Source organism: Nuphar pumila, chromosome 2 (genome assembly GCF_984573655.1).
Source record: "Nuphar pumila chromosome 2, dmNupPumi1.hap1.1, whole genome shotgun sequence".
NCBI lineage: Eukaryota > Viridiplantae > Streptophyta > Magnoliopsida > Nymphaeales > Nymphaeaceae > Nuphar > Nuphar pumila.
This window is the reverse complement of record NC_143250.1, coordinates 7,022,872-7,167,050: the sequence shown is the minus strand read 5'-3', so window position 1 is coordinate 7,167,050 and position 144,179 is coordinate 7,022,872. Positions and strand designations below refer to the sequence as shown.

Below are 144,179 nucleotides of genomic sequence, written 5' to 3'. Positions count from 1 at the left end.
TCGCACATAGTGCCTCTAGGATGATCCCTAAGAGTGGGGATACTGCCAACAACCCAGTCAGAATTGTCGAACAATCTTCACCTGTTAACATTCCTGACTGGTCAAAGATCTACAAGAAGGGTGTAAAGGAACATTGGGATTCTGATGATGATGGTGGTCATGGTCATGGTTTTGAAGATGATGATGACACTGCTGTTGTTTTTTATGGTGATGATGATGATGACAGAATACCCCCACATGAGTTGATTGCCAAGAAGCTTGCAAGGAGCCATATCACACCCTCTTCTGTTTATGAAGGTGCTGGAAGAACCCTAAAAGGGAGAGATCTCAGAAAGGTCAGGAATGCAGTTCTGACTAGCACTGGTTTTCTTGAGAAAGAATATACCAACCTTTTAAATTATCAAACCCCATATTAGAGCGGTGTTGTTTCTTCTTTTCCTTTTTTTTTGTTGGGGTGGGAGGGGAGGGGTAATATTTTGATGTTGGTTCCCCTCATAGTAACTCTTGTATTTTGTATTTTTTCTTTTTCTTTTTTTGTTGTTGCAGACGATACCAGAGTCAGGTGCCCCTTTTTGGGCCCATTGGCAACCTGAGTTTTTGTGTAGTGCGTCTCTGTTTAGGTTTTGGGAGACAAGGGGTATGTTATCTTTGAGGTCTAATGTAACTACTAGATTCATCATGTTGTAGTTTTAGAGAAATGAATGTCGAGTCATGAATAATTTTCTCCATTTGTCATTCTCTTTTCTTTCTCCTCAGATGCTACATGTTCATCAAAGCAGGTTCACCTTCTGAAAACTGTAGCATGGAAATATAAATCAGAAAGTGAAATGGCTTCTAAGACTCTCTCTCTCTCTCTCTTATGTTCTTTCCTTTTAGTTCTTTCTCTTTTTTTCATTTAATGTGGTATCAAGCAGTGTTTCCTCTGTGTTTCTCCCTCTTACATATGATCCTCATATTCGAATGTGTCTCCTCGTATGGGTGCAAGCAAAGAGCTTTGTTTTTGCTTGTCTTGGAAAGTTTGGAAATATGAAAGCAGAACTTTTGATTTATTTTCACTGCAGGCTGTAGGAAATTCATGGATATCTTGATTTCTTCTTGTCTTTTGTTTAGGCTTTTGCCTTTTGTGAGTGGTTGCTGCAAGCTTCTGTAGGCCTTAAATTAAACAGCTATACCAGATATATAATAGTGGATAGACTTCAAAGATGATGCCATTTTGTTGTTGGTATGTCTGGTTTCTTGGAAATAGTTGAATGAGACGAGTCTGTATAGTGTACTATTTCCTTGTCACCATACACCCCAAGAAACACTTCTGAAAGGAGTGATCAGTGAAAACTACTATTGAGTTAACAAGTGATGACTAAAGTCTCTTTGGATCTTATGTGTGCTTACATATGAATCCCTGGATTTCCGTTTCTTCAGTTGACCAATCTCTTGTATAGTATACGCTAGTGAAACTTCAAATGTGTTTTTAAAAAATGGTTGATGACCAAAGATGTCCCCTTGAACCGGCCGTGTGATACCTTCATGAAATTGCAACCTTGGCGTAATGATACGATTAAGTTGCATGAATTTTTGGCACCTGTTTTATTTTTTCATGACGAGGAATTTCTCAAGATCAATAATTAGGTGTTCCCGTATCCATAGTAGTAAATCACACGCGAGTAAACCAACCTCATAGCTTTGCTCAATACTTGTCTCGGTGCTAAGTGCATAACCAATACACCAAAAGGCTGTAAGGTGATTAAGGTGTATAAAGTCAAATTCTTAAACCACCAGGATCTTAACAATGCACCAAGCTTTGCAGCCGATATCTTCGGCAATTCATTACAAGATGGCTTTCACTTTGTCCTTAACTTCAGGTAGGCTTTCACTTTCCATCTTTCCTAACCCCTCGATAGCTTTCATACTGTTAAGTTATATACAAGACAGTGGTCGATGCTAATCTTCCTACATCATATGAATCATCCATAACATTGGAGCACAATTTTTTCTCAGCATCCTGCATAATTCTAAATCAATTTGATTAATTGGCAATCACATGAAATAAGAATAAAACAAGATAAAGAGAGAAAGGAGGACAGAATTATGTCATATATGATTAGGGGTGGGAATTGGGATGGCCTGGCCTAGCCCGACCCGAGCCCATTTAGAGGTTGGCCCGGCCTAGAGATGGCCTGGTTCTTAACAGGCTCATGTTTGAAGAGCAACCCATGACCCGGCCCATTGGCCCAATGTGAAGTGGGCTTGGCTCAGCCCAAACCCATTTGTAGGTTATTCTTTAATAAAATTAATAAATTAATTTTTAGAATACCAAAGAATGAATTAAATAAAAAACATAAAATTCAAAATTCTACATCTAATAATGTTCAAAGTGTCCAAATCAAAAGTTTATAACAATATTTCGTCCATGGCATAGCATTTGAACTAATAAATCAATATCAAATTTTCAAAATAACATAGCACAATCTTGAATTCTAGCCCCATAAAATTATCTTTCTCTTTCTCCTAATTCTTAAATAAACTCAGTCCCATAAAATTGTCTTTCTCTTTCTCCTAAAATATAGCAACTAATTAGGTAAATAGTAAATAATTAATAAGTTCCCATGTTCCTAACTAATTATCTTTCTAGTTTTCATAAAATTAATGCAACTAATTAGGTAAATAATAATAGTTATCAAGTTACTATGTAATTAATTTTTTATATATTATTAAAAAATTAATAAATATCTCAGGCCTGTTCGGTCGACCTGGACCCAGCCCACGTTTAAAATGGGCCCGAACCTAAAACTTTGACCCAAACCCGGCCCATGGCAAGCCGTGTCGACTTGGCCCGTTGCCCACCCCTATATATGATCCATTATTTAACAAACAGAGTTTAGAAGCTGGAAAGACAAACATGTTTAAAGATTTAGTTCCTTTTAGCAACTATTACATAAATCAGTTTATTTTCTTAGTAATTTTACCTGGCTTTATTGCTTTTCACACATATATATATATATATATATATATATATATATATATATATATATATATATATATATATACATATATATATATATATATATATATATATAGCGCTTCTATGGTGGTACACACTTGATTTACATAGATCTAAGCTCCAAATGCAAGAGTTAACCTTTGGATTATATTTAACTTGTTTTATTTACTCTTCATGTGTTAAAGTTGACTTAAAATATGATGTTTTATATCATTTTTAGACTCCTAATATTTTCATAATTAATTGTGTCATTAATTTTCACTTTCTCAAAAATAAGATCTTATGATGTATTAGACAATGATAAAACCATCTAACATTATAAATAAATCATGTACAACACATCCATATATCTAGATCTACCATTTGAAGGTTGGATCTATACAAACAATAATATGTACCACCATAAGTAGCATGGTGCAAAACCACCATATATATATACCATGATATGGTACGCACTCTTGTTAATTTGTATAGATCTAGCCACCCAATAGTAAATCTAATCAAACAATGTATTTAGCATGATTTATTTACTAAATTAGAAGGTTTCATCATTTTAAATATACAGTAAGATTTTATTTTTAAGATGGTGAAAATCAATGGCTGGTAATTCAAGAAAATAAGAGTGGTTTAAAAATGGTGTAAAACATCACATTTGACTCAATTTTAACCCATGAAAATAATAAATAGAACACGCTAAATATGATCCAATGGTTAGATTTTCCTTTTGGCGCTTAGATATAGGTAAGTAAAATGTGTACCACCTGCTTGAGAATTAATGGACATGAATGGTGCTGTGAAAGGAACAAAACCAGAGGGAAAAACCATTTTTTTTTACCCCAAGTTTTTCACCTCCAACCCCAATTTCTTCTGTACTATCCATTGGGAGGTATTGATTGGTTTGTTAATAAGTATTCCACCATTCCTGGCAATTATTAAATATTCCACCACCACACGTGATTTGTGGGGTTCAATGCCAATCACGAGTGGGCCTACACCGTTCATTTGGATACAGGAATAAACCTGCTTCCTCAAAAGCATAAAAGAGGCCACCCATAAAGACAAACTGCGTGGTACTGAGTAACAAGGGGACTTCCTGGAAGCCTCTGCCAGCTTACCAATGTTTACGAAATCAAGTAATTGGTTGGTGGGAGACACCACCCAACTTGGATTCCTTCTTTTTATCAAAGGCAGAATGAGTATGTGTGCTTTTGAGTGGGCATCTTTAATGTTTCTCAAGTCAAAAACCAGTTTAATATTTTTTTATTGCAAAAATGTTGTTTTCTTTTTGTGGAGTATTATCCATAATAAAACAAAAAATGACTATTATCCTTGTAAAATGCCGTATCGGCCTGCACCGCTTCATTCGTGATTGGGGTTCAATGTTGTCAGTATCGGCTGTACGTATAGCGGTATAGTATCGTTAGAAAATCGATACGACTTCACCCCTCAATCGACTATTTTTTTATAGATATAAAAAATATTTAAAATTATTTTCTAACATTATTTTAATAACTTCAACATGTGTCACATTATGACTAACAAGCAATATTTTTAATTATTTTTTGGCTGATTTAGAATGATTCACTTGATTATCCGTATCGGATAATTCACTTGAATCGTTCGCCAAATGATATAGGGCTGATACCAATACTGATAACATTATCCAAATCATCAATTCTTGATTTTTTTAAGACATTTTTGTTCTTCACACATGCTAACATGCTGAGGTTTGCAAGATATATAGGTATGATGCAGGAAGTTCACAATCATTCAACAAAAAGGAGATTCTACGAACATCTGTAAATACAATACAACCTTCGTGAATATAACCTGTGGACCTTACTTAAGTAAAAAATCCTCAAAGAGTTTCGCAAATGTATGTTAACACTCGCAAATACCTGTTGTGAATGTCCACGACTTTCACCTTATGATGAGACCTTTGCAAATATAGTACGACCTTCACAAAAAAAACATGTGAACCTCTTTTAACTTAATACTCCTCGAGGAGATTTGAAAATGTTTGTTGACATTCTCAAATGCTTGTTGTGAATGTCCTCATTCATTTGTGAACATCCTCGTGACGTTCTTAAGATGATTTGTGAACATCATCTGAATATGCATATCTTGTGCCTCATTTGCAGACTTTCTGAACATTTGCACATTGGACATGAGGTTAGCAATTTTTCTCAAAAATTAAATGTAAATCTCCTCTTATTTTTGTGAATGTTTGTATAAGCATTAAATGCAACACTTCACTTTGTAAAAAACAATGATTCGTATTTTAAGGTTTTTTTAAGGTCCCCAACCCCTTTTGCCCCACCCTGTTTCCTTCGACAAAATGTTTCGATGATCTTTTGCTGATTATTTTCTGACAAAGTTCCTCGGTGCTATTGCTTGCTCTTCGTCACCCGACAACACTTTATCCATGACTTTTTGAGTGTTTGAAACACCATCAACCATGAGATATTCTTGTCAGTACATCTTTAACAACTGAAATAATTAATTTTTAAAATTTTGACTTGAATCTATTATTTTAACTTAACATTGGCATGAATATGTTATTTTATAAAATAATTGCATGGTTCTCAAGTTATCTTTGCATGTTCAATAGCCTATTCTATTTTTTTAATTCATTTTTATGTGGGTATTTAACTCCGCTTGTGTATAACTGTTTAGTTAAACACTGTCGGTCCCAAGCCCGGATAAAGGAGGAGGGTTGCGGTAGGCCTGTGACAGCCAGCATAAAAACTTTGTCATATCCTATGAAAATGAACCAATATGAGAATTTCGTTGGGGCGTTCCCTACTGAGCGACGCGCTGTACTCTCTAGGCCCGGAGGCAGTGATAAATGGGCAAGGGTTGCTAGGTCGTCGCCCAGAAGCGACGCGTCACACCGGCGCCCGGGTGTGGTGTCAAATAGGCAAGGGTTCTCTCACTTTGTTGGACGGGTGGGGGTAAAGAAGTTAGTCCAAGACCATAATATTAGGTTAGCCACTTGGAACATAGGGTCTTTAACTGGTAAGTTGGTAGAGTTAGTAGATGTTGTGTGTAGGAGAAAGATTGATATTTTATGTCTTCAAGAGACTAAATGGGTAGGTGAGAAAGCTAAAGTGATAGAACCTTGGGGATATAAGATCTGGTATACAGGAATAAATAGGAATAGGAATCGAGTAGGGATTGTTATGAGTCGTCAGTTTATAGATAATGTAGTTGAGGTCCGTAGGAAGGGTGATAGAATTTTACTTATTAAATTAGTATTAGGTACAGATATTATTAATATTATTAGTGTTTATGCACCTCAAGTAGGTTTAGATGATTCCATTAAGCATCAATTTTGGGAAGATTTAGATGAAGTAGTACAAGGGATATCTTATGGAGAAAAGCTTTTCATCGGCGGTGACCTTAATGGACATGTAGGCATTAGTAGGCATGGATTTGAGAGTATTCATGGAGGCTATGGTATAGGAGAAAGAAACGATAGTGGAGAAAGGATTTTAGATTTTGGTTTGTCCTATGATATGATCTTAGCAAATACTTGGTTTAGGAAGAGGGAGTCTCACCTAGTAAGATTTAAAAGTGGGGTTAATACGAGTCAGATAGATTTTTTCCTACTTAGAAAGAGAGATAGGGGTAGTTGCATCGATTGTAAGGTTATACCGGGAGAAAGTGTAGCTACACAACATAGAGTCTTAATTTTAGATCTTAGAATTAGACAATGCCGCAAAAGAGATAGACATAGGATAGATCTTAGAATTAAGTGGTGGGCACTGAAAGGAGCTAAACAAGGAATGTTTGTAGAGCAGGTAGTTAAGGAAGTTGATTGGTGTCTCAAGGAGGATTCAGAATCAATGTGGAATAAGATAGCGGGTGGCATGAAAAAAGTGGCTAAGGAGGTATTGGGTGAGTCTAAAGGCGGTGCACCACTAGGTAAGGATACATCATGGTGGAACGAGAATGTCAAATTAGCTATTAAGGTTAAAAGAGAGTGTTATAGAAATCTAAGTAAGAGTCGTGATAATGAGAATTTGGAGAAGTATATGATAGCAAAGAAGGAAGCTAAAAAAGTTGTTCGAAATGCGAGGGCTAAGGTATATAAGGAGGTTTATGACAAGTTGGATACCAAAGAAGGCGAGAAGGATATTTATAGGCTTGCAAAGATGAGAGAAAGGAAATCGAAGGATTTGGGTATGGTTAGATGTATCAAAGATGAAACGCAAAGGGTTTTAGTTAAAGATGGGGAGATTAAGGAGAGATGGAAAGATTATTTTGATAAGCTATTTAATGATAGTCATGCTCAAGATCTTGGAGACTTCTCCATTCCTTTTCATGAGATAAATCGTGACTTCATACGCAAGATTCAAAAGAAAGAAATTGCAGAGGCTTTGAAGAAAATGAAATCAAGAAGGGCAGTTGGCCCAGATGGTATACCTATCGAGGCTTGGAAATGCTTGGGAGAGAAAGGTTTAGAATGGTTGACAAATCTTTTTAACTTGATTTGGTGAACAAATAAGATGCCTAATGAGTGGAGGAAGAGTACTTTGGTGCCTTTATATAAGAATAAGGGTGATATACAAGATTGCACAAACTATCGTGGTATAAAACTCATGAGTCATACTATGAAACTTTGGGAGAGGGTGATTGAGTCTAGGTTGAGGAAGGTTGTCATGATATCGGAGAATCAGTTTGGTTTTATGCCTGGAAGATCAACTATGGAAGTTATACATCTTCTTAGACAACTTATTGAAAGATATAGAGAGAGGAACAAAGATTTGCATATGGTTTTTATTGATTTAGAGAAGGCTTACGATAGAGTACCTAGGGACGTTCTCTGGTGGACACTGATGAAGAAAGGTGTTTCTCTCAAGTACATTAGTATAATTAAAGATATTTATGAAGGAGTAGTAACCAATGTCCGCACTTGTGGAGGGGTGACAACCAATTTTCCGATAACGGTTGGGTTACATCAAGGATCTGCTTTAAGCCATTTCCTATTTGCGATAGTGATGGATGAGCTTACGAGATCAATTCAAGAAAATGTACCGTGGTGTATGTTGTTTGCTGATGATATTGTTTTGATTGATGAGTCTAGAGCTGGGGTTAATGCTAAGTTAGAATTATGGAGACAGACATTGGAAGCTAGAGGTTTTAAGTTGAGTAAGAGTAAGACGGAATATATGGAATGTCGGTTTAGTAAGCAACGAAGTAGTGATGGGAGTGTAGTGAAGCTTGGTGAGCAAGAAATACCGGTGAATGATTATTTCAAATATTTGGGATCCATCATTCAAAAGTATGGAGAAATTGATGGAGATGTAAATCATAGGATAAAGGTTGAGTGGATGAAATGGAAAAGTGCAACTGGAGTGTTGTGCGGTCGTAGAATGCCATTGCGGTTGAAGGGAAAGTTTTATAGGACGACTATTAGACCCGCTTTACTATATGGTACAGAATGTTGGGCTGCCAAGAGACATCATATTCAAAAAATAAGTGTAGCTGAGATGCAGATGCTTAGATGGATGTGTGGAAATACAATAAAAGATAAGATTCAGAACGAGGAGATACGTAAGAAGGTAGGTGTTGCACCCATTGAAAATAAGATGCGAGAGAATCATTTACGGTGGTTTGGACATATTCGACGAAGGCCTAATGATGCTCCAGTTAGAAGGTTGGAGAAATGGGAAAATATATTAGTTAAAAGAGGTCGGGGTAGGCCTAGGAAGACTTGGATGGAGATGATAGGAAAGGATATGAATGCTTTGAATCTCACCGATGTCATGGCATTGGATAGAAATGATTGGAGGAAAAGGATTCATGTGGAAGACCCAAAATGAATTTCTTTTTTGGTTCATATCGCTGACCCCAATTGTTTTGGGATGAAGGCGTAGTTGTTGTTGTTGTTGTTGTATTTTTATGTGGGTATTTATTTCTTGCTTTTTTTTCTACAATTTTGTATGTCATCATTTTCATGTGGTTGTTTATCTGATGTGGTTATGAGATTTACACTATAGAAAATTTGTATTTAGTACATTTATCATTGATTTTTTTTAAGAAAGTAAATTTGTTGTTTCTGAGAAGTGTATTGATCAAATTTTTTATCATTAAAATTATTGAATATAGTTGTTTTTGAGAGGTAACTGAAGGATTCTAAACAACTAGTATGTATTTCTTCATAAACCCCTTATGAGAAAATCTACATGAGGAAGAATTTTTAAAAGTTAGCAAAAGGTTCTTGGTCATATCCTATTTTACATAATTGAAAACATAGCGAACCAATCAATACCATGATATTTTTTGTTTTTTACTATTTTTTAATATTTGTTTTTCTATTTAGAATAAATTATTTTTTATCTCTATTGTTTCATGATTATCATATGTTATACATTTTTCTATTAAAATTGATCTCTTGTTCAGATGATTGTATTATATCTAAAAAGAAAAAGAAAAAGAAAAAGAAAAGAAAGGTATAATACTGAACCTTTTGTTTTCATTTTAATGAATATTTATTGTCTTCTTCATCTTGCTTTTGAGCTTCCATTTTCTGGCATTTTTATCCTATGAATAAAAGCAAAAAAATAAACTAAAAATACATTTTCTTGCAATGCATTTGATTGGGCATTTTACAGTATTTGATGTGATTTTTAATGTAAAGAGTTTATGCCTACTTCTATTAGTTGCTATAAAAAAAAATTCAATGACCAATTTGTTTATTCTTTTTTTTTTGTAAGAAATTCTTTATTTATTGATTATAAAATGATGATTGAAGAGATTGTCATGAAGGCAACAATACCTACTGATGGAATACATTAACTCATAGCTTGTCCACTGGTTGATCAGAACTACTATCTCATACGGATGAGGCTTGACACGTCGATAGAGAGGGAACCTACTATATGGTCAAAAGTATGGGTGTCTAACATATAGCATAATAAATGCAGCATGTGAACGATTACCTTATGTTATTCTCCTTCGAACTTCAAAACTGACACAACGATGACAATGACATTAGTGTATATTCTATGGCACGTGTCAGCATGGAGAATGCAGATACTGACAACCAAAAGTTGTCAAGCAACTCAAACACAAAGACATGCATTGAGATGATAATATACATACATATATATAAACTCTTTTTACAAATTTATTATATCGTACACTTATATATATATATATACTTTATTTTCAAATGAAATGAGGAAGAAAAAATTAGAGCGAATTGATAGAAGCAACGAAGGAGTGCAAATAAAGAGAGGGCATTGAGATGATAATGCACTTATACATATATTAACTTTGTTTATAAATTTACTTTAATTACAAATTTATTATCTCGTACACTTATATATATACTTTGACCCATGAATGAAAGAAGAACAAATTGGGGTAAGTAGACAGAAGCTTAGAAGGACTGCAAGTGAAGAGAGTGCAATACAAGAGCTAAAATCCATAGGCTACAATATCTGCTTAAAGTAAATGAGGTCATTATACATAATGGACAAGACCTTTTATGTTTTTAGGCAGTGCTCTCATGCAAAAATAGTTTGCTTGAGGAGATAAGAGTACGAGGGCAAGATATGTAGCATCCACATGAGTAGCTATTCCTAGATTTCTCACAACTAGTTTTTTGTTGTATAGATACATTCACAAAAAATTATAAATTGTATATACTTTTGTTTTATTATTTGAATGTATATACTGTGAATGTGTATATATATATATGTGTAAATATATATATATATATATATATATATGTAAAAAAAAAAAAATATATATATATATATATATATATATTGTAACAAGTTTTTTTTATAATAAATGTATGAATGTATGTAAAACATCATGTGTTTAAACTAAATGGATGAATGAATATGCTCATTTTGAATAAATAAATGAAAGATTGTATGGATGAGCAAGTTCATTTTTTAATGAATGGATGAATTTATGGATAAGCATGTTCATTTTGAATAAATAAATGAATGATTATATAGATGAGTATCTTCATTTTTTGAATAAATAGAATGAATATATGAATGAACATGTTCATTTTGACTAAATGAATAAATGATTGTATGGATGAACATATTCATTTTTTAATAAAAGAAATGAATGTATGAATGTGTAGGTTCATTTTGAATAAATGATTGTATGGATGAACATGCTCATTTTTTAATGAATGGAATGAATGTATGGATGGACAAGTTCATTTTAAATAAAAGAATATTTGATTATATGGATGAGCAGATTCATTTTTAAATAAATAGAATGAACATATGTATGAGTAGATTCATTTTTTAATGAATGAATGTATGAATGTTTGGATGTAAATACACATCTGAGTGTACAAAATCATGGATATTTGCATATCAAAGTTGTGAACCTTAGAACATTCTCAAGTGAAGACAACCTTATCAATTGGATGATATTCGCAAAGGATTTTATTAAATTGGTAGGTATTTCAGGAAGTGCACCATTTTTCAAGGATCGTACAATCATTTTTTGTAACAAAAAATGGTTAATATGCAGTTCTATTGAACTGCACAAAATTATATGAAACTATTGAGCAAGAAATCATAGGTTCAAGCTTTATCGGCTCAATCTAACTGCATAAATGTGTTCAAGATGATTTGTTTGTTGTTGATCAAACCCTAGATTGTGTTATTTCAATCCAAAAATATGATTTTTTTAGCATAAAATTTTAGTGCATTGTAGATCTTTAATTTTTGAGGCCCTTAAAAAACATGCTTATGTGTCATAATCATATGATTCAAATCTCATTTCTCACTAAACAAAACTTGTAGATTGCATCCATAGGATATAATTTATAAAAGAAATCTAAAACCTATGATTTTCAGCTCAATACTTCAATATAATTCCACCCCTTCAGTAACCCCAAATATTAACCCTAAAAAGAACATGAGAACCTAAGCTTTCAACTAAACATGACCTTGAGCCCCAGGGGGTTTGGTGAAGTGGAGGAAGCCTTGGCCAATAGGTGGGTGGTTAGGGTTCCATTACTATGAGTGTCAACCCCTTGCATAAATGAGATCAAGGTATAAGCCCTTGATCTGCCGAAGCTTGGTGATTCCTTCCGGGGCAAGGGGTGCACCACAGGTTTACACCATCAGAACGACGGTAAGTACATCAGACTTAGCCATGCAGGACCAAGTCTCTCATCCCGAAGGTAGTTTCCCTGTCCTTTATGAAAAAAAAAATAAGCATGGCCTTGGTAAGGGGTGTCAACAGGTTGGGTTTGGTTTGGACCCCAGTAGAATTAGACTTGGACCCGATTTCTGGGTATGGTATCGGGTCCACTCAGGTCCAATCGGGTCAACGATAAGAAATTTCCCTGTCCTTTATGAAAAAAATATGCATGGCCTTGATAAGAGGTGTCAATAAGTTGGGGTTGGTTCAGACCCAGGTGGAACCAGACTTGGACCCAATTTTTGGGTATGGTATCGGGTCCACTATAAGAAAAACCATACCCAGTAAAACCATATCTTTATCATTTTTACATCAAAAATTTGTGGGTCTTAATCAGAACTCGGGTCGGATTTGGGTCTGGTATAAAATTTCACAAACTATACCCGGGTCCATGTATTAAACGGACTTCCGGGTCTGGACCCGAGTCTTAATCAGGTCTTATTATTTATCACCATACCTGGAACCTATAGTGTTTGGTTCGGGTCGGGTCTGGGTAAACCCAACCCGTTGACACCCCTAGGCCTTGGGGATGCTGCCGAAATATGAAAATATGTGCGACTTTCACCATTTGTACTGATAAAAGAAAACTTGAACAAAAAACTCCACATATTTCATCACATCTAGCTGCAGAACAATTTGGGCAACATGGCTGATCAGTTTATATTTGCCAAAACTGTTTTTTTTGTGCTGGTGAAACTAATCCTGGCCCAAAAACTTCCACCACTTGGTTTTGATGTCCCCTTACAAGCTGAGAGCTGCCACATTGTGGGCTCATAGGTTTGTCAAATTTTAGCATAACAAGATTTATTCAGCATAAAACCAACCAACCTATGCACCATGAAGATGTACTCGTCCAAGTAAGACTTTGTTCCAACTCGTGTGTTCAACCTGGATCCAACTATGGCTTTCTACAGGATCTGACGTGTTCTGCCCAGAAAACTGGATCTGCTTTACATAAGTTTCATCATCTTATGCTAAGGCACTATTTTGCAACCTTATATAATGCAATAGGAACACCATTTTTATGTAGGGGTATGATCCCGCGGGTTTGGTTCGGCCTGTTTAGGGATGTCCAAACCACAGCAGGGGTTTCTCTGCGATAAACAAAAAACAACAGTGGGTTGGAGAAACCACACTGTGCTCCCAAACACAGACCAAACAGAGCCTTAAATGCTTTTAGATTAAACCCACCAGGTACAACTGAGCCTGAGAAATAATATTTTGCTAACTCAGCTTTTTTTACGCCCCTACATTTTGGGCAATATGTGCTATCAAGGAGCCAACTAGGGGTGGCAATTTCTGACACGACCCGCCAACCCGACCCGCCAACCCGCCTCTTAGGCGGGTTCGGGTTGGGCTTAAGCCAACCCGTTTAATAAACGGGTCGACCCGCGTAACCCATTTATTAAACAGGTCGGGTTCGGGTTGGGGGTATGCCAACCCGCCAACCCGGCTGACCCGTTTAATAAACGGGTTAGGCGGGTGGGTCAACCCGCCAACCCGACCCGTCAACCCGACCCGCCAACCTGCCAACCCGACCCGTCAACCTGACCCGAGAACCTGAAAACCCGTTTACCCGACCCAACCCATTTATTAAATGGGTTGGCGGGTCGTGTCGGGTTACCCGTTTATTAAACGGGTCGGGTTCGTGTTTGCCACAGCCGACCCGTTTAATAAACGGGTGGGTCGGGTTCGGGTTGAGGTATGCTGACACGCCAACCCGCCAACCCGACCCGATTGCCACCCCTAGAGCCAACTAAGAGTCAACCCACTTGAACTATTTTTTTCATCTCTCCTTTTGTATTTTTGGAATAATAATTCAGGTCACACCTTATTTTGGTAACAGGGACATCCGTTTTGTACCGACTCCTTTCTTCAATGATGAAAAATGATTCCAAACCTCACTTTAAAGGTTGACTGCCAGTATCATCCAGTATGCAATCCTTTGGGCTCTCTTGCCTTAATTGTAGCAAGCAAGAGGTAAAGGGATTGGCTGTAGTACCTTGTTAGTGGCATTATGGCTTCATTTCCTCATCCTAATCATTGTATTATATCTGTTTAAGTGGAGCAAACTGTCTTCTTTATCCTTGCAACAGGAGGATGCAAAATGCTCTGTTGGTGCTATACTTTTGCAACCAAAACCACGGTTTTCAAGGTGGTGGAATTCATGGTTGTCACCCTTTATTGCCAGTTATGCATCTCATTAATGGCATCCCTTGGGTGTCAATTTCCTGTCTCCTTGGGCCCGTTTGTTCACAGGAAAGGAGGCATGGTTCTGTCTTTGGGACGGAACACTTTATAAGTGTTCAGCCCATTTAAGAGGGGGCGGTACACTGGGCCCCCTTTCTTTAATAAAAGGTAGAGCTGTCAATGGGAGTACCTGATCCATTAAGGTATACCCAAACCCGCCCATATAACAAATTGTCAGGTCGGGTTTTGTCGGATCACCATAATAGAATCCAAAACTCAAACCTGCATAATTTCAGAAATTTATTTTTACTGAAAATAAATATAAAAATACTTGGGTCGAGTCGGGTTGAGTAGAGTAATTTCAGAAATTTACTTTTACTGAAAATTACTGTATAGAGTAGAACTCTACTGTATGGAGTCTTCCAAAGGGGGGTGACACCTTCTAGAATATTCTTAAAATATTTTAATAAATAAAACAATTAATAATTAAAAATAAATAAAATAATTAAATTCTATATTATCTAAAAGATAATGTAGAGTTCTACATGAAGTAGAACTCTACTTAATAAAGTACTCTAGAAGGGATGTCACCCTCTAGATTAATCCAAGTTAAAAAAATTAAAATAAGGAGATAAACCAATATAAAAAAGGGTTAGTCTCCCCTTCTCTCTAGAAAATTGTGTTCTAAAGAGACAGGAAGAGAATTAGAAAGAGAGATGGAAAGTGTGTTAGAGAGAGAGAGAAAAACAAAAGAGAACCCCAAATTCGTGTGGGGGAGAGAGAAGGAAAAAGTGAAAATAAAGAAAGAGAAAAGAAAAGACAGGAAAGAAAAAAGAGAAGAAAAGAAAATTTTGTTTTCTTAATACATTTGTCAATTTTTCGATCTTTTTCTACACTACGATTAAGGTACGAGTTTCTCTCTAAGTTCGTGCAGAAAGAAATACATATAAACTAACTTTATGTGTAGGTTTAGATAGAGAAAGGAAAATCTGATTTCAAAACATTATATATAAATATATTTAATGTTAATTTTAGGCATGTGTGCTTGTATTTACATAGATGTCGATTTTCCCTATTCCACGTGTTTGAAAATATATATTCAGACCATTAATTTTATTGATTGTTGTACATGCATATTATTATGTTCATGATTCATGCATAAAAAATGTATTCATGCCACAGATTTAGTTGGTTTATTGTTGATGTGCTTAAGATATGCATGGAATTTTAGTCATTTGATTTTGGTATTCATATAGCCAAATATACATGCTTGCCAATTTTCCTTTGTGTCGGCCATTCATGCTTAATATATAGCCCTGTCAACCTTGTTATGTGATAAAAAAATTTAGCATCACCTGAAAATATATTGATTGAATAAGATTTGATTTGTGTGCAGTCTGATCAGACTTGTCGATGTGTTGCTGTTGTGTAATTTGATCAGACTCGCAAAGGTATTGTTTGTATGTAGTCTGATCAGGCTTGTCAATGCACACTGTATGTGCAATTTGATCAGACTTGCTGATTTCTTGTTGTCATACAAATCTGATTAGATCTGCCCCATTTGATGTTGTGTAAATCTGATCAGATCTGCCTAGATATTTTATGGTGCAAATTTGATAAGATATGCCCAGTTGTTTGTATGTTGAATTGTTGTTTAGCATGTTCTGATAATATCATGTGATCCAAATTTCTTTTGCACATGCCTATCGCATATATATATATATATATATATATATATATATATATATATATATATATATATATATATATATACACACACACACACTTTTGTTTAAATTTTATTTTATGCAAACCTGATCAGACTTGTTGGGTTTATGAAATCAGCAAATCTAATTAGATTTGCCAATTTCTATAAATAAGCAAATCTGATGAGACTTGTTGATTGCTCTTATATGTGCAATCTGATTGAATTTACCAATTTATGCATCTAAGCAAATCTGACCAGACTTGCTGATTTTTTTCTTGCATGCAAATTTGATCAGACTTGCTGATTTTTTTCTTGCATGTAAATTTAATTAGACATGTCGACCCTTATTCGGTGCAAATCTGATCATATTTTCAGTGTTTCATGTGTATGCAAATCTGATCAGACTTGTCGACCCTTATTGGGTGCAAATCTAATCAAACTTGCAGTGTGCTGACCCTTACATGGGTGCAAACCTGATCAGATTTACAATGTTTTGTCATGTGTAAATCTAGATAGACTTGCTAAGTCACTTGTATATGCATATTTGGTTCAAGTCTATTGAGAAAATGATCATTTGAATTGTAAATTCAAATATGCCTTGTTATTGGCTTAATAAGAAATTCTTGCATAGTTTAATTTGTGCATGAATATGATCATGTTTGAAATTAATGTATGCATTTTCTGAAATCATACATAAACATGATTTAGATTTGTTTGACTTGCAGTTGTGCATGTCATATATATGAATCTAAAATTTATTTGATGTTGCATAAAGATGATCATATGCATGTTTGGATATTTATACATGGAATTGATCATGTTAATGCATTATGCGAGTATCGATTGACATGCACATGCGTTTGGTTTCATGTGCATTCATTTGTGTCTTTGAATGTACATTGTGAACATGTTTCAAAACAAGATGTGTGTTGTATGTTCACTAAATTTTTTTAAAAGATGCTTAAATCACTTTTGAGATATGTTGGTGGTCAAATATAAACCACTAAGGGCTGTGTAGGACAGAAGCATGTATTGCTCAAATTGTGGTTAATTTTATTAATGCATTGTAAAATTTATTTTTGAAAATTATTGGTTTTTCAAAATTAATTACACAGTTAAATTGTGCGAGCCAGGGCCCCAAATTGGTTTCGCATGTGAATTTGCAAAACGGTTCTTGTGTAAAGAACTTGAAATTTGGTTAAAAGGTAAAAGATATCAAACAATGTAATTAATCTCTTCCTTGATGTCCCTTTCACAGTGTAAGAATCTTAGATAATAGTTTTGGGAGACCGTGAGAATACTAAAACTTTATGTGTGATTGTACCCCTGAACTTGATGTGGTGGTTCACCTCCCAGCCACAGTTTTATGGAGATTTCAGATACTTTGGCTGGGGTGTGTTGACTCAGCTATAGTTTTGGTATACCAAGAAAGTGTTGTAAATGGTTGAGGATTTCTATTGATGTTCCGATATTAGGTAAGGATTCTTAATGTTTTGATAGAAGAAAAGGATTCCTGATATCGGTCGAGAAACAAGTGTGAAACCCAATAATAAAATACAAATTGTGTGTTAAGCTACAATTGAAAAACTAACTTCGACCTTAGAAATTTGTTTCCGTTTTGAGTATTTGCGGGTTTAAGAAAAAATAAAAATTAAACTTATGTGCATTTAATAGGGACATGCATATAAAAGCAACTCTGATAAATAACTTAATAAGTTATTCATGCATATTTACTCTTCAACATTAGTTCATGCATTCATACTTATTTTGTTTTTGCATGATATTTGTTATTGCATGATATTTTGTTAAATGTTTAAGTGGTAAGTTGATTATGATAGAATGTTATTGTGATATTTCTCTTAAATTTATGCATGAATTTGGTTTATACTATGCCTTTACTGTTTGGATTTTTAGAGGAATTCGTACAAAGAACCTTGGTTCTTACCTGTTTTTATAAAATTGTTTTGCAGGATTGAATGCTAAGTAATGTCTTGAGTAGCTGGCTGAAAACTGCGAGCTTTGTGACAGGTCAGTGTTTGGTTTTCTGACAGAGTGGCTTATTCTTGATATAGATGATTTTACTGTATTAGTCTATTTGACATTATTTATTGAATTAATAAAATTTGATTTATTCTTCATTGATTCAATGCACAGTTTAGTTTGTGGTTTGGTATATTAGATCTATGAGGCCTCAAATTCTTGGGTTTGTTTTCATAATTAAAAGAAAATTCCACGTGACTCAGTTGGGGTCGCTACAATTTTAGCTGATTTCATCTAGCTCTGACTCCAAATCTAAACCCAATTAAGCCAAATCCAATCAGACTGGACTCGGTATTGGAGAGGTCTGACCCAAGTTCTTACCAGTTTACATCCCTAAGGGTTAGGCAGGGCCCCACATTTTCCTGCAGGAAAATGTCTCCCTAGTGAGGCCCTAGGGAAGGATTTTCACAGAAAAAACAATCCTAAAGGGAAAATATAGGAACTACTTGGCAGCGTTTGTCTCACGTGTCATGGGAAAACAACCTTTTTTCGTATGAAAACAAATCTCACTAACTGACAATTTGCCGAAACTGGAGGAAAATATTCAAGATCTCAAATTTTAGTAACTTCAATAATGCAAATTGTAAATCTACAGGACCTTTATTCTCAGTAGTTCAGGAAGCATCATGTCAAGCAAAATTGAACTAAGAAGGTTACTACATTTATTCCGAAGCGACCAAGTCAAACGATACAAGAAGTTGAAACATTATTGATAACATTCAATTTAATAGACGACATGATGCTACCAAACAGAACAATAAGATGACAAACATTGTTGAACATAATTGATGTTGTACAAAACTCCTAGCTCAACAAAATTAGGCTGCTTGAGGTTTGGATGCATAGGCTTCAAATAAAGCTCCATATAGTCCAATGCAGGTCAGTTCCATGACCAGTCTTGCTCCATCACTTGCTTGCATAGGGAATTAAACCAGCCATGTGTCGTACCATGCAGAGATCGCCCTGTAAATAAAAATATTCATGAAAGCCTTAGGATTTCAGAAGTTTGAAGCATTGAAGGCACAATAAGGGAACAAACAAAGCTTTGAAAATATTAATGTTGTTTAGAACTTATCAGGGAAGAGAGAGATTCACAAAAGCACAAACGCCAGTCATGCAACTAGAGCGATAATGGCAGTCCAACGCATACAGCAAAATGGGCGATGCCAGAAGGTCTATGTTTCACAATGAAAGATTGTTTGCAATATTGCTTGAACAAATGTTTAACATGCAAAAAAACAGAGTTTGCACCATTGTGTAAACACAACAGATTCAGTGTTTAGAAAATATTTTCATTGCAATTTTGTCACATAGGTAAGTTGTGGGTACAGATGTTGTTGCAGGTAGGTAGGATACAATATGGGAGTTCCTAAAAGTATGTGTACAAGGGTACAACTATATTTGTACATATTTAAGTTTGATAAAAGTATGTATGCATGTAAGTGTTTGTAAATTGTATCAAACACCATAGAAGAATGGATGGAAACAACCCTTTATGCACTCAGACATGATCCTATCCTACATAATAGGTACAGGCTGGGTTTGGATTGGGTCAGGTGCAAAACTGGCTTGACCAGTAACCATGAAGTACTGGCACAGGTACCCATGTCGACCCATCAGTACCCATGTTGACAGGGGTATGGCACCCTTCCAGAACTGCCTATGTTACGTAGCAATGCAATGGGATGCAATAAATGTTTATAGTAAACAGAAACATGTTTAGTCAATTTATTGTTTAATATGCAACATGAGTGTGCTAGTGTTTATAGCAACCAGTTTATCTTGTAACGAAATCGCCAGATTTGTTACATTGATGCTGCCACACGGTTGTGTCTTGTAGTGGCTATCCAACCCAAGCCCCTCAATGAACAGAAAAAAAAAATTACACATCATAAAGAATTCAGTGACTAGAAATGTGAGAAAACCAGCATTTTTTCAGTATTTCGAGTCTTGACCACCCTTGCTTCTAACCCTGTATTAGAACATAGGGACGGTTAATGTTCTTGTGCCTAAATGGTCAATTTGGAAATATGGAGAATCATTTATTATTTATGTTTCTTATAAGCGCCAGAGATTTTCTCAACCAACCAGCATTTGTGACACACACACATGCGCACATAAACTAAGCACTTAAAGTACAAACAATTGGAAACTATAGCCCCCCAAAAAAATTTGCATCTCTGTATATCCTCTTTGAGTTCGTTCACTTTCCAACAAGGACCCATTCCATGCATCTATTCTTCGTTCAATAACCTTATGAGGTTGACACATTGGACAATTTGTTGCAAAGAGAAGGCTACATAACAAGGACAGGGTATGGGCATCGGTACAACATGCTTTTCTTAGAATGTGTCCATATGCAACTGTGTACGTGATTTCACAATCCATGAAGAAACAATTTTTTCACCAAAAAAATGAGAGACAAGAGTTCAAATATAATTTTGTGTACATAGTGTGTGTGTGTGTGTGTGTGTGTATATATATATATATATTGTAACAGAGAATACCATCTAGGAGTATTTTGGTAATTCTGCTCATGTAATAAGGTCTACTCATTAGGAGCAGAATTGACCTTTTTATTTGTATTATGTCCTTTATAATTTTATAAAGGGTAGTTTTGTCTTTTTGACAGTATAGTTGTTGGGAATCCACACCAACTATATTTCTAGCCATTAGGGCCTTTCCCAGCAGCTATATGAGCCCTCTTGGCCCTCTACTTTGTGTATAAATAGGGTCCTCTTATCCCATTATTGGTTATGCATTTTACTAATGCATATTTAGTGAATAAATCTTATATTTTTTAAGTGTGTGCTCTTGTGTTGGCCATGTGAGTGCCTGTTTATAGGTTGTTCTTGTGCTCTTGCCCATAGTAGGCATTCTATATTTGAATCCATGATGATTCATTACATAGTATCAGAGGTTTGGATCTTGACTCTTGAGGACAAGTTGTTCGTGCATACGTGATCTCGTGAATTGTGTGATCATAGGCTCATAACATTCAAAAGAGCTTAGATGTTTTGTCTTTCATAACCTCTCTTTCTCTCTTTCATTGTGGTCACCATCATGGAGGAGAACCGTGAGACTCTCACCACCATTCCCATGAGATTTAATGATTTCAACTATATGATAAGGGCCTCAATCGTGAAACATTACATTTGAAACAAAGAGTTATGGTGATTGGTGAACAACACCGAAAAGGAACCAAAACTCGTGCTCACCAAGAATGACAACGGAAAAAAATCACACATCAAGGAGATGACATGACCAAAGTTGTTGTCAATTATGAGAGGAGATGGAAGAAATGAAAGATGGGCCACTCCAAGATTATGGCGTGACTCATTAATAGTGTGAACATCAAGAAATGTGCTATAACGAAATTTGATTTTGCTAGTGATGCTTGGAAATATCTCCAAGATATGTATTCTTTAAAAGCTATTGCGCATGCATGTAACCTACAAAATAAAGTGAGAATTATGATCCAAGGAGACATGAGCATACAAAAATATTATAATGCTCTATCTCTCATTTGGGATGAGTTAGCTCTTCTAAAGTTCAGGTGACATTGTTCTATGGATATTGAGCTTCATGAAAAGCAAATCAAAATAGAGCATTTTTGTCAATTTGTAAATGAACTTAGAAGATTATGTCATTTTTGCAATGAATTGAGCTATATTAAGTTTTAAAAAGAGAAAAGAAGATAGAAGAGAAGAAAAAAATAGCTTTTGTGGGACCATCATTTAAGAAAAGTGGTATAGATGAAAGCTCCAAAGGTATTGGATCTATATCACTTACTCAACCAATGGAGGCACTACAACTACTATTCAAAAACCAAACTTCTTCCCTCTTTGGTGTAGTTGTATCCACATGTGTTGATCCCAGCAAGACTTTTTGATTTCTTGATTCTGGTGCATCTTTCCATATGACTCTTAATAAGTTCATATTATATGAATGTTATATTAACCCCAAAGATTCTTAGGTTTCAATCGTTGATGGAACTCTCTTAAAAATTAAGAGTTTTGGAACCTTCAAAGATTTTTTCAAAAATTCTCAAAACCTTTATGTGCCAAAGATTATAATACCAAAATTGAATTTGAATCTCCTATCTGTTTCTCAAATAGCTAACCATGGATGTAGGATATCTTTTACATAAAATGGTTGCTTGGTGCAGGATCTTCAGTCCGTTAGGCATATTGGGCAAGGTCGTAGAAGTGAGGTTCTCTATGTTATAGACAATCTAGAGTTATCAAATCAAGTTTTTTGTAATTTTATTGAAAAGAAAGACATAAAATTGGCATAGGAGATTAGGGCATCCAAGTATGTCAAAATTATGTTTGTTTTCATTTCTTGAAATTTGTAATAAAAAGGATTTGGTTTGTAAAGATTGCATTTTGGAAAAATAAAATCCTTACTTTTTGTATCTAAAGAACCCATTTGAATTAATACATTTGGATGTATGGGGACCAATGTCGGTAATGTCTAAAGGAGGAGTATGTTATATTTGTGGATGATTATAGTAGACATACATGGATATATTTTCTTATTCCCTAATCCGAAGTGTTTGATTGTTTTCAAAATTTTCACAACTATGTTAAAAATCAATTTAAAGCAAACATTGAGATTTTTAGATCTAATTTCGAAGGGAAATTTTTATTAAATGTTTTAAAAAACTATCTTGATCATCATAGAATTATACATCAAAGATCATGTCTCAACACTCCTCAACAAAATGGTCCAACCAAAAGAAAACATCAACATATTATTCAAACCACTAGGACTCTACTTATTTCAAAAAATGTCTATAAATTTTTTAGACTGAAGCCACCTTACAGTGGTTTATTTGATTAATAGAATGCCTTCAACTACTCTTGAAATATTTCTCCTATAGAAAAATTGTTTAAGACACTTCTTGATTACAAAAGATTAAGAGTTTTTTTGTTGTAAATTATTTCTTATTAACAACAAAAATGATAAAATTTTCGCAAGTTATTTTTTGTGTACTTTTGGGATATACCAAAAATAAAAAGGATATAGATATGAGATTGAAACAGACAAACAAAATGTTTTAAAGAATGTTACTTTTCTTGAAAAGAAAAATGGGTTTGATACTACGACACGACAATTTAGTTGGCGTACCCGTGTCGACATGGGTACTAGTAGGGGTACGAGTATTGGTACAGGTACCAGGCGTAGTGTGGGTATGCCACATTGTGTCAGGTCAGGTCTAATGCAAACTCAAACCTCAAAAAAGAGAAAAAACAAGCAAAATTGCCCTCCCCCCTCCCCACTCAAAACCCTCAACTCTCTCTCTTCGTGGTCTCATTCTCCCCTCCGACTCTCGTCTTCCCCGCTCCAGTTTCCCTCTTCTCTTTGTCTCTCTCTCTTGGTGAATGCAAGGTCACTAGAGAGAAGTAAACCAGAGGGGTTGGGAGAGGGAAAAACGAGAGGGGTGGGAGGGGGTTAAAATCAGAGTTTGAAACAGAAGTTCAACGAAAAATCATGTTTAAAATAGCAAGTCCCTGGACCTTGGGCGTATTACAGTGCAAACTTCCCTTTATAAACCGATTTGCAACTCAAATATATTTATTGAACTAAAAAAAAGAAGAAACGAAGTTTTGAAAACACAGTTTGAAAACTAGAGAGGTTGGAAGAGGGGAAATGAGAGAGAGGAATGATCAGTACTGTGCTACCGTCTTTGCCTCCTCCATGCCTTCTTTGCAGAGTGAGAGAGATGAGAGAGAGAGTCGGTGCCCTTCCCACCCTCTTTTTCTTTTTAATGAAATTAAAAATTTCATTAAGGCCCTACCAACAGTTCACTATTAAATATACTATGGTAATGTCCACCATGTGCAAGTGAATAGTGACATCCTACCAAATGCCAAATAGGCTCATCATAGGTTAAACAAAGGAGGTTCATCATACCAAATGTGAATAAGTGTATTATGTAATTGGTTTGCTAGATTCACAAAATCATTTTGTATCCGAGGATCTGGCGCTGAACCAAGCAAAACAACCTGGAGACAAATCTATAACTGATAAAGAAGAGCAAGATATATAGCACATAAACTGCCGAATATAACCATGAATGCTGAAAAAAAAAGGAATATAGCGGCTAAAACATAGGCAGTATCTCTGATAGAAGCAGCGAGTAAAGGAACTAAGAGATATAATATCGTACCTGTTCATTAAGCTCAAGAGTTCGCCAGATTGCATGTTTGATGAGGTGAATTTCTTTTTGAACAGTTTAACGTTTGATAATACCCACTAAAGGATGATCAGATTTCCTTAAACCAAGTCTCTGCTGCAAGGCCTCCTTAGCAGCCTTTTTCCCTTCAACAACATTCTCAGATGTGTAGGACACCTGAAATTGCATATATGAATTATAGAAATATCATCTACATGATCCTAATAACCATTTAAATTAAGGAAAACGTATCCTATAATCACCAAAAAATTATTTAATACACAAGGGCGGATTTTACATTTTTCTTCTAATGAATAATCAAGTACAACTGGAAGTCCCTCTCATTTTGAAAACTCAAACCAAATAAAGGACCTCCTTAGGGGGGGGCAGGTTTATCTAAGAGCTAAATGAAACAGGACCAACTTGGGACATTCCAACTTGATGATGCGGTTGAAGGTTCCAATAAATATTAATAAATAGGTACTGTACATACTAAAGATTGATTAAGGCCGGGCATATAAAAGACCAACATGAAAGCATTCTCAAGCAATTTTTGTGCCCCTCATTGACGTTCATAGAGGTGAGATGGTAGAATGGTGGTTCATTAATTGTTTAAGTCCAAGTTCTATCACTGGGGATTTTTTTTGCCCTTGTCTGCCTATTTCTATAGGTCTCTGTGCCAGCACAATGCAAGAAATGGCAATGTAACCTTAGTAATGCATTTTTTTGGAACTATTAACATCAGCTAATACTATAAGAAGCTCTGTAGGTGCTTAGCTATTCCATCAAAAATAGTTGTTGTTAGGTCGGCAGCAGTCTCGACTATGAGGAGGCGGCAACTCAGATTACTTATGATATGTGATCGGATGGTGATGACTTAAGAACCATTAAACTATTTCATTTGAAGGTCATGAGAAATTACCCCATGCGATCATTACCCGCAATGGATTTCTATTGTCCTGAACCTAGAGCTGAGGAATTGCTCATTCACAGTTCCACCATTGTCATTCCGACTCCTCATAAAGCACAAAATAAGTAAACAACCTAGAATTTTACAGGTAAAAAAAAAAAAAAGCATTTAAAAGGTTTTCTGATTGTAGCCATCACCACTATTTTCCCAGTGACAGTATTCTCACGCACCCTTTTTTTCCTATGAAAAAATAGTAACGAAAATAACATCAGTAGCGATCAGCAATATACAGCAAGGAAAAAAATAAACAGCCCAAGAACAGGGCACAGCATTAAAAGGTGCGACTCTTTTCAGAATTAGGAGATGGTAATTACTACACTCTAGGGATTGATGAGATTATGGAGAAGAAGAGATTTCACCAACTACTCATTAGCGTTTGCGGAAGCCTTTTATGCAGAAAATGAGAAGACACACGCAGAAGATTCCCAATGGCATTAGAAATGCTACATTCCGTTTTCCATGTTTATTTTCCTTCTCGTGTATGCTTGATGGCTCCGGAAGCTGATGATTGATTCCACAGGGTGTCTCCTCCTCACCGATTATTGTAGTGTCAATTCCATGCTCAATGTTTCTGGATGGTGACCCCACATTGTTCACAACAATAGCTTCCAATGCCGATGGTGGAGCACTGTCCCTCTCATCAGATCCTGGGCTGATTGATTCAAGGACAAAATCACTAGGGAAAATCAGCCTTTGCCATCCCCTGCGACCTTCTGGCATGCGGTAATCCTTTTGATACAGTACTAGATGTATGTACCTTGATTGATTCCCAACCCTGACGAGCAATTCCCAGTAGGAATTGGGAATTTTGCGATAGATCTTCCTGTACTCCTGGGTCTTTTCAGAGTATCCACTTATCAGTACTTCTTTCTCTTCTTCTTCGTGGCATTCTTCAGGATGCTCCTCAAGTTTACTCTCTTCTTCTTCTTCTTCTTCTTCTTCTTCTTCTTCTTCTTCAGGACTTTCCTCAATTTTACTCTCTTCCCCTTCGTTACTTTCCTCTGCAGATTCTTCAGCTTCTTCGGGATATTCCTCACTGTTGCTCTCAATCTTATTTTGTAGGTCCACTTCCTCCTCTTCACCGTCAATATCCCCCACGAATAAAGTTTTTAAACTTTTCAACTCCCATAAAGGAAGTGGAGTTGTCAGCTTTGTACCATGGATGTCCAACTTCTCCAGCTTCTCAAGGGACACTATGGATCTGGGAAGCTCTTTAATGTCAGTGCGATCCAAACTGAGTTCTTTTAGGTTTACGAGATTCCCCAAAGAATGAGGCAATGCACTTATTTGCTTACAGCCCGAAAAACTTAATCTCTGCAGTTCAGTCAACCCCCAAATTGAATCCGGCAAGCTTGTTAGCCTATCACAATCAGACAGAGATAGTTCTTCTAAATTGTGAAGGGACCCAATAGAAAGGGGCAGCTCTCTAATTCTTGTTCCACTAAGATCCAACTCTCCTAACTTGTTCAAGTTCCCAATTGAATCGGGCAAGCTTCTTAGCTTATCACAACCACCCAGAAACAGTTCCTCTAAATTGTGAAGGGACCCAATAGAAAAGGGAAGCTCTGTAATTTTTGTCCACTCAAGATCCAACTCACTTAACTTGTTCAAGTTCCCAATTGAATCCGGCAAGCTTCTTAGCCTATCACAATAAGACAAAGATAGTTTCTCTAAATTGTGAAGGGACCCAATAGAAAAGGGAAGCTCTGTAATTTTTGTCCACTCAAGATCCAACTCACGTAACTCGTTCAAGTTCCCAATTGAATCCGGCAAGCTTCTTAGCCTATCACAATAAGACAAAGATAGTTTCTCTAAATTGTGAAGGGACCCAATAGAAAAAGGAAGCTCTGTAATTTTTGTCCACTCAAGATCCAACTCACGTAACTTGTTCAAGTTCCCAATTGAATCCGGCAAGCTTCTTAGCCTATCACAACCAATCAGAGATAGTTTCTCTAAATTGTGAAGGGACCCAATAGAAAGGGGCAGCTCTCTAATTCTTGTTCCACTAAGACTCAACTCAGGTAACTTGTTCAAGTTCCCAATTGAATCCGGCAAGCTTCTTAGCCTATCACAACCATCCAGAAATAGTTTCTCTAAATTGTGAAGGGACCCAATAGAAAGGGGCAGCTCTCTAATTCTTGTTTCAGAAAGATCCAACTCACGTAACTTCTTCATATTGCAAATTGAATCTGGCAGATGCGTGAGAGCCTCACAGTCAGATAAGTCAAAGATAATCAACTCCGTAAGACAACCAATGGATTCGTCAAGCGAGCCCAATTTCTCACATCCGGAGAGTAAGAGTTTTTGTAAATTTGGTAAACGATCAAAATTAGGAGATTTCTGAAGTTCACTGCATCCCTCAAGCTTAAGAACTCTTAAATCATGGAAGACCTGCCAACATGCAAAAACCGCTGTCTTGTTTAAGGAAGCAATCACAACTAGAAAGTGCAAAGAAAGAAGGAATATAAACATTAATTAAAATACTAACCTTATTTCCATCCCATAGTCCCACCATTTTACTACCTGATAAGTCGAGATACCCAATCCGCTTGAGGTCGAACTCCTCTGGTAGTGATCCTAACATGCAGTCTTGCCATTCTAAACATCTCAAACTTTTGGGCATTTTGCTGAAATCGCCTTCAAGATTGACACCATATTGATACGGAGCAATCTCAAACTGGACATTTTGGTGAAAGCTTCAGTGCTCAGACTTAAATCAAGAGGACCATCAATAAGGAGGCCTTCAATATTTTCTGACCCCTGGATATGCCCAACATGTACACTGTCAAGTTGTGAAATAGAGAACGACTATGACGCAAAGGTTTTGCATGATACCATATATGACGGCAAATGAGAAAAATATGACAAAACATAGCCAAATTATTTTGTTTCTTTTCAGTTTTGCCCTTAATTTGTCTTACCACCTGCCTTTTTTTAGGCCATAATAACTTGTCCTCTAATTTTTCAGGTGACAACGTACATTAATCAGATTTGTCATGTTTTTAATTTGTGTGCCAATCAGATTTGTCATAGCTCCATCTACGTCTTTGTCGAAACAAATAAATATTAGTAAATAAATTGTACCATTAATTAGTTATTACCTTACGATCATTCAATACATCCCATGCATCATCGTCATCCCATATCCTGCTATGGTTTGCTATGTTTCTCCCCATATCTCGCAATTGATCATGCATCACCAATGTATCATCATCTTCATCAATCTTCAAGAGAGATTTATGCAAGAGTACTTTAATTGTTAGGTTCGAGGCGAACCCACACGCTTTGAGTACATCGGTCACATATTCTCTTTCCTCACCAATAAACAAGCATGCGATGTCGAGAAATATTGTCTTCTGCTGTTGGTCAAGCCCATCGTAGCTTATTTTCAACCTTTCTTGAATACTAGTGTGAGGAACACGCCTCAACTTCTCCAACATTTCTTCCCATTCTCCCTCCTCTGTCTTGTCAAACAACTCTGAACCCAATACTTCCAATGCTAAAGGAAGTCCACCCGTGACTGATACTACTTCTCGGGATATCTCCATAAATGGATCGAGAGGCTGTCTTCTCCCGAAAGCATGCCAACTAAATAGCTCAAGTGATTCTTCTGCATCCATTTCTTCAGGCCTATAAATCTCATGATCCTTCACATGATGCACATTTAGTACGTGCTCATCTCTCGTTGTAATTATGACCCGACTTCCTTTCTCAAACCAGTCTCGTTCACCAGCCAATTTATTAAGTTGATCTATTTTATCAACATCATCAATAATAATGAGGACTTTTTTGAAACGGCATCTCTGCCTTATTATGCTCGCACCTTGATCCACATCATAAATCGTTGGGTTATCGCCATTTGCAATCTGAGAAATCAGTTGTTTTTGCAACGTGACCAGCCCATTGTGTTGTCCTGCTGCTTCCCTGATATTTGAAATTATGCTTGCAGCATCGAACCTATCAGAGATTGTATTATTGATGACTTTGGCTAGTGTTGATTTCCCGATACCCCCCATACCACAAATGCCTATCATTCTAACATCTTCAGCTTCGATGTCCAACAATTCCATCATCTTGTCTACCCGACGTTCCATTCCAACAGGGTGCTTGGTGAGATCCAATGTATTGCGTTTGTCCTCATGCAAAACCTTCCTGACGATTATTTGGATCAATTCTGACTCTTTTCTGCATGTTTTAATCGTTAGAGCAACACCAATAAGAGAAGAGATGCAATAAGAAAATGTCTTGTAAACATTTTTCAAATGTATGTTCATCGAAGAAAGCACTATTGTATTTGGTTTTTCTTTTTATTGATGAGGAGCCCCCACCGAGAACCAGGTCACTTTGTGAGGTAAACCTGCATATCAAGTGGGAGCGAACCTGAGATGAAGGGCTCATCATCTTCTCTCCAAGCTCACTCCCACTCGGGCGACCGGCGAATGTTGGTATTTGATAACGGATTTAGTTGAAAATAGGATTCACGAAGGAGTACGGATCCCATCATATTTCACATAGGATGGGATCCGTCCTACATTCAACCAACTGCTAGGATTTTTGGTCCACATTCTCACCAGGATGTGGATTAATTAATCCCACATCACTTTGATTGGCTGGATTTTATTAGATCTCTCTATATATTGTTGGAAAAAAGGATCAGGGTTTTCCGAAGGTTGTCATGTCCAATTAAAAGCTATAAATTTTGTAGCCAGATGCATTTCAAACCACGCTCATTGGAGCAAATTAGAATTAAAACTGGTAAAGGAACCCAAAAGAAGGATGCAAAAGGGTCACAGCATATGACCCCAACTCCCACCATCAGATATGTAACAAAACTGAAGGGTGCAAAGTTGTCACGGACTGAATTGGGCTTATTCTTGGACCTAGGTTATTAGATCAGATCTACTTCTTTAGCCGGGTGTTGGAGATGAGAGCGGAAAAGTAAATGGGCGGTGAGGCTGGAGTTGAAAATTGCCCATCTGCACCACCTTTCTCCACTCTCAACACCATTGTCATCTCCCAAAACAGGGCGCCCAAACACCTGTAAGGGTTGGTGTACCATCATCTCCAGCTCCCAAACAGAACCTTATGGATGCCAAACAGCTACTCCCACCAAGTAGGGATGCGAGGAATCCATTGATTGGACCCATTAGTTTGCAAGGTACTTGATCCAATCACTTGATCTGGTCTCCCTAACATATACCGGAATCAAAGATCATATTCAGAGCACAAATGGCTGCTAGTTAGCTACTAAACCCATTGAGGACGGACTGGGTAACCAAATATTTTCTGATTCAGTTTGGGGTTAGTGTACACATAATTTATCGTTTTCACATGAAAATCAATAGGTTCTGCCATCTTCAACTGATAAAGTACCGCAACGTCTCATATCATATAAAAATCTATAACTGTACTACGACACCAAGTTGACCCGATCAGGATGTGATTTCGAACCCATTCCCTCTTGAAAATGTCATCTAGTATGGGGTCAAGCAGAACCCGACCAATCCCATATCTGATCCATTTCATTCCTAGCCACAAGAAGCAACCTCTATCTTGGAGAGAGAGAGAGAGAAAGAGAGAGACGTGTACCCATTGTACTGGTCGTCAAGATCAAAGCCTTTGAGATTACCAACTTGCGTCAATGCCTCCTTCCATTCCCTCACTTTCTCCGCTTCAATATACTTCTTATCGTCAGGGTGTAGACAACAACGCCTTTCATAGTCACGGAATGCTTCTTCATAGGGGCCTTTTTGTCGACGAACATCTGAAGGATCAACGTGGTAAAAGACAGGGAAGATGATCGTGTTGCAGCTAACCATCTTAGCCAACTCCTTCAAGCACCATTGGGAGTCGGCGTAGTTCTCAGACAAGATAACTATGCATACGGCAGAGCGTTCGATTGCTCTCCAAAGGTTTTCGTCAATCCTTTTTCCACTCTCCAATTCCTCGTCATCCATGAAAGTAAGGACCCCTTTATGTTTTAGAGCTTCGAAGAGGTATCCAGTGAACCCTTTGCGGGTGTCCTTGCCTCTGAAGCTCAAGAAGACTTCGTACTCAAGTGAAGAAGAAGTATTGAAAGGAGATGACATGGTTCAAACTCTTTTAGGTCTTATGCTAGAGATGATCTGAGAGTCTGAACCTGAATTTCATCCTACGCAGGAGAAATATGGTGAAGAATAAAAATAAAAAAGTGAAAGAAAGCACATGGCACAAGCGAAGAATCTTTATAAAAAAAACAAATAAAGGAAAGCACATGGAACAAGTGAAGAATCCACGTATTCTCTCTCTCTAATGGACAATGGATTCGTCAGGATCATTACTTATTCATGGTTCAATGGTCCATGCTCACCTACTGTACATAATAAACATACACAAGAATGATGCTGGTTTTGTACAGTTTGGTTCAATGGTTAACTCGGTTTTGTACAGTTTGGTCTTGGTCTTGACTAACCTTTGACTATTCTTTTTGGTTCATGACTGTGGTTTCATATGGGGCTGCTTATAATGCTGGGTGCAGAAATACTTGTCATAGTAAACATACACAAGAATGAGGACAGAACTCAGTGAAATCCAGTATATGTCAATGAAGAGCATCTGATATTCATGGTCATGTTTTGTTGCAAGGTCCAAAGCATAAAATTGAAAGTTAGGGGAAAATGTCCTTAAAAGTTTTCTGAAGTTCATTTTCTAATTTACATGCATTTGGATCAACATCGACTAATTTGTTGGATCTGGAAAATCAATTTTCACCCTGTATACTTGGATTTGGATTATTATATCAATTTATGATCCATGTTTTGGTTGATATCTAAAAGTTTTTCTATCGACCCATATCACAATCCAAACACAAGATCCATATAAATTGTCCCCTAATATGGAGCCTATTTTCTAATATTCTTGAGCTATAACCTATAACAATTTTTGGGCTTGTTTAATAATTAATGTAGAATAAATTGGGTTAGTTCTGGATCAGTTACCTGACCTATATCAACAAATCCAAGAAGACCCAGTCCATAGGTACTTAGAACCCCTATTTTGGTCTTACATGAATTGACGACATTCATTTTTTGTAGTTATGTGTTTTCGTTTAGTTTTTCAGAATATTGGTTTGATCCGAGAATGTAAAACTTTAAGGCATGGTTCAGTGGCATTTTAGTAACTTTCATAATGACCATGTCTGGTGTTAGTAGATCCTATTACAGTTTCTTTGTCCCTAGGTTTCCTAAATTTGTAAAATTGTACAGCAGCTCTCATGTATGACATACTCTTGAATAGTCTCCTAAGAGGCAGAAACCTTTAACATAGTAGCCCTAGGATTCATTGGATAACCTAGAAAGTAGAAACCCCAAATATAGGCTTTACACACCAATAGAGTGAGACAGAAGGGCCAATAGAGTGAGACAGAAGGGTTTGTCAGAAATTTCTAGCCAGATGAAGAAGAGTGAGCTGTGAAAAACAGAATATAGTATTTCATAGCAGACTAGAATCGATTCATTGGTTTCAACAAGCAAGCTTCCAACCATAGTATAATGTACTCACTGTGTCATAGTATATCTTTTACATACTAAATTTCAAATTTTGACCCTTTTAAAATCATATTTTTTCCCTTTTACAATCATAAGTTGTTTGAACTTCACGTGAATGAATGTACTGTGGGACTATTTTTAATGAAATAATAAATATTACAAAGCGAAGTGTTTAAATGCACACTAGGGCTTTGCAAATTTCATAATTTTTAACATTAAAAATGTGAAGAAAATGTATAAGATTTTAAAAAGAAACAAGTAATTAAAATTTTTAAATAATGTGTCTCAACCTTTTTTACATAGAAAAAATATCTATCAAAGGGAAACATGTGGAACACGTGCAAAAATCCAATTGCCATATTGACACAAACTACAGGGGTGTGTGATGCCGAGGAACATGTTAAAATAGCATGTATATATATATATATATATATATATATATATATATATATATATATATAATCTCTTTTGAATCAGGGGTACTTTTGTCTTTTTTTTAATAGACACTGTTCATTAGAAACAACTTTTCATTTCTTATTTTTATGTTTTTGTCATTAATTAAGTAGGGCAAGGCTCTATGGTCTTTTGACCATAGTGTCCTTGGGGGCTCTTTAGCGGTCATAAATATAATCGTTGGGAGCTCTCAATGGTCTCTCTCTCTTGTGTTTGTGTATGAATAGGGGGGTTTGCCTCTCTTGATCTGTTGTTGTTTTTGCTTAAACATTTGATGAATAAACTATGTTTTTTTATATTTGTTGTAGCTATTGTTGGCTTTTGTATTGTCTCATAGTGGACTTGTGCATGTTCACTTTGAGTTTATGATCTTGTAAGCCCTTAGAGACTCTTGTTTTGTATTTTCACATATTTTATTACAGAACACCCTAACGATGGCCTGAACACTAAGGCTTACAAGACTACGGGGAGGGGATGACTTCTTTAAAAAAATAAATAGATATAACAATAAATATTAAAACACATGTTAGTGATATTAAATTATTGTTATATTGCACTATTTAAAATTTAGAAAGTTGGTCACCAAGGGACGATACAGAGGGGTTGATGCAACCAGGTTGCATCAGCCTAGTTATCTGTGATCATTGCAAAAATTTTTCTCTTGTGTTCCCTCTTTTCCTTCTCTTTTCCATTTCTAGCCTCTATTCTCTTTTTGAAGGGGAATGAAAGATAAAAAAGAAGAGAGAAAAGAAAAGAAAGAAGAGAAGAGGAATCATTTTGCAAAGGTCTCACTTGACCTTAATTTTGAAAAGATTTTGAATTTACTCGCCTCCATTTTTGAAAGTTTGCCGAAAAATGGAGAGACGGGATTCGCTCGTCGGTACGAGGTTCGACCGTTCCTGGCGCCTTTACCATGGGTAATCAAACCAATGATCGAATTTATCCTTTCGCTTTGCCTAAATATTGTCTAAGAATTTATTCTAAGTCTAACATGCACAAAGAAACATGATTGTGCAATGCAATTACAAAGATATATGCTTTTGCGAAAAAATAGTTTTAGGACTTCTGGGATTTATCCAAGTGTTTTTTTTTAAATAAATTTAAGAATATTATGAAGAAATGGTTTTTAAAAGTTGAAGATTGACTTGAAAAAAGTTAGATTTTTTAATCTAACTTAGAACTTGAAATAGATCTGGAAGAAGAGATTTGAAATTCTAAGTCATGGAATAGTCAAAGATTTGAAAATAGCTCTTGGATTTGAAGAAATAAAGAGAAAAAGAGGATTTTGAAACTTAAGGTAGAATTTTAAAGAAGATGGAGTCTCAAAATCAAAATAGACTTTGAATTTGAATGGATTGATTCTGAAAAAGGAATTCTTAATTTCAGAACCTGAAAGAGAAATTGAATTTGGAATTGAATCTAGACTTGGAAAATAGATTTGAAAATGGTTTTGGAAATAGGAATTGAAGTCGGAATCTTGAGATCTAGATGATTTATAAAAAATAGAATTGAGTTTGGAATTGGAAATCAATTTGGAAAATGGAATTGGATTCCGAATTTAAAGTTTAAAATCAGAATAGAATTTGGATTTTAAGAAATCCAAATGAATATTAAAAATTGAATTGGATTTAAGAAGTCTAGATGGGATCTGAAAATGGAATTTGGATTTGAAATCTAAAATCCTAGATGGACTTGAATTTTGAAATCTGGGATCCAAAATGAGATTGGATTTGGAAATCTGAATCCAAGGTGGAATTGGAAGTTGGATCTGGATTTTGGGAATCCAAATTGAATTTAATTTTAGAAGTGAATTTGAGAAATCCAAGTGGAATTCGAAAATGTAAAGTTGAATTTAGCACTAATCTTAATCTCAAAGTAATTTGAAGATTAAAGACTGAGAAGATTTCAAAAGAACTTGGGGATTTGGGATTTTGAAGTGGAGAATAGAAGAATAAACTTGATTTAAAACTTGAATTTTTTAAATTAGGAGATGAATCTGAAAATTCCAAAGTTTAATTTGAACTTCAAAATACGATCTGGGTTATTGAATTGAATTTAAAATCGAATCCTGAAAATGAAAATGAATTTGAATTTTCAAAGTTGAATTGAACTTTAAAATTGGATTTGAATTGGAAATTGGATTTTGAATATGGAAGTGAGCTCAAAATTTCAAAGTCAAATTGGGCTTTGAAATTGAAGTTTGAATTTTGAAATGAGATAGAGTGAATTTGAATAAAAATTGGAGATTGATTTTGAGAAATGAAGAGGATATTTGAAAACATATCTCAAAATCACTTGGATTTTGAAATAATATGAAAGAATTTTGAAAATATGATATAATTCTATCCTAAATGATGAATGAATTAAAAGAATTTGAAATTGAATTTTCGAAAAGCATATTTCATTCTTTAAGTGAATTAAAATAAGATTAAAAATATAATACATCTTTGACTATGGTCATAAAATGTATTATAAAATAATCTATATTTAAATTCAGATAAAGAATAAAATATATTTTTGTGCCTTTATAGAGTTTGAAATGAAATTAATTCTCAATATATCCTGACTATGGCCATTGATATATATCTTGAGTTAATTTCAAATTAAACTCTGATAAACGAAGAAAAATTCAGGAAATATGATGATTTTTTAAAAGAAATCCAGTGTGGATCCAATGTTATTCCATAAAAGATAAGAATCATAAGCATTGCCCACATTTTGACTATGGTCATCAATGTGAGTCATTTGCTTAGGATTAATTACCTCTCATTAGAATGGTGCATGTGCCATTCATGTTCCCATTCGTGAAATTTTGAAATAAAAAGAAAAATAACATTTAACAAGTAATATTTACATACTCATACATTTTAATCCAATACATAAAATGTAAAATACTCATTACAATCTAACTATTACAACTTGAATTGAATTCAAATTTACCAAAGCCTAATTTAGGAAAGGATTTTAACAATTTACATCTTTCCTGCAAAACAGAGTTTAGCAAAAGATCACTGATGCATATGGAAAGGAAACATCACATTGTATACGAGATGATGGAATATTCATATGTTAATTTAATGCTAAATGAAAGGTTTAATGGATCATATTAGATGAGAAGATATATGTGAAGGTTTAATGCTCCAAACTAATAAGGAAAATGAATGATGAAATGAAAGCATTGCTAAAAGCATAGTTCTATGTAGATGTTGTTTGAATCATCATTCACTCTGATGCTGACTAATCAAGAAACAAATGTTTCCAGAGAATGAAATACAACACAATAGTGAAATGCAAACACTGAGACTTAACGAATTTGTGTAGCAAAGGCATATACATGTTATACAAAAAAAATGCTCAAATACACAAGTAAAAAAAAACAGAAATTTTGCTGAAAACACACATTATAATGTGCAGGGGCAGACTGAGATGTGATGAGGGTGATATTGTTAGTGAAGTGGTGTTGAATGTGAAGAGTGTGACTACAGGCTGTGCACTAGTGAGATCCTAGCAAGAAGGTGGGGTAGAGTGTTTGAGAAGGGTATTGTGCATAGGATGGAAGCATGGGAACAATGAGATATTGTTTTCAAGCTGAAAATGATATGAAGGAAGAGATTGTGAAGGAGGCTGGAAGTAGCGGTAGGTGTGGCAGTGATAGGCGTGGTGTGTTGCTGTGTATATTGTGCACAATGAGATATATGCAATGGGGTTGAGACAACAAAGAAGGTGGCAATGGTGTAATGAAATGATTGGAATGATGAAGAGAGTGATGTAGGTATGGCACAAGAGGTGGCTGTGAAGAAAGTGTAAGGTACAGCAATACCAGTAGTAGCGAACTATGCATTTAGCAGGTGTTAAGAAGAAGAAATGCAACAGATGGGACACGATGATGTGGATGTTGTGAGGTGGTGGCTGTGTATTGTTGGGGGCTACAGCAGGGGGAATGAGAGTATAGATGTAAAGGCTAAAGCTATATAGTGTGGTGGATGGCAGCAACTAGGTAATGGAGTGGTTGTTAGGTGATGAGGGAATGGAATATGTTGTTAGTGACTGCAAGTGTGTATATGAAGGCAGTTGGAAGGATAAGTTTGAGAGAATATTTGAGGCTAAACATGGGGAGGCCCATTCGGTCCACAAAATCCCTGCCAATACATTGGTGTGATAAGACTGGCACCATATGCACTTGAAACTGGAGATAAAGAGCCCCAGGAACCAACATTTCCTCCTTGTCTTTGGTTTTTTTTTTTTGCTCTGCAGAAGGGTGCCTACCAGGAGTAGATGCAACCTTCTTCACATTTGCTGGAATATTTGCAAAAGACTAATGGAGAACTCAAGGTAGAAGATAAGAACTAAATATAACCAGTAGAATAGGAATGGTACGAACAGATGCTACCACAGGATGGTTTTGAGTAACGGATACTTAAACAGTTTATGGAAAAAGCAGCAGCATATACAAAAATACTTGGCTAAATGGTAGAATTCGACTAGAAAAACCATCTCTCATGGAAACTAGGTTGCAGGCATGAGTGTCTCACATTTTATAGTGAATGTAACTATACAATCTTGTAAAATAAGAACAGAATCCCATCAACACATGTGAAATGATTTTGGCACATTCCTCTTGCAGACCAATACACGTCTTTGTTAATTCCACAGGTATTTCAATGTTCTTTTTCATTTATCTCCTGAAGGGAAAAGAAAATACAGATTGAAGTTCACATCTAAAAAAAAAATTTGTTCATCTTGGTACCTTGTATCCATTTATTTTATTGAAAAGAATCTTAACAAAAAAAAAAGAAATTTTAGTACAACGACATGGTGACAGGACACTCATCCCTAGGTTTGACATCTGGTTGTATGTTTGCTACTCAAAAGAAACTCATTCTGAGTAAAATCATATCAACACTTTCATTTCCTATTCATTTTTTTTAACATATAACCATTCGTTCATGAGGCTTACACCTCACTTCAGCATTAAACTCACCTTGAAGGGGGCCACATAAGCACATACCTCACCCAAAAGAAAAAAGCACTCTGTGAATTGTTATACCCACTTTTCTCTCCACGGGTTCATATGTGTAGTGTTGTGTTACAAATATTTATTTTTTCCCGTCTTAGCTGATTAGTGATATGAACATCCATAACACTACAGGAATTTTTAATAGGATTGTTGAGTGTCTTGAGTACATATGGAGCAGATTCTCATAAATACAAGAAACATGTAAAAGAAATTAAAGCAAATGCAAATGACGTGAATTGGAGTATGCAAATGTAAACTGGAGAATACAGCAAAGGGTAGGTATATTTACCTGTTTTTCTGATGAACGAACCTTTTGTAGCTGCATTATAAACAATAGCATCAGACTTTCAAACTTCTGCTCGTTGCTTCAAAAATTTGCAGCGTTGAGAGGCTTCACCATCTTATGTAGATAATTCTCTGCATCCACGACCTTCTGGGCTTTTACACAGGCCAAGGATCATGGCGTTTATGGGTGTTTGAAGGTATTGATCGAGGTCTTCTCAACAAAATCCAATCAGATGCTAGCATGGAACCAGACGTTGGGTTTTGCCACGAATTCACCCCCTATTTTTTTTTGCAGCAGGTTGGGTCTGAGACTTACATCTTCAACCAATGAATGTGAATGAAAATGACTAAGCCGTTAAGGATCGAATCCGATATCAGATCAGATCTGACCATGGATTAAAATGTTGCTTGAATGTGTTGAACATAACAGAGGATGTCAAGTAATCAAAACAACATACACCCGAAATGGAAATATGCGATGTAAAAATAAATAGATGCATGAAAGAAACACATATAGAGAAAGGGAAATGAATAGATGGTGAAATGCAGAAATTCAATTGCTACTACCGCATAACGGAATGAAGATACAGAATAAGAATTCAACAAATTAAAAGCATATAAACTAACAGGGAAAGGAATGTAACCCAGAGAAAATGATGCACCAGATTTAATCGATTGAATTAGCAGAGCTTTATAAAACCAATAACAAATCAGGGATCGACGGTGATGCCAAATGGGGGATAAAAAAAGAAAATCGATAACACCAACAGGCAAATAAAAGAAAGAAAGATGATTAAAATGAGGAATACAAACAAAAATAAACAAAAATAAAAATCAAAGATACAAAAAGAAAAGGGAAATCCAAACGAAATTATACATATATTGGAATATACAGATCGATGATAGGATTGAATCAAAACAGAGAGATGATGAATTACAAACAAAGTGTCGAATAAATAAAAAAAAAAAGAAACAAAATCATAAAAGAATTGTGGGAACATGAATGCTTCATTGATGTTGCAATAGGCGGGTCAATCCTGCTATATGCAGGTCGATCCCACCATTTGTAACCTTAGATAAAGGAAAGAAAAGCGAGGAATGAAATTAAAAATAAAGAAACGATCGAATAAGAAAAGTTTCACAGGAAATAAAAAAAAAAGGGGGGGAGGAAGAAGATTACTTACCTGCAGGGGTAGCCGACCTCCTTTGGTTTGCTTGGGAAGAAACAGAAGATATCGGGAGAAGAAGAATTAAGAATAAGGGGTGTAGGCGATCGTGAAAGAGGAAAGTGGAGAGTGGAAGAAGCGATGAGAAGGACCCCAATGGTCGGTTTTTATAAGCCGAGACCGTTGGAAATTTTATCCAACGGGTCCCTCTTCTTTGACATTTTTCAAAGAGGTGGTTCTCCATTTACCAGATTTTTTAAAAAGAGGGCTTTAGGCCCTTTTCTAAAAAACCTTTTCTTTTTTTATATTTTTTTAAAAGAGAAAAATAAGAGAATATGGGGAAAACATGAAGAATTTAAAATAGGGGATCAAGAATGAGATTTTAAAAGATTTTTGTAAAGTTTATTATTTTAAAAATATTCAAGATTTTCTAAAATGGGATTTTTAGGAAAAACATCTGGCTAATTTTGGAAATAAGATTTCAGAATGGATCTGGGTCTGGGAGTTTTGATGAAACATTAGAATTCGGATTTTGAATTGAGATTGGACCCTAAATTGAGAAAAAACTCTGAGAAAATATGAAGAAATTGGTTTTTATTTTTTATTTTTTATTTTTTGGAACAATAAGAGATCCAGGATCAGAATTGGGTCCGGATATCCGATTTGGATCAGAAATTGGGTCAGAAAAAAATGGGGTCTGGATTTCAGCGAATCCGAGAAATAAATAGAATTTTGGTTTAAAAATTGACTTGATTTATTCAGAGAACGGGCCCAGGGGCAAAAAGGGAATTTTTGGAAAATTTGGGGTGTTCACATTATCCTTTTGGGATGCTTCTTCTTCTAAATCATAAAATCGCACATCCTACGCATCATATCATCGTCATACGGAACATTGTATTTTATAAATTGAACCTCGAAGTATGCATATACAAACATGAGTTTTATACATGCATACATGAACATGTATATTTCATAATACAAAGCAACTAAATCTTAACATACGTAGCTCCTATATAGTTCAAGTTATACACAGGATTCAAGTCATATATACATTTATCACCACATGAATCGATATATCATCTTAGATATAATTGTGTAAGAAAGGTAGGTCAAAATCTCATTGACATCATACACACATGTTTCTCAAGCAAACAAGGCATACAAGTTCAAAACAATTTATAGCATTCACATGCATTCTTTCATACAAGAATAAATGAGTCTATCATATGACAAGATAATATATATAACATTTACAATATGCATCGAATACGACTTACACATATTCATAGTAGTTACATGTGCATCATGTATCAAACTCATACAAACATGCAAAGCAATATAGTATGCGCAAACCAAAGTATGATGGCACATATTACATATATATATATATACATTTATAAGTGCACGAGCTTTCAAACCCACAGATAGGTGTACCTGCAACAAACACACTTTATATTCTGCTAACTACAATTATGACAAACATGATATTTGGACTACAATCACAAGAGTCCTACATATTCACAACTAAGTGAAGTATGTGAGCATGAAGCAGTTGCATATTATAAAATAAATTTATTGAGTGATGAATTTGCACCACGTACTTACCATGGATATTTACTTGATTTGCATTTCGCATTGCATTGCATTCAATGCACACTGGCTTATAGTCGTTTTGATACTTATCATAATATCACATTTTTGGTATGTTGTACACTCAAATCAGTTAAACATATATGGCAACTTATGCATACATAACAACCCTAGATATCCACAACTAAGTACGGTGTGTGTGCATAACTTGTATTTGCAATTCATTTAAATATTTAGTGCAACAACATCATGCTTACACAATTACTGCCTAAACATGCTCTCTATAAGTTCAGTTAAGATATCTAATCTTAATAATATAAAGAATAATAAATCAAAATCCAAAAAACTGAGGGGTTTCAAAGACCGCTACCCAAGCAATACAACGAACCCTTCATGTGGGGCCGCAAATGCCAAAAACTCCAAAAATGTCAATTGTATCAAGATTAGCCAAAAATAGCAAAATTCCCTATAAATCATTACCAAGAGCCAATAATATACAAATACACTCTAATAATTTAAAAACTCTATAAAAAACATATTTAAATATAATATATATAGTGATTTATATCCCAAAATAATTCTATAAATACAAATTATGCCTTGATTGGCCAGAAATGAACAAATGAACATGTAATATATCAATAAAAGAAATTCAAAAGCTAGAAACATATTTTGAATTTGGAGATAAAAAATGATTTTTTTATTTATTAATAATCTTTAAAAATTATGGGCTTTACATCCTAGCTCTAGGTGTAAAAGTTTCTTCATAATCAAATTCATATTCTTGTGAGTAACCATTGGCAATTAACCTAGCCTTATATCTTTTGAGAGTTTCATCACTTTTAGTCTTAACTTTAAACACCACATGCAACCTACGAGTTTCTTTCTTAAAGGCAAATTCACTATTTTTCAAGTATGGTCATTTTGAAGGGCTTCTAATTCTATATTCATAGCTTCAACTCAATGAGGACTATCTTTAGCATCATTATAATGAGAGGGTTAGTAATAAGAATAAATAGCTAGTAGGCATGTTCTATAGTTTGGTGAGAATGTTGCATAGGATACAAACCAATTTGGTGAATGGAGAGTTCTATGACATTTCCTAAGTGTGGTGTTCTCTAGAGACACATCTTGACTAGGTGTTTCATTTATTGAAAGGTCTTGAGAATATTTTTTAAAATTACATTTGGTCTCCATGCATCTGCCGGGCATAAACTTGAATATTTTGTGAAGGGTTTTCTATTAAATGATTATTAATAAAAGATAATTCTAAAGGACCACTATTGTGATTCTCAACAAGATCATATTTATTTAAAGTATCATCACAATTTACCTCACAATCATTTGATTCACAATAACCAATTTCTTGCCTTGACAAGAGATCAAACAAGAATGAATAGTCTATTTCTTTATTGTTATCTTTATCAAATCCATTTTTATTTTCCAAGAAGGCTACATCTTTGGACACAAAGTTTGTCATTTTTAGAGTCAAAACATTGATACCCTTTTTTTATTGTTACCATATCTCATGAATACGCATTTAATGGCCTTTGGTGATAACTTATCCCTTTTGTAGGAAAGCACAAAGCACTTGCAACAAAAAATATATAGCCTTTTGAAATCATGTGACATTTTAAACAATTTTTCAAATGAAGAAACATTTTGTAAGGAAGAAAAAAGTATTTTATTTATCAAGTAAGTTGATGTCGAAACGACTTCGGCTCAAAATTTTATATGAACTTTTTTAGAGATAAGTAGGGTTCTAACGACTTTCATTATATGTCTATGTTTTCTTTCCGCTAACCCATTTTGTTGAGGAGATTTAGGACAAGTTCTTTGGTGACCAAACTCATTTTTTCTCAAATAATATTAAAAATCATTGGACATATATTCACCTCCTAAGTCGGATCTAAGAATTGAAATATCATTTTGAAATTGATTTTTAATCATCATATAAAATTCTTTAAAAAGAGATAATACATTCGATTTTAAATTAAGGAAGTAGAACCATGGATATCTCGTAAAGTCATCAATAAAAACAACATAATATGAGTAACCACCCTTTGATATGACTAAAGAGGGTCCCCATACATCTGAGTGCATTAACTTAAAAGGTCTATTTAAAACAAAGGTTCTAAAAGAAAATGATATAGATTTCTTTTTTTAAATACAATCTTTACAAGTAATTTCTTTTTTATTCCAACAAGTTTTCAAAAAGGAAAATAGATACATCTTTGAAATGCTAGGATGTCCAAGTCTCTTATGCCAAATTTCAATATTCTTTTCTTGGACATAATTACAAAATGACTTGGAAGAAGGAATAGACAAAAAATCCATGTAGTAAAAATCTCCTCTCTTCACCAAAGATCCTCCATGGTGCAATCTTTTGGCGAGAAAAAGATTTTACATCCATGATCATTTATTTGAGAAACCAAAAAAAGATTTAAGTTTGAGAATTACTCTAACTTTTTAAATAAAGAAAATTTGAGGAGTTTTTTAGTCTAAAGTTGCAATAATTTTTATTTTTAAAGAGGTCCCATCGACGGTTAAAACATAGGATAATTTTGGATTGGTGCATATATCAAAAGGAGAGTTCTGATCATGTTAATATGCAAACATGCACATGATCATATTAATACAACAACATCATAACCTCAAAATTCACGTATTCATAATAAGCATATTTATGCCAATATTATATTAAATCTCATAAGCATAAGTAAACAACAAATATTTTTATCAATTCGGGCAAACTCGGGATACAACACATACCCACCAAGCCCGAAGCTATGTTGCACTGCATACGAGACAACACTAAGACTCTATCGACACTATGTTGGGCTTAGACAAAACAATCGCTGCCCCAGCCAATGACCATATGCAGTCTACACGTATGTAATGATTCTTTACAACACTAACACATTTTTCTGCACCAAGCGAGCATATATCTGATGACACGTTATGCAGCCTAGACAAACATACTTATACATATATTTTAGGTGATATGGGCAGTATGAATATGTGTGAAGTGTGGCTCCCCAAACCCTAACCTTGAAAAAATCCTTTGATTTTTGAGATTTTTTTTTTGAAATGGTTTTTATGACAAACAACGGAAATCTTCTAAAGAAAGGGGTAAACAAGGGCAAAAGGCCACAAGTCTGAGCGGGCCACAGGTAAGTGATACATATCCATCAATGTCCAAAATATACAACCCAAAGTGTTTAAATACAAAATGAGACAAAGGTTCATCAAATCTCACAGTCTCTCAAAAATAAGAGGGACATCCCCTCAAAACCCCAATACCAACAAGGAGCCAGGATCTGCAACTAAGTGTGGGTCCCCAAACCTCCAGTCCGTGTGCCATCACATCGTCGTTGTACCTATTCATCACTTGCATCCCCATAAAACGGGGTCAGCACTCTTGCAAGGTGGTGAAGAATCAACAACATCATATCTCTATTTCTCAAAGGAAGAGCATGTATATAGCATGGAATATATGTGCGTGCAAGTATCAGGTAAGTGTACATGCTAAAATTATAAATAACCACAAAAGTACAAGTACAACAGGCTGTAGCAGTAAAACAAGGAACTACACATCTACTGTACACAAGTAGCTAAAAGCAATAAAGAAAGCAGAACGAGAGCAGAAACAACGTAGCAAGTAAAGAACTACTAAAGTAAGTCAGTTGTAATTGGTTAGTATTTTAAGTTCTTTTGATTACTCCTTCGGGTACACAAAAAAACCTTGCATTTTGTGAGTCATGCACCTGGTGTCTGTTATTTAATTTCTAATGTGGTAACAAGGGATGCTACAAACCGAGTAAATCTCATGCGAGCAACATGCAACTGTGAGAAACCCTCGCATAGGTTAGGATTGCAATCCATACTACTGCAGTAGTGAGGTATTTTAAAAGATCGCCTCGACCTCCCTAACTCTGAGTGACTGGAGATCAAAGGACGCTACAGCTCCTGTCAAAACACGTGTTGTAGTAACGACTAGTTACTCAAGGTTATACCGTCCACCCTCTTTAAGGTGAACCGTTTTGTGAATGGGGCGCAGTGGTTTTTTTTTTTAGGTTCATTTATCAAGTCATACCTCCCTTTGAGGTATTTATGCCTCATGGTCCCTGCGGGGTACGCAAACGAGGACTTAGCTTTTCTAGTCACGTGCTCAGTCTCACACGGCCAACAAAGAGCGCATCGCCTGTGAAGGCGATTAAAACACCATTTTATCTTTTTCATTTCTAGGGTATAGATATATGTGAGCTCACTCATGATCATGGGGCCATCGCCCAAAGGCTCTAACTGAGTCTATAAACCACAACAGTATATTGTTCATACCCTATGGTGTTTAAGTCTTCATCATTCTTTACATCGCATGTATAATGTGTACTTCATGCACTCATCAATGCCTCAAGCACCAGACCAAATGTACCCTTTCAAGGTACATACTAAGTAGTACAAGTGTCAAGATGTGCTACGTGCACGTGCGACACTAAGAACCACATAACCTCAAGTTAATCGCACAATTATGAAACAAAGGCAAAGATACATATGCATATCTAAGAAAAACAACATACTTAAATTACATGATATTGTGCAAGCGAGTGTACCATTCCACATTTTTAAGAGATATGCAATTCAAAGAGCATAACGTAATCATAATTATATGTACATTAAGCTGAAATAAGTATTGCAAGCTTATGATTACAAATTCCAAGCAGTTAGAACTTCAAATGTCATAAAAGGACAATTCTCGCATAGCAAGGCCACTTTCATAGGAAAGATTCTTGATTTCAACATATTCACGCGTTGAGATTGAATTTTAGCTAATCCCATACTTATGAGAATTACATTATCATTACCACGGTGAATCGCCGCACTTGCAAGAAAAATGATGCAAATACGATACGAAGGACAATTATATATATATATATATATATATATATATATATATATATATATATATATATATATATACACCAATGGGTTATATAATGTTCACCAAACATCTCGCTCTAATACTGACAAAGCAAAACAAATTTCATAAGGAGATTCGTAAATTCGACACACTTACGTGTCGAGAATGAAGTCTAGAATATTCCCAACTTATGGGAATTACATTAGCATTACCACAGTTGGTTACCGCGCTCGCGAAACCCAAAGATGCTAAATTGATGATTTTGATGAAATTGTCAAAAACTTAAGACAGATGAAAATCTTCACATACGTGTGGGCAGCATAAAGCTCACCCGACAACCCATACTAATGTTGCCAAGACGAGACCGCGGAGAAACACGTGGTTTACTCTAGACCCAAACACCCATTCAACTATCTGAATGTTAACAATGAGGTATGAAGTACTGACGCATCCAAAACACTAATTGGGACCCGTAGGGCCACAAAACATGTATTTGAACAAGGCACAAAGTGTGCCAAGTGTCGAATTGAGTCTACTAGACAGCGAACCCACACATCTCAACCTCCACTGGTTCACGATTAACTTACATTCTCTCTATCGCATCCATGGTGTTCCATCCAAGAACAAGACCCGACCCCGGAGGCTGGCCCTTCGGACCAGTCCCGATAGGTCATAAGGGGCCCTGGACTGAACCAAAGAGTTCAGTCCAGGCTCTGCACCCGGGGTGTCGTCTGGACGAGGGCCTAATAGGGTAGGCTGGACCACCCAAGTACACTAGCACCCGACACCTAAGCCTGCACCCGCACAAGTGCTAAAGGGCAAACCGCGAAGAAAGAGGGTCGGGTCAGGTCCTCTGGACCAGGCCATAGTCCAGGACCACCCTTGGTCTGAACCCAGGGGTTCAGGCCGGGGCTGCCATGTAGCAGCAGGACCAAAGCAAAGAGCCCAAGCCCGCAGGCTACCCGGGTGCAACTAGCACCCGGCGGCCAGCCTAGTGCCAAGGCTGAAAGAAAGGCCACTGGTCTGGTCCTGTGGACCCGACCAAGGCCAAGACACAACCCCGGTCTGAACCCCAGGGTTCAGACCATGTGGCTACCAGTGGTAGCAGCTAACCATAAAGGTACCCGACCAGTAGGGTACCCGGGTGTAGTTAGCACCGGGCAACCCACTGTTGCACCAGGGTGAAACTGATAGGGTCTGGTCCTCTGGACCAGACCCTTAGGTTTGATAAAAATTTTGATCTGAACCCGCGGTTCAGACTAGACATGCAGGTTAGGGGACAATGGTCCACAGTCAAGGCTACCCGGGTGTGGCTAGCATATGGCGGCCACTATGGCGCCAAGGCCAAAACGAGGAAGGTTGGGCCTACGGTCTGGTTCTCTAGACCAGACCACTCAGTTTAACAGACTCAGTGGTCTGGACCCATGGGCTCATACCAGATTTTGTCAAAGGACGGGGGGCCGGTCCAGGCCCCCAGGCTAGCTAGGCTACTCGGGTGCCTCCGGTACCCAGTGGCCTGTCGCGCGCGCCAAGAGAAACAGAGCTAAGCTAAGGAGCTTGGGTGCACCTGGCCGAGCCCTGCATCAGATCAGGGTACACCTGGCCGAGCCCTGCATCGGACCAAGGTGCACCTAGCTGGGTCTGTCTTAGCAGGAGACAGACAAACCGAACCCTACAACAAAATGAAAAGAAAAAAAACATAAGGTAAATGTAAAGAAAAAAGGGGGTTCGGGCGATTTCAAGCAAGCACAAGGGCGCAAAAATAAAACATGGAAGCATTGAAAAATCTGGATTTTTTTTCAGAGAACGCAAGTGCATCGCCTGAGTGCAAATAGATAGAGAAAAGAACCTTTTTTTTCTTGAACAACAAGCAAAATGAGAGAAAAAATGTGCGAAAATGATAATCTGTTTGTTTGGAGCATCCTCTTTCTTTTCATGGATTGAAAATAGAGGAGATGCTCAAACACACAACAAAAAAAAGAAAAGAATGGAATGTACTACTAAATCCACCGAGAAACAATGCATGCACGAATGCAAATGGCTTCAAGGTTTCATGGTTCAAGCTATGTACCATTTTCTAAGAGAAAAATGAAAAAAAAAATCATGTTAATGAATCTTCACCTTGATTATCTGGACGGTAAGGGAGGTGAGGAAGCTTTTGGTTGCCAAGCTAAGGCTTCCACAAAAGTGGTGGATAACCTACACCACTCGGCTATGGAGAAGAGAAAGAGAGAGAGAGAGAGAGAGAGAGAGAGAGAGAGAGAGAGAGATGAGAGGAGAACTCCAAACTCGCCAACTATAAGCCCCCCCTCTCTTATTCATTAAAAACTTTTATATCATAGTGTTAAATAATTCTAGGGCTAGGATTAAATATGTAGGAGATGAGTGACTGGGGGTGATTCACGCCCCCCCCCCTCTAGCCGCCCACTCCACCATACACTTCTTTGAATTCGAATAGCCTTAGAGAAATTACAAGGGTGCCATGGGGTTGCCGCCCCATGCACCCAATTAAGGATTCTTCCCTCATTCAATGCTCTCTTGAAAGGAGCCAAAAAAGGATTTCAAAAATCCCAGGGGGCGCAACCCCATGCTGATGCTTGAAGGGGCGCCCCACCCTCATGATGATGCCCCAGGCATCATCATGAGGTCACTCTCATGGGTAGGGCCAATCGTGGCCCTCCCTTTTTTTATCTAGCTCTAACCTTACGAATCTGCCATTGTCTCAACTGGACCAGCTGGTCTTCATGACTAGCATCGTCCAACTCCAGTAGAAGTGGTCGACCAAGGGCTTGGTCACCCCCCCCCCTAGTCGGACCTAGCTCAATGTCGAAAAAAAAAGGATAATAAATCCTTATTAATTCTTTAAATAATAATAAAAAAAGATAAAATATCACCACATATTTTCATTCTTAATTTCCCACTTACAATTAAACCCTCGAAGCTTATCTCCAGAAAATTTCACCTCTCACAAAATTTGCTCTCGTTATGACTCACGTTTTATCGATATGTGTTTTCAGTAATTTACATGAAATAACGAGGTTTTTTTCTTGTTTGGGTCCCAAATTTGGGGATAAACTAAATATATATATTATGAATTTACCTTAGAGTTCTTAGAAGTTAATTCATCACAGAGTGCCTTCAATTGCTATGTTCAACTCACTTACGTGATTTAAGACCTCGTATATCATATATATGTAATTTTTGAAAAATTCTTGTAATCATACCAGAAATTTCATTAACTGAAACACATTATATTCCATTATCTCATAAATATCGTGGGCTTTATATAAACAATCACATGAACATGTAATTTGGTAACAATTTAAACACAGGAACAGTCTTGTATAACCATGCATTTCAGTAATCACTTCATAAGCATAAACAAACCTATCTAACATGCTTTTCGGTAACACCTTATAGGCATGAATGACCACATATGGCATACATTTTTTGTATCACCATATAATGATGAACAATTGTATATAATATGCATTTGGTAACAGTTTATAAAGCACAACAATCACAAACAAACCTGAAATTGGGTGACACTTTATAAGGCATATCAGTCACCTAAACAGTCCTATAACAATCATATAAGCAGTCCAAAAAAATAGTCATATAAGTGTTCAAAATTAAGGCTTATAAAGGTCCAAAAAATTAGACTTATGATGGTTCATAAAATAGTCATACGACTGTCTAACAAACAGTTATACAACAGTTTGTAAAACTATCGTATATCGTCTCAGTTAATAGGCATATGACATCCCAAAAAATTTGTTACATATGAGTCCAAATATTAGTCATACAACAGTCCCCACAAATTGTCATATAATAGTCCAAAAAATGGTTATATATTAGTCTGAAAATCTACCATAAAACCTGCAGATTAGACTTCATAAATACATGTGTCCTTTCCTCCTTATATATATATATATATATTGAAGTTGCCTAGCTGACAGTTGGCTGGGCTCTTTTCTATTGAGAATCGGCCCAACGGACTACGATCGGCTGGGTTGGATTCTTTCTGTTATCAATCAGCCCCCATATTTATGTGTACCATTACTTGAGAAGAAAGAGAAAAAAAATTCTATAAACAACCTTAGGAAATTTTAGAGATCAAAACGGAATTTATTTAGCGCATATATATATATATATATATATATATATGCTTTAATGACAATTTTTAAAACACACACTCATACAGTTTTGATAACCATATCATGATACATTAATATAGACCCTATGATAGTGCTGGAAAAAGTCTATCCGCTGCATAACTTGTGAACATTTTCATATCTACTAAAATGTTATTAGCAGCCAATGGTTTCAGTTTATGTGATCATGTCTTAATGATAGACCAAAACATAAACTCTCCAACAATTAAAATCAGACTGCTAAGACTGTGACAGGTCTGGTTTTGGACTAGACCTGATCCACACCAGTTCATCATGGGTTTAGGATTACCTTGGACGAATCCCCACAAATATATATGTATGGGATACTACGACAGACTCGGTTTGAGTCAAATCTGGCCCAAACCATGGCTATGATTTACATAGGCTGAATCTTATATATATATATATATATATATATATATATAGTGTGTGTGTGTGTGTATGTAACCATGTATAAAGCATGTTCTTGTCATAAGATCAAAAGTTTGAATCTGAAATACATAACACAAGCCGTACATACATAAAAAACTATGGCTCCTACTCTCGTGCATCAATACATTGATTGAATATGCAAAAAAAATAAGATTAATGGTTTTCATCTAAAAACCCCACATAAATCTGATTTAGATTATTTTTCTCTATTCGAATCAAGAGAGAAACCCCTACATTTGTTGAAGTTTTAAAAAGACCAAAAAAATATTGAATGATCAGAGAGGAAGCGGGTCTTCTCCTTCTTTTTCTTCTTCTCTTTCTCCTCTCCCATGATTTTCTTTTCTCTCTTTCTTTCCCACTCTCTTTTTCTCTTTTTATAAATTAAACATGTATATTGAATCAACAAAAAATGTCAATGCTGCCATTGCGATGCCATGCCTTTGTTTGAATGAGAATGTAGGTTTTGGGTGAACATCTAGTCAATAGGTGTATTGTGTTTGGAGGCCGAAGAATTGACTGTGCACCTATTCTGGTTTTGCAAATGTTTCCAACAACTTTATATAATGGCGTGGCCAGATTTGTAGATTAGTGTGAGGGAAGATTCTTGCATAAGGGACTTATTGTTGGGGCCCACATCTTACATGAGGGGTAAGAAGTGGATGCTGATTTGAAAACAGTGGATTGTCTGACTGGTGGTACATCTGGATTGAGAGAAACTACAAATTCAAAGGAAAATCCTCCTGATTCAAAGGTGTATTGTGTTTGAAGCCGAGTTTCATTTCAGTTCTGTAATCAAGCAGCCAAAACTTGATCTGGCTTGGATTGGCCCTCCCCTAATCTGTAGCTTGCATTGACTGTTGCTTGTTTTTGGTCACCTTATCAATCTTCTTGCTGATTCTAGTGATATTTCCTATTTCTTAAAAAATAATAATGTTAGATGGCATTCTTTTTAATCACATGTTATATTGGATCGGGATCTGAATCTAAGATCCAAATCTATATCCACATCTATATGGATCTTGAATTAGATGAGATCCTAATTAATATGGGTCTTAAATAGAGTCTAGATCCATATTAACTTGGATCATACAGGTCGGATATGATCTAATCCGATCCAATCCAGACCCGATCTCTTCGAGGCCGGCCTTTTTTGAAAAAATACGATTTTGGGGTCAACCATAGCTCGAATTCAAAAAAATAAAATATCTTTGAATTTAAAATTTTGGGGTCAACCATAGCTTGAATTTTGCTTTCGAAATTAAACCAAATTTCATTTGATTTTAAATGCCAAAAATATTTTTTTTATCACATTTCAAATTCAGTTGATGCCACCTAATGTTGAGTATTTTACCAATGTTTCTATAACACTTATCCAAAATTTCAAAGAGTCAAAATTTAACTTAGTATAAAAACACACGATATTACAAGAGACTAGCATGGTTGGTGCTACACACAAGGTGATGGAAAGAAGAGGGCCCACATATGGAACTCCCTAATCTCTTATTGATAGAAGAGGGACCACATATGGAACTCCCTAATCTCTTATTGATACTTTGTACAGTTTTGATCGATTCAAAATTAACTCTAGATACTATAGAAGTGAATTTTTGGGACAGGAACTTAGCAAGAATTATTAATAGGTAACATGATGTGGAAAGATAAACCCCCGGATTGGCACCCAATGATAAATGGGTGAATTTTGTATGTGCTTCAGGGTTTTCAATGAAACTGGTAGGGATCGGCATAATACCGGCTTGATTATCCAAAAAAAATTTATATCAACATAAACTAAAGATTGGTTCACACCCCTATTTGAACAAATTAAAATGAAACAATATATGTCATTAAAATGAAATAATATATTTGATTATAAGTATCCCACACATTTATTGACATAATAGAAATCAACCAATAAATTGCTTGCTTATCAGGATTAAAAGTTTGTTACATGTTTGAGTTAAGGATGAAGGTCAATAATTCTAACCCGGATGACTAATTTCATGGATTTTTTTACTATAAAAAAAAAAAAGATCCCTGCTATGAAATGCCATTTTTGCATGCATATGGTTATACTTTTAGATCCAACTAGTGAAGCAAATAACTCAAGAGTTTCAACACAAGTTCGAGCCAAATCCAATCATACTGTTGGATCCAACTAGCACATACATTTATCCAATTAAGAAGCAGTTATGATTGGTCTAGCGACTCTAATCATATAACTACGGGTGCAAACGGGTCAGAATCGGGCTGGATCCTGCCAGATACAAAACTGAATCAGATCTGAAGAGGTTAGATTGAATCCTGCTCCGAAATACATGTGGTAATAATGGATCTGGAAAAAGTAGAAGAAAACAAACTATTTACATATAAAAAATGCAGTCCGGTCGGATTTTGATTCAGATCAACTCTAGTCCCAACTTAAAATGCTGATCCGATTTCGAAATTGATCTGATTGAACAGATCCAAATCTACATTCAGATTTTAATTAAAGGGTCCATATCCTAAAAAAGATGTCAGATTCGAATATGGGACCATATTTGATCAGTTTGCAGCCCTACACATAACAAAGCGGCAAATAGCTATGTCAAGCCAAGCTGCTAAAATAGACGAAGGAAGTGTCGGCCCCATTTCAAAGTGCCTTACCCTCAGGGCTGTCAATAGATCGAGTATCCGACCCATCAGTGTGTACCTCAACCCAACCAAATAACAAGTCATTAGTTCCAGGTTCGGGTTAGGGTTTTGTCGGGTCAATAAAATGAAATACCAAACTGGGATCTATATAATTTCAGACACTTTTTTTACTACAAATACATATAACACTCACATCGGTCACATATCCGATAAAAATCACAACCCAAACCCGGCATACATATTATTCGAGTTAGGTTTGGGTCAACCTAAATGATATTTGAGTTGACATTTTTTATCATTAAATTTGGTACTGAGTCCATGAGTCCAATAGGGTGCTCGATACAAAGTGACACCCTAAGTATGACCAAGGATAGAGAGGAAAGGTGGAATAAAGGGCTTATTAAAGATTTAGGGGCACAATGACACAACACTTAACAAACAATCGACTGCTAAATTCTAAGGGTGTCAACGGGTCGGGTTTAGTTAGGACCCAAGTGGAATTAGATTTGGACTCAATTTTTGGGTATGGTATCGGGTTTAAACTCAGGTCTAATCTAGTCCATTATAAGAAAAATGATACCTGGACCCAATAAGAATCACATGAACCAAACTCAGACCATAGCCAATAAAACCATAAATTTTTTTATCATTTTTACATTGAAATTTTGCCGGTCTAAATCAGAACTTGGGTTGGGCTCGGGTCTAGTATAAAATTTCACAAACTATACATGGGTCCATATATTAATCGTCAAGTTCAGACTCAGTTCTATTATTTATCACCATACTCAGATCCTATAGGGTTTGGTTCGAGTCAAGTTTGGGTAAACCCGACCGTTGACACCCCTACTAAATTATTGTGAGAAACTAAATGTTTTCATATTTTTTGTGTTTTAAAATGCAAAATATGGTAAAAACAAATAAAAAATGGAAAACAATTAAAAAATAAAATTTTAAATTCTAAAAAGTTAAAAAATGAATTACTTACAATACTATAAGTTGTTTCACAGTTTTTTTTCCATTTTTTGAAAAAAGCGTTTATATTTGTGATAGAATTTAGGAGGCTTTGCGTGAGTCATATGTGGTGTGGTGAGAGTTGGACAAAATTACCAACAAAGGGCTCCACTTGTTTGGTAGGAGTTATTACTGCACTTCATGGGACGTTGCAAGTTCAAAACCCAATGACATGATGTGAAACAGGTGGGTCTGCCTAACCCAGCTTGCCTTTCAAAAACAAAAAAGAGTTGGACCAAATTAGTTTCACTCATTCCTTATGTCATTTTTATCTACATACCTATCATTGGGATTCCATTGATGCAAGTTGTTTTGATCAAATTAGAGATGCGATCTACGTCATTCATTCAGTGAAGATTGACATTTAAATTGTCAAAATTTGATGTCTCCAAGTTTTTGGTGATTCAAAACACAACAATTGGCAAAACACAAAATTTTACGAATTAAAAATCATTCTTGGTTAAAAAACTATAATCTAAGTGTTCCAGACAACCATGTTTTTCACATTTTTTTTCTAATGTATATACCTCTTTGGCACTCTCGAGTGACCCACAAGGCCTTACAGCTTAAGAACTCTGTACATTTAAACCCTCTCTCCCCCTCTTGATGTACTTTGCTTTTAAGTATCTATAAAGAAGTTTTTTACATGCTTGCCTTTTTGCTCTCTTTGTGATTGTGCATGTGCGTACTCTTGCTTTAGCTCGTGCGTGTGTGTTGTGCATTGATTGTGCGCTTAAAAGGCTTGCTTTCAGTGTTTGTGATTACTCGAAGCTATGTCACAGGGGAATTTCGCTTCTAAGCCCGTGACAAGTTGGTTTCAGAGTCTTGTCGATATTGAGGTTGACAATGGTGCTGAAGAAGGATGTCATGACTCCTTCAGACAGTATGGTTCCTCCTGAAAAAGATTTCATGGCTGATGATTGAGTGTCAACCATCTCGAGTGATGTTGCCGAGCTGACTCGGACATTGACCAACATGGAGAAGTTGGTTAATGGGACTTGTATTGCTTTTACGAATCTCAATGCGGAGATCAAGACAATGGTAGAGGGAGTGAAAGACTCTGTAAAAGCTCTTGCCACTAAACTTGGTTACTCGATGGAGGATTTTGCCACCAGGTTTAATATTATGGTTGCTAAATTGGATGTTATATGATGAAAGAATGATCAGTTAGAGAGGTCATTGAGGATTGTCCTGGCTAGCGGCGCTATGACGCACATGGCTAGACCACGTTACAAGCTACCTGAGCCCTTAAAGTATAAGAGCATATGAGACTCAAAGGATCTTGAGAACTTTATCTACGAGATGAACCAATTTTTAAAAGTTGCGAGAATAGAGGAAGATATGGATATGTTGTGGACCACAACAATGTACTTTACAGAAGAAGCGACTCTTTGGTGGAGACATTATTTGGGCGATGTTCGACGTGGGTTGGTTGCTATAGTCTTGTGGGACCTCCAAAAGTAATTATGAGACTACTTTTTGCCCAAAAATTAAGAGAAAATGACCCGCAAAAGGTTATTGACACTGAAGCAGGCAAGATCAGTGCAGGACTATGTCAAGGCATTCTCTTCGATAATGCTGGAAGTCGAGAGAATGGATGATCAGGATCGACTGTTCTTTTTCACTAATGGTTTATAAGAGTGGGCAAACACTGAACTCATTCGGCATGACCCTGCAACGCTAGTTGAGACACTTATGGTTGCAGAGAAACTTGCTGAGCTTGACAAGAACGACACAACATTTTAAGGCAGACAATAGGGAAATGATCACAACAATCGAAGAAATGACCATGTGCAAAATGCTTGTCATAGGAACCAATATAATCAAGGCCGACATGATGGCCAAAATAATAATAAGAACCAGAATAACTTTCAGGGCGACAATTATCATCGTCGCGACTGTCGTATCCGCCATGATGATCATTAGAAGGATACATGTCTCCACAAAAATTGTGGTCAAAGAAATGGAGACAACCGTGCACCCCAAGCCGCGAATGCTGTTTAGGGTGAGAAAGATTATCAACCTGACTAGGCGCCAACAGTTGGTGCAATGCAGTGAAGGTGATAGTTGTTGCAGAACCGAGCATATGTAAAGAACTGATGTACTTGGAACTTCTGCTCAACGAAAAACTCACCAAGGTATTGGTAGACACAAGTGCCACACATAATGTTATCTCACGTGAAAAAGCATAACCGTTGAGATTGTAGTGAGAAAGGAACAGAGTCGCATGAAAGCGATTAATTTGGAGGCCAAGGCCATCTACGATGTTATTCGTGATGCACTAGTGTATATCCACAACTGGACGGGAAGGATCATGCTATCGGTCATGCCTATGGATGATTTCAAAGTCATCATTGGGATGAAATTCTTGAGAAGCAACAAGGCGTACCGATGCATCACCTCAACGCTGTCAACTTTGAGAGTGAAAATCAACCCTGCATGGTTACTGCGATACCAATGAAGCCTTCTGAGCGCTTGATGTCTGCGCTCCAGTTAAAGAGAGGCATGAAAAGCAGTGATGAGACTTTTCTTATCATAATCCATGCTACAGGCAAGGCGGAAGAAGCTGTGGATGTCCTAGAGGCCTTAGCGACAACATTGAAAGAGTTTGGCGATATGATGCCCACCGAACTACCGAATAAGCTACCTCTGAGGTATGAGATAAACTACCAGATCAGGCTAGTGCCGGGTGCATGGCCACCGACAATGACTCCTTATCACATGGCAATTCTTGAGCTGCAGGAATTATGAAAGCAATTGGATAATATGCTTAAAGCGAGGAGCATCCAACCATCCAAAGCTCCCTTTGGAGTGCTCGTGTTATTTTAGGCAAAGCACAATGGGTCAAAGCGTTTGTGCGTCGACTATAGAGCACTGAACAAAATAACAATGAAGAACAAGTATCCACTCCCTTTGATCACAGACTTGTTTGATAAACTTGGAAAAGCAAAGTTCGTCTCTAAGTTGGACCTGAGATTTGGCTACTGACGAGCGGTCTTTTCGAGCATATTCGAAAAGCTTTAAAAAGTGACCTGATGGCTCAACAATTGATTGCATTGGTGAAGAAAGAAAAAACATAGAGATTTTGGTTGGAGGACGATTTGCTTCGTGCTGTGGGTGACCTTCTATATATTTCGTGATAGGATACTTTAAAGAAGTGCAAATGCACGAGTGCCACGATACTACCTGGGTGGGTCACCCAGGGCAACATAACATGTTGGCGTTGTTAAACGTGCATTCTACTGGCTGTAGATGCACGATGATGTAGATGCTTATGTGCAAACTTGATTGATTTGCCAACAAAACAAGCCCATCAAGTATAGACCCGGTGGACTACTGAAGCCCCTACCTGTGCCAAGCCGTTTATGGGAGTGCATAACCATGGATTTCATTGTGAGCTTGCCAAAATCATAAGGCTGCAGTTCTATGTATGTGGTTATGGACATGTTTTCGAAGTATGTTATCTCCGTGCTTGCCCCTACCACTTGCTTAGCTATCGATACTGCGAAGTTGTTCATGCATAATGTAGTCAAGCATTAAAAAATTCCAGACAACATTGTCAACGACTGTGATGCACGTTTTACTAACAAGTTTTGACGATAAGTGTTTCGCTTGATAAGGGCAAACTTGCATTTTAGCATAAGTTTTCACCCCCGAACCGACAGACAGACATAAAAGATCAATGGCATGTTGGAGGAATACCTGTGACACTTTGTCAATTCCAACCAAAGGGTTTGAGTTGATTTACTTGATGCAACTCAATTATGCTACAACTTCCAAAAGAGTGAATCATCCGATCATAATCTATTTGAAGTTGCAACTGAACAACAACCACAAACTTTGCATTCCCTTAATACGCGAGGATGTAGCAATGCACCATATGCATACCAGTTCGTCAGTAATTGGGAATATCAGACAGAGTTAGCAAAGACATATCTAAACAAGGCGACCAAGCGCATGAAAAAATGGGCAGATGAGAAGCATCAACCAACATAATTTTGTATTGGAGACAAAGTGTTGGCCAAGCTCTTTCCCGATCACACAACTATCTTTCGGGGTCACCACCAAGGTCTTATTCACAAGTATGATGGTCCCTTCACCATTATCAAACGCATGAAAAACTTGGTGTACCGGCTGAACTTGCCAACAATTTTTCAAGTGCATTCGGTATTCTACATATGCAACCTGAAGCCGTTCCATGAAGATGAAGGAGATCCTCAGTGAAACATGCCTCAATGTGCTCCCATTTTGCAGCGTACACCTTCAAGTGTCAGTGTATCAGACAGAACCTAAAGTCATCATCAACCATTACAACAACTACCTTGGGGAAGTCAAAAAGTATTTAGTGCAGTGAAAGAGATTGCCAGAATGTGAAGCCACTTGGGAGAAGGTCAACGACATGTTTCAACATCGATAACTTGTAGAAGACTACCATGAGCAATTGGCGTTGAGGATGGTGTCAACTTAGGCAAGAAAGTGTGTTTCAGACCATCATGTTTTTCACATTTTTGTTTCTCATATATATACTTCTTTGGCACTCTCGAGTACCCCACAAGGCCTTACGACTTAAAAACTCCGTGTATTCGGACCTTCTTTCATCCTCTTGATGTACTTTGCTTTCAAGTATCTATAAAGAAGTTTTTTGCATCCTTACCTCTTTGCTCTCTTTGTGATTGTGCATGCGCGTACTCTTGCTTTTGCTCATGCACGTGTGTTGTGCATTGCTTGTGCGCTTAAAAGACCTGTTCTCAGTGTTTGCGATTACCCAAAGCTACGTTGCAGGGGCCTTCACTTCACTTCAAAGCGCGTGACACTAAAGGTCGGCTATTATTAATCTACCATGCCTAATTCATCTAGATTTGATCAAAACAACTTGCAAAGAAAGATTTAAGAGGGGTACGAAGATGGAGGATCACAAAGGGGATGACTGGAACCGATATGGAGTTGCACGCACTTTTCAAGAAAGGATTTGTTATCGGGCCAATCATAATCCAATCCATATTCAACCTGCTTTCATCCCACATCCAACCCCGGCCCTTGATAATCAGGTTCCAGATTTAGATTCATACCAGTCACGATCCAACCCAATTTTCAACCCTTAAAAAAAATTAAACCCCCCCTACTCAACCGCCGCCAATGTTTCCCTCACTTTTTTCAACCAGGGGCATATTCATAAATCTACACATTATTTAAATCCTGCTAGAGGTCGTCCCTGGTTCGAATCCCAATAACGTCTCCTCAACAACACCAGAAGAAGAAGAAATTGCGGAATCCATGGAGAAGGAGAGGGCAATGTACGCAGTAGTGTGCGTCGCTGCCGTAGCGTTAGTGCTCTACGCGTATGCGACCCTCCGCGGGCGAAGGAAGAGGGCGATGGACGGCTTGGATTGTTGCCCAGAGATGAAGGATAAGCCCCAGAACAGATTCAGGGTCGTCCTCGCCGATAACTCCTACTTCCAATTCAAGCATCTCAAAAGGGAGGGACAAGAATCAGGTCGGAATCTCTCGATCCCGTTCTTTCCTCCCCTCCTTCCCAGCAATTGAATCGATTGTTTAGTTATTTTTCTCTTCTCTTTGTTTGTGAAACGTATGGTTCGGCATATTTCGAGCTCTAAATTGATGTGGAATTGGATGTTGTCGGTTTGCGATTGATCGAACGTGTTATTGGGTTCTGCATTTTTAGCTGATTTCTGGTGTCTTTTTTTTTTTGTAAACTGTTTTGAATTTGTAGTCAGTAGTTTGACGTCTTTGGAATTGGAGAATAATTTTCTGCTTGAGATTTAAACTCTGTTTGGGAGCCTTGAATTGGAGGTGTATTGCGGTTTCCGGTCTCTGCCGTTTGGGAGCAGTGTTGTGGCAAAAAACAATGCATTGGGAATGGAGTTGGCGTCCCCAACACCACATTTCAACACCATTCACAAGAGGATGTTTTCGACAACTCCATCCTCAACAGCACATTTTGGCAACATATGGAAATGGTGTTTCCATCTCAATACAAGGCTCCCAAACCGAGCCTTATATTCGCAAGAACATGTAACTAAGTTGATGTTCATGTTCAGGAAACTGTACAAGTTCACATCCATACGAGAGCGAGATCAATTTTTTGTTGGAAAATCCCACCTTTCTGCAAGAATTTGCAGTTACAAGTGCGCAATCACGTGAACACGATTCTTATGCATGGGTACAGACTCCGTCCCAGTTGGAGGCCCTTGCGGAGCTGTTGAGTAAGGAAGCAATCTTTGCTGTGGATACAGAACAACACCGTGTACACTCATTTCTTGGGTTTACAGCTCTGATGCAGGTTGTTGCTTTTGCCCTATGGTGGCCCCTTACTCTTTTAGTCTATACCATAGCTATTCAAGGTGTAATCACTCCATAATTTTGTTTTGGATGGCAGATTTCTACTTGGAAGAAAGATTACCTATTGGATACAATTGCTCTTCATGATGTGATGTGCATACTTCGCCCAGTTTTCTCAAACCCATCTATTTGTAAGGTAGATGTTGAGTCAACTAAACCTGCACCCCCTGTATGCATGACTTGCGTGTTTAATAGATCATGTTAAGTATTTTTCTTACTATTTTTCGTTGAGTTCTACAGAAATAACGTCCCTAGTGTACCATTCCTGGGAATCCAATTCATTTCTGCTCTGTTATTCTGGGGAAAGATTTAGTTCAGCATAATGTACATTTTGGCCAGAGCTTATGTTGAGATGTGTGAGCGTGTGCCTGTGCATCTGTGTGTGTATCCATGCATATATGTGCATATTTATGTACATACTATATAAATATGTCAGAGTGATTGATGAAGGATACATTAAGAGTCATTATGGACATGTCAATACCATCTTCAACTAAATCCATCCTTTTTCTGTATGATGGTTTCATGCCTTGACCAACTGGCCTCACTGTAATCACCCTCTAGGTAATAGTTGTTAGTAAAGCTAGCCCTGATCCAGTTAACATCTCCAACATTTAATTAAATAAATACAAATTTTGCTTTAAATTGAAAATCTATAATTTTTCTGAAAATTTGCTTTAACTCAGTAGCAGTTAATGATTCATTTTCTTTCAAGAATAAGATGATATTTATGCGTTAATGTCAATACACAGTTATACACATCACACACATGCATGCAACACACACAGAGACATATAATACAATTTATGTTGTTGTTCCCATGTCCTAGTTGCATATAGCATACTATGCCAAGTATGTCTGTGTTGTGTCCTGTATGCGTCATTGTGGCACAGGTGCACAGGCATAATTGCACAAGCAAAAACATCACACATGTGCACATGTATGCAAAAGAGAGTTCTTTCTCAGACCACTGTTTCTATCTGTATATCCATTACCTATATATCTCAACAATTGACTTTGTATATGATTTTAAGCAAACCCCTTTGGTGGAACTAAATGCTACAATACCAATGCATAGATTTTACTAGTAATTTGATGTGGAAATTGGGTATTAATCTCTCAAATTGGTTTTTCAGGCTCACTAATATGGCTAACTGTCTATTCTGGCCTATGGTTTATTGACATTTGACTGTGATGCTGAAAAAACCACTATAAAGGAAACACAATTTGCCTACATGTATACACAAAAATTTACTGGTATGCCATCATATTCTGGCAATCATAGGTGACAGATAGTGTAAGTAATCTAAGGTAGTCATGCTAAAGGGCTAAATCTTTTCTTGGTTCAATGGCTGGAGAAGAGGAGCCTAATTTATTAGGAGTTGCTGAGTAAACCATTTCTTACCATGTGTAGTGGAGGTTCTAAATTGGGTGATCCTTTTTCTAGATCAGCGGGAAAAAAAAGATTTGAACTTTTCTAATACACCAAAATGGAGACGACTTCTCATCATATTCAATATAATGACAGCTGATTGTGAAGTGGTCAATCTCTCGGAAAAGCAAAGTTGATCCTTGAAAGTTCATTGAGATAACCGACCAGAGAAACATAGTTTGTGAATATGTTTCATTTCATCATGATTGACGACAATATTGAGTATGGTCACCCATCTATTTGGTAATTGGATTCTACCCATGCATGAGAAGGTACCCTTTAAGTCAAATACTGCAAGACCATCACACACACATATGTTTGTGAATATCTATGGACATACATATTACACATAAATATTTACATGTTCATGTATAGAATGTGCTTTTAATGACAGATTAGAGTTTGATCATCTTCTGGATGTGCATTCCTTTATGATTAACTTATCTGTACAGTTTTCTTTGTTGGTTAAATACACCGTAGTTTTGATTATCTTTGTTTTCTGGAGCCAGAATACCATAGCCAACCTTCTTAAGATATAAATCATGACATGCACATATAACACAAGCTTGTTACTCTTTTCTTCCTTGCAAGCTATCCACCTAGGATTGCCTGTTGTTTTTTAGTATTACCTCCTAGAGTCTGCCCAGAGAGTTTACAAATTGACGATCTGCTAAATTACCTTCCACATCTTGGGGTCTGGAAGCTGGCTCATATTTTCTCTTGCATACAGATCCGTACCTGTGTTTTATGGGGCCTGAGGCGGAGGGAAAAAATTGGTTCCCTATTAATAGTAGGAGTTCGGGGGCAGCGCCTCCGATTTTTTTTTAAAGAATCAAAATAACAATAAAATTTGCATTCACATTAAACAAATATAATATTCCAAATATTTATATTATATTAAATAAAAATGTATAAAATATTTATATAAACTACCTAAACAATACTCGTCTGATTGTTTTAGAGGCAAAAATAGTTATCAAATCAGTTTAATCAAGTTCAACATTAATTAACAGAGATTAACTAATACAAATATTTATATTATTTTTAGATTTAACTAGCACTAACATCAATTAACAGAAATTAACTAACAATAATTAATAGTAATTAACTAACAAAAATTAACTGCTAACAGAAATTAGAAATAAGAAATTACAGTGAAACAAGAAAGTCAAGAGAATAAAACACAACCTGATAGTATCATCATTCAAATAAGGATAAGATTTATATTTTTACCAAACAAATATGATATTCTAAATATTTATATTATATCAAATAACAATGTCTAAAATATTTATATAAACTACTTAAACACTACTCGTCTAGCTATTTTAGATGCAAAAATATTTATAAAATTAGTATAATCAAGTTGTTCAACCATTTCTTTCTCAATTGACAACATAGCCAATCCATTCAATCTGTTCTGAGACATAGTTGATCTAAGATAATTCTTGATTAACTTCAATTTTGAGAAACTTCTTTCTGCTGATGCAACGGTAATTGGTATTGTTAGCAAAATCTTATAAGCAATATAAGCATTTGGGAATAAACCATTCAGTTTCGCCAAATAACGTAGTACATCAATTGCCATTCTTTCAGTGGTTAAATGACACCTCAGGGTCATCAACTCTGTAGATAAATCAACCATCAATATCTGAACGTCCATCATGACTTAAAAATTTATCAAGCTTCTCACAATACTTCTTTAAGCTATTTAAGGGATCGGCTTCAGTCTTCAACTTCTCTAAGTTTAACAAAAATCCAAAAGTTTTTTCATATTGTTTAAATTGTTCAAACCAGAGTTGAAGGGAAGATCGAGCTTGATCAATTATAAATAGAAAATATTCTACTCTAAAAGATTCTTCACTTGATAGTGTTACATCGTCACTGCCACTTTCATCAAACTGTTTCTTTCTTCGGTTTATGAGTTTTTCTCGAAATTTAGGTTCAAACCCCATGTCACTTGCTAGTTTCTTAGCTTTATCTATGGCACTAGAAAATCCACATTCTCTATACTCATCAAGAAATACAATAAGTCCTTGTAAGAGGTTGACTGCAATGCCAATATCCATACTTTCAGACTGAAGAAACTTACTGACATTATTAATTGCATATAACAGTTTGTACCAAATCACCATTCTAAGTAAGAACTCAAAATTCTCCAAATAAAAAATTGCTAAGGTCTCGACCTTACTCTTTGTTTTGAAATCTTCACTTTTTTCAGCCAATTCAAGCAAAGCATCTCTTATTTGTGTAGTTTGATCTTTTATAGCTTTTACACTCTCAACATGACTTTCCCACCGTGTTTGTGACAATGGCTTCAGAGTCAGACCGGGTACCATATCTTTAAAAAATTTCTATCTCTTTGGAGAAGAAGAAAACAATGTGTAGATGCGTTGCACTATTCCAAAGAATGATTTAGCTTTAGGAAAACATTCCACCATATCCACAATCGTCAAATTAAGACTATGACAACCACATTGAGTGTAGAAAGCTCTAGGATTCATTTCAAGTATTCTTTTTTGGACACCTTTGTGTCTTCCACTCATGTTAGCGCCGTTGTCATACCCTTGCCCTCTTATATCATCAATATCAAGCCCAAGTGTAGTTAGCACATTTTTCAATTCAGTTGACAATCCAAGTCCTGATGTATCATCCACCTTAAAAAATTCAATCCAATATTCTTCTATTTTCGATGTGTCTATCGAATCATCAACACATCGTAGTACTAGAGACATTTGTTCTTTATGACTCACGTCAGGAGTACAATAAAGAATTACTGAAAAATATTTTGCATGTTTAACTTTCGCAATGATTGCACTTCTCACTTCGTTGGCTAATGTCAAAATTAACTCATTTTGAATTTTGGGTCTAAGGTATATATACTGAATTTCTCGTGCTTGAGCATGTCGAACGTGCTCCTCCATTACTGGATCAAATTCAGCAACCATTTCTATCATTTGCAAAAATAGGCCACTGTTCTCACCATAGAGTTTCTCATTATCTCCTCGAAATGCTAAAGTGTTTTTGGCAAGTCTTTTCACAATGAAGATTATTCTTGTCAAAACTTGCCTCCAATGCTGCCTCTCTTTGTTGATTTGAACTTGCACACTCTGATCAATTGTTTGGTTTGTTTTGAGTCTCTTTTCTAAATCAATCCAAGAAAACATGCATTTCATATGATCTCTACTAGCTTCATGATTTCTAAGACTTCTATGCATATTATGCCAATCGTTGTATCCATGATTGCCCAATTGCCCCATTCTGCTCATCATTTGTGGTGTTTTGAACAACTTGCAGCAGAAGCAAAATATTTTATCTAAAGAGATAGAATATATTAACCATCTTCTATCAGATGTCTGCCCATTTGTCAGTACACGTGTATAGTGTGATGAATCAAAATGCCTATTGTTTCTATCTTTAGGAAACAAGATGTCATCCACCCTCTTTGGACCCATTTCTACTAAAAAATCTCGGAGTTTCATATCGATGTTATTCCAATTTGCACAGTCCTCTAAATCCGTAGTTGAATCTTCAATTTCTTTAATCTCTTCAGTTCGAGTTCCATCTTGAGTTTCTTGAAACAAGATGTCATTCACTTCCTCATTTTCATTCAAGTCCACAATTTCATTCACTTCCTCATTTTCATTCAAATGCATAGTTTCATAGACTTCCTCATTTTCATTCAGATCCACGGTTTTATGGGCTTCCTCATTTGGTTCTACAGTTCTATTAAAATATTTCTTGATAGCTCCGGTTTGACTTTGAATTAATATTGCTTCCCTTTCTCTTCTTTTTCTCTTTTGAGCACCAGGAGGCATTATTTGTTGCTTATAATTAACAAATCACAAATACCTATAATTAACAAATCACAAATCAGAAATAAAAAAATAAGAATTACCTATAATCAATTAAAAGAAACAAATCACAAATAAAAAATTAACAGAATGACCTATAATCAATTAACAGAAACAAATCACAAATAAAAAATTAACAGAAATACATATAATCATTTAACAGAAATTAACTGACATTAATTAATAGAAATTAATAACAAATCAGAAATTCACAGAAGGTCCAAAGGTCCAAAAGTCAAAAGAAGTTAGCAAACTCCAAATCCAAAGGTGGGAAACTTTCTTACCAGAGCTTATGTTTTTCCGAATGAATTTCTTCCTGGAATCTAAGCCACCAAAGCAAGATGAGGATCGAAAACAGAGGAACTCTGAGATCAGAGAGAGTAAAAGGCGATGAATTTCTGGCAAGAATCAAATCAGGGAGTTAAAACAAAAACCCAAAAGAAGCAATAATTTTAACAACTTCAATCACTTTCATATAAACCTAACATGCCAATTGAATAAAATTTCAGAACTTATCTGCAAAATATCAGACTTATGAAAGAAATAGACAACTAAGCACATATCTCAGAGAGTCAGAGAGTTTAAACAGGAGAGGAACATCCGAACATGGAAGAATTGGAAATGCTAATTTCAGAACATGGAAGAATTAGAAATGCTAATTTCAGAACTTTAACAAAGTGCAGCGAATTGGAAATGCTAATTTCAGAACATGGAAGAATTAGAAATGCTAATTTCAGAACTTTAACAATGTGCAGAGTAATCCAAGTTATGGCAGTAGGAAAAATATTAGAAAAGAAACTCGATTGTGGAATCCCTTATGTAGAATCACAACTCCAATGCTCTGAAAGAGATGGCATTGGAGAAGAGAACATGGAAGTGCGGGATATTCAATATGCAGGTTGCAACTTGCAAGACAGCAAGAGGCAGCTGGGCCTGGCACTGGCAGTTGCTATCAGCAAAGAAAACAAACACACTATTTCGAGGAGAGAAGGCTCAGGTGGGACTGACTGTGATTCTGTGAATGTATTAGAAAATGTTCAATTTCAAATATCCACCAGACCAGATGGAATGACGAATCCAGAAAAAGAAACAAATGAAGATTTTGGGAGATACCTGAGTCGATCTAGCGACCTCTGCTGCCACTACTCTGGTGAGAAATCGAGCAAGAGAGAAGTTCTAAATTTCAGATCAAATCCAGGCGGCATCGGAAGCCGAAACTCCGATGTCAATTTTGATCGGGTGAGCTCTGAATCAGTGTGGAGTTGGTCGAATCTGAATTAGATTGAAGAAGAAGAGAGGCTAGCGCAGGAGAATTAGATTGAAGAAGAAGAGAGGCTAGCGTAGGGGTTTTAGATTGAAGAAGACGAGAGGGCGCAAGTGTTTTAGATTGAAGAAGACGAGGGGACACATGGGTTTTTAATGTTTAATCAGATCCGGGTCGGGTAACGGATCCAGGTCTGATCCTTTACTCGAACCTTTTCTAAACAAATGGGGAGCTCGGGCCTTAAAAATGGGCCCCTAAATTTTTTTTGGGCCCAGGGGCCCAAGCTTCATTGGCCTCTTTACAGGTCCGTCTCTGCTTGCATACCTCAATGATAGAAACTTTTACTTCCAACTATTTATGGCTGCAACCTCTGCTGGTTTTGTCATTGTCATTTCTCCAGAAAAGAAGGTGGGACTCACCCACATAGCTCTGAACGTTCTTTATCCTTTAACAAAGCTCTCACATTTTATGCTGTGGCTAAGCATTCTTTTGCAGTGAAAATTAGTGAATTTTCTCACTTTTTTTATTATGCCTAAAGTTATACATTTTGAATCATCATATTAAACTATTAAACATCCTGTTCTAGGTACATGAGATCACTTAAAACACTTGACATGACAGAAATGTTTATTATGTACTATGCAGGTTTTTCACGGAGCAGACAATGATGTTCTTTGGCTTCAAAGGGACTTCTATCTATATGTTGTGAATTTATTTGACACTAAGAAAGTAAGTGTTGATCATTCTTCAACATTTGTCTTTGAGTTATGTTTGCAACCAAAACCAATATAACAGCTGATCTTTGATGAATTCTTTATACTCTCTCTCTTTGTGTATGCTTGTGTTTTTGATATACCATCATCAGTGTCATGACTTATCCAATATGTGTATGTTTAACTAAGAAATGGTGGTTTCAACCACAAAGGGTACTTAATTTTATAAAGAGGAAAACCATATTTATTAGTTTGTACTTTGTGAATCCAAGGTGTCAGTGCATTTTGATTTTACTGGAACACCATTGTTGGCTAATGTTCACTAGAAAATGTGGAAGTTAAAAACACCCTATGCATGTGTAAGTGTGTGAGCATGCATGTAACACCCCAATTTTTATAACCCGAAATTGGTGGAATTTTTTTTTTTTTTTTTGAAATACATTTAAATCTTTTAGCAGTTAACAGCGGAAAAACACATTGGGCATAAAACTTGGCGTGCTACTTTAGATGAATGCTTGCAAACATATACTTATGGAATTTAAACTTTAACAACTAATTAACTATGCATGAAATAAAATTCAAGTTTCACAATATCCAAAATTAATCACATTTGTCCTTGAATTGAATTAAATTAAAATCAGAGTTCAGAATTCATGAAGCAGAGGAAAGGTAGGCTCAGTCCCCGTCGCAACCTTCCGCCTTCGCACGTAAGTACCTACTCATTACCTGAAAATTTTTAAACCATATAGGGTCAGACAACATGTCTAAGTAGAGTAATTATGCTAAACTTGTAAGACAGAATAACAAGACAAGGATTTCAATAGAAATTTCATGGTTTAACATTTAATTTAACTTAAACAATCATACAACAAATCATGCATGTTTAAATTTTTCATATTTAACAGAAAGACATAAATTCATACATTCAAGATACAAAATGCATGAACCATTAAAATGCATGACTTACCATATGCAGAAGCTCTTTTAATGCATGCATATTTTCTTATCTTTAGTTATATTTTCTTAATTAGATGATGCATGTGATGCCAAATTAATGCACACACCATTTAAGTTATCACTTCTTAGCCCTGCTGATACGACACAGGCAGACATTCTCAGATCAAGACCATGACACAGGACATGTTTTACATACAGGGGTGGCTTTAGCCTGGCCAGGTCCATTCACTAAGACGGGGTGAGGGACGTTAATACGAGAGAGATTCCCAACACCTTTCAACCCGATGCATCAGTTTTTCCTCATGAGTACAATAACCTCTACGCTGCAGTCTAATGCAGAGGTTTTTCCCCTAAAATCGTGGGAGGGGAGGAGCAACCTTCCGTGCCCGTAACAGAACTTGTCCCACGAAGTTTTGTATCACCTGCTACTCTCCAAGCAAGTATCTTGAGTTTAATGTCACATGATTACTTGATTTCAGTCATACTTTTGATGCAACATCAAACTTAAACCACTTTATGGTCATGAATGCATTCTTATAAAGCATTGGACAAGGACATATAATTAAACTTGTAACAGACATTTGAGCACATGCGTAACATAAACATCTTATTCATTTTCACACATCATAATGCATATGCATGTACATGGCCAATGCAACAAGGAGAATATATATGAACATCCATATCAATGAAACAATCATATCATCACGATATCATGGACATACATATAGTCCACACATTTTTAGAATTTAAAACATAAACTTGTATTCATTGGACCTTTTGATCCTAAATCTTTCATGTGTAACCTTCCATTTATAATTCATGCCATAATCATATAAGATTGCATAAAATCAGACCTGCATAATCATTCACATAATGCATACTAATTCTATAAAGAAATTAAATAAAAACATATATACTATGCACCCTTTGAGCCTTGATTTATGAATTTGCCCTAATTTTTCCAATTTCATAACTCTGTCCGACTGGTACAGAGCTCACAGAAAATTTTTGGCTCCATGAACAGAGCTGAAATTTTTACAGTATATAGGAATTGTTGTCAGCTATCCGTAGCCGCAAACCGTTTGTAAAAACTCTTCCGTATGAGGGAGTTATACATGTTTTACTACAGACCTATCAGTTTTTGTTTCGACTGTCACAGAGACGTGCTCGGTCCATGTACAGATCCCAAATTTCTACAGTAGATGCACAATGGAGTTAGCTTTCCAACGCAACAATCCGTTCATCAAAACTTCTCTGGACGAGGGAGAAACGACCATTTTACTGAACGGAGGTCAAGTGGAAAACCTGGAATTCCGAGATTTGCATTTGGGTGAATCAAACCGAGTCACCCGAATCCCAAGAAAAATTAAAAGAAATAGGGAATACGCATGAAATAAAATTCCGAAAATTCTAAAATATTCACAGTGGATGAAACACTTCATAATCTATCAATCCTAACTAATATTTGCATAAAAATCATGGAATAAATCAAATACAAATATATTTTAGGAATCTATTTCTAAGAAACCGATTTTTATAATAAACCCGATTTCAAAAATGGTTTTCTTTAGGAAAAAATGTGTTTTTGCCATGGATCATTAGATCTGAGTCAAACCCACGGTTAGGAGGGTTTGATTATGATCTAAACTCATGAAAAAGCATCAAAATCCATGCCAAGAACTCCGTTCTTGCAAGAAAAGCATAGAAACCCTACCTTTTGTTGAAAAAAATGTATTTCTTGATGGATGAATAGCCCTTTTTGATCGATCCACCAATCAGCCCTTTCTTCCAGCAAGATGAGGACCTTAGATCTCCTCACCACACCCCTTGAGGTCTGGATCTTGCACTCAAGAACCAAAAGAAACCCTAAAAGAAGAGAATAGGGAAGGGAAAGAGAGGAGAGAGAGAAGAGGGTTTTTGGGGGAGAGAGAAGCTCTCCTTTTTTTTTCCAGCACAAATGAGGAGGGCAAGGGCTATGGGAGGGTTTTATAACCCTTCTTAAATTAGGTTATGTGCTGGAATTAATTCCAGCCCTTGATCTCATTAATGAAATTCATTTGGAGCCCTTGATCTCCACTTTGACTTTTCAAACTTTAAATAACCTTGAAAATCACTATACCTTTATTTTCAATTTGAATTTGAAGTAAGATGCCACATAGGATGGGATGGCCCACCTATGGGCCCCTACTAAACTAATAAAAAAATGGATTTTAATGTATACAAAAGAAAACTATTATATTAAACTATTATTGATAAATCATAAAATTCCAATTAAAAACCGTTTTTGTTTTATATAACCACAACTCATGTGAAAATGTAAAGGAATTAAATATAAGCTAATTCCATCTTATTAAGCATATTAATATGTATATTTTTAAAATCTACTTTTGTTAATTTACTTTATTTAAATAATTTTACTTAAAAGAAAAATCAACATTTTCTTTTTAAGTAAGACGTTTTCAATTAGACATCACTTAGAATTTTCTCAGATATCCAAACCATGTAGGGTTTATATTTACTACAATTCAATATAATTAAACCCCTTAATCCTTACGAATATACTCAAACATTAATTTTTTTAAAGAAATTAGGGTTTTATATTGGCACGAAATTCAAGACATTTCACAATGCTATAGAAAAGAACTTAGAAATTTTCGGATATTACATCCAATCCCCCTAAAAAAAAATTTCGTCCTCGAAATTTGGTTATCATTACGTACCGAACAAGTATGGATATTTAGCTCTCATATCAACCTCGGGCTCCCAAGAACACTCCTCAAGCCCGTGGTGCTGCCATCGTACTTTAACAAGTGGAATTGACTTATGTCGCAACACTTGTTCTCGTCGATCTACTATCTCTATCGGCCGTTCCTCAAACGTGAGATCTCTCTGAACCTCGACCTCGTCATACTGAATAACATGAGTAGGATCTGGTACATATTTCCTCAACATTGACACATGGAAAACATCGTGGATGTTGGAAAACTCAAGGGGAAGTGCCAATCTATACGCGGTGCCTCCTATCCTCTCAAGGATGAGGAACGGTCCTACATACCTCGGACTCAATTTCCCTTTCTTGCCGAACCGAAATACGCTCTTCGTTGGCGATACCCTGACAAACACATGATTACCAATCTCAAAAGAAACCTCTCGCCTCTTTGGATCTGCATAACTCTTCTGGCGGCTGTGTGCTGTCAAAAGCCTCTTACGAATCAACTGTACTTGATCCGTATAATGCTGCAAAACTATAGGTGATTCGACAGTTCGATCACCTACCTCGCTCCAACAAACAGGGGACCTACAGGGTCGCCCGTACAATGCCTCATATGGAGCCATGCCGATACTCGAATGATAACTATTATTGTAGGCAAACTCAGCTAACTTTAGGTGCTTACTCCAGTCACCTTTCCACTCCAATGCACACGCTCGCAACATATCCTCGAGTGTTTGAATAGTCCTCTCTGACTGACCATCCGTCTGGGGGTGAAAAGCTGTGCTAAACTTAAGCGTTGTCCCCAAAGCTTTCTGAAGTTGTCCCCAAAACTTTGACGTGAATCTAGGATCCCTGTCTGAGATAATCGAAACAGGTATCCCATGTAATCTGACAATCTCGTCGACATATAAATCCGCCAAACTCTCCAAGGTTTGATTCGCCCTGGTCGGTAAGAAGTGTGCCGACTTTGTAAGGCGATCCACAATCACCCAAATGGTGTCATACTGCTGGCGTGTCTTGGGTAGACCTACCACAAAGTCCATGGTAATGTCTTCCCACTTCCACTGCGGAATCTCAATCGACTGCATCATACCGCCTGGTCTCTAGTGCTCTATCTTGACCTGCTGACAGATTAAGCATCTCGACACGTATTCAGCGATGTCTCTCTTCATGCCGGGCCACCAGTAATTCCTCTGAAGATCCTTATACATCTTGGTGCTTCTGGGATGTATAGTGAATCCGGTACGATGCGCCTCATCCAATAACTCTTTCCTCAACTGGAGCTCTGCGGGCACCCAGAGCCTCTGACCATACCAGATGCTTCCATCCTCCTCTAAGTGCAATGCTGACTGGTCTTGCTTGCATGCTGCAATCATCTTATTGAATTCAGGATTATCCTTCTGTTGGGTGATGATCCGATCCATGAGTTCTGTTCGCACTGCCGTGCTAGCGATCTGAATCTGACCCGATTCTGCTTCAAAGGGCTTCCAATCTATCAGGTCTTCGAGTAATTTCCACTTACCGCTGATAAAACTCGCAAGGCTCCCAGCCTTTCTACTCAAAGCATCAGCCACTACATTGGCTTTGCCTGGATGATAAGAAATGGAGAAGTCGTAATCTTTTAGAAATTCTAACCACCGTCTCTGCCTCATGTTCAAATCCTTTTGTGAGAAGATATACTTGAGGCTCTTATGATCTGAAAAGACCTCAAATTGCTCGCCGTACAAATAATGTCGCCATACCTTTAGTGCAAAGACTACTGCAGCAAGCTCCAAGTCGTGAGTGGGGTAGTTTCGCTCATGCACCTTCAACTGACGTGATGCGTAGGCGATCACCTTACTGTCCTGCATCAAAACGCATCCCAAACCAGTACCTGATGCATCACTATAAATCACAAAGCCTCCTTGCCCAGAAGGCAATGTGAGTATAGGGGCTGTAGTAAGCCTCTTCTTCAGCTCTTGAAAGCTTTCTTCGCATTGCTGGGTCCAGACAAACTTAATTCCTTTACGAAGTAGTTTCGTCATAGGTGAAGCGATCTTCGAAAAATCCTGAATGAAACGACGATAATAGCCTGCAAGCCCGAGAAAACTGCGTATATCTGAGACGCTCTTAGGTTGTCTCCAATCTATGACTGCTTCCACCTTGGCAGGGTCGACTGACACCCCATCTTTAGAGATTGCGTGACCCAAGAACATAACTTGATTCAGCCAAAATTCACACTTCGAGAACTTAGCATATAGTTGATGTTGTCGAAGTGCTTCGAGGACAATCCTTAGATGCTCCCTATGATCTTCCTCGCTCTCGGAGTAAATTAGGATATCGTCTATAAATACGATCACGAAAAGGTCTAGGTAAGGCCGAAAGATCCGATTCATCAGGTCCATAAATGCCGCAGGGGCATTTGTTAACCCGAAGGGCATCACCAAAAACTCGTAATGACCGTATCATGTCCTGAATGCTGTCTTTTGCACATCGGATTCTTCAATCTTCAGTTGATGGTACCCTGATCGAAGATCAATCTTGGAGAAGACCTTGGCCTCTCGAAGTTGATCAAACAAATCATCGATCCTGGGAAGAGGATATTTGTTTTTGATTGTTACCTGATTCAGCATCCTATAGTCAATGCACATACGCATTGACCCATCCTTCTTTTTGACGAACAATACTGGAGCTCCCCAAGGTGAAACACTAGGCCGAATAAAGTCTTTATCCATCAATTCTTGCAGCTGCTTCTTTAGCTCCTCTAACTCTGCTGGGGTCATACGATAGGGTGCTTTAGATATTGGGGCCGTTCCAGGCACCAACTCTATCGCAAAGTCCACCTCTCTGGTAGGCGGTATGCCTGGCAGGTCATCTGAAAAAACGTCTGAAAAATCTCGAACTACGTCCAAGTCTACCAGTGGTGTAGTACTGGGGTCTATCCAAGAAACACTAGCCAAAAAGGCCTCACACCCCTTTTATACACAACGATTGCCTTTAATGCCGAGATAAGTCGTCCTTTTTTCTCCTTTTTACAGGCCTTGTACTCGAGTACAGGCTGATCAGGGCGAGCAAATTGAATGCGTCGCTCACGACAAAGCATACAAGCGTAATGCTCATACATCCAATCTATGCCAAGAATTACATCATAACCGACCATATTCAACAGGATAAGATTGGCAGGGAGGTTCTGCCCTGCAATCATAACCTCTACTTTAGATAGATAGGTACGAGCGATAGAGCTACCACTCGAAGGTGTGATAACTTCCAGAGTATATCCCAAAGAAGTCGGCGTGACACCAATCAAATTCGCAAAACGTACAGATACGAAGGAATGCGTAGCACCAGTGTCAAAAAGAACTTTAGCATCGAACTTTGCAATAGAGATTGTACCTTCAATGACGTTGGCATCTTCTTGCAACTCCTCTGCAGAAGTCGCATACACGCGTCCAGTAGCTTTCTTCTGACCTTGCGGCTGGGACTGCTGGGGTCGCTGCAGCTGTGGTCCTCTAAGAACAGGGGCAACTCCCTCCTGAACTGGCCTCATAGGGCAGTCTTTGATGAAGTGACCCTGTTTTCCACATCTCAGACATGCACCTGAGACTCTATAGCAGACTCCAGGGTGCCTCTTGTTGCAGTGCTTACATACTGCATAAGACTGCGGTGTTGGTGTGCCGCCCTGTTGTCCCTTGGCCTTCTTTGCGGGTGGCGCCTTACTACTCTCCGCTGTTGGTCGAGGGGCCTTATTCGCATTTCCCTTCGACTTGTCGAAACGGCTAGGCTGAGTCTTCTTAGAAGACTCCCAGTCATCCTGCGTCACAAAGACATCGTTACGATCTATCGAGATTGTTTTTGGAAAAAGCCAAAAAGTTGGTTCTAGTTTTCCCCACCTGAAGTACTGTGGCCATCTCGATGGCCTGGTTGAGGTTTTGAGGACGGCTGGTCAGCACTCTCGTCTTCAGGCCATCACGTAAACCCTGCACATACTTCTTAGCTCGCGCCTCGTCAGTGGTATAAGTATGCGGGCAGTACTTCTCTAAATGTCGAAAACGTGTAGTGTACTCTGCCACCTTCATGGACCCCTGTCGAAGATCTAAAAACTCTTGTTTCTTACGATCGCGCGCGTACTGGGGAAAGTAGGTGTCCATGAATACCGTTGTAAACTCCTCCCATGTGAGGGCGCGTCGTTCATCAGGCGTATAGCGTACTTCGCGTGTCGTCTCCCACCAGCTCTTGGCATCTCCTTGGAGCCGATAAGTGGCAAAAGAAACCTGCCTCTCAGCGGGAACCTCGAGAATCTCGAAAATCTCGCTTATGGCGCGAACCCATTCCTCCGCTGCATCCGGATCTTCCTTACCGGTGAAAGCAGGAGGGCTCAATTCCATGAAGCGCTTGTACGACGCCCCATTGGTTGCGACAGCTGGTGCCGCAATATGACCCTCATGCTGATGGGCTGCACCATTGCCATTACCTCCGTTGCCGGCATGGTTCTGACAATACGCCGCCAGATTCGCGAGGGCTTCAAAAATAAAGTCCCTCTGAGCAGTCCAACCTGGGGGCTGTCTTCCGGCCATCTAAAGATACACACATTGATTCAGATTACTTATAAGTTGGGTATAAATACAAAATTCTCATTCATGTGACCTTAGTAGATCTACGTTCTGATTCTTGCCGCATATATCAACAGAAATAATTACAGACATACAATTTTCATAAGTCATCAAAACAAATAAAATGGAAGCATACTTACAGCGATGGTGGTCGGTTGGACGAGCTTTAAGCCATGCTTTCCTTATGCTCTGATACCATGTTTGTAACACCCCAATTTTTATAACCCGAAATTGGTGGAATTTTTTTTTTTTTTTTTGAAATACATTTAAATCTTTTAGCAGTTAACAGCGGAAAAACACATTGGGCATAAAACTTGGCGTGCTACTTTAGATGAATGCTTGCAAACATATACTTATGGAATTTAAACTTTAACAACTAATTAACTATGCATGAAATAAAATTCAAGTTTCACAATATCCAAAATTAATCACATTTGTCCTTGAATTGAATTAAATTAAAATCAGAGTTCAGAATTCATGAAGCAGAGGAAAGGTAGGCTCAGTCCCCGTCGCAACCTTCCGCCTTCGCACGTAAGTACCTACTCATTACCTGAAAATTTTTAAACCATATAGGGTCAGACAACATGTCTAAGTAGAGTAATTATGCTAAACTTGTAAGACAGAATAACAAGACAAGGATTTCAATAGAAATTTCATGGTTTAACATTTAATTTAACTTAAACAATCATACAACAAATCATGCATGTTTAAATTTTTCATATTTAACAGAAAGACATAAATTCATACATTCAAGATACAAAATGCATGAACCATTAAAATGCATGACTTACCATATGCAGAAGCTCTTTTAATGCATGCATATTTTCTTATCTTTAGTTATATTTTCTTAATTAGATGATGCATGTGATGCCAAATTAATGCACACACCATTTAAGTTATCACTTCTTAGCCCTGCTGATACGACACAGGCAGACATTCTCAGATCAAGACCATGACACAGGACATGTTTTACATACAGGGGTGGCTTTAGCCTGGCTAGGTCCATTCACTAAGACGGGGTGAGGGACGTTAATACGAGAGAGATTCCCAACACCTTTCAACCCGATGCATCAGTTTTTCCTCATGAGTACAATAACCTCTACGCTGCAGTCTAATGCAGAGGTTTTTCCCCTAAAATCGTGGGAGGGGAGGAGCAACCTTCCGTGCCCGTAACAGAACTTGTCCCACGAAGTTTTGTATCACCTGCTACTCTCCAAGCAAGTATCTTGAGTTTAATGTCACATGATTACTTGATTTCAGTCATACTTTTGATGCAACATCAAACTTAAACCACTTTATGGTCATGAATGCATTCTTATAAAGCATTGGACAAGGACATATAATTAAACTTGTAACAGACATTTGAGCACATGCGTAACATAAACATCTTATTCATTTTCACACATCATAATGCATATGCATGTACATGGCCAATGCAACAAGGAGAATATATATGAACATCCATATCAATGAAACAATCATATCATCACGATATCATGGACATACATATAGTCCACACATTTTTAGAATTTAAAACATAAACTTGTATTCATTGGACCTTTTGATCCTAAATCTTTCATGTGTAACCTTCCATTTATAATTCATGCCATAATCATATAAGATTGCATAAAATCAGACCTGCATAATCATTCACATAATGCATACTAATTCTATAAAGAAATTAAATAAAAACATATATACTATGCACCCTTTGAGCCTTGATTTATGAATTTGCCCTAATTTTTCCAATTTCATAACTCTGTCCGACTGGTACAGAGCTCACAGAAAATTTTTGGCTCCATGAACAGAGCTGAAATTTTTACAGTATATAGGAATTGTTGTCAGCTATCCGTAGCCGCAAACCGTTTGTAAAAACTCTTCCGTATGAGGGAGTTATACATGTTTTACTACAGACCTATCAGTTTTTGTTTCGACTGTCACAGAGACGTGCTCGGTCCATGTACAGATCCCAAATTTCTACAGTAGATGCACAATGGAGTTAGCTTTCCAACGCAACAATCCGTTCATCAAAACTTCTCTGGACGAGGGAGAAACGACCATTTTACTGAACGGAGGTCAAGTGGAAAACCTGGAATTCCGAGATTTGCATTTGGGTGAATCAAACCGAGTCACCCGAATCCCAAGAAAAATTAAAAGAAATAGGGAATACGCATGAAATAAAATTCCGAAAATTCTAAAATATTCACAGTGGATGAAACACTTCATAATCTATCAATCCTAACTAATATTTGCATAAAAATCATGGAATAAATCAAATACAAATATATTTTAGGAATCTATTTCTAAGAAACCGATTTTTATAATAAACCCGATTTCAAAAATGGTTTTCTTTAGGAAAAAATGTGTTTTTGCCATGGATCATTAGATCTGAGTCAAACCCACGGTTAGGAGGGTTTGATTATGATCTAAACTCATGAAAAAGCATCAAAATCCATGCCAAGAACTCCGTTCTTGCAAGAAAAGCATAGAAACCCTACCTTTTGTTGAAAAAAATGTATTTCTTGATGGATGAATAGCCCTTTTTGATCGATCCACCAATCAGCCCTTTCTTTCAGCAAGATGAGGACCTTAGATCTCCTCACCACACCCCTTGAGGTCTGGATCTTGCACTCAAGAACCAAAAGAAACCCTAAAAGAAGAGAATAGGGAAGGGAAAGAGAGGAGAGAGAGAAGAGGGTTTTTGGGGGAGAGAAAAACTCTCCTTTTTTTTTCCAGCACAAATGAGGAGGGCAAGGGCTATGGGAGGGTTTTATAACCCTTCTTAAATTAGGTTATGTGCTGGAATTAATTCCAGCCCTTGATCTCATTAATGAAATTCATTTGGAGCCCTTGATCTCCACTTTGACTTTTTAAACTTTAAATAACCTTGAAAATCACTATACCTTTATTTTCAATTTGAATTTGAAGTAAGATGCCACATAGGATGGGATGGCCCACCTATGGGCTCCTACTAAACTAATAAAAAAATGGATTTTAATGTATACAAAAGAAAACTATTATTGATAAATCATAAAATTCCAATTAAAAACCGTTTTTGTTTTATATAACCACAACTCATGTGAAAATGTAAAGGAATTAAATATAAGCTAATTCCATCTTATTAAGCATATTAATATGTATATTTTTAAAATCTACTTTTGTTAATTTACTTTATTTAAATAATTTTACTTAAAAGAAAAATCAACATTTTCTTTTTAAGTAAGACGTTTTCAATTAGACATCACTTAGAATTTTCTCAGATATCCAAACCATGTAGGGTTTATATTTACTACAATTCAATATAATTAAACCCCTTAATCCTTACGAATATACTCAAACATTAATTTTTTTAAAGAAATTAGGGTTTTATATTGGCACGAAATTCAAGACATTTCACAATGCTATAGAAAAGAACTTAGAAATTTTCGGATATTACAATGCATGTGTTGGGAGGAGGGTCGGACTTTGTTTCTGCAGAGGAAGCTACATGTGGAACCTCCTTCTGTGTGATGCAAACACACAACAAGGGTAAAAAAAATGTGAATGCTCCTTTTGAAATTAAATTTCTAGGTGTGTGTGTGAAAGTGTTGTTAGATGTCCTGACATACACTTGTTTTTTTTCTCCCCATTAGAGATTGCTTCACTATGCTAGTTCTTTTAGAGCTGGTGACTCCTGATGCTTTTAATGTTCCGTTGGGCTAAAAGTTGCCATACAAAATATAGTCTTCTCTATCTCGAGCAAATGAAGCATGTTCTGGTATTATTTTTCAATAATTCATTTAACTGGTTTATTTCTCTGATCCAAATGGGTGATTGTGTCCCTTTTGCTAAGATCAACATTCTTATGATTGCTTTCTATATAATATATGTGCATTTGATGTCCCCAAGATTGAAAATATGGCTGTTTTAGTGATTAGTTGGGAATTTCACTTATTTTTTAGTCTTGGATTTTATATGTAATGTTAAAACTTTTGTCATGCAGGTATGTGAGGTCTTATCTAAGCCACAAAAATCTTTGGCGTATCTACTTGAAACATACTGTGGAGTATCTGCTAATAAGGCTTTTCAGGTTTGGCATTTGTCGAAGCATCACAATTAGGTTTCTTTGCAGGATTTCAAATTGGTGATGTGTAGCCATCATGTTGTTAAAATTCATTCATATTGTTAATATATATATATATATATATATATATATATATATATATATATATATGAAATACCCGATAGGGGTATTTTCATCTTTTTACATAATTGTTTTAGAAACAACTATTTCTTGTCAAATACCTTTTTTAATTTATCATTTTCCAATTTCTATTTTTTCTTTTTAGCTACCATTGGGGGTCCCACATAAGGACGATGGGACCCCAATGGTCATATTTATGACCTATGTCATATGGGTGCGGGTGCGGGGATGCGACACTTTAAAAAAACATGGGTGCGGGGGTGTGGCAAAAAAAAAAAATCAGACTCGCTACCCGGATCCAAACCTGATAAAACATACCCTACGTGCTTATTTAAAGCACGCAGGGTAGGGTTTCTCATTCGAGAAACCCTCCCCACGCTTCTCACTCTCTCTCCTCGCTCGTCTTCTCCCCTCGCCGCAGGCTCCCTCTCTCCCGTTCGTTTTCCGGCCACCTGACGCCGGCGAGCCCCATGTCCGGCGAGCCTTGGATTTCCGGCCACCCGACGCCCGTCCTTCCTGTGCCAGTGATGCGACCTCCAGCTCCCTTTCAGGTGAGCTCCCTCTCGCCTCTCTCTTACCTCGTTGTCTTCTTCTTCAGGCGAGCCTCCCTCGATGGGGTTTTCTTTTTTTTCTTTTTATATAAATGACCCTGGGTGCAGTCACGCACACAGGGTTGGGTTAACCGCACTAGGTGCCGCTCCCGCACGCGCACCCGCGTCGCATCGCATTAACACGGGTGCGGCATCTGGTTAGCCGAATCCCTGTGACATAGTTTATGACCATTGGGGGCTCCCAATGTCCCTATCGGGAGCCCCCAATGGATCTCCTTTTTAGCCCTTCCTCACTTGTATAAACAGGGGTCTTTTTGCTTGTATTTTTCAATCTCTTGAGCTCCATTTCAATAAGAGCAGTATTGTTTTTTAGTTGTTTCCTTCATTAAGGCTTGTTTGTATTGTCCCATAGGACTTCTCTCTTATATCTCTCTTTTGTACTTGTCCATTGTAGTACATTGTGAATGCATTAGGCATTCTTTATATTTCTGCATACTTAAACATGGTATCAGAGCCATACGGTCTTTGAAAGTTGTAAGTGTGACATTCCTCTCCATTCTTCGTCTCACACGTTGTTGATACGATGGAATCCAAAATCGACCTATCCTTCAAGCTCAATGGAAAGAATTACATGATGTGGGCATCCACGATGGAGAATAATCTCAAAGGTAAGAAACTTTGGGGTTATGTAATGGGTTCTATTCCGGAACCTAAATTAGAGCTCACCAAAATCGAAGGAGGTCAAGAAAAGGCTTTTGAGGGACATGCTCGCCTTAAAGCAATTGAAGATCATCAAAGGAAGGTGGAAGATTGGGAGAGCAATCACGCAAAAATCCTTGCTTGGTTCATAAATAACGTTGAACTCAAGGTATATGCAAATATAGCTAAATTTCACTGAGCTAATGAAGTTTGGTTTTTTATGAAGGGTATGTATACCCAAAAAGATCTTGCAAAAGCATACTTCTTGCAAGAAAAAGTTAGAACCACCAAACAAGGTGATTTAAACATTCAAGATTACTATAGTGCCTTAAATCCACTATGGGATGAGTTGGATCTTTTAGAGCCTAAATGGGTGGTTATGGAGGATGTTGAACTTAAACAAAAACAAATGGAGCAAGAAAGATTATTTCAATTTTTGTTTGAGCTTCGTCCTGAATTTGAACAAGGTCTTCACTCCTTCATAGATCCACTCTTCCTCTTTTGTAGGATGCCATTGCCGAAATTACTCAAGAAGAGACTAGGCTTGGCATGAATAAAAATATATATGAAGTGCTTGCCGTATCTAAGCAACAATGTTAAACCCTACAAGCCACCTCATTTTGGAAGATGAGAATGGATTTGAAAACCTAGACAAACAAGATGAAATTGACTATATGTTTTTATATGATCTTGCTCCAATGAAAGATATGCATGGTGATTCTTTGAATTATTTGGAAGTAATAGATGATACACATGATGTATCAAATGTTGAAACTGTGAAAGTATCTTCAACAAGATACTAAGATCAAGACCTTAATATTCTTGATAACAAATACGTGCACACATGCACAATAAGAACACTTGTGCACAAAAGCACAAATCAATCTCACAAAAGCACTAAAAGAATAAAAGGCTTTATTGAATGCGTGGGCTTTGACCCAAAGCCATGAAAATACACAAGGGGAGAGCTCCTTTAAATAAAGGAAGTGGAGGCCTTGGAGGGGCTCCACTTCTAGTCGTTGGAGCCCCTCCAATGGTCACAAATGTGACCGTTGGAAGGGGCCTAACGACTAGATGGTCGGCCCCTCCAAGATACACTATTTTTTACAAAAAAGAATAAAAATAAAATGAAAAGAAAAAGAAAAATAATTACAAAACATATTAAAAAAAATATGTTGTAAAAAGACTAAATTACCCCTACGTCTAATCAATAAGAAAATATATATTTTATATATATAATAAGTAGATACATATACATATATATAATATATGTATATGTATTACCTTATATATATAATATATATATTAGATTACATGGTTGATTACATAATTTAACACCCCCCTCAAACTTAGGGCAGGATGACCGAGAGTTTGCTAAGGAGGAAGTTGAAGCGCAGAGCACACAAAGCTTTAGTGAAGAAATCTGCCAACTGATATTCTGACGTGACATATGGAAGGTCAATGACTCTTTTGAGATGTGCCTCACGAACATAGTGAGAGTCCATCTCTATGTGTTTAGTTCGCTCATGAAAAGTGTGATTTTTCGTAATATAAATTGCACTTTTGTTGTCACAGCACAACTTGGTGGGCCCTTCTATTGTGATCTCCATGTCTTCTAGCAATTGATGAATCCATACAATTTCCATGGTAGTGGTCGCCATGGCACGATATTCGGCTTCAATCGAGGATAGAGAAACTTTTTGTTGCTTTTTACATCTCCACGAAATCAGTGAGTCACCTAAGAACACATAAAAACCAGTGATGGAGTGACGGTTATTTGGGTCACCTCCCCAATCAGAGTCAGTATAAGCAATTAATTTTAAATCAGAAGAAGATGACAAAAAACCTCCCTTATTCAGAGTACCCTTTATGTATCTTACGACTCGCAAGATGACACTCATGTGGACTGATGTTGGTGCATGCTGAAACTGGCTTGCAGTATGGACTGCATGAGAGATATCTGGTCTGGTAATACTCAAATACATCAATGATCCTACAAGCTATCTGTAGGGAGTAGGATCTGAAAGAGGAACACCATCATCAATCTTCATTTTAGCTCCTACTATAGCAGGAGTTTCACAAACCTTTTCATCTGTAATACCTGACCTGTCAATGATCTCAGAAGCGAGCTTAGTTTGAGATAAAAAATACCCTCTATGAGAGTATGTTACTTCAATATCCAAAAAATAAGTTACAAAACTCAAATCAGACATTTCAAAATTGATTTTATACTCTTAACCCCGTTAGAATCACTATCAGTGATGAACATATCATCCACATACAATAGTAAGATCACAATCTCTGCATTGGATTTTCTAACAAACAAAGCAGTGTCAGTAAAAAAGAAAGAAAAACGATTTACTATCATTACAGAATTAAACCTATTATACCAAGCCATGGGGGGCTTGTTTTAAACCATACAGTGCTTTTCGAAAACGAAACACTTTCTCTTTGTGAGTCTCTATTCCTGGTGGTGCATCCATATAAACTTCTTCATTTAGATCTCCATTTAGAAAGACATTTTTAACATCCATTTAATAGCTGCTGCACTTGTTGATTGAGGCAACAGTTATAATATATCGGACAATGACCATTCAAGCTACAAGAGCAAAGGTTTCCTCATAGTCAATCCCATATTCTTTAGTATATCTTTTTGCAACCAATCGAGCTTTATATCCTTCAAGAGATCCATCACTCTTAGTCTTAACCTTAAATACCCATCTACACTATTGTTTTCTTACCTTTAGAAAGATCTTGAAATTCCCACGTTTTGGCTCTTCTCAGAGCTCCGAGTTCATTTTCCATTGCTACTATCCATTCAGGGCACTTACGTGTTTCCTCAAAGTTTCTAGGTTCTATGTAAGAATGAATGACATTAAGACAGACTCTATATTTAGGTGAAAAACTGTTATGAGATGAACCTAGAGGGAGCTTTTCTACTTCTTTCGGTTCTACAAAGGTTCTCCTCACTTTGAGGAACACTCCTACTAGGATCATCATATCTTTCAAGAGCACTTTTAAAGGTGTTTCTATCTCTATGAATATTGGTAATGGGATCTCTAGGTGGTCCTTCATCAATATGTTGATGAGATGGGGAGATCAGAGGAATGATTTTCTCGGTTTCAATATCACTTGAGTCATTCTGATTTGATTCATCACCACTAATATCATCGTCTTTAGCTAGTAGATCAAATAGAAAGGAATAATCTACATTCTCATCATGAGATCTAAGACTTTCGAAGCCACTAAGATTTTCCAAAAAACTCACATTTTTACAAACGTACAATTTGTCATTCTTAACATCATAACAACGAAAACCCATTTGGGTTTCAGAATAACCAAGAAAGACACAAGTAATGACCTTTAGAGAAAGTTTGGCATTTTTATCAGTAAGGACAAAACATTTACATAAAAAAACCCTTAACCTGCTATAATCAAGTTCTTTTTCGTATAATTTTTCAAATGGGGAAATCTTGTTTAAATTTTTTGATGGAAGTCTATTTATGAGATAGACTGAAGTAAGAGCTGCCTCAACCCAGAGTTTCTTTGGAATATTTTTTCAAATGAGCAAGGTTCTAGTTGTTTCAATGATAGGCCTTGCTTTCGTTCAACTAACCCATTTTATTGAGGGGTTTTTGGACAAGATTTTTGATGGAGAATACCAAACCTTTCAAGATAACTCTTGAATTTGTTTGAAAGCTATTCACCTCCAGAGCCAGACCTAAGAATTTTTAAACTTTCATTGAATTGATTTAAAACCATCATATGGAAAGTTTTAAATGTTGAAAAAACTTCATGTTTATGTTTAAGAAAGTATATCCAACAAAACCTAGTGTAATCGTCTACGAAAATCACATAATATGAGAATCCTCCTTTAGATATCATAGGAGCCAGACCCCATACATCAGAATGAACAATTTCAAAGGGTTTTGTCGTAAACATGGATCTTTGAGTAAAAGGTAGACTTTTCATTTTCCCAAGAATACATTTATTACATAAAAAATCTCCTTTACAAAGATGTTTAATAAAAGGCAAGTAAGAGATTTTAATAATGTTAAGATGTCCCAATCTCTTATGCCATATATGAATATCTTTGTTTTGAACAACATTACAAAGTTGATTCTTGGGAACTTGGAGAAAATCAACGTAGTAGAGGTCTCCTCTCCTAGAGCCTTCCCCAATCAACCTGTCGAACTGGCGATCCTGTATCCAACATTTATTAGACAAGACCTTTATATCGCAACCATATTCTGAGAGTTGAGAGACCGAAAGTAAATTTAAATTTAATTTTGGTATAAGACCAATTTTTGGAACAAAGAAATCTTGTTTTTCAAAATTGCCTATTCTTTTAATTTCAAGAGGTGTTCCATCAGCCGTTGAGACAAAAGATGAAAGAGTATTTTTAGAAAAATCGGAAAAAGAATAAACACTTGGGGTCATGTAGAAAGATGCACCGGAATCTAAAAGCTAAGATGTCTTACCGGGAGGCGAAGAAGTTGACATAGCGGCTCCGGAAATGCCTCCCTTGAGAAGAGGTTGTAAAGCTTTCACTATTTGTTGAAGAGAAAGAGACCCATTTGATGATGATGGTCGTTCTTCCGGTTGGGATGTCATAGCCATCGCAATTAATTTTTTTCATTTAGGGCAAATGGGTTTGATATGCCCCGGTTCTTTACAAAAATGGTAATTTAATTTGCTATAGTTTCTTTTGCCATATCGATCATTTCCTCCTTGACCTTGATTCTTGAAATGAGGAGATTTGTAGGCCTTCACATTATTCTCCAGTCTTTACACAACATTTACCTCTTCACAATCTTCTTGAGTAGAAGAGGTAGCAAGAATGCTAGGATTACTCTTATTAATCCTCATACGGGTTTCCTCACCACTTAACTTAGTGATAACATCTTCAATTGAGGGAGATGTGAAGGCGGAGAGAAGGGAAGAGCGAATTTGTTCAAATTCGGGTCTAAGTCCATTTAGAAAATTGAAGAACCGATATTCCTCTAAGTTGTTTGTGTCTTAATTCGATCGTTTCTCCACTCCATTTTGGTTCAAGCATAGCTAGCTCATCCCAAATAGAAGATAATTCGGCAAAGTATTCCCGAATAGACATCTCATTTTGTTGGAGGGTCAATGCCCTTTTTTGGAGATAGTACTTATGTGACAAATCTCTTGAAGTATATACATTTTTTCAAGATATAACCAAGCTTCAGAAGCTTTTTTGAACTTAATGATGTTGGCGTTTATCTTGGTTTCAACGGATGAAAAACCCAAGACAAGATCTTGAAAATTTTCATCTCCCATTCGTCATGCTTTCTTGAATACTCTTCAAGAGCCTTTTATCTTTCTTCCCCTTCAAGGGTCTTAATATCCCCCTTTTCAATGATTATAATTTTTGGTTCGGGTTTCCTTTAATATGGGCTTCCATATTACCGGCCCAAACATGATAATTGAACCACTAAGTTTAAACCCAAGGGAGAAGTGAGAGTCATTTTCGCCCATTAGAGAGGATAGAAGTTGAAAAATAACACGTACCTCAAATGATTTTCAAGTCTTTCTTGACAAAAGAGGCTTCTAAAATATTGCTCGAAGAAGATGATCCACTTCAAATTCCAATAGCTTGAAGGCACGTTTTTTGAGGCACTAAAAAATGAAGAAATGTACAATCCTCCTTCTTCAACGAGGCTCTAATACCACGTGAAAGTATCTTCAACAAGATACTAAGATCAAGACCTTAATATTCTTGATAACAAATATGTGCACACATGCACAATAAGAACACTTGTGCACAAAAACACAAATCAATCTCACAAAAGCACTAAAAGAATAAAAGGCTTTATTGAATGCTTGGACTTTGACCCAAAGCCATGAAAATACACAAGGAGAGAGCCCCTTTAAATAGAGGAAGTGCAGGCCTTGGAGGGGCTCCACTTCTAGTCGTTGGAGTCCCTCCAATGGTCACAAATGTGACCGTTGGAAGGGGCCCAACGACTAGATGGTGGGCCCCTCCATGGTACACACTACCTTTTACAAAAAAGAATAAAAATAAAATGAAAAGAAAAAGAAAAATAATTACAAAACATATTAAAAAAGAATATGTTGTAAAAGACTAAATTACCCCTACGACTAATCAATAGGAAAATATATATTATATATATATATAATAAGTAAATACATATATATAATATATGTATATGTATTACCTTATATATATAAAATATATATATTAGATTACATGGTTGATTACATAATTTAACAGAAACATCACCAAGTAATGGTGATATGATTGATAAAAATCTCCACGTTTATAACCGGCGTGAACAAGAAAGACCTATTAGTGCTTTGGATTTTTTTTTAAATTTAGTGAATGTTCGAAAGAAACCCCTCTTAGGCGATCTACTAGAGAATTCATTCCACCAAATAGGTTTGTGTCATATAAATCACTTACACCTAACTATAGGGCTTGTCTCATAACTTTACACTCATATCATGAACCAATCCATTATAATCAAGCAAAAAATGTTCCACATTGGATTGAAGCTAAGTCACATGGACTCGACTAAAAGGTCGACACACTTGCGTTGACCGTTCCCGACACGGGTCCGGCTTCGGACACGGGGCAGACACAGTCAACTAAGTGTCAGACTCGGTCAACGTACCGGGGCCGAGTCTATCCATATTTTGGGCTCGGTTAACTTTGACCGAGTCTATTTTCATCCATTTTTTAGGGCAAAAAACGTATAAAAGCTAAAAAAAAAATTGATCTTCGATCGTCTTCCTCCTTTGTGTTATATTTTGGTAAGTTTGTGTTGTTACTTCAATAAAATTACTTTTTTAGTTTTGCTTTAAAATTTATAATCTTTTATATGTATATATATATATATATATATATATATATATATATATATATATATATATATATATATATATATATATATATATATAGCCGTATCCCTGTGTCCAAAATTTTTCAAATTGCTTCGCACCCGTGTCGCACTCGTGCCCGTACCCGCACCCATGTGACATAGGATTGAAGCCATAAAAATATAACTAGACCCTCTCAAAAGGGTTAACACTTGGAAAATAGTCGATCTTCCTCCAAACAAAAAACTTATTGGATGCCGGTGGGTTTTTAAAGTTAAGACTAAAGGTGATGGTTCCTTAGAACGATATAAGACAAGATTATTAGTTAAGGGATATTCAGAAGAATATGACATTGACTATGAGGAAACCTTTGCCTTCTTAGCTAGAATGACTAATGTTAGAACATTAATAGCTGTAGCATCAACAAAAAATGGCCTATATATCAATTAGATGTTAAAAATGCCTTTCTTAATTAAAAACTAAATGAAGAAGTTTATATGGATCCTCCGCTGAGATATAATGTTGGATACGGTCAAACTCTTAAACTCTTAAAAGCATTATATGGTGTTAAGCAAGCTCCCAAGGCTTGGTATGATAGATTTTGTAATGTCATGATTAGTCTAGGTTTTCGCTAATGCTACACTGACAATGCTCTCTTTGTTAAAAATGTAGGATTTAGTATTATTGTGCTTTTACTATATGTTGATGATATGATTATTACAGGAAATGATCAAGTTGGTATTTGCTATGTTAAAAATATGTTAAAAGATAACTTTGATACGTCTGACTTAGGATTCCTAAGATATTTCTTAAGTATTGAAGTTGCATACTCTCTAAGAGGTTATATACTTTCGCAAATGAAGCTTGCTGCAGATATATGTTCTAAATCTGGGATTTTAGATGACAAGAGGGTGAAGACTTCTCAAGAGATCAATGCTAAATTAAGGCTGGAGGATGGTTCTCTCACATATCTTAATGTAATAACCATAAATTTTAATCATTTATTTAGGAATGTTATATATAAATTTCATAACATTGTGATTTGGGTCTGGGATCCAAGTCTCGGATCTGGGACCCATAAAGGGATCTTTACGTATATATTTATCTCGTATAAACTTATATGTACATATATAAGTGCAAAAATTTTAATTAATCAAATTATTCAAGTGATAGCTATTTATATAAGGCATAAATGAGCTTGGGATCCACATTCCGAATCCAAGACCCAGATAGGATCCTTATGGATATAGGTAAAATACCATATATATATATAAATGATGAAATATATATAAATATATATATATATATATATATATATATATAAATGATGAAATATATATATATATATATATATATATATATATATATATATATATATATATATATATATATATATATTATACATGTGTTTTCATGGGATCCACGATTGGACCCATTCCTATCCAATCCGTGGATCCATACCGAGTGGGAGGCGCAGGTCCAGAACCGCAACTGGGTTTGGATCCCGAGTCACAGACCCAGACTCGGGCTGCGCCTTATAAAGCAAGAAAACAAAGAATCGTGCCTAGGGAACGATTCTTGCAGATATCGAAGGGGAGGAGGGGGCGGTTACAGAAGGTGTAACCGACCCCGCGTTTCTCGGAGAAGAGGAGAGGGGGGTTCACTGTGATAAAAGGGGGGTGGAGAGGGTTTCGCCTTCTTCACTCGACCCTTTTTTTCTCCCTCTCTCGTGCGATCCCTGCTTTGCAGCAGCCGACGACGCCGGTTGGTCCAGATCCATCTTCGGCAACCCTTTTCGAGCAGCAACATCAGTCGTTGGCTACCACCTCTTCCTTCTCGTTCTCCCTCCCGATCGCCCCTACACGACAACGCTGACGAGGCTTAGCGGACCCTTCTCTCGCAACAGTTGTCTCCGATCGTCGGAAAACCAACAAGAAAAAGGTACGGTTCTTCTTTGGAGTCTGGGTGAGGAATCGAAGATGGGTTCGATTCCGTGTATGGATTCGAGATGAGAAACCCAGGGGGCTCCGCGTGGTTGGTAGGAGTGCTGTGATTTTTTTTTCTTGTTGGGTGTGTCACGTGATTAAGCTTGTGAGATGGATTACGGTAAAGCCCTATTGGGAAAGGGGGAAGGGGTTTCAGCTGCTATGAATTCTTGTTTTTCAAAAAAAAAAAATATATATATTCGGAGGTTTCGGTTTGCCGCGAACCCCCAAAATTTTTGCATTGTTGTGAAACTCGGGGTGGTAACCACGATGCTTGGCGCATGCTGTAACGCCCCAAAATTTTAACCCAGATTTTTGTAGATTTTTTTTAATAACAACGGAAAGAATAATCAATATAGGGTTAAGTATTTCGGAACATTACATTTGAGAGGAAACTCAACACATGTATTTCATTATGATATGAATATTTAAATTACCATAAACCCAAGGAATCACTGGAACAGTAAATCAGCAAGCACGATTCAATGCCTCATCCCGCAACCGCTCATAAGTCTACTCGTTTACCTGAAAATGGTAAAAATTATAGGAATTAGACTACCACGTCTAAGCAGGAATTCTGTACTGATAGTGCAAGTATATCGTGAATCGAGTGTGTGGTATGAGTGTCATGGTTGATCTTTAGTATATATCAAGACAGATAATCACTATATAGCAAAGATCTAAATTCTTGTACATGACCAGGTAAGCAGTTATGTAACTATAACAACTATGCTACATTAATATGCAAGTGAACAGTTATTTAGCAATAACAAATGTGCGACATTGATAAGCAGGTGAGGTATGCCACAATCAATGTAATAACATATATACTTTCAGATAACAATTTAATTACCTCATATCTGAAAAGAAGTGTATTCTCCTGTTACGGGTCACGGGTCTCGAGATCCAGACCCGTGATCATTAACGTGTCATTAATGGCACTATGTGTAATTTACCTTCCTGTAATAAGGGTACTTTTGTACCCTAGTCTTATATTTTGTATGTTATTATAAATGAGATCATACAGCAGCCGACCCTAAGCATTGGGGGTTATCGTTTTTTTCATTTTCTGCTCTCTCTCTCTCTCTCTCTCTCTCTCTTTCCCTGTCTCTCAGCTCTCACGAGTGGATTAAAACCTAACATGGTATCAAAGCCACGTTACAGCTGAAGCTGGAATCGATCTAAAAAGGTACGTCTGAAAGATCCCTTTCTCGATATTTTTTTTTCTCCTAAGTCAAGAAAAATACTTTTGTTTTCCCCAATCTCGTCTGCACCTCTTTTCTGGTTTACCCAAGTTCAATCAGATCACCTCTTTTCTGGTTTCCCCAATCTCGTCTGCACTTGTTTTCCATCTCCTGATATTGATCAGATCTGACGTTAATCAGATCTTAATCAGATCTGATCATTTCTTCTCTTTCTTGTCTGAGTTACCCAGTTGAATATCTCTTTATTTTGTCTTTCATATATTTTGCTAGTTGTCTTTGATCACAGCGTGACCTAATCACGCAATCGGGTTTTATTTTGATTCAGCTACACTGCTTTTCGTTTTATAGTGTGAATTCATATTCACGTTTTTTTTTAGTGTGACTTTCATATCCAATATTAAATCACTTATGAAAATCAGAAATCTGACAGATTTTTAATTTCTGCTTCAAATTCAGCCACTGTCGTCGGCCATTGATCTGAATTAGTTTCTGCAAAAAAAAAAGTTACAGAAACTGTAGACAGACTGTGCTAAACACATTCTTAATACTGTAAACCATGGATTGATTTCCTAGTCAGTCGGTTCTTTCTTCAAGTTTCCTCAGTCAACTCGTGTCTGAAAAATTAAACAATGGTAACTTCTTGACTTGGAAGAGACAAATCATACATTTTATTAGGAGTCAGGATCTTTCTTGACATCTGGATGGATCTATTCCAGTTCCTCCTGAATTAATATCACAAGAAGAAAGGGACAATAAAGGGGAACCTACTACAGTATATGTTAGAAATTCTGAATTTGTGGCTTGGATGAAAAGAGACCAAGCGCTTGTTGCTTATATCACATCTACACTGTCACAAGAGGTACTTGTAGCAATTCCAGATGACTGTACTGCCATGCAACTTTAGAACAAACTTGTTTAGACATACTCACAGGTTTCTCAGGCCAGGATTATGTTTCTTAAAAGAAAATTTCAAATGTTAAGAAAGGATTCCATGACCATCATGGAATACTTGAACAAAATGAAGGTTATCATAGATCAACTTGCAGTTGTTGGAAGTACAATAACTGATAAAGATTTGGTATAATAAACTCTCAGTGGATTGGGACACGACTGTCATATGATTGTTACTTCTGCAAATTGTGATAATCTGCACTCACTCAAATTAGCACATGAAATCTTATCCATGTTCTTTGTCTCACCTGGTTTCTTTAGAAGTAGCTGTGTTCAGAATTTCGGTTTTGACACCCTACTTTATTGGATTTTCGCAGGAACAGGTGATCAGTGAAGTCGACAGTTGTTGGGAGGCATGAGAGTCACACTTGGGTCTTGACAGCTTCACGAGTGAATAGAGTTGTTCTTTCGTTTTGTCTTTCAGATCTATTTTAGCTTTTCAGTTCTTTGGCTACTTCCCATTGAATAAACATTGTCTCTGAAGTTGATTCTTAATTCTTCAATAAACAATTTGATTTGGTTCTTATGGATGATGATTGTAAGTTAGTTTGTGGTGTTTGAGCTATTCAGTTGGAATTGAAACTGTGAGGACCCCGGGTCTCTGGGAAGCTTTCTGTACTTTAAAAAAAAATTCCGCAATTTCAAAGGGTATGAGTTGTGATCGTTACACTTACCATTACCGGACCAAACATTGTACATGCTGTTCACTCTGCTAGCCAGTTTCAGCATGCTTCTACAACTGTGCATATGAGTGTCGTTTTATGGATTGTCAGATATATAAAAAATACCATCACTTAAGAGTTATTTCTATCCTCAATCTTTTTCTTAAATTTACTTGCTTATACTGATGTAGATTGGGGAGGTAACCCTAATGATAGAATCTTAACTACTGGTCTTTGTATATTTTTAGGAGATTCTTTAATTGCCTAGAGATTCAAGAAGAAACAGAAAATCTCACTATCCTCTACTGAAGCTGAATACAGGACTATGACAACTACGACAATGGAACTTGTATGGATACGAAATCTTTTCAAAGATATGAGTGTAGACATCTTTAGACCTTTGGAATTGTGTTGCGACAACAAAAGTACCATTTATATCGCCAACAATCACACATTCTATGAGCGCACCAAGCACATAAAGATTGACTGCCACTATGTTCATGATGAATATCTGAGAGGGACAGTCACCCTGCCTTATGTCACGTCTGAATATCAACTGGCGGTCTTCTTCATTAAAGCCCTTCTTGCTCCCCGTTTTATTTTCTTACTTGACAAACTTTTGGTCATCTCCCCGTAAAGTTTGAGGGGGGTGTTAAAATATATGTACTCACATTATATATATATATATGAAATACCCAATAGGGGTATTTTTGTCTTTTTACATAGTTGTTTTAGAAACAACTATTTCTTGTCAAATACCTTTTTTAATTTGTCATTTATCATTTTCTATTTTTTTTCTTTTTAGCTACCATTAGGGGTCCCACATAATGACGTTGGGACCCTAACGGTCATATTTATGACCGTTGGGGGCCCCCCATATATGACCGTTGGGGGCTCCCAATGGCTCTCCTTTTTGGCCCTTCCTCACTTGTATAAATAAGGGTCTTTGCCCTTGTATTCTTCAATCTCTTGAGCTACGTTTCAATACGAGCATTATTATTTTTTAGTTGTTGCCTTCATTAAGGCTTGTTTGTATTTGTCCCATGGTGGACTTCTCTCTTATCTCTCTCTCTTGTACTTGTCCTTGTAGGATATTGTGAATGCATTAAGCATTCTTTATATTTTCGCATACTTTATTACAATATATATATATATATATATATATATATATATATATATATATATATATATATATATATATATATATATATATATATATATATTGGATGTAAACTGAAATACCCATCAGGGGTATTTCAGTTTTTTCCTTTGCTGTAATGGACACAGTCTAGTCGGGACTGCACTGTCTTTTTATCTTTTTTATTTTACTGTTTTTTTGGTTTTAGCCAAAGGACTGTTGGGGCAGTCCAACTAGCTGTTGGACTGCTCCCAACGGTCATAAATATGACCTTTGGAGGCAGTCCAACAACTAGCTGGACTGCCTCCCATGACCTCTCATTTTGTCCCTTCCTCTCTCTTTTGTGCTTATATATAGGGGACTTCCCCTTTGTAATGCTAATGCTTTTCCTAAGCATTCTACATTAATAAATGATTATTTTTTATGTCTTTTGTGTTCTTTTGCATGTGTTCATTAATGTCTCTTGTAATCTTGTGTTTTTGCCATTGATTGGATTGTGTGTTGTCCCTTTGAGGACTTGTGCTTGTGTACATTTAGGCTGTTTGTAGCCATTGTATGCACTTTTTGTATTTTTGCTTTCCGCTTGTTTCATTGCACATGTCATTGTTTTGCTTGAGATTGCATTATTTATGCAGGCATTCATATATTCAGTGAGATTGTTCTCTTTCCTGTGGCATTCTGACTTTAGTATTGTAAGAGCTTCTATTGGTTTTTCATCTCATAATAATCATTGGATATGTCAGATTTCTTTTGATACCTGACAAAAAAGTGCTAGTGGTAGATACTCTGCTGTGTTGCTGAAGAATTGAGGCATATTCCTATGTTGTAGCATTTAGGAGACAGGATTTATGGCCAATAAAAAAAAAGGAATGAACTTTATGGAAAAACAGTTTGACTTACAGCAGTATATATGAAGTGTAAACTGAATATAACCATGTGCATGCATGCTGGGATGCATGTCTGTGTGTGTGCGTTTATGTGTCTGTGATGCTTTTGGAAGTTCCCAGATGTATTAGTTTTCTGCATAGATTCTGTTCATGTGAGCTCAAATCTTTTACTGTTTTCATTTTTCCAATAGTTGGTGATAAAATATTTGATGTCATATATATTTAGCGAACGCGTAATTACGTGTAAGTCTGTAAGTGTAAGATTACTTCACCTTTTACAGCGTGCAGATTGGCGGCTGCGTCCTCTGCCAGAAGAGATGGTGCAATATGCTTGTGATGATGCACATTATCTCTTATACATTGCAGACTGTCTCATTAAGGAGCTCAGACAACAACCCATCAGTATGCACTTTGCTATGACTAGTATTGAGTCTGATTAGTAATTGACTGCATAGTTTTGGGGAAAATATGTAAAATGAACACATTATTTTGATATTGGTGTAACACGTGAGTTATATTAGCCTCATGGAATGTGTAAGAGTATTGCTTATGGCTAAATTGTGAATTAAAATCCTGATACTTCATTGATAATTCAACACAATGTGGGCAGAAAGGGCGTATACCCCTGGCCTTATTTTTACTCTCTGCAAAGTAGTCCCCTATCTCTTCATTAATGTCAAAGGTATTTATTCGTGAGTTAATATTATTGAATGTTTTGGCTCCTAATCAAATAAAGAAAAATATTTAATCACTGGCTATTTGTGATGAATATTGTTGACTGACCTAATATATTAAGTTGTATTCGTCAGTTGTGCTATACATAAAAGTGCAGACACACATGTATGTGTATTCATATGTACAAACACAGTTGTTGTGTGTGCATGTATGGGGGTCTAATTCCTGCAGCATTCCGTTGGAAAAATCAACTGAAAATGGATTGTCCAAGAATCTAGTCTGCCAAGTATTAGACCTGGTCTGATCAGATTTCCAATGGTCACCAAGTTTGCAATGAAAAAATGTGTTTCTTCACATTTGATTTCATTTTGTAGAATCATGGTAGCTTAATAGGCTGTTAATCTCAAGTCTATTTGGGTTTTTTCCAAAATAAACTTTTACCTACCTGGTACTACTTTTACATGCCTTCTCATTTATTTTGGAGTTTTCCCTTGGATTATTAAAAAAATAGTCTATTTGGGAACCAAAACATCTATTTGCTGCTATCAAGATGCTAATACTTAATGCTTTATCAATTTCCTTTTTATTTGGTCAAAGATCCATATCTTTGGACATATATTTGTTTTATGCACTGAAAAAACAGAGAATAAGTAATACTGTCTATCGATTTGGACATAAAAGCATTTACCTTTGAAGATTCTGGGTAAGATTCAACTTTTTTGATGATTTTATCATTTGTTTATTTGCTGTGTCACCTATCTCTCTTTAGTTATATAGTTCTTGATGGTACTGCTGGTTCTGAACAGCGGCTGTAATGGGATTATGATATTGAATGGTTTGTTCAACTCAATTTTCTGGAATTATTCTCCAATTCAAATCTTTATTTTCATTCCAGGTCTGCTCTTGTTCTTTTTCCAATTCTGTCCAAGAAAATAAAATTTCCCTTAGCTTTAACTGGGTGGTGAACCCACGTGGGTCCCTTAGGATCCTATGTTGCGCTTAATAGGACTTGACCCAATTAATTTAATCAATTTATATAACTGGTGCACATGCTCATAATGAATTAGTGATACATATCTTCACTAGGAAATATAAATGGGACATCTTTTGGTGCCTCCAACACCAGAATCCTTCTCTCGCATCTCTCCCCATCATTTTGTTACTGTTTTTATAAAGTCTATCTATCTCACATGCACAAAATAATTGAACTAATAGTTTGAAGAAGATTTTTTGTAAAATTTTCAGTTAGAATAGTATGAAAAAATATTTACAAACTAGTTTACTAGTCATTTATCCTAATAGACTAAAGTTGAATCACTTTTAAGTTAGTGGACCTTTTTCTCTGGAAAAAAAGGAACAAGAAGAAAAGTTATAATCATTCATAGCCTGGTTATCCTTAATTGCAATTTTGCTTTAGAACTTTGTCAAAAGTTCTAAAATGCATAGTCAGTCAGGCCAAATTTACTCCTTTCGCTTTGAACAAACTGCCAACTGCTGGCCACTTATTTTGGTCATCAGGCACATCTAATTATGTTCCTTGCACTCACCCGTAATCATAAGTTCACAAACATACTTCAAATTCTCTCTTACCCAGCACTGAAAATGGTTGGTCCAAATTAATCCAAAGTCGAAACTTGGGAGTACAAGTTGGAACTCAATGTAGAGGCTTAGACACTGGTAGCAAATTCATGTAGAGCTCATTTGGTAAGGATCCTTGCCTTTGACCACCTAAGCAGACGGCATAGCAGTGATAGCACACATGCATCTATCCACATGACAACCATAGCATACACTACATTTCCACTGGATTCCAATGGGTTACAAAGCTACACTTTCAAACACTCCAAGACTATAGTCAAAAGGCATACAAGTCCATGTAATCTTACTGAAAATGTACAATGGTGTTGGATGATTGTATGAGAGTCATCATATTCGTTGTTTATGGAAATTATATTATTCTATGCATCAATTATTAGTTTTGTATGCAAATTCTCTGGTGTTGGACATTATTATTAGTCTTTAGCATAATAATTTATATTACATGGTTGTGGTTCTAGGTTCTTTTGATGAGGCTAGTCGACGTTCAAACATGATTTGTTTGCAACTTTATACCAAAGATCTTGAAGCTTCTCGAGGAGACTCTGCAGCTGCATCTATTTTATGGCGTTTTGCTGGTGAGGGGCAAAGCATCTCGATGAAAAATCATAAGGCTGAGGTTGGATACCTCCAATCCTTTTTTTTGTGTTCTTTATTGTTGATTTTCTGAAGTTCCTAATTTTTTCTCTTATGTATGTAAAATTTGCAGCAACTTGTGCGACAGCTTTGCAAGTGGAGAGATTTAATGGTTTGCCATTTCCAGCCTACCTATGCAATACTTTGTTTATTCTTCCTTTCTATTATATGGAAGAAAATATATGGACAAGGAGTATCCATTTTTGCCTCTTTGACCACATATGAAAATTTCAAGTATTTTCCTGGTAGAGGCCTATGTATAGTGGTGGCAAGTTGAATGAATAAAGTGGTCTTTGCTGAAAGAGTGCTAGAATGGTGATTAATCAGAAATCTGTTATTTGTTGCGATATGCATTTTTTGAGCTATATAGTTTGGGAAAAGGATGGGCAATTTTGGTATTGATACGTAGGTTAAGGCTGAACAAATTAGGTACGGCTGGAAAAGGGAAAAATATGGTCAACATGATGCAGGAGTCTCAAGTGGGTTTCTCCTCAAGTAGCTACTTGCACCGAATGACACAAACATGTGAACAAATGCATATTTCATAATGTCAAAATCATAGTTTCACAGTTATATGCATAACTTAGTGAACAGGCTACAACCATTACAACCATATAGTGTATGCAAGCAAATGAAAATAAATTAATAGGCATTATCTTGTTAGTGATGCCATTGACTTTATCGGATATCCATAATGGATAAATGCCAATTATCTTTTAAGATTGTGAATTCTGTTTTCATTATGATACTCTTTTGTTGTACTGCTAAGTCCAAGTGTGTTGTTTAGAGATTACAATAGTTTCTGGGGAAGTAGAAACTCACTGCTTGGTGTTTTTCGCTAAGTCTGGCAAAGTGGTGTTTAGGATTACATTATTTTTGGGGGGATAGAAATTTGCTTGGTGTTTTGACATGTGGTAGCTAACTAATTTTTTTTAATGATATGATTGTCAACAATTTTATGTTAACCAAATCACTTATACACTGTGTTCCATTACAGTAATTAAATTTCTGATGCGTTGGATGACCTGCCATTGTCAAAAACATCTTATAAAACATGGAAAGAGCCTTGTCACTTACCGAGCAGTTTTACTATATGGTGTGGGAAATTGCTCTTTTGGATGCCATTTTACATGGAAAGGCCATTTTCTTCATGATTCTCTAGGATTGTGTGGATTAGTATCCCATCTGATGCATGAGGAATTCTTGGTACTGTTGCAGGCTCGCATGCATGACGAAAGCTTAAGATGTGTCCTGTCAGACCAATCCATATGGGCCCTTGCAACCAAAGTTCCAAAGACAGAGGAAGATATTTATCACACCGTAATCCACGCCGATTCTAAAATAGATGCATCTGACACTTGTGCTTCCTTGCCTTCTCCATCACCTATTTTCTGCTGCCATTTGAAAGATGTATATCATCTCATTCGAGAAGACATCAGCAACTTAGATAATGTTTTCCAAAAAATCCTTGCACGATATTCCAGGGAAAGACAAGGGCTTCTGTTAGCAGCTTATGAAAATGCATTGCCAGACAAGTTTGGCTTAATGAACAAACCATTTTGTCAAAAGAATGGGAGGAAGCTTAAACAAGAGAAGCGGAAGGCTTCACGTGAGCTGTTTGTCCAGAAGTTCTCTTGCAGAGCTCCAGTTTACCACAATTGTAGAATTTATGCAAGTGATGGCCGATTGCTTTGTTATTGTGATAAAAAAAAGCTTGAATGGTATCTACTGTCACCATCCATTTTCTATACTTCATTTGCTAATATGGTATCTTCATATATGCTTTTAATTCTTCCCTCCAGGTATCTACATAGAGATTTGGCAAGGCTTATTGAAGATGATCCTCCAGCAATAATGCTTCTGTTTGAACCAAAAGGCCGTCCAGAAGATGAAGACAATGTCTTCTATATTCAAAGCAAGAAAAATATGTGCGTCGGATGTGGTGAAAGGAATCACTATTTGCGTTATCGAATAATACCATCATGCTATCGAGTGCACTTCCCTGAACATTTGAAGAGTCATCGCTCCCATGACATTGTCCTACTTTGTGTGGATTGTCATGAAGTTGCCCACGCTGCTGCAGAAAAATATAAGAAGCAAATTGCAGCAGAATTTGATGTTCCTCTGTTTGTACAGAAGATCCAAGATTCAGGAGATGAGCATAGTATATTGGAAAATGCTGAGGTTGAAGGGAAGTTTAAAGGGAAAGGTGTTTCTCCTTTGCAATTGCGAACAGCAGCCATGGCTCTTTTACGACATGGTTCAAGGATGCCAGCAAGACGGCGTGAAGAGCTCACATTGGTAAGGAGTGAATGCTCCAAGTTGAACATTTTGCCTATCAGACTGTTGGTTATTTTGTTCTATTCAGCAATCTGATGTTACTGAATAGGAGGATCTGACCATTGAAAATATCTATATGTATGTATGTATGTATGTATGTATGTATGTATGTATGTATGTATGTATGTATGTATGTATCCTCTCCTCTCAGCAATCTGATGTTGCTAAATTTGAGGAAATGACCATTGAATTTGTTTTGTATGTTCATTTCAGTAGAAATGGGTTTAAAGATGCTGATAGAGTTCGAGAAACACATCAAACAATTAGACGTGTTTAAGAAAAATTGCCCATGCACATTATGAATCACATCTAGCTAGAACAAAGTCCCCTGGTTGATAGGCACATGCACTATTGGACTACTGTCTACTGATATATAAAATATCTCTTACCCTAACAAATGTTTGTGTTTTGACTAAATAAAGATTTGATTGAGTTCACAATTCATGCAAATATCTTCCAATTGTTATTTTCCCATATTGGAAAGCTTATTGCCCTATTAATTCATCTTTTAAGTTGAAGCAATATCTCATCTAGCTGAATCTCATAAAATACTAAGTTTATTCATGTAGTTCCGTACCTTTTATTTTCAGCACGTGATGAAGAAGACCAATTGATGGTTTATGGATTTAAGCTTGAATCGCATGTATGATGTTCTTTGTCACTATTTCCTCCAAGAATGTAACTAATGTATACATGGCAAAACAAGGTTATGGGTAAGGCAGACAAACTATCTATAGGCAATGAAAAATTGAGAAAAGTCAACTGATGGTCAACTATGTTTGACAGATAGATTCGATCCTGTTTAGAGAAAAGCATGTACACATTGCACCTCAATAGGCATAGCAATTCATAAAGCAGAGAAAACTAAAAAAATTTAAGACGTTTGACCCTGTGACTTGCTAAGTTTCTTGTTGGAATACAACCCCAAATAAAGCCAAATGAGGCAACCTCTGTAATCTTCTGAACTGGAAGCAGGTCAAATCAAACCTTGGTGAGTATCATTAACGATAACGTTCTGTGATTCTCAATGTTACCACGTGAAATCACAGAAAGAAATGAAAGGGGAAATAAAAAAGGACTTACAAATAATGTCGTAGCATCAAAATGTAAATTCTTTGTAGGAGCCCTAAAATATCCAATTAAAGACATTTCTTTGACGTCAATCAGAGGGAACCAAAACAACATTTTTGAGGCAAAAAACTGGTTCAACTCTACATTTTTTTTAGAAGACTGTTTTATCTGGGTGCTGACACAAATAGAAAAATGTGGATAACTGTACAAAACCACATGTTTTTAAAACTAACAATGAACGAAAGAAAAACAAATTCTAGCTTCTTAAGGTGTTGTAAACAAGCTGGAGAACAAGGATATCAAAAAACAAAGAATTGAAATACAAACTTTGAGAAATGAATGTTGAACCATAGACACTGATACCAGGAAATGCTGTAAAGGGAAATAGGTGTCCCATTAACATGAGTCAGGTTTGGGACTATAATATAAAAATATATATGCAGAGGCAGTAGGGGAAAAGGTGGAAATACCCAAGGACTAAACTACCTTTACCTGAATGAATGTATAACACAAATTGGTCATATAAATATGAATGCTGTTCAAGCATGTATGTTTGTATGAGCATAGACATGCACCATTAATAATTTTCAAAAATATCATGGACCTCATGGTGATTCCTTGTATTACTTTCCACTACTAGGGATGATTAAGTGATTTACTAGAAGTACCTGGCATTTATTAGTTTTACTTTGGCAACACAAGGAATATTTTATGCTGTCTCTGTTAAAAATGTAAATGTATGTGTACATATACGTATTTTTGTATATATATATATATATATATATATATATATATGCTAGGTTAGTACCTAACTAGTAAATAGTAACTAGGTTATGTCTAACTAGGTTAGTTTCTTTTTGTTTTTTTTTTTACTTTTTCAGCATTGGAGAGAGAGCCCAACGACTCTATTGGAGTCGTTGGGACATCTCCCAACGTCTCTCTTAGGAGACCCTTATGTGTGTATAAATAGGGGTGAAACCCCTTTCAAATGAAAGCTTTCTTGTATAGATTGATCAATAAAATATTATTTTATTCCTTTTGTTTTACCTCTTTAGTGGGTGTTTGTGTGTAAGCAAATTTTGTGGCTTCTGTATTCCTTTGGTGCTTTGATGGAACTCTTTGAGTGTTCACTCTTGTTGTTTCGGTGAATATATTTTGTGGGACCATGTTTTATTACATGGTATCAGAGCTTTGAGATGAAGTTGATTTTTCGGTGCATTGGGAAGCATGCCACTCAAGATTTTAAAGAGATAAAGTCTCTTTTGCAAAATTTATTCAAGTGCTTGTGAGATTGTTGTGCCCTCTTGGTGGTAGAGTGATTGTGTGTTTGTGCTCTTCATTAAAGGTGCTCTCTTTGTGGTGGAGTGCTTGTAACGACTCCAACTCTTCCTCGTTGAAAAGTGTTTTTTTTTAAAACAATTGCGAAAACTATACCTAGAGATTTGGGGCCTTACAGACATAACACAATCCAAACCATAAGAGATCTTACATTAACCTAATAATCAACTAATTAACTTTGTTTATCAATAATTAAAGTTTAAGAACATATTCAAATAAATGTTCAAAATTATGAAGCCACACTGACCCAAATAAAATATCAGAAAGTAGTCAAGCAGCATCGTAAACCACATATAGCAGGCGTCTTCATCACTAGGCTTTAGATCCTGTAAAAAATATAAAGGGCGCAAGGTCAGAATCAAAGATCCTGCATACAAATTCCTCTAACAATTCAAATAGGCAATAAAAACATAAATCAAATTCATGTAACATTTATAGAAGAAAATAAGCTACAACAATTTCATAATTCAATTAACCATTCATGCATTTAACAACAATTATCATGCAACAACTATATTTCACATGAAACAAAACAGGTAAGGATGCATAAACTAATGCAGAACAATAAATATGCATGAATAACTTATTAAGTTATTATCAGAGTTTTCTTTTGCATGCATGTCTTTATTAAATGCATACAAATTTAATTATACTTTTCATTAAAACTCGCAGATACTCAAAACGGGCCCACAAATTCTCGAAGTTCAAGATAGGTTTCCAGTTATATCTTAACACAATTTATATTTTATTACTAGGTTCTACACTTGACCCTCGACCGATATCAGGAATCAACACCATTTATCAGAACATTAGAAATCAACATCTAATGTCGGGACAACAATAAAATCAACATCCACTCATGTCGCTTTCTTAGTATACCAAAACAACCACTGTGTCTACACACCACCCCAGGCAAAGTGGCGGAAAACTCCCTAAAACTGTGGTTGGGAGGTAAACCACCATATCGGGTTCATGAGCACAATCATACACGAAGTTTTAGTATTCTCACGGTTCCCCAAAACTGTCATACAGGATTCCCAAACTGTGGAAGGGACGTCCAGAAAGAAACATTAATTATACTGTTTTATCTCTTTTATCTTTTTATCAAAAAACCAATTCCTTTCAAAAGATTAGTTTTGTAAATCAACATGCAAAACACAACTCAGGATCTTTGCCCATTACAAAATTCAACAGTGCAATTATTTTAGAAATCAATAGTTTCAAATAGATTTTTGTAATGCATAAAACAAGACTTAGAAATGCTTGGAAATGCAGAGGCTTTGAAGAAAATGAAATCAAGAAGGGCAGTTGACCCAGATGGTATACCTATCGAGGCTTGGAAATGCTTGGGAGAGAAAGGTTTAGAATGGTTGACAAATCTTTTTAACAAGATTTGGCGGACAAATAAGATGCCTAATGAGTGGAGGAAGAGTACTTTGGTGCCTCTATATAAGAATAAGGGTGATATACAAGATTGCACAAACTATCGTGGTATAAAACTCATGAGTCATACTATGAAACTTTGGGAGAGGGTGATTGAGTCTAAGTTGAGGAAGATTGTCATGATATCGGAGAATCAATTTGGTTTTATGCCTGGAAGATCAACTATGGAAGCTATACATCTTCTTAGACAACTTATTGAGAGAAATAGAGAGAGGAAAAAAGATTTGCATATGGTTTTTATTGATTTGGAGAAGGCTTACGATAGAGTACCTAGGGACGTTCTCTGGTGGACAATGATGAAGAAAGGTGTTTCTCTCAAGTACATTAGTATAATTAAAGATATGTATGGAGTAGTAACCAATGTCCGCACTTGTGGAGGGGTGACAACCAATTTTCCTATAACGGTTGGGTTACATCAAGGATCTGCTTTAAGCCCTTTCCTATTTGCTATAGTGATGAATGAGCTTACGAGATCAATTCAAGAAAATGTGCCGTGGTGTATGTTGTTTGCTGATGATATTTTTTGATTGATGAGTCTAGATCTGTGGTTAATGCTAAGTTAGAATTATGGAGACAGACATTGGAAGCAAGAGGTTTTAAGTTGAGTAAGAGTAAGACAGAATACATGGAATGTCGATTTAGTAAGCAACGAAGTAGTGATGGGAGTGTAGTGAAGCTTGGTGAGCACGAAATACCGGTGGATGATTCTTTCAAATATGTGGGATCTATCATTCAAAAGTATGGAGAAATTGATGGAGATGTAAATCATAGGATAAAGGTTGGGTGGATGAAATGGAAGAGTGCAACTGGAGTGTTGTGCGATCGTAGAATGCCATTGCGGTTGAAGGGAAAGTTTTATAGGACGACTATTAGGCCCACTTTACTATATAGTACAGAATGTTGGTGTAACGACCCCAATCCAGACCCTTTTAAAAATGCAGAATTTTTTTTTTCTAAGAGTTGCGGAAACCTTCCCAGAGATCTGGGGTCCTCACAGTTCCACTTTCCATTGGATAGCCCATCCAGCACAAACGAAGTTGCAATTATCATCCATATCAACCAACTAAAACTCTTTTATTAATGAGTAAGAAAATTTCAAAGACAAGATTTTCTTCAACTGAAAGTAAATTAACAATTGCAGAAATTAAAAGAACTAAAAGACAAAAGAAAGAGTCATTATGTCCTCTACTGAAGCTGACAAGCCCAAGTATAACTCATCCATCCCCAGATGCATGCCCAACTTCACTGTTCAGCATTTCTTGTGAAAAACCAACAAAGTAGGGTGTCAGAACCGAAATTCTGAGCACAACTACTTCTAAAGAAACCAGGTGAGAGAAAGAACATGGATAAGATTTCATGCAGTGATTTGAGTGGGTGCAGATATAAAATTTGCAACATTTAAATATCCATAACTACCAATAATTGCATTTACTCACCAGTCAAGAACAGTAAACAGTGTCATATATCAATAACTAAATAACCAAACCTTTCAGCATGATTTCACAAAGTAAAGCGTATGCTACCACCAAATGATGTCATGATATCAAGAATAATCCAAACATGCATGATCTAATGCATAACAGAAAAATGCATGATTATGTGCAATGTATGATTTCTTCTGTTATCTTTCATTTAAGTTCCATCTTTCCATATGCATGCCCTATTAGATGCACACATCTTTAAGTTCCTCTTTTTAATTACCGTGGCCCGCGGATACACCAAACGGGTACAAACCCCGAGGTCAAGTAGGTTCCCAGGGTAGCTTAACAAACAATTTGTATTTTATTACTGGGTTCCAACTTAGCCCTCGACTGATATCAGGAAACAACACCATCCATCGGAACATTAGACCTCCACATCTAATGTCGGGGACACAAGGGACACCCCACGCCCACAAGTGCCACTTCCTTGGTACCATAAACTCACAGCTGTGACTAACACACCACTCCCGGGTAAAGTGGCGGGTTCTCCCTAAAACCGTGGTCAGGAGAAGAACCTCAATATCGGGTTCAGGGGCAACAACGCACACGGAGTTTTTGTATCCTCACAGTCTCCCCAAGACCGGATATCCAAAATTCTCATACTCCAGATGAGATATCCTAGAATGTAAATTACACTGTTCTTATTCATTATATTTTTTTTATTTAATTCCATTCTTTAAGTTTGCCACACAATATGCAAAAGTAAAGTGAAAAATCCGCATCCTCCCTTGCGGGGACCCATTCGGGACTCCAGCCCGTATAAACCACTAGAACAGTGTAGTAAAGTGCAAACCATCTTATGTTGTTTAAGTGGTGCATTCTCCAGGCCGGTGATGGTCCCATAGGCCATCGGTGCATCACATGATAAAACCAAGTAGTGTCTCATTTACAACACTTGGCCAAAATGCCAAAAGCATATATATATTCGTGCAAATATAAACCCAAACATATGCATGTCATAATTCATTCATATGCATTTTCAATATGTGTGTGTTACCTACATCACATATTTAACCAAATTCATGGTTTCTTTAAGCGTGTGAGTGTACATGTACCAATGCACACAATAATCAAGCGTACAGGTTCAAGAAGAGTTATTAATAACTGAATCATGCTCACACCCATGAGTACTATAATCATAACAGTCAAATGAAAACATAAACCTCCACGACAAGTGTTTCCATGCAAATCCAATACCCAAGCTTTGAAATAACACATGGACTCTAGACAGAAATATAATGTCCAGCTAGAGACCTACAAGCAAGATACATTCCATATGTATAATTTCAGTTTCATGTATCCATCCTCCCTAAACAGTGTAACCTGAGCACTATTATACACAACTGAAAATTTTCAGGTTATGTTGCAATGATACCACGCTACATCTTACCAACTTTGAGCTTAACCCCACTCAAGAACCAGCATGAGCTACTTTAGAACAACTCAATTTACTTCAATTCATCAAATTGCACATTCTCAAACCAAAACTCAATTCAACATAAACTTTCAGAACACAGACTGATGAAACTCAATCATGTTCATAGAACATAACATGACTAAACCAAAATTTAACATAAACCAGGATATTCAACTGACCCATTAATGATTACTAACAAGTATAACTAGTTAGTCATGCTTCATTTTATTCATTTTATGCCAATAGATTGCCTAACAAAAAAATACTAATGAACCCATTCACGATTTCGTTAATGAATAACCTGAAATATCAGTGTGAATAACCAATACTTCTGTAAATGGATAACTTAGAACACATTACTGAAACCGTTGAACTTTCAATAAGAACTTGCAACAAACAACAATTCAGTGAACTAATGATACAAATATGTACTGTTTACATGATATGCCGAGTATGGATGGGGGACTGTACAAAAGAGTGGAGGTCGGCTATGTGTATCTACTAATTCTGTTCTTCTATTTGGCGCATCACAGTATGATATGGCAAGACAAAAATTGAAATAGATTTCTGAGGCTTGATGCCCCAAATGGAAACAGCAAGAGCAGAAGCCAAACAAATGTACAGACTTCAAACATGAGCAAAAACTAGGGTGGCTCATTAACTTGCACAGAAAATTTCTTTCTTTCTAAAGGAATGGATCGGGCCATAGAGTTTTCATTTAAAGTCCCAATTAGCAAACAATCAGTTTTTTTTTTTTTCCATACGAGTCACAGTTCAGCACCCAGCCGACTGGGTCGGCTGGGCCTGCTATGGCCCGACCCACCAGATGTAGAGCATCCAGCCGACTGGGTCGGCTGGGGCCCTGCTAACACAGCACTCAACCGACTGGGTCGGCTGGGCCTGTCGCCTCCAACCCATGCACTAGTGGCCTGCAACATGAAACAACATATTTTTTTTTCAAGCATATACGATTACTGTTTTCATAAACATATACGATTTCTGTTTTCCGATTTCAATATTTAGGGCATATTAAGAAAACCCCCAAATCAATTTGATTTGGGTATTTAGGGTTTATCAAGAAAACCCCCAAATCAACGTATGGAATCGAACCCCTGTTCGATTCCTCACCCAGGTTCGAAGAAGAACCATACCTTTTTCGTTGGTTTTCCGGCGATCTTTCCGGTGATCGGAGGTTGGAATCGTGGCTGGCGCACCTCACTGCTGCCGTGGCCTTCGGTGGTGACTGATGGCCAAAGCTCCACTCACGGCTGCTATCGTGAAGAGGAGTGCTCGCTGATGCTGCGGTGGCTGTGGGTTGCCGCAGTTTTTTTTCTTTTTCCGGCAACCTCTCCTTTCTCCGGTGCGCGCACGCAGACAGGGAGAGAGAGAGACGGGGAGAGAGAGATTGAGTAGAGAGAGATGGGGCTGAGTGAAGAGGGCGAAAGCCCCTCTCCACTCCCCTCCTTTATCGGCCCCAGACCTCCCCCTTCTCTGCCGAGATGGGCGCGGGGTCGTTACGCTCTGCGTAACCCCCCTGCTCCTGCGCCCCCCCTTTCTGTTTTGGGTTAGGTTTTATCGGGCAACCCTTATCGGGTTGACCTTTTCATTATACAGGGCAGAACATATGGGGTGGGGCTCGGGTCCGAACCCGAGACCCGCAACCCGGCCCCAAGTCAAAATGGATCCACAAGTGGATCCACAAGTGGATCCTCGAATTAAATAAAATTTTTAAAATTGAAAAATTTTATTTAGCTATTATTATCATTAACTCAAGGTTTAAAATAAATAAATCCTAATTACCCCCCTTTATGGGTCCTGGATCTGCAATTTGGATCTAGGCCCAATTTGCAAAAATTTGGAAAATTTTATACTCAAAATTTTTCGGGTTTTACAGTTGGGCTGCCAAGAGACATCATATTCAAAAAATGAGTGTAGCTGAGATGCGTATGCTGAGATGGATGTGTGGAAATACAATAAAAGATAAGATTCAGAACGAGGAGATACGTAAGAAGGTAGGCGTTGCACCCATTGAAAATAAGATGAGAGAGAATCGTTTACGGTGGTTTGGACATATTCGACGAAGGCCTAATGATGCTCCAGTTAGAAGGATGGAGAAATGGGAAAATATATTAGTTAAAAGAGGTCGGGGTAGGCCTAGGAAGACATGGATGAAGGTGATAAGAAAGGATATGAATGCTTTGAACCTCACCGAGGACATGGCATTGGATAGAAATGAATGGAGGAGAAGGATTCATGTGGAAGACCCATAATGATTTTCTTTGTTGGTTCATATCGCCGACCCCAATTGTTTTGGGATGAAGGCGTAGTTGTTTGTTGTTGTTGTATAAAACAAGACTTAGAGCAACACCTGCTCATGACCCACATGGCCTAAGTGGTTCACATCCGACCACTGATGCATCTCATGCAAAAACTACACTGAACATGTGATCACACAATTATCCAAACATGTCCAAAGTGCACATTCATTCACACGCACAATGAATTACATGAATAAACAATTATATATACATATAAACACATGCTTGCAATATACATTTTTATTTTCATGATTCATCTGACGCATATCATGCAAATGTGCACATGATCATGCTAATGCAACAATGTAAATTTTCAAAATTTACGTGTTCACTATATGCATATTTAAACCAACATAATATTAAAGTTCATGAGCATATGTAAACAACCACATCTTTACCAAATTCGGGCATGCTTGGGTTACCAATCAAAACATACTGAGCCCGAAGCTATGCTGCCCATACACGAAACAACAATAAGACTTAATTGGCAATCGGCTGGGCTTAAGCTAAACCATCCCAGCCACAACCAATAACCATATGTAGTCTCGTGTTATTTTCTGCACATATGTGGTGTCTCTTCACGACACTTAACCATATAATTTTCTTTTGTGACATTTTATGACACATGAACCGTCATATAAAAGTATGCCTAACAGTTACATGAGAGCATGCATAACAGTCACATAACATGTTTTTAGTAACATTAAAAGTATGCATAACAGTCATATAAAAGCATACATTATGTAACAATTTATGAAGCATGAACAATCTTATCACAACATACATGAACAAATGACATAATTATGCATTTAATCAGCCTGATAATTTGTCATGTAATAGGTTGAAGATCAACTATATAACAGGCCATAAATTTACTATATGACAGGCTGACAATCTGCCATATATTAGGCCAAGAATTCGGTCATGTACATGCCGAAAAATCAGCTATATAATAGGCCAAAAAAAAAATAATTCAAACTTACGACAGTTCGTGTGGCAGCAACAAAACAAGTCACATTTTATCTAACCGTGGCAGCATACCTGGTCTTAACTTAGAGTTCAAGATAAAAAATTAAAGGTGGTTTTGATGTTGGCCTAAATGGCAGCATCAAACAAAGTTAGATAGGGGTCCTAGCAGATAACAATCGGTGGGGCAAAAGCCCAATTTCATCAGCCCCCATTTCATCATATTTTTTTTGTGTTTGAGTCTACCCCTGCTTACTGTAGTCGGACGGGGTGTAACACTAGAGATCTGCAGTCAGCTGGGCTTGACAGACTTATAAACTGCTCAACCGACTGCAGTTGGCTGGGCATGACAGATTATAAAATGTGCTCAGCCGACTGCAGTCGGTTGGGCACAAAAGTATGGCATATCAGTGTCCCATATATATTTTTTAAACCCTGCCCAGATGACAGCAGTCGATTGGGCATGTGTAAAGGAGAAACTACTCAGCCGACTGCAATAGGTTGGGCTGTTCACAGTAAAAAACATATAAAACTATCTTGAAATAATTTTGAAAATCAATCCTAAAACCAGATTTTTTCGAGATTTGGGTTTTGGTGACATTATGTGCAACATGAACAATTCCATATCATGCGTCAATCAATTATATAGTTATGCTATATGTCCAGTCCGAACACTTGTTATACCACAGGCCGAAATCTAGGCATACACAGGCTAAAAACCAACCATATAACAGGCCAAAAATTTCAGTCATGTGCAGACTAAAAATTTAGCCATTCGCATCCGCAAATCTGAACCAGATCTGCACGTCTGTGAGGCTTGTCAGATCTGTCCCCCATTGCAGTGGATAGATCTGCCCACTGCAATGGGGGACAGATCTGTCCTTGCGAATAGTAGGACAAAATCTAATTATATATACCCAAAAACTAAAACAACGTGCACAAGCTAAAATAATAAAATTTATGGACTATTTTAACATCTCATATATATATATATATATATATATATAACGGTAGAGGAAAAAAAGAAAGTGTCATACATATATGCATATAGGTATATATATATATATATAACCACTATTACGTTATATATATATATATGTGTGTGTGTGTATATGTATATACCTAATAAAATCGGATTTCTCATTCTTTTTTTTTTCTATTCCACCAAAAACACTAAATAAACCTCATCTATGTTATTCCTCCTATTCGAATCAAGAGAGAAGCCCATACCTTTGTTTGGAGTTCGAAAAAGACCGAAAAATATTGGATGACCGGAGAGAAAAAAGGCCTTCCTCCTTCTTCTTTTCCTTTCCTCCTCTTTTCCCACAAAAATTTTTCCTTTCTTTCTCTCTCTCTTTCCTCTTTTTCTCTCTTTCTTTCTTCCTTTTTTTTGAAGTTTTATAATGGGGAGGCCCTTTAGAGGGTGACCGTCCCTCTATGGAATCTCATATGGGCTGGAGATAGAGCTTTCCCATATAGGACTCTATCTCCAACGTCCCTTTCCTAATCCCATTCAAGGATTTTTGTTGACTTTTCCAACTCCTTTCTCTTTCTAATTACTTACCTTATTTTTAAAGCAACCAAAAGAGCTCTTCTAGAGACCCCACTATTTGGTAACTACCATATTAACTGAAATTCAGAATTTAATAAAATTTAATTAATTATTAATTAATAAATATCCAAAAAATTCCAGAAGGTGCCTTATCCTTCTAGGTGTCTTTTTAACCTTATTTTTTTTTAAATTAAACTTGTATTTTGAATCTAAACTTTTAATTTCGTTGGACCTGGATCATATTCAATTTTCATATGGATCTTGAACTGAATCAGATCCTAATTAATATAAGTCTTGGACTGAGTCTAGATCCATATTAACTTTGACCATACAGATCAGATATGGTCCGATCCAACCCAGACCCGGTCCCATCGAGATGGGCCTTTTTTGAAAAAAATGAGCGATTTTTGGGCCAACCATAGCCCAAATTCAGGAAAATAAAATATCGTTGAAATTAGTATTTCAAGGCACATCTAATGATGTTTAACTTGAAAAGCACCTTCGAATTTTGCCTGAATTTAACCCGAATTTTGCTTGATTTTAAAGGTTAAAAATAAAAGTTTTTATTATATCTTGTTTGGTTCGTTTAGGTCTTGTCAATGAGACCTGGGCCAAACCCAAACTCAATTGACGCCATCAAATATCAAGTATTTATCGATTTTTCTACATGTAACTAAAATTTCAAAAAGATAGAATTTAATATAGTGTAAAAACACACGATCTCATTGGAGGTGCTCTCTTGGTGGTGGAGTGCTTGTAATACTTTTGATTATCTCCTCTCTTTCTTTCTCATCTCTATCTTCTATTCTTTCTCTTAACCCTTGTAAACATGGATGATAATGATAATGTCACCCTAAAACCCATTAAACTTAACGACACAAACTTTATAACATGGGCTTTAATCATGTTGTATAAGGGAAAGGGTTGTGAGGATTAGCGAATGAGTCGGATTTGGAACCAAAACTAATCCTTACTAAGATAGAAGAAGAAAAATTGATACCTCTTATGGAGGCGGAAAAGACCAAGGCTATGGCTACGTATGAAAAAAATGGAAAGAATGGACAATGGGGCATGTAAAGATATTGTCTTGGCTCATTAGTAGTGTTGATATCAAAAAGTGCTAAAGTCTAGTTAAGTTTGAACATGCAAATAAAGCATGAGAATATCTCGAGAGAATGTATTCTCTTAAAGATATTGCTTACATTTGCAACTTACAATTGTTCGACCTTTGGAATGAGTTGACTCTTCTTGAGCCACAATGACATTATCCCGAAGACATAAAACTCCATCAAAGACAAATTGATGCAGAGCATTTCTATCAATTTATCAATGGTCTAAGTGTAACGACCCCAACTCCTACCTTTGAAAAATGCGGATTTTTTTTTCTAAGAGTTGCGGAAAACTTCCCAGAGACCTGTGATCCCTACAGTTCCAATTTCAGTTGGATAACCACACACCACAAACGAAGTTGCAATTATCATCCATATCAACCAACTAAAACTCTTTTATTAATGAGTAATAAAATTTCAAAGACAAAGTTTTCTTCAACTGAAAGTAAAGTAACAATTGCAGAATTTAAAAGAACTGAAAGACAAAAGAATGAGTCACAATATCCTCTACTGAAGCTGACAAGTCCAAGTATAACTCATCCATCCCCAGATGCATGTCCAACTTCACTGTTCACCATTTCCTGTGAAAAACCAACAAAGTAGGGTGTCAGAACCGAAATTCTGAGCACAGCTACTTCTAAAGAAACCAGATGAGAGAAAGAACATGGATAAGATTTCATGTAGTGATTTGAGTGAGTGCAGATATAAAATTTTCAACATCTAAATTTTCATAACTACCAATGATTTCATTTACTCACCAATCAATAACAGTAAACAGTGTCATATATCAACAACTAAATAACCAACCTTTCAGCATGATTTCACGAAGTAAAGCGTATGCTGCCACCAAATGATGTCATGTTGTCAAGAATGATTCAAACATGCATGATCTAATGCATAACAGAAAAATGCATGATTATGTGCAATGCATGATTTCTTCTGTTATCTTTCATTTAAGTTCCATCTTTCCATATGCATGCCCTATTAGATGCACACATCTTTAAGTTTCTCTTTTTAATTACCGTGGCCCACGGATACACCAAACGGGTACAAACCCCGAGGTCAAGTAGGTTCCCAGGGTAGCTTAACAAACAATTTGTATTTTATTACTGGGTTCCAACTTAGCCCTCGACCGATATCAGGAAACAACACCATCCATCGGAACATTAGACCTCCACATCTAATGTCGGGGACACAAGGGACACCCCACGCCCACAAGTGCCACTTCTTTGGTACCATAAACTCACAACTGTGACTAACACACCACTCCCGGGTTCTCCCTAAAACCGTGGCCAGGAGAAGAACCTCAATATCGGGTTCAGGGGCAACAACGCACACGGAGTTTTTGTATCCTCACAGTCTCCCCAAGACCGGATATCCAAAATTCTCATACTCCAGATGAGATATCCTAGAATGTAAATTACACTGTTCTTATTCATTATCTTTATTTAAAGTTCTTTCTTTAAGTTTGCCACACATATGCAAAAGTAAAGTGAAAACCCCGCATCCTCCCTTGCAGGGACCCATTCGGGACTCCAGCCCGTATAAACCACTAGAACAGTGTAGTAAAGTGCCAAACCATCTAATGTGGTTTCCGTGATGCAGTTAAAAACATATATAAAAGAAAACCCAACCCATGGCTCTCCAGGCCGATGATGGTCCAATTTGGCCATCGATGCATTGTATGCAAAAACCATAACTTGCAATGTATGCAATTACACCAACATAATTCCAAATGCACATTCATTCATACCATTTTAACAATGTACATGAGCTTTCGCAGTCATAAGCATGTGTAACCATTCATGTGTAAGTGCTTTCATGTAATCACTTAACACACATGCATTCATCCATAGTTTCATGAGGATATTTATGTATGCCAATAGACTTCGATCCCATATATGCCCATGCACTTTAAACCAAATCATTCATGCATGATAATTAAACATGTCCCATAATGTGGATACATAAAACCTTTCATTCATAGCATGAGTTATTACCCACACACAAGCATATAAACCGGATTTAGAAATTTATATGTCAGGGCTGCACGCATTCACCTCATGTATGCACCTCCACCAAACAAACTTTGCAATCATATTAATAGTACAAGACATTCAAGGGAAGCTATATCAAATATTCATAAGTAGGGAAAAGTAAACGATCTGGTGTAACCTAATACAAAAATCCAATAGTCAATGTTATTTTAATCACGTGAAGTCACTTCCTACTGTTTCAAGAAAGTTAGAGCTGTGGAAGCAATTTATGATGGTGCAATAAAAATCAATATGGCAAAGGCAGGTCATACTGTTGCAATACAGCTAAACTATGTCAAATCAAAGGTTAACAGGGTACGCTAGTATGATAGGGTAGGAAAGTCAGAATTTCACCGAGTATACGATTTCTAGTAACTGTTCAACATACACTAAGGTATTCAATTGACATAAATTGTTCAGCACATACTAGTGTAGTCCAGTAACACTAACTGATATTCATTTTAACAACTATACTCCTAAAATCACTAAATTTTGAACCTAACACTACACATGATTAAGTTACAGGTGACCATTGAGAAATCGAGAGTTCACAAACCATTGAGAAATTGCATAAATTAGGAGTACAAGTTCAAATGTGCAGATTCCATGTTTTTCATATTAAACCTATATTTGGCGTATATGTACATTAGAGCTCTTTGTGCTATGAAACTCGAATGTGAAACCTGCACCAAGCAACAAGGGACTAGTGTCGTTCATACTGTCTTGCACCAGCCTGGGGCATGGCCAGGATTCCCCTTCTTTTTTTTTTTTTCTTTTTTTTTTGTTTTTGAAGAAATCAAGTTACAGGCCAGCTCCCAGCTGACTGGGTCAGCTGGGCCTGCTATGGCCCGGTTCACAAGGTGCACAGCACAAATTTTTTCTTTAAAAATCATAGCTCGGTCATAAAATGAGTTTGGTCTTGTACTCGACTGAAAGAAACTTCTTGGATTCTTGAGTACTCCACAGAAACTGAATACATTCAATGTATTTTAACACCACAATTTCTCAGTTTATAATTAAGCTTAATCTATATTTACTGCTGCTAATAACTATGCTGCAGCACTGTAGGTTTTAACATGTATGCCAACTGCCAAAACAAATCTTAAGTAATTTATATTGATTCCACCAAGAACGATATCCATAAACAGAATTTACATGTATCATGCCTCAATTCCAAATCAAGAGTCTACTAAATACCCTAAAGTTTCAATTTACCATAACAGGTAGATTCTAAACTAACTGTCTTTAAATTTTTATATAAAAATGACAGTGAACATATCTACTGAACTTCAGCAGCATCACATAAGTAAGCAAAATAAATCTTTCTATAAGGGAAACAGCCTAACGTAGTCAATGTACTGAGCTAGTACAATTATTTCCAGAAACCTGTAATTTCATCTATTATTCTTCATCTCACAGAAAATAGATTACAAAAGTTATATTTCACCGCACAAGACTTTAACTTAATTACACCAATCTCACTAATATCATGTATAAAATGACAGAAAATCAACAATGCAGATCGATTATCATAAGGATGGTCAACCAAAACAAAAAGATAAACCTTCATTCCCCATCCAATCGCTCAGGGTGACCAAAACAGGGAAAGCCCCTGTTTCACGATTTCAAGGTATATGTCCCCATCAGAAATCCATAAGCTCTCTTAGTAAAAAAAAATCCAAAGGCAAATACATTAACCGAGGTCTTAACCCCTTTAACATACATCAAACCCCCCCCCTTCTACCAGGAAGAATAAAATCCCCAAATCAAAAACCCTTAACCGAAAATATTAAACCCCCAACAAATCAACTAGGGTTCCGAAATAGGGTTGACCGAACCCCAAATCCTCAGAATAACTCCGGCATTACTAGACCCTCCCCTCAAATCACTACCCGAAATCGAACTCAGGTTCGATCCTTCACCCAAGATCGCTAGAAGTACCGTACCTTTCTCCGATGACTTTTCCGGCGATCAGAGACAGTCGTGGCGGGAGCACCGGGCTGGCTGGAGTCGCCCCCACTGTTGTCGTGACAGGGATGCTCGAGGAGGGCTGATGGCTGCTGGTTGCTCGTCGGCGACCTTTTTTTTTCCGGCGTGTGCGCACCGAGCGAGTGAGAGAGACGGGGAAAGATGGGGGACTGAGTGGAGAGAGAGAGGCGAGGGATGGGAAACCCTAACTCCCCATCCTCCCTTTTATTAGCCCTCCTCAAGCCGTGATGGGGGGGAGGTCGGTTACGCCCTGCGTAACCCCCCTCCTGCCCCCCTTCCTTTTCTGTTACAACGTATCGGGCAACCCTTATCGGGTTGCCCTTCTCTCTTAAAAGGGCTATCATAGAGTGGGGCTCGGGTCCGAACCCGGGACCCGCAACCCGGCCCCAAAACAATATGGATCCTCAAGTGGATCCACTGTGGATCCTCGGATAAACTTTTAAAAACTTAAAAATTTTATTTATTTTAAATCTCACTTTAAACATAAAAATTTTAACCCCCAAAATATGGATCCGCAAGTTGGATCCAAGTGGATCCTCGAATTTGCTTAATATATATACATACATATAGGTATATTTCTAATTTATTACTAATTATTTTAGTATAACGCAAACATTTAAGCGTAAATACCCCTTTATGGGTCCTAGATCCGAAATATGGATTTAGGCCCAATTTGAATTAATTTGAAATATTTTCAAATAAGAAATCTCGGGTTTTACATCTCTACCCCGTTAAAAGAATTTCGTCCGCGAAATTAGCACGTACCAAATAAAAGAGGATAGTGTTGATGCATATCCGCCTCAGGCTCCCAAGTGCATTCATCTAGCCCATGATGCTGCCAACGCACCTTTACGAATGGAATCGTCCTACTGCGCAGTACCCTTTCCTGGCGTTCCACAATCTCTATCGGCTTCTCGTCCGTTGTTAAGTCAGGTTGTACCTCGATCGCCTCATAGTGAATTACGTGTGAGGGGTCAGGCACGTACTTTCTCAACATCGAGACATGAAAAACATCGTGAATCTGCGAGAACTGAGGAGGAAGGGCTACTCGATACGCAGTCTCTCCGACACGTCCAAGAACTTCGAAGGGTCCAACATACCTAGGACTCAACTTGCCTTTCTTCCCAAACCGGAAGATACTTTTCGTAGGCGAGATTCGAACAAACACGTGATCGCCTACCTCAAAACTGAGCTCTCTACGCCGCTGATCGGCATAACTCTTTTGCCTACTTTGAGCTGCAATCAACCTTTGTCGAATTAAACGTACCTGATCCGCATAGTGCTGAACGATTTCTGGAGACTCTACTGCTCTTACTCCAACCTCATCCCAACAAACCGGAGATCTACACGGTCGACCATACAGTGCTTCATACGGGGCCATACCAATACTAGCATGAAAGCTATTGTTATAAGAAAACTCTGCAAGCTTCACATGTTTGTCCCAATCACCGGCCCAATCCAAAGCGCACGCTCTCAACATGTCCTCGAGCGTCTGAATCGTTCGCTCTGACTGCCCGTCTGTCTGCGGATGGAAAGCAGTACTAAACTTCAAAGTAGTGCGAAGGGCTTTCTGAAGCTGGCGCCAAAATCGAGATGTGAACCTCGGATCCCGATCTGACACTATCGAACGAGGCACTCCGTGAAGCCTAACAATCTCTTCTACGTAGAGATCGGCCAAACTCTCCAAACTTTGACTGATCCTGATCGGAAGAAAATGAGCACTCTTTGTCAACCGATCCACAATCACTCATATAGCATCTCGTTGTCGTCGGGTCTTAGGCAGCCCTACGATAAAGTCCATTGAGATATCATCCCACTTCCATTCTGGAATCTCAAGAGGCTGCAAAAGTCCACCCGGTCTCTGGTGTTCAATCTTCACTTGTTGGCAAGTAAGACACCGAGATACGAACTCCGCGATGTCCCGTTTCATCCCATTCCACCAGTACGTCCTCTGAAGATCTTTGAACATCTTGGTGGAACCAGGGTGAACAGAATACTTTGACTTGTAAGCTTCACTATCAGCTCTTCCCGTAACGCTTTTGGAACCCACCATCGGTCCCCAAACATAATGGTTCCGCCCTCCTCCCGGCGAAACTGCGCTTCTGGCTTCTGAGCACTTTCGCACAACTTTTCAAAGTCCGGATCTTCTGATTGGAGTTCCTCAATTCGATCTATGATCTCTGGTCGGGCCTGCATCCCGGCACAAAGGATGCGTTCGGAGTCGTCAGAAAAAGGTTGCCATTGTACGAACTCCTCGACTAGATTCCAACTGCGTCCAATTAAGCTAGCTGCTGTGATTGACGCCTTTCTACTAAGCGCATCAGCCACCACATTCGCCTTACCCGGATGGTAAGCGATGGAGAAGTCGTAATCCTTTAGGAATTCCAACCACCTACGTTGCCTCAAATTCAGGTCCCTCTGGGTGAAGATATACTTGAGGCTCTTGTGGTCAGACATGACCTCAAACGTTTCTCCATAAAGGTAGTGGCGCCAAATCTTCAGCGCGTATACTACTGCCGCTAACTCCAAGTCGTGTGTGGGATAATTCTTCTCATGCACCTTTAGCTGTCGGGAAGCGTATGCTATGACATTTCCATGTTGCATAAGGACACAATCCAGTCCGGTCCCTGACGCATCACTATATACCACAAAACCACCCGCCCCGGAAGGCAATGTCAACACCGGCGCTGTGGTCAACCTTTTTTTTAACTCTTGGAAACTGTCTTCGCAGCGAGAGGACCATTCGAACTTTACTCCTTTCTGCAACAACCGAGTCATCGGAGCCGCTATACGCGAGAAATCTTGAATGAATCGACGATAATAACCCGCCAATCCCAAGAAACTCCTAATGTCTGTCACCGTCTTCGGTTGTTCCCATGACAAAACGGCTTCCACCTTTGCTGGATCAACCTCTACACCTCTCTCGGATATCACGTGACCAAGAAACATCACCCTATCGATCCAAAACTCACACTTTGAGAATTTAGCATAAAACTGATGTTCTCTCAGTGTCTGCAGTACGAGTCGCAAATGCTCTCGGTGATCTTCCACACTCTCCGAATATATCAGAATGTCATCTATGAACACGATGACAAAAGAATCCAGCCACAACCTGAAAACCCGGTTCATCAGATCCATAAATGCCGCAGGGGCATTTGTAAGTCCAAATGACATCACTAGAAATTCATAATGCCCATATCTGGACCTGAACGCTGTCTTAGGAATATCTTCGGTTTTAATCCTCAGCTGATGATATCCTGAACGAAGATCGATTTTCGAGAACACCTTGGCCCTTCTCAACTGATCAAACAAATCATCGATCCTAGGCAAAGGGTATTTGTTCTTCACCGTCACTTGATTCAACATGCGGTAGTCAATACAAAGTCGCATTGAACCATCCTTCTTCTTAACAAAGAGGACCGGGGCACCCCAAGGGGATACACTCGGTCTAATAAATCCTTTGTCAAGAAGCTCCTACAACTGCTTTTTCAGTTCCCTTAACTCAGCAGGTGCCATGCGATACGGAGCGCGTGAAACTGGTGCTGTACCAGGCACTAGCTCGATCGAGAATTCAATTTCTCGATGCAGAGGCAAACCCGGCAAATCCTCAGGAAAAACATCCGGGAATTCGCGGACAACGTCTAACTGCTCCAATGACGGCGCCTGACTGTCTTGAGCAGAAACACTGGCCAAGAATACCATGCAACCCTTCTTGTGGTACTTGGAGACCTTCAAAGCTGACACGATCTTCACCCCATCGGTTGGTCTCGTCGAATGGCACAATAATGCCGATAACTTGGGGTGCTCCAAGATTACCTTCCTGCCTCGACACTGGAGGGTCGCATTATGCTTGAACAACCAGTCCATGCCCAAGATGACATCATAGAATGTCATATCCAAAATGACCAAATCGGCCGACAACTCATGGCCTTCTATCACCACGCCTACGGACGGAAAATACTTCCCGCAGGAAGAGGATGCACCCATAGGTGACATCACATCAAGAGCCCTTTCGAGGCTAGATGGAACCAAATCAAGCAACTTTGCAAACGAAGAGGAAATAAAGCTGTGTGTTGCACCCGAATCAAACATAACACGTGCAAAGTGTTCGGCGACTAAGAATATACCTTCGATCAGATCAGCCTGATCATCCTGGGAGGTTGCTGTCGCTGCGTAGACCCGTCCATTGGTCTTGCGCTGACCCTGCTGCTGTTGAGGCCTCCGCTGCTGTGGTTGTTGCGGCTGTCCACCCGGAAACGCAGGCTTGTTCGGACAGAAGGGGGCAATGTGCCCTGGCTGTTGGCACTGGTAGCATACCCCCTTAAACGATGGGCAAAAACCTAATGGATGATTCTTGCCACATCTGCGACATGCCGGTTGGGCCTTCCCCTGTTGTCTCCGCGGCTGAGGTTGGCCCTGTTGCGCGCCCTGCTGTCGCCCGTCCCAGGTCCGCTGCTTCTTCCCGTTCTGCACTCCCCCTCCTGCTGGAGGATTCTTCCTGGTCCCGCCTGAAGAACCTCCTCCGCTGCCACCCTTCTTCTGAAAACCACCTTTGGATCGTTCCCAGTCCTCGGTCAGTACGGTGGCCGACTCGATCGCCTCGGCCAGGGTAGAAGGACGACCCCCGAGCACACGAGTCCTTAACCCATCTTTCAGTCCACGCACGAATCTAGCCGCCCTTGCCTTCTCATTCTTGAAGAGGTTTGGGCTATACTTCTCAAGACTCCGGAACTTAGTAGTGTATTCCACTAGACTCATGGTCCCCTGAGTAAGATCGAGGAACCTTTGTTGCATCTGCTCCTCGGCGTAAGGGGGAAAGTAGGCGTCCAGAAACTCCTCCCTGAACGTCTCCCAAGGAATCTCATCCCAATCAGCAAATTTCACCCTTCGCAGGGTGTCCCACCAGTTCATGGCATCGCCCTTTAAGCGGTACGTGCCAAAGGGTGTCTTTCTCTCCTCAGGGACAAGTAAGACGTCAAACACCCGCTCAATCTCCTCGACCCATCTCTCGGCAGCCTCCTGGTCTGCCTTTCCTGAAAAGGAAGGCGGGTCCAACTTCAGAAACCTCTCGAACGAAACGCCACCTGCGTTGGAACGATGTTGACCGGAGGGTCACGAGTCGCTGCCTGCACGGCTGCCTGTGCAGCCTGTGCTGCTTGGGCCGTTTGTGCAGCTTGTGCCGCCATAGTCTCTGTCAGGGTATTGATGGTCTCCATCATGAAATCTCTTTCCTCCTGCAAGTTCGTGGGAGCAGCAGTAGAAGACGAAGCGCCTCTACGGGTATAGTGCGACATCTACAATGCACCACCTTTTCAAATTAGACTATTATGGACACTACCCCTTTAGGGTTGATCATGAACAATATTCGTTCCCGAATCACATCAGACTTTTAATTCACACCAAAGAACATTAACTTTTAAGTAACATAATCACACAGGACTTATATAAAGTAAGCAAAAGTATTAAGCAACATACCAGTGAAGAAGACTGCTCTGGAGGACGAGTCACACTTGTCGATGCTTCAGGACAGGACTCATATACCAAAAATAAAAATTTAATACTCCAAGATGATAAAATTGCAAGTCTTTGTGGTGGCTCTGATACCAAACCTGTAACAACCCCAACTCCTACATTTGAAAAATGCGGATTTTTTTTTTTTAAGAGTTGCGGAAAACTTCTCAGAGACCTGGGATCCCTACAGTTCCAATTTCAGTTGGATAACCACACACCACAAACGAAGTTGCAATTATCATCCATATCAACCAACTAAAACTCTTTTATTAATGAGTAATAAAATTTCAAAGACAAAGTTTTCTTCAACTGAAAGTAAAGTAACAATTGCAGAATTTAAAAGAACTGAAAGACAAAAGAATGAGTCACAATATCCTCTACTGAAGCTGACAAGTCCAAGTATAACTCATCCATCCCCAGATGCATGTTCAACTTCACTGTTCACCATTTCCTGTGAAAAACCAACAAAGTAGGGTGTCAGAACCGAAATTCTGAGCACAGCTACTTCTAAAGAAACCAGATGAGAGAAAGAACATGGATAAGATTTCATGTAGTGATTTGAGTGAGTGTAGATATAAAATTTTCAACATCTAAATTTTCATAACTACCAATGATTTCATTTACTCACCAATCAATAACAGTAAACAGTGTCATATATCAACAACTAAATAACCAACCTTTTAGCATGATTTCACGAAGTAAAGCGTATGCTGCCACCAAATGATGTCATGTTGTCAAGAATGATTCAAACATGCATGATCTAATGCATAACAGAAAAATGCATGATTATGTGCAATGCATGATTTCTTCTGTTATCTTTCATTTAAGTTCCATCTTTCCATATGCATGCCCTATTAGATGCACACATCTTTAAGTTTCTCTTTTTAATTACCGTGGCCCGCAGATACACCAAACGGGTACAAACCCCGAGGTCAAGTAGGTTCCCAGGGTAACTTAACACACAATTTGTATTTTATTACTGGGTTCCAACTTAGCCCTCGACCGATATCAGGAAACAACACCATCCATCGGAACATTAGACCTCCACATCTAATGTCGGGGACACAAGGGACACCCCACGCCCACAAGTGCCACTTCCTTGGTACCATAAACTCACAACTGTGACTAACACACCACTCCCGGGTAAAGTGGCGGGTTCTCCCTAAAACCGTGGTCAGGAGAAGAACCTCAATATCGGGTTCAGGGGCAACAACGCACACGGAGTTTTTGTATCCTCACAGTCTCCCCAAGACCGGATAACTAAGATTCTCATACTCCAGATGAGATATCCCAGAATGTATATTACACTGTTCTTATTCATTATCTTTATTTAAAGTTCTTTCTTTAAGTTTGCCACACATATGCAAAAGTAAAGTGAAAACCCCGCATCCTCTCTTGCAGGGACCCATTCGGGACTCCAGCCCGTATAAACCACTAGAACAGTGTAGTAAAGTGCCAAACCATCTAATGTGGTTTCCGTGATGCAGTTAAAAACATATATAAAAGAAAACCCAACCCATGGCTCTCCAGGCCGATGATGGTCCAATTTGGCCATCGATGCATTGTATGCAAAAACCATAACTTGCAATGTATGCAATTACACCAACATAATTCCAAATGCACATTCATTCATACCATTTTAACAATGTACATGAGCTTTCGCAGTCATAAGCATGTGTAACCATTCATGTGTAAGTGCTTTCATGTAATCACTTAACACACATGCATTCATCCATAGTTTCATGAGGATATTTATGTATGCCAATAGACTTCGATCCCATATATGCCCATGCACTTTAAACCAAATCATTCATGCATGATAATTAAACATGTCCCATAATGTGGATACATAAAACCTTTCATTCATAGCATGAGTTATTACCCACACACAAGCATATAAACCGGATTTAGAAATTTATATGTCAGGGCTGCACGCATTCACCTCATGTATGCACCTCCACCAAACAAACTTTGCAATCATATTAATAGTACAAGACATTCAAGGGAAGCTATATCAAATATTCATAAGTAGGGAAAAGTAAACGATCTGGTGTAACCTAATACAAAAATCCAATAGTCAATGTTATTTTAATCACGTGAAGTCACTTCCTACTGTTTCAAGAAAGTTAGAGCTGTGGAAGCAATTTATGATGGTGCAATAAAAATCAATATGGCAAAGGCAGGTCATACTGTTGCAATACAGCTAAACTATGTCAAATCAAAGGTTAACAGGGTACGCTAGTATGATAGGGTAGGAAAGTCAGAATTTCACCGAGTATACGATTTCTAGTAACTGTTCAACATACACTAAGGTATTCAATTGACATAAATTGTTCAGCACATACTAGTGTAGTCCAGTAACACTAACTGATATTCATTTTAACAACTATACTCCTAAAATCACTAAATTTTGAACCTAACACTACACATGATTAAGTTACAGGTGACCATTGAGAAATCGAGAGTTCACAAACCATTGAGAAATTGCATAAATTAGGAGTACAAGTTCAAATGTGCAGATTCCATGTTTTTCATATTAAACCTATATTTGGCGTATATGTACATTAGAGCTCTTTGTGCTATGAAACTCGAATGTGAAACCTGCACCAAGCAACAAGGGACTAGTGTCGTTCATACTGTCTTGCACCAGCCTGGGGCATGGCCAGGATTCCCCTTCTTTTTTTTTTTTTCTTTTTTTTTTGTTTTTGAAGAAATCAAGTTACAGGCCAGCTCCCAGCTGACTGGGTCAGCTGGGCCTGCTATGGCCCGGTTCACAAGGTGCACAGCACAAATTTTTTCTTTAAAAATCATAGCTCGGTCATAAAATGAGTTTGGTCTTGTACTCGACTGAAAGAAACTTCTTGGATTCTTGAGTACTCCACAGAAACTGAATACATTCAATGTATTTTAACACCACAATTTCTCAGTTTATAATTAAGCTTAATCTATATTTACTGCTGCTAATAACTATGCTGCAGCACTGTAGGTTTTAACATGTATGCCAACTGCCAAAACAAATCTTAAGTAATTTATATTGATTCCACCAAGAACGATATCCATAAACAGAATTTACATGTATCATGCCTCAATTCCAAATCAAGAGTCTACTAAATACCCTAAAGTTTCAATTTACCATAACAGGTAGATTCTAAACTAACTGTCTTTAAATTTTTATATAAAAATGACAGTGAACATATCTACTGAACTTCAGCAGCATCACATAAGTAAGCAACATAAATCTTTCTATAAGGGAAACAGCCTAACGTAGTCAATGTACTGAGCTAGTACAATTATTTCCAGAAACCTGTAATTTCATCTATTATTCTTCATCTCACAGAAAATAGATTACAAAAGTTATATTTCACCGCACAAGACTTTAACTTAATTACACCAATCTCACTAATATCATGTATAAAATGACAGAAAATCAACAATGCAGATCGATTATCATAAGGATGGTCAACCAAAACAAAAAGATAAACCTTCATTCCCCATCCAATCGCTCAGGGTGACCAAAACAGGGAAAGCCCCTGTTTCACGATTTCAAGGTATATGTCCCCATCAGAAATCCATAAGCTCTCTTAGTAAAAAAAAATCCAAAGGCAAATACATTAACCGAGGTCTTAACCCCTTTAACATACATCAAACCCCCCCCCCCCCCCTTCTACCAGGAAGAATAAAATCCCCAAATCAAAAACCCTTAACCGAAAATATTAAACCCCCAACAAATCAACTAGGGTTCCGAAATAGGGTTGACCGAACCCCAAATCCTCAGAATAACTCCGGCATTACTAGACCCTCCCCTCAAATCACTACCCGAAATCGAACTCAGGTTCGATCCTTCACCCAAGATCGCTAGAAGTACCGTACCTTTCTCCGATGACTTTTCCGGCGATCAGAGACAGTCGTGGCGGGAGCACCGGGCTGGCTGGAGTCGCCCCCACTGTTGTCGTGACAGGGATGCTCGAGGAGGGCTGATGGCTGCTGGTTGCTCGTCGGCGACCTTTTTTTTTCCGGCGTGTGCGCACCGAGCGAGTGAGAGAGACGGGGAAAGATGGGGGACTGAGTGGAGAGAGAGAGGCGAGGGATGGGAAACCCTAACTCCCCATCCTCCCTTTTATTAGCCCTCCTCAAGCCGTGATGGGGGGGGAGGTCGGTTACGCCCTGCGTAACCCCCCTCCTGCCCCCCTTCCTTTTCTGTTACAACGTATCGGGCAACCCTTATCGGGTTGCCCTTCTCTCTTAAAAGGGCTATCATAGAGTGGGGCTCGGGTCCGAACCCGGGACCCGCAACCCGGCCCCAAAACAATATGGATCCTCAAGTGGATCCACTGTGGATCCTCGGATAAACTTTTAAAAACTTAAAAATTTTATTTATTTTAAATCTCACTTTAAACATAAAAATTTTAACCCCCAAAATATGGATCCGCAAGTTGGATCCAAGTGGATCCTCGAATTTGCTTAATATATATACATACATATAGGTATATTTCTAATTTATTACTAATTATTTTAGTATAACGCAAACATTTAAGCGTAAATACCCCTTTATGGGTCCTAGATCCGAAATATGGATTTAGGCCCAATTTGAATTAATTTGAAATATTTTCAAATAAGAAATCTCGGGTTTTGCACTAAGACCGGATTTTGAGTCTACCAAATTGGCTCTTCTTTATAGGAGAAAAGTTTTTTTCTATTGAAGATACTATTAAAGAACTAAGTATAGAGAAAAATAGACTAAAAAAGAAGACATCTAGAGAAGATGATGATTCAGTCCTAGCCGTGTCTAGGCCGGAAAATCAGATTCATGCTTACAAAACACCACATTATGGGAAACCAAGCAATGATAACTATGGAAAATAAGACAATGAGTTTGAGAAGAAAAAAATTATTTGTTATTATTGTTGTGAACCGGGACATGTCAAGACATATTGTCCTAAATTAAAGAGGCCCTATGAGAAGAAGGTAACATCGATTGCACATGAGTAAAGTGAGCTCAAAGCTACACAAGAATCAAACATTGAGATCATGTCTTTGACTCAACTTGTAAAAGCTCTCCAACCTGTACTCAAATGAGCTTTGTCAACTTGAGTTGCGTCTCTTCTGTTAGCATCTCTGACCCCGGTAAGACTCTTTGACTTCTTGACTTAGGTGCCTCATTTCACAAATAGTGATATCTTATCCGATTGTTATAACTCAAGCAGGTCAAATGTTTTTATTGCTGATGGGGCATCCCTTGAGATAAAGGGAATAGAAAATTTCAAAAATATTTTAATAGGTTTTTTTATTTCAAAAATTAGATATATTCTTAAGTTAAACCTAAATATTTTGTCTATCTCTTAATTATTTGACCATGGGTACAATATTTTCTTCTCTTCTATTTGTTGTCGAGTGCAGGATCGCTAGTAAGAGAAGCTGATTGGGCAAAGCCATAGGGAAGGAGGCTTATACTACATGAAATGTTTGGAAATACCAAAAAATACCTTTTGTTATAATGTTCATAAACTGAATTTGGATTTATGACATAAAAGACTTGGCCATCCTAATGTATCCAAAATCCAACACTTTCCAAATATGATTTTTTTTTTATAATTTTGAAAAATTTACATGTGAAGATTATATTCTTGGCAAGATGAAAAGATTGCCATTTCAAGAAAAAACTTTTGTCTCTACACGACCGCTTGAGTTAGTGCATTCAGATGTTTGGGGCTCAACACTTATTGTATCTAAGGGTGGGTTTCCATATTATATAATCTTTGTTGATGATTTTACTAGACACTTGCATTTATTTTATCAAACATAAATTTGAAGCTTTTTTATACTTTCAAATATTTCACAAATTAGTCAAAAATAAACTTCAAAAGGATATTTCTATCTTTCGCACTGATTCGGGGGGAGGATTTTTAATAAAAGATTTTAAAGATTATTTGAAATCAAATGGTATTACACAAAAAAAATCTTGTCCCTACACTCCACGACAAAACAACTTGGCCGAAAGAAAACATAGGCATATCATAGAAACCATTGCTTATCTTAAATCAAGTACCTAAAGAGTTTTGGGCTGAAGCCACTTTGACCGCAGTTTATCTTATTAACAAAATGCCATCTGTTATCTTGAAAAATTTGTAAACTTACTCCTGATTATTTTAGACTTAGGGTTTTGGGATGCAAATGTTTTGTATTTACTGATAAAAATGATAAACTTTATCTTTGTGTTATTCTTTGTGCCTTTTTGGGATGTACAAATAATAAAAAAGACTATATATGCTTTGATTTTAAAAATAATAAATTATATATTTCAAGAAATGTGTCTTTCTTTGGAAAAGAAATTTTTTTTTGGATTTGAAAATTCTAAGGACACAACTGAGTATTCTTTTCTGTTGGATCTAATTCCAAAGATTGGTGATTGTGATGTTGATCTTGACGAAGATCAGGATATCAGAAATGATATGATGAGTGAAGAAGAATTTCATGACAATGAGATAAGTGAAGAACAATCTCAAAATCAGAACTGTATTCAATATTCCAAGCATACTAGTTCTTAACATCCATATGCCCTTGAAAAATATACTAATAAAAATCATGTAGAAACACAAACTAGAAGGTCATCGAGAGTATCAAAACCCCTTGAGAAATTTGTGTCCTATGGGTTCGTAAGTATCAAGCTTATATTGCATTGATACATTCCTACATAGAACCCTCAAACTATGCTGAAGCAAAGAAATATTCTTAATGGGTAGAAGCCGCGAGGGTAGAATTAGATGCTTTAGAAAAGGCGAATACTTGGACTATGCAAGATATTCTCATAGGAAAGAAACCCATAGGTTGTCGATGAGTCTATAGGATAAAAACTAAGAGTGATAGAACCCTTGAAAGGTATAAAACTAGCTTAGTTGCCAAGGGATACTACTAAGAGTATGTAATAGATTATGAGGAAACCTTTGCGTCTGTTGCTAGCATGACTACAGTTAGAACCGTAGTAGTTAGAACTGTAGTAGCCCTTGCCTTTGAGAATAAATGACCTATATACCAAATGGATGTTAAGAATGCATTTCGTAATGGTAAATTGGTTGAAGAAGTCTCTATGGAGGCACTACCTCGTATAATTATTCATAAGTGAATGACTTTTCATTTAGATAAGGCTATGTATAGCTTTAAACATGCTCCAAAAGCTTGGTATGATAGGTTTAGTCAAGTTATACTTGATGTTGGAGTTTAATCTTGTTTAACTGCCTTAACTTTGTTTGTTAAGATTTTTGATACATGTATTCTTCTTTTTCTTTTTTATGTGAACAATATGATCATCACAGAAGGTGATAAACAGTGAGTAGAAAACATTAAAATACTTCTCAAAACACATTTTGAAATAATTGATTTGGGGTTTCAAAATATTTTCTTGGTATAGAAGTTGCTTATTCTTCTAGAGGTTATTTGCTGACTCAATCTAAATTTGCGTTGGATATTGTTGTCAGGTCTGGTATCTCTGATAATAAGAAGGTTGACACTCCCGAAGTTGTAAATGTCAAAATGAAGATTGATGATGGGGAACTACTTAAAAATCCAACACCATACAAATAACTTGTCGGGGCTCTATCTATCTCTTAATTACGAGACCTGACATTGCGTATGCAGTTTACACAGCGAGCCAGTTTCAACATGCTCCTACCACTATTTATATGAGAGCAATTTTGCATGTTATTAGATATAATAAAATTTTTAGTTTTTGAGGATTTTTCTTGTCTGCTTCTTCATTATTAGATTTACTTGCTTGTACTGATTTTAATTAGAGAGGTGATCCAAATAACCGACACTCAAGCACTGGTTTTGTGTGTTTTTAGGTGACTCGTAGATCTCATGGTGGTGTAAGAAGCAATAAAGGTTTTTCTCTCTTCAACCAAAACAAAATATCGAGCTATGACTACAACCACTATGAAGGTGGTCTGACTAAGGAGATTTCTGGTCGACATGAGCGTTTCGCGCATAGGAGCATCAAGACTGTGCTGTGACAACAAAAGTTTCATCTACATTGCTAGCAACCAGATCTGCCACGAACAAACCAAACACATTGAGATAGACTGTCACTATGTACGAGAGAAATACCTATATGACACTATTGATTTTCCCTACATCACTTCAAAATATCAATTGACGGACTTTTTTTACCAAACCTCTCGTTGTTCCTAGATTTCATTTTCTTTTGGACAAACTTTCGGTTATTCAACCGTAAGTTTGAGGGGGTGTTAAAAATGTGTGTGTATATATATATATGCTAGGTTAGTACCTAACTAGTAAATAGTAACTAGGTTAGTTTATTTTGCTTTTTTTTTTTTACTTTTTCAGCCAGCTTTTCCTTTCAGCTGGAAAGGCATTGGAGAGAGAGCCCAACGGCTCTATTGGAGCCAGTGGGACTCTCCCAATGTCTCTCTTAGGAGACCCTTATGTGTGTATAAATTAGGGTGAAACCCCCTCTCAAATGTAAGCCTTCTTGCATAGATTGATCAATAAAATATTATTTTATTCCTTGTGTTTTGCCCCTTTAGTGGGTGTTTGTGTGTAAGCCCATTTTGTGGTGGCTTGTATATTCCTTTGGTGTTTTGGTGGAACTCTTTCAGTGTCCACTCTTGTTGTTTGGGTGAATATATTTTGGAGGACTTTGTTTCCTTATGGTCGCTTTATGGGTTTACTAAAGTATCCTTATTGGTGGCACATAATTTTAGACACCAGCATGTCATCTTATCATACTATCCATTGGAGGTAAAAGTTTTTTGCTATCTTGCTAGTGTCCAGCAGAAGCAGTGGATGTTCACGTGCTAGAGGTGCATCTGTATTTTGATACTTCTTCATGCACATTTATCATTACTCAAAATAATGAATATTTTTAGTGAAATTCTGGAATCTCTCTTGCATGTGCCTCAATTATATGCTTTTCGTGTCTGCCTCACGTTCAATCTTTCTGAAATGATAGTTTGACGTGTGCTCAAGGAAATATTTGTATACAAAGTTTAAACTGATCAGAGCTGTTATTTCTTCGTTTAGGTTGTAAAAGAGTATTTTGGAGGAAGGGAAATTTCAGAGAGAGATCTGGAAACTTCTCTTCTTATTGGTATGAGTCCTCAAGAAAGAAGAAGATTAAAGAAAAAAAGAGGGTTATCTCAAAAAGCTTCCCCTGCAAAGTATGACACATGTGCTTCTGTAAGTTCAGCAACTAAGGAAAAGTTGATTAATAACGGTGGTGCATCAGATGATTTAGATTTTGATAGATCAGTTGATGGGGATCTCCTGAAGGATGTGAGTACCCACGCTAGCAATTTCTCTATCTACGGCAAGATAGACATTAACCCATTAACTTTTAAAAGCTCTAATAATTACAGTATATTGAAAGGGACATCTAAGAGGGAAGATAATGTTTTTGTTGAAAACAATGGTGAGGATGAAATTGAAAGATCTGATATAACACAGCAGCTTAACGTTGTAGAATTTTCAGCTAATGTACCTTATACTTCAAAACATGCCCAACAGTTATCATTGTTAGGACATGGAAATCACGGTAGGAGAGTTGTGGAAACTATAATGAAGATCCATGGGGAAGAAGGTATCCGCGAGTTTTGCCAAAGATGGCGGCAAGTCTTTGTTGATGCTGTTAACCCTCGCTTCCTGCCAGCTGGTTGGGATATAAAGCACAGGTACTTTTGTTCTGATTAGGCTGATTTTTCTTCCTCTAATGTTTTAGTGATTTGTACAGAAATGTTGTTTTGTTGAGGGAGGGAGGGCATACCTTGCCTTGACTGCCCATTTGTGTGGAACCTTGCAAAATGGTAGATCATGTACTTCTAAAATGTTTTAGTGCATAAGAATGATAATAACATACAGATGTATATAATAATGCCTGCATGGAATGTCCTTATGGATGCAAGCTTATCTTCCTCAAGCTGTCCTTTCTTCTGTTCACAGACAATGTGCCTTTTAAAATCCTGTATTTTTTTAACCTGATAGTCAACCTGTGAATCTTCACAAACATACTATCTTCTAGATCCTGCATCCTTTTACTCTGCGTGTGTGTGTGTGTGTGGAGAACCTTACAAAATGGTAGATCATGTAATTCTACAATGATTTATTGCATAAGAATGATAATAACATCAAAGCTGTATAATAAGTGTCTGCATGGAGTGGCCTTATAGATGCATGCATATCCTCAAGCTGTTCTTTCCTCGTAGATAATATGCCTTTTAAGTTCCTGTAGTTTTTTTTAACCTGTGAATCTTCACAAAAACTAGCTTCTAGATCCTTAAGCCCCCTTGAACTTTCTCTTCTTTTTTCCTTGTTGTGGTACTCCCTCATTTTGTTCTTTCATCCATTATAAAATCACTGACATATAAGAGCATTCAATTATCACAATAAACTTAGCTACTATGCAGCTTTAAAAATCTGGTCGAAATTAGGGGTGTCAACGGGTCGGGTTTGGTTCGGACCCAGGGGAACCAGACCTGGACCCGATTTTTGGGTATGGTTTTGGGTCCGGCGCAGGGTCTAATTGGACCCACCATATGAGAAACCATACCCGGACCCGATAAAAACTACATGAACCAGATCCAGACCATACCCAGTAAAATACTATTTTTTATCATTTTTACATTGAAAATTTGTGGGTCTTAATTGGAACTCAGGTCAGGCTTGGGTCTGGTATAAAATTTCACAAACTATGCCTGGCTTCATGTATTAATTGGACCCTTCGGGTCCGGACCCGGGTCTTAATCGGGCCTTCATATTTATCACCATACCTGGACCCTATAGTGTTTGGTACGGGTCGGGTTCGGGTAAACCTGAACCATTGATACCCCTAGTCAAAATGACTCTTTTATCCATGTAGCTTCAGTTGGTACTGCTTCTGTACCCTGTATTTAGCTTCAAAATTAAGAATACCATGGGTTTTCTGCTACTAGGAAAACATATACTTAAGGCAACAAAATCAGATCCTACCATGGATCATACGTTATTTGGTTCTCTAGCTCAATTTAAACTAAGAAAGCATGGTCATAGAACTTATCTAAAAACCATCTTGATTGACAAACCATTCATTTTTTTTATAATATCTGAATTCTCTATGTTGCTTCCATGTGCTCTATTTTTAGAATAAACAAATGTAATTGTTTAAGTTGGTGTCAGATTTGATAAACTACATACTGTAGTACTTCTACATGGTGCATGTGTGTAATATATATGTATATAGCTGGAAAAAGATTAAACAGAATTTTGGTGATGGATATAAGCAAAATTTTAATTCCTAGAGATACATTTCTGTATTACTATTTACTGTTTCTTGAAGTTCAAGCTCTTTCTCAAAAGAACCATATATCCAAGAGAGACCATAAACCAAAATAGAAGAGCTTTCCCCACTCATAAGAAAATATACTCAAGGTTGTAAGTATCGTATCGTTACCCGTATCGGTCAGGACCAAAATAAGATACATATCATATATCGTAATTTTTTTTCAAAAATTCTAAAAAATTCATGAAAAATCACAAAAAATAGAAAAAGTTCTAAAAAAAACATAACACATGAAACAATGATGAATTGCACAAAATACAACCATAAAATCATATATGAAACATTTATGTCTCTACGAGCTACATAAGATATCATCAAAGAACAACTATCTCACAAGAACAATGCAAAATATTAAATATCTTGCAATTAAGAACATGCCACAAGACTTATACTTTTCATATTACATAAACAAAAACAAAATGCACTCTTACCACAGAAGCCCTCTTCTTTGCCCACGGATCGGCCCCCAAATCACTGTCACGATTCCCAGGGTATGTAAATACCCCTCTAATGACCTCTACACAAATGAAGAAGTCGCCCCTCAAGAGGTCTTTAAAACTCAAAAAATAAAAAACAAGTTTCGGCCATTTTTAAAGTGCGTCAAAGGTGTATTGTATGATACGGTACGATAAAGGACGGTATTGTATGATACACCCGATATGGAGACGATACACATATCGCGATACGAGTGTGCATCATATCACTTTTTCCCATAGTATCGATACGTATCGTATCGTACGATCCAGTAGAGTACAATACTTTTTGAATATACTATACTAGCCTCATAAGACCCTAGTATATCTCTCTCTGGGATAGAAACATAAATTAAAACATTTTGTAGCTACAAAGTTAGTATATGTAACTGGAGTGTTGTGCGATCGTAGAATGCCATTGCGGTTGAAGGGAAAGTTTTATAGGGCGACAATTAGGCCCGCTTTACTATATGGTATGGAATGTTGGGCTGCCAAGATACATCATATTCAAAAAATGAGTGTAGCTGAGATGCATATGCATAGATGGATGCGTGGAAATACAATAAAAGATAAGATTTGAAACGAGGAGATACGTAAGAAGGTAGGCGTTGCATCCATTGAAAATAAGATGAGAGAATCGTTTACGGTGGTTTGGACATATTCGACGAAGGCCTAATGATGCTCCAGTTAGAAGGATGGAGAAATGAAAAAATATATTAGTTAAAAGAGGTCGGGGTAGGCCTAAGAAGACTTGGATGGAGATGATAGGAAAGGATATGAATGCTTTGAACCTCACCGAGGACATGGCATTGGATAGAAATGATTGGTGGAGAAGGATTCATGTGGAAGACCCAGAATGATTTTCTTTTTTGGTTCATATCGCCGACCCCAATTGTTTTGGGATGAAGGCCTAGTAGTTGTTGTTGTAAAGTTAGTATATGTATGCGATCATTTCTGGGTTTGATGGAATTACAAGTGCAGGAGGGAAAACAATCAAATAAAGATTTTTTTATTTTGGTCATATTTTGATTTGTAATATGTTATACAAGGATAGAGAGGGAGAAAGAGACTAGTAATAAAGGAGTAGCAATTGCTCTTGCTAAGAGGTTCATGAAACCTGGCTAATTAAAAGGGTAACTGTGCTAACATGTAAAACTATTTTTGTTGCAGTTCTTGAGAGCCAAATTGGAACTTGATAATGTGGATGTTCTGCTATTCTATCAGAATCTGCTTTCTAGTAAAGCATGAAAGTATGCAAGTTTCAAAGAATGATAAATTTGTGTAGTTATTGTACTCTTTCTTTTCAATATTTTAATTGTCAAGTTGGACATTTTGTGATGCTATTTTCCAGTAGTAGCCAATTTAGTGCAACATTATCACACGTCATTTGTCTTAATAATTTACACTCAAGATTTCATTTAAGACTGATTTATTACCAAATCTTTTCTTCTGCGGGAAGGATTTGAAACTGTAATGATATATTTTCCAGTGGTCGGCGTGAATTTGGAGAGCATAGCGTTTATAATCCCTACAAAAAGCTACCAATTCAGTAAGGTTGATTAGGAAGCGTGACTACATCTGCAAACAAGGATCAACTGCATGTTTGGTTGGTGGCTGATATTATTTGGCACCAACCATACAAATCTTTCCATGATCTTATTGAGTATTCCAACAACATCCTTTTGCTTCATGAATGGAGACACCGGAGATGGTTTATGAAATCTGATGTGAAACCTTTTCAATGCAAAATCAGAATCAGATTCAATTTTTTGGCAGCATTCTGGCATTCATGGCAGGAGCACAAGATTCCTTATCAATTTCTCTTGCATGTCTTTCAGATTGAAAATCTGTAAAATGCTCTGCTTATCATTTTTGTTGAATATTGTGGGGCCATTTGTTGTATATTTGAGAGACTGGAGCTCCTGCCACTGTTCCTATTTCTAAGAGTTGTAGCTTGTCTTGTGTCTGTCTGTTGTTTGTCAGCAAATTTTGGTTTGTTGTCATGTTAACATCACGCTGTGGGTCTTCGTGCATTTTTTCCATTGGGGTAAATTGTTTCATCCCTCCCCCCCCCCCCCCCCCCCTTTCTCTGTTTATTGAGATAGCTATGACCACCCTTTCAAAAACAAAAATGATGGGATGACAAACAGTATGTTTTCTATTCTATTCATTTTGGCGGTAAAATCTAGAAGGTAAAGTTTCAAAAAGAGGTGTGAAAGCTTAAATGACTTTATTAATTTCCCAAAACAAGAATCTTCAACTATTCCGCTAATTTATATTGAAAATTTTTATTAGAGAAGGTTTAAATGTTAGAAAGAAATACTGTTTAAAAAGAATAGCTTTTAATATTTAACACGGCCAGGCCTCTTATTAACGTGATATGCATTTCAGATAACCTTATCTTTATGTCGCAACCAACATCTACAAGTAGGTGTGTCAACCCGTCGGGTTTGGTTTGGACCCTGGTGAAACCAGATCTGACCCCGATTTTTGGGTATTGTATCGGGTCCGGACCTGGGTTTAATCAGACCCACCATAAGAGAAACCATACCTGGACCTGGTAAGAACTATATGAACCAGACCCGGGCCATACCTGGCAAAATACTATTTTTTATCATTTTTACATTGAAAAATTGTGGGTCTTAATCGAAATTCGGTCAGGTATAAAATTTCACAAACTATACCTGGATTCATGTATTAATCAGACCTTTGGGTACATACCCGGGTCTTCTTATTTATCACCATACCGGACCCTATAGGGTTTTGTAAAACCCCCTCCGGCAAAGTCGCCGGAGGGGATAAGCTTAAAAAAAAAAAAAAGGAAACGGAAACCGCATAACAGGAAGGGGGTGAGGATAAACCTCACCCCCCAAAATCCGCGGCAGGGGGGGGGAGGTTATCCTCACCCCCTCACCCTGCGTGAGGGTTATAAAACCCCCCACGCAGGGTCTCCTTCCGCACCCCACACAGAGAGAAAGAGAGAGAGAGGTGGTTACCGGCGACGGTGGCGGAGACGACAGCGAGGTGAGTCTTCGCCTTCCTCCCCATCTCCTTCGTTTTTCTTTTCAGTTGGAAGCACAGAGGGCCGGCAGCCATGGCTGCCGGTGAGTTTCAGAAAATGAAAAAAAAAAAACAGAAACAGAGTGGGTGGGAGAGAGAGAGAGAGAGGGGATCGGCCAGCCGGCCGACGCCGGTGACCGATCTCCCGGCGTTGGGGGCGGCCGGCACCGGCCGCCGGCCGATGCCCCAGGTATTTAGGAGGAGGGTCGGCCGGTGGTCGCCCCTTTCGGTTTTTAAGGGGGAGGACCGGGTCGGTCCGGGCATCCGGACCGAACCAGGTCGGTCTGGGTGCGACCCAGACCGAGCCCACCGGTCTGGGTCGCGCCCAGACTGAGTACTTCAAAAAAAAAATTGGTTCAGCCTGGGTGCGACCCAGACCGAACCGGGTCGGTCCGGGTCGCACCCAGACCAAACCAGGTTAAGTGAGTGGGGGTGAACCGGTTCAGGATGAGCCGGTTCGGGTTGAACCGGTTCAGGCCAAACCGGGTTCGGTTATTTGGATTCAGATCGAACTGGTTCAGACCGAATTGGGTCTGAACCGACCCGGTGGAACCAAGGTCCAAACCGAACCATTTGGGTCTGGATTTGGGTTTTCAGTTCGGACCCAGTTCAATCTGGACCGGTCTCAGATCCAGATTAACCAGGTTCAGATCTGACTGGATCAGTCTCGGATCTGGACCCAGTCAGATAGGTCTGGACTCAACTAGATGATCCTGGATCCAGTCAGGTAGATCTGGATCCCATCATATTATCCAGGATCCAGTCTAGCAGGTCCAGTCAATCTGTCCTGGATCCAGTCAGACTATTCTGGATCCAGTCAGAATAGAATGGATCCGGTTCAGATCCAATCAGACTTTCTGGGTCTAGTCAAGCAGTTTTGGATCCAGTTATGATATGGATCTGAACCCAAACAAATAGAGTTTGGATCCAGATCAGAGCTGAATCATAAAATAGTCTCGGATTGGCCCGAAATCCGAAATGTGCCAAGAGATCCATTTGGATCCGTGAGATCCATTTCAGTAAAATGGACATATCTTCGCACTCCGAACTCGGAATCGAGCGAGGTTTGGTGCGTTGGATTCGTATTAAAGAGAGGAATCCATTGGTCTATGAACTTCAGTCAAAATAGTAATACAGAAACCGTGGTTTCTTTAATAAGATTCAGAAAGGGTATTTTGGTAATTTGAGTAAGAGGTTTTGTGAATTAATTCAAGTATATTACCTTAATGACCAGATCCTAGTGTTAGAGCTTCGTGAGGCTCGATTTCGGAGAGAGCACAGAATCAACACTTGAGGTAAGAGATGTTATAAGTAATCTTAGATGTAAATAAACACTGTTACGTTGTTTGTTATTTGTTTTTATTTAAGCATGATAGTTTTGAGAGACCATGACATGCATAAATTCCATGCATGACAGTATGAGTTAAAATTTTATACATATTTGCTATGCAAGTTAGTTTGGTAAGTCATGCATGATGAAAAGAAATGTTATTGTGATTGCATGTCTAGATCATTGATTAATATCATGCATTGTGATGAGATTATATTTAGATTAGAGTCCCTTTTAGTCTATTCATGTTGTATGAATGGACATTTTTGAGATCAGCATGCTTGACCCCTTAAATCCCGGAAGTGGCGACCTGTGGCAAGGGCTACTTGGTTCGCGGCCAGAGTGCAGCCACCATGGAGAGTGGGCCGCCGGTGATTTAATGATGTAGAGACACTACATCATTGTGTGCTAAGTGAGAGCGGTGTGAGTCCTAACGTCAATATGAGATTAAGAATGAGATTGTCGTGATTAGTCATGACTCCACTCGTGAGAGAACGAGTGAACTTTGAATTTGAAAATATTGTTCAATGTGTGAACTTAGTTATGACTTAGGATTTCACTCACTCTGGTTTGGGAGTCTAGAGGATCATGGATGATTGATAACCATCATGTTTAGGATGTAGCATGAACCATGCCGAGATTGAGAGCTTGACCTCCCGGCTAGCTACCGGTGGGGTCCCCATGGTGGTTCACTGCAGTGCCTGGTGGTCTGGGGACGACTGGGAGTGTATGGTTCATTGTCTGGTCAACATGTAGAATTGGGGTGTTCTACAGGGTTGCTACGCCCATAGATGGCTATTACCGGTATAGCCAGCCTAGTGATAGTTGTGTGAAAGAGAGTATTTGAGGATGATAATGGGGGAAATTAAAATATACAAACATGTGTGGTGTATCGAGAATTAAAATAAGACTAGGGGCTTAGAGCCCACTACAGTTGTAAATTGTTGTTTATTTACTTATGATTATCTCTTACTGGGTTGTAGACTCACCCCCAATTGTGTTTAATTACAACTGTAGGTTCCAGGCTTTAGCTCAGTCACTCGTGAGCAACTTCTTCTTCTTCTTCAGCAGAGCATTGGTATCTTTTACTTTCTTTGTCATTGAAAATAATGTAATTGCTTTTCTTCTGTTATGAATGATGATCAATGTAAGAAAAAGTTTTATTATGCAATAAAATGAAAAGTTTTTTTAGCCACGTTTTTACTGTGTAAGCTTTGCACTCTTCCCTCTAGGAAGTAATACCAACCGAACTCGTACTTTTGAGGTCCCAGATCGGGGTGTTACAAAGTGGTATCAAAGCCAGGTTTACATAGAAAAACTGTTCATCATTCGTAATAAGACTCAATGACAAGATGTAAGTCTCTGCTTGTATAAGACACGTTAGTGATTAAATTATTGTGTAATCAGGAATAGCTAGCGAATGAGGAAACCACGAAGACCCAAGGGCTAAAGACCTTGCTGAGCCTTCCGTCAGAGGGAGAAAGGTGTTCATCACTGCAATGGTGATGACTACCTAAGTCATGACAAACATGTCGGAAATAGTTATAGATCTTACACCACGACCGTCATCAATTTACATCATATCTAGGAGAAAAGATACGTATCGACATGACTACATTGACACTACTTTCGGGCAATAGTCATAGCCCTATGGGCGTGAGACTCACCAATCCCACAGTAAGAGATCTCGGTCAGTACGTGGTCAGATGATGAGAGATTAGATGATGGCTCGATAAGGAGTTACAAGGAGAGCATCCCTTAGCGCAAACTTTGCGTTTCAGGGAGGGTTTTGTATGACTAGTGCAAGGGCACATCATATGTTCCGAGCCATTTAGGTGACTGCCATGAGTGTAACCAATTGAGGAGTTAGTTGTAAATCTGATCGAGGAGTTTATTGCTGAAGAAACTAGGAGATGAATAATTCAGGCCGTAGACACAATATGACTTGCTGTATAAGCAAATAGAAACATCCCAAGAATAGTTTAGGGATGAGCAACATCGAGAAATTTGTGGGAGAGAGGCAAAGATGAAGATCTCACTGTTGATCTTGCCTCACCTACCCAACCTCTCACTTTACTCTTATATAATATGGGTATCATTTTTATGCCTGACGATCTCACGATCGATCATACTTTACTCATATATAACTTGAATGCTCCTTCTATGACTCACCCTTAGCAGACGCGAATTGGTTTAAAGAGAGAACCAAGCTGTTGAGTAGTTAAAGAGTAACATGACGATGAATTTAGGGATGCTTAGCTTTATTTAGTCTAGTTCGATTATCCATTATTCTGCTCTGTGTTCTTCTTAGTAATATTTTATTTATGTGTGCTTGGATGAGCAATAAAATAAAATAAAATATTTTGAGTAACTGAGTGGTGTAATCGCTAACATGTGATAGAATTTTATACGAGTATAAATGAATCAAATAATAAGCCTATTACGTGGTTAATTCAATATCGCATATGGATTGTTTAAGCTACATATAGTTTTACTATTTCAACTTTTAGAAAGGTTGTCAGTGGCACCTTCTCGATTGAGTGTTTCTTACTTAATAGATACCCCTATAGGAGAAACCACTATTGTGGATACTGTGTATCCTAATTGCGTTGTAATAATTAAAGATCGAGAGTTGCCTGTGAACTTGTTGCAACTCGACTTCAAAGATCTAGATATTGTTCTGGGCATAGACTGGTTGTCAGACCATCATGCCACTATTGATTGTCGAAGAAAGTGTGTCAACTTTCAAATACCCCCATACTCCAACTTTCACATACCAGGGTGTTAGAAAGTTACATAAGCCAACTATCATATCGTGCTTGAAGGCCAATAATTATATTGAGAAGGGATGCATGAGATTCCTGGCGTACATGAAAACCGAAGAGAAAGAAGATCTCTCAATATCAGATGTAGACATAGTCCGTGACTATGATGATGTCTTTCCAGAAGATCTTCTAGGTCTCCCTCCTGATCGGGAGACTGAGTTCCAAATCAATCTAGTTCCGGGAACAACACCCATTTCAAAGGCTCCCTATCGGATGGGCCCTGCGGAACTCAAGGAACTTAAGGAGCAAATACAGGAGTTATTGGAGAAAGGATTTATTCGACCTTCAGTATCTCCTTGGGGTGCTCCAATTTTGATTGTGAAGAAGAAGGACAGATAACTGCTCATGTGTATAGATTATCGACAATTGAATGCAATAACCATAAAGAATAAATACCCTTTATCGAGAATTGACGATTTGTTCGATCAACTGCAAGGAGCGAAATGCTTCTCGAAGTTGGATTTGAGATCAGGTTATCATCAATTGAGAATTAAGAAGGAAGATGTGGCCAAGACAGCATTCAGATCAAGATATGGCCATTATGAATTTATGGTCATGCCGTTTGGTCTGACCAACGCGCCAGCTGCCTTCATGGACATGATGAATAGAGTTTTCAGACCCTACTTGGACAAGTTCATTGTGGTATTCGTTGATGACATCCTTATATACTCTACCTCGAAGGAGCAACATGAAGAGCATCTGAGGATTGTCCTGCAGACACTTAGAGAACATAAGCTCTATGCCAAATTCTCTAAGTGTGCTTTTTGGTTAGAACAAGTGTCATTCCTTGGACACATTGTTTCTAAAGATGGGATTATTGTAATAACCATGATTTTTATTAGATAAATAAACTTAGATTTTTAAGTCATTAAGGTGATACAAGAATATTTCATTATTTTAATTATTTATTCGTAATTGGATCTTGGATAACCTATTTGGATCTTCAATATTGGAGCCCAAATATCCTGTTTAGAACTCTGATATTCCATTCGGATCTTAGATATCGGATCACGAACCTTAAATTGAATAGTTAATTATAGATTTTGGTCAAATGGATTGGATCCTCGAAGTTTAAATCAAAGTTTTAATGAGAAAATTTCTACAACACTTTAGTGGGAATTGTTATAACTTAAGGCGATGTTCGGATCCATAACATTTCATTTGGATCTTCGATATCAGAACTTCAATATTAACCTGGATCCAAATTTATAAAAAAAAAAAGAAAGAAGATTTACGAAACGCAATGGATCCTGGATCCATATTAAGTTATGTCAATTTTTAATTGACGTAAACAGATCCATATCAATTGGGGGGTACATATATATAATATCATACATATGTATTAAGAAAATAAAATAAAATAATAAATAATAAAATATATTTGGATCCACAGTTAGATCCATATGGATCCAACATGCAGACCCAAACAATGGTTGGGTCACGGATCCAAATCGTGATCGGATCCACATTCAAAACCTGACCCGGATCCACTTTACTATTGGATCCCGAGTCACGGGTCGCGGGGCTCAAAACCGGACCCGACCCACACCCTGTAAAGTGAAAAAAAAAGAGCCCGATAAAAGGGGTGTGTTAGGGTTCAAAACCCTAACACACTTGCAAACTCGTAAGAGGAGGAGGCAGTGATGGTGCGCAGCCGCCGACAGCGATGCTGTCGTTCCTTCTTCCCTCTCGTACTGCCTCGACCTCCTCGGCTCGTCGGAGGAGACCCCACGCCGGCAAGCTTTTCGTCTCTCTCTCTCTCTCTGTCTCTCTTCCTCTCCCTTCTTCTCATCGGAAGAAGCAGTGGCGACATCGGCATCGGTAGGACTTCCCTTTCGCGGCAGCAGTGAGGAGCGAGTGTAGCCGGTGGCATTTCTGAAAACTGGGCTGTTGGAGGATTGGGGTGGTCGGCAGCACCTCCATCCATGGCATCTCCGAGGAGAATCGCCGGAATAAGTAGGATTTCTGCACTCTTCTTGTGGGTTATTGATTGGATTTGGGTGTGTTTGGGTTGGTCAAGGGGAAACTTCGAATGATTAAGGTCACTGCTAACCCTAAACCGAGAACCCCAATTTCTTGGATTTGAGGGTTCCAAGTTTTTAATTTAGGAAAGGATTTTAGGAAATCCCAAATCGTTCGATTGGGGGGGGGGGGGGGTCGGCATTCTGTTACGAGTGGTGAAGGTTATAGT

The 144,179-nt window shown here is 37.5% G+C and overlaps 3 protein-coding genes and 1 pseudogene across 4 annotated transcripts in view; 2 read left to right on the top strand and 2 right to left on the bottom strand.

Moving 5' to 3' along the window:
- Positions 1–416, top strand: part of LOC149844618 (protein S40-6-like) — a 516-nt gene extending 100 nt beyond the window's left edge. The window contains exons 1-2 of the mRNA XM_089985641.1: positions 1–120; positions 178–416. The exon at positions 1–120 is cut by the window's left edge and continues 100 nt beyond it. Of these exons, the coding sequence (XP_089841767.1) occupies positions 1–120; positions 178–416 (359 nt within the window). The remainder of the gene's footprint in view (positions 121–177) is intronic.
- Positions 417–25,517: 25,101 nt separating this feature from the next.
- Positions 25,518–27,863, bottom strand: LOC149844617 (uncharacterized). The gene is made up of 2 exons (XM_089985628.1): positions 27,768–27,863; positions 25,518–27,670 (listed from the first exon to the last, which is right to left on the bottom strand). Exons 1-2 carry the CDS (start codon positions 27,861–27,863, stop codon positions 25,649–25,651), a joined length of 2,118 nt encoding a protein of 705 aa, XP_089841754.1. The 3' UTR covers positions 25,518–25,648.
- A 441-nt stretch (positions 27,864–28,304) lies between these two features.
- Positions 28,305–31,368, bottom strand: LOC149844616 (disease resistance protein Roq1 pseudogene; annotated as a pseudogene). Its single transcript, XR_016427381.1, has 2 exons — positions 30,869–31,368; positions 28,305–29,464 (listed from the first exon to the last, which is right to left on the bottom strand). The product of XR_016427381.1 is annotated as a disease resistance protein Roq1 pseudogene (transcript).
- A 28,484-nt stretch (positions 31,369–59,852) lies between these two features.
- LOC149844615 (Polynucleotidyl transferase, ribonuclease H fold protein with HRDC domain-containing protein) lies at positions 59,853–136,796 on the top strand. The gene is made up of 12 exons (XM_089994944.1): positions 59,853–59,980; positions 60,546–60,787; positions 60,884–60,982; positions 68,042–68,125; positions 80,354–80,440; positions 95,778–95,895; positions 98,196–98,386; positions 98,477–98,515; positions 99,622–100,124; positions 100,206–100,704; positions 132,011–132,657; positions 136,263–136,796. Exons 1-12 carry the CDS (start codon positions 59,860–59,862, stop codon positions 136,324–136,326), a joined length of 2,694 nt encoding a protein of 897 aa, XP_089851070.1. The 5' UTR covers positions 59,853–59,859; the 3' UTR covers positions 136,327–136,796.
- Positions 136,797–144,179: the final 7,383 nt, after the last annotated feature.

Bases quoted from the DNA above. Each gene is read 5' to 3' on its own strand.
- LOC149844615 (XM_089994944.1), top strand. From the start codon at position 59,860: ATGGACGGCTTGGATTGTTGCCCAGAGATGAAGGATAAGCCCCAGAAC. The intron at 80,441-95,777 runs GTTTGGCATTTG...CACCTTTTACAG, and splicing joins CTGCTAATAAGGCTTTTCAG to CGTGCAGATTGGCGGCTGCG. The intron at 100,705-132,010 runs GTAAGGAGTGAA...TTCTTCGTTTAG, and splicing joins GGCGTGAAGAGCTCACATTG to GTTGTAAAAGAGTATTTTGG.
- LOC149844617 (XM_089985628.1), bottom strand. From the start codon at position 27,863: ATGTTAGGATCACTACCAGAGGAGTTCGACCTCAAGCGGATTGGGTAT. The intron at 27,671-27,767 runs GTTAGTATTTTA...GCATGTTGGCAG, and splicing joins GACTATGGGATGGAAATAAG to GTCTTCCATGATTTAAGAGT.